The 144,179-nt window shown below is 40.4% G+C and overlaps 5 protein-coding genes and 1 long non-coding RNA gene across 8 annotated transcripts in view; 1 reads left to right on the forward strand and 5 right to left on the reverse strand.

Annotated features, from left to right (window-relative positions):
• The window catches only part of RPS19BP1 (ribosomal protein S19 binding protein 1), a 3,443-nt gene extending 3,016 nt beyond the window's left edge, over nt 1–427 (forward strand). The window contains exon 4 of the mRNA XM_083366528.1: nt 1–427. This exon is cut by the window's left edge and continues 509 nt beyond it. The gene's annotated coding sequence lies outside the window, so the exon portion shown is untranslated.
• A 7,534-nt stretch (nt 428–7,961) lies between these two features.
• On the reverse strand, nt 7,962–10,759 carry ATF4 (activating transcription factor 4). The gene is made up of 3 exons (XM_083365693.1): nt 10,467–10,759; nt 9,025–9,339; nt 7,962–8,869 (listed from the first exon to the last, which is right to left on the reverse strand). The coding sequence occupies exons 2-3, from the start codon at nt 9,239–9,241 to the stop codon at nt 8,043–8,045; spliced, it is 1,044 nt and encodes a 347-aa protein (XP_083221819.1). The 5' UTR covers nt 9,242–9,339; nt 10,467–10,759; the 3' UTR covers nt 7,962–8,042.
• Nucleotides 10,760–16,701: 5,942 nt separating this feature from the next.
• Nucleotides 16,702–19,847, reverse strand: MIEF1 (mitochondrial elongation factor 1; the record flags this gene model as incomplete). 2 transcript variants are annotated; one of them, XM_083365755.1, is made up of 5 exons in its annotated part: nt 16,702–17,613; nt 17,911–17,983; nt 18,570–18,832; nt 19,125–19,305; nt 19,704–19,847. In XM_083365755.1, 5 exons carry the CDS (start codon nt 19,845–19,847, stop codon nt 17,177–17,179), a joined length of 1,098 nt encoding a protein of 365 aa, XP_083221881.1. In that variant the 3' UTR covers nt 16,702–17,176. The 2 variants fall into 2 exon arrangements, with proteins under 2 accessions (XP_083221881.1, XP_083221880.1); XM_083365754.1 differs by having other exon boundaries at nt 16,702–17,983.
• MIURF (mitochondrial elongation factor 1 upstream open reading frame) lies at nt 19,749–22,458 on the reverse strand. 2 transcript variants are annotated; one of them, XR_014492852.1, is made up of 4 exons: nt 22,320–22,458; nt 21,274–21,508; nt 20,816–20,892; nt 19,749–19,852 (listed from the first exon to the last, which is right to left on the reverse strand). XR_014492852.1 is itself a non-coding variant. In XM_083365756.1 (3 exons), the coding sequence occupies exon 2, from the start codon at nt 21,484–21,486 to the stop codon at nt 21,274–21,276; it is 213 nt and encodes a 70-aa protein (XP_083221882.1). In that variant the 5' UTR covers nt 21,487–21,508; nt 22,320–22,458; the 3' UTR covers nt 19,942–20,892. The 2 variants fall into 2 exon arrangements, 1 of the variants encoding a protein (XP_083221882.1); XM_083365756.1 differs by lacking the exon at nt 19,749–19,852 and having other exon boundaries at nt 19,942–20,892.
• Nucleotides 22,459–33,362: 10,904 nt separating this feature from the next.
• MGAT3 (beta-1,4-mannosyl-glycoprotein 4-beta-N-acetylglucosaminyltransferase) lies at nt 33,363–86,650 on the reverse strand. The gene is made up of 2 exons (XM_083365144.1): nt 86,367–86,650; nt 33,363–40,204 (listed from the first exon to the last, which is right to left on the reverse strand). The coding sequence occupies exon 2, from the start codon at nt 40,201–40,203 to the stop codon at nt 38,698–38,700; it is 1,506 nt and encodes a 501-aa protein (XP_083221270.1). The 5' UTR covers nt 40,204; nt 86,367–86,650; the 3' UTR covers nt 33,363–38,697.
• A 1,661-nt stretch (nt 86,651–88,311) lies between these two features.
• LOC310642757 lies at nt 88,312–89,692 on the reverse strand. The gene is made up of 2 exons (XR_014492956.1): nt 89,616–89,692; nt 88,312–88,465 (listed from the first exon to the last, which is right to left on the reverse strand). It is a non-coding gene; the product is annotated as an uncharacterized lncRNA (long non-coding RNA).
• Nucleotides 89,693–144,179: the final 54,487 nt, after the last annotated feature.

Raw genomic sequence — 144,179 nt, forward strand, 5'->3', positions numbered from 1 at the left:
AGAGCTGAAAAGATGTGCTTTATTGCATAATTGTAAAACTATTACTTTTGCTGCAACAAACTAACAATTACCCTTTTTAGTAATAGTAATTGATTTAATTTATAGCCAAATATTTCTTTAGTTCTTCATTTATAACAACATAGTAACAGTCAGAATTATAGGCATTTGAAGTGCTTCCACAAGGATATCACCAACATTAATTTTTGCTATACTTAAGATGCAAGTATAAGCCCGTTTTTTGTGATAATTTTTAGGAAAAGGATATTCTTGTGATACTCTTTTCTTCTCAAAAAGGAGTCGTATAATTTCCTACCATATTCTGTTAGTTATTTTTCAAGTATTTTTGAGTTTATTCAGTGTATGATTTGTCATTTCTTAAATAAATGAAAAAAACCTTTACAGAAATAAAATGGCCAGTTACACCAGACTGTTTAGGCAAAAGTTGTTTGTGAAGTACCAGAAATGGTAAAATTATGTATGATTTCATGATTTATAACTCCAGTTACTACCTAAGAACAGTAATTTGTGCATTTTACTAAAAACAAGTAACAAGGAAACCTTCAACCTCCTTGCGGTAAGCACCATCACTGTCATCTTGAATAAGGCCCACTACTGTTGTATTGTATGCGTACTTCACAATATGGTTGGTGGCAAACGTAGCACAACAGTCATTGGTCAACAGGGTGTACAGCAGCGGACTTAGAATGCAGCCCTGTGAAGAACCTGTGCTCAAGAAAATGGTGTTAGAAATATTTGTTCCAGCTCACATATACTGAGGCGTGTCAGTAAGAAAATCAAGAATCCGGTTGCACAAAGGGGTGTTTAAGCCTTAAAAGGCCCAGTTTGTCTACTAGATGCTGGGGAATGATTGTATTAAATGCCGAACTGAAGTCGACAAACAGCATACGCACATGACTACTTCTTTCCTCTAAGTCACGGTTGTCAAACTTGCCGCATCACATGATGTGTTGTGACTTACCACAACTTTCTTTGCATTGCCGGAGGAGCTGGAGTGGGCACAGCCTCTGCACAATGCAACCAGCCCACGGGCCAGCAGTTTGACACCCTGGCTGTAAGTACTCCAAGCTCAAATGGAGAACAGAAAAAATAGCATCCTCTGTAGAGCGATTTGGTCGGTAAGCATACTGAAACGGGTCAGATGTTGGCAGGAGGCTAGATACAATAATGTCCTTTTATCAGCCTCTCGAAGCATTTCATAGTGATGGATGTCAGTGCATGACTTTTTTCATCCTTGACCATTACTAGCATTAAGCTAATTATAATATTTATCCTCCATTTTAGTTCTTTACACTAGTAGGATATGGTTATCTGAATTGTTTGCATCACACCTTTATTATTTTTACAAACAATTCAAGATGGTGAACATATCCACCACACCTTCCTCCTCCTATTTTCCCCATAACATGTGATGTAGATTGGACTGAGTGACCAGCCCAAAGTCATAACTCAGAATAAAGTCATTTGAAAATACTTCTGTCTGAAAGCGCACAATACTTTAGATTTAAATGGAGTTGGTTACACAGTGACGTGTTGTGAAAACCAACCAGTTTGATAATTTGTAGTTCAGTGTAGTGCAGGGGTGTCAAACTCAATTTCATTGAGGGCCGCATCAGCATTGCAGTTGCCCTCAGGGGGGGCAGGTGGGTGTGGCCAGGGTGGGCATGGCTGGAGTGCGTATGGCCTACTGGGTGGGCATGGCCAGCTCTACATTGTTCATGTCAAGGGTGCCTATGGGGACCTGGGCAGGAGTGGGACAGATCTGAGGGTCTCTGGCAAAAGGAGATGGGAGCAGGGCAAGTGTCAAGGCATGGTCCACTGGAGGAGCCTCTCAGGCCATGCGGGGGGGGGGGGGGGTTGGACCGTGGCACGGAAGTCAAATGCCCTAACCCTCAAGGCTGCTACTGTGCTTGTTCTTCTTAGCCAGGTTGCTCATGATGGGTACGAGGGCAAAGTTAAGAGGGAGGCACGCTCCCTTTCCATGTGAGGAGACCTGGCTTTGTATCCAAAGCTTCCTTAGCAATAGGATGGGAGACCCCCCAGGATAAGCCAGGAGGAGGGAGCAAGAGGATGGTGAAAGGGTAGCAGGGAAGGATTAAGGCAGGACTTCCCTCAGACTTCCTTCCTTCCTTCCTTCCTTCCTTCCTTCCTTCCTTCCTTCCTTCCTTCCTTCCTTCCTTCCTTCCTTCCTTCCTTCCTTCCTTCCGAAAATATTTGAGATGAGGGAGGAAAAACAACAGGCAAGAAGCGCAGCTGGGGAAATGTCATCCTTCATGAGGAATGAAGAAATGCACCATCGCCTGGAAATGGCTAGCACATGGCCCTCGCCTACTTCACATATCCGGCTTGGTGGGCTCTGGGGGAGGGGATGCCATGAGCAGCATGAGAGTTGATGTTACCTGCGCAATGCTGCCCAGCCCCCAGCCTGCTGGAAGTAGGCAGGGCCATGTGCTGGCCACTTCCAGGGAATGGTGCATCTCTTCATTCCTCACAAAGGGTGATACCTCCCCAGCGTGTGCCCAGGGGGCGGGGCCGATGCGGCAGGGGCTGGTCCTTCGCTGTTTCCAGACGGCCTTGTGGAGCTAAGACTGAATGTGTTTCAGCATAGATGGCCACCATGAAATTGTACATTGGCTCCCAGCCAGCCTGGGCCGGGGCCAAGGCAGCAGGGGCCGTTCCCTCACTGTTTCCAGGATGGCTTCATGGGCCACATGAAACTACTTTGCGGGCCGGATCTGGCCCCCGGCCTTGTGTTTGACATGTCTGGTGTAGTGGATAAACCTAGGCAAGACATTAAGCAGACAACATAGTTGAGAAGGTTACTGTTAACCACTTTAGTATGTTGGGCAAACATATATTTGAAGTTGTAGTCCTGAAAAAGCTGTAAGAATGGTGTTTCCTATTTATTCTTTTCAAGAGTAATTGTGGAATCAGCTAGTCTGCTTTCTACTTTTCAAATCATATAAACCAAGTATTTAACCTTATTTATTAAAGAAATTTATACAGTAGTAGCTAAAATTGTGGAAGCCGTTTGGGAAAAATGTACATTTGAGTTTTGATGGCTAATGGCACCACTTTTCTTTGGAGTAGTACCATAAAAGTATATAGCAATGGAAAGATAATTTGATCAAGAATATAATGCAACAAATTTCATTCAGTTATCTGTATTCTATGAAACGTTATAGCTAAATAACCAGAAAAAGGAAGCACAACTTGCTTAGGTTGATATCAGGTAGCTTTCCTTCATCTGATTTTAGCCAATGAGCATGAGTGTTTAGAGAACCAGTCAGATGTCTTCTTGTTTTGACAATGAGCCAATCAGATCACAGTAGGATTCAGTTATTGATGTCATGAGAGGACATTTGTCAGTGTTATGTGATCGCTATCAAGTTGGTTGGGGGTTTTGTATTTTTTCATTTAGTGAGCTTGTAAAACGTAATGGTGCAAAGAATTGACTGGTTGCCCAGAAAGCGATGTAAAATAGTATTATTAAGTAAACAAGGCTACAGTTATAAAGAAATTAGAAGAAAAATTGGTAGAAACTTAACCAAAGGTGGCATTTCTAAGTTTTGAAGAGATATAAGGAGACTTAGTCACTACAAAACCACACTGGTAAAGGCAGGAAAAGGTGCACAACAGCAAGTGAGGATAGAAGAATTAAGAGACTGTGCCTACGTGACAGAAGAAAATCATCTGGGTGTATACAAGATGAAATGGTGCAATGCAATGTGAAGTTGAGTGCAAGGAGTGTTCAGCGCAGACTGCAGGAATTTGGCCTAAAATCTAGAATTCCACAAAAAAGCCACTTTTATCTCTCAAACAAAGGTTGAAAAGACTAAACTGGGCTAAAACCCATGTTACCTGGACAGAGGAACAATGGGACAGTGTTATTTGGAGTGATGAGACCAAGATCTCCCTGTTTGGTACTGATGGCATAAAATACATAAGGAGAAGAATTGGAGATTTGCATCCTGACTGCATTACATGTATCGTGAAACACCCAGTCAGTATTATGATCTGTATAACATCAAAAGGTGTGGGCAGAATTTGTGTGATTAACGGGAATATAAATGGCCAAAAATACATTAATGAAATACTTGAGCCCAAACTGAAGCCTTCTGCACATGATCCTTTCCAAGACAATGAAGCATTTATATTTCAACACAATTCAGGTCCATGTTATGTTGCTGCTGTGTGCAAAAAGCGGTTTCAACATAATCATATTCCACTGCTGGAATGGCCTGGGAATATCTTTCCATTGATATATAATTTTATGGTACTACTACAAAAAAGTGGTGTTATTAGCCATCAAACCTCAAATGTACACTTTTCCCAAAAGGTTTCCACAATTTTGGCCACTACCGCAAAGCTGCCCAACTCACAGTGACTGGGAGGCTGAAATTATTATTTCCATTTTGTGGAAAGAAGCACATTTTCACATTTTACTAGCTGAACATGTATTTCTGTTGTAAAATTAACCAAATTTTATAGATTTCCCTAACTTACTATCCTAAGTTATCCAGATGGGTAAATTATTCTATCATGCTAAGCTATAGTGATTAGTTTATAGCCAAGCATGCTGGTATATTTTAACCATTAGTTAGATATAAGTGATGATTCATAGGAAGTCTCTTCTTGCCCCCACCCCCTTCCCAAACCAGCCCTGCCCCAATCAATTTCAATTCGTATTTCAATTCAGTTCATATTTGGAACAAAATAGCCCCAAACACTTGAAACAGGCCAGGGGGCGCTATTTCTGAGTTTCTGCCCCAGACATACAGAATACAGTAAATTCGCAGCATTCCTTTTAACATTCCGGAAGCTGCATAGGACAGAGCTCATCTGGGAAGCATATGACTAATTGTCACAATTTTTGAATTTCAGTGTAATTGTATCCCATTTCGCTCTTGTATTTGATTATTTTCCCCCATGTATTATAATTTGTATTTTATACCATTTATTTATGAGTTTAATTAAGCTGGCTGTGAACATTTTAATGGGTTGCATGCTTTATTGGACTAAAACATAGGCTTTATAGATTCAGCAGTGTACAATAACAAATACATTTCAGTTTGGGCAAAAGCCACCAGCTGTTCCCAAACAAGAACACTGCACATCTTTACACTGAATAAATCCAAGCTGGGTTTGTTCAAGGTGCAGGACTGTAATAATTTTCTGTTGTTTAAAATATGTTTCAGCCCCTATTGCCTAGGTAACAGTTCTTGACTAACTTAGTCATAGTCATCTTTTTTACTCTCTACACTAGAACAAAAATAGCAACCAAAAATTGTCAGGAAATGGAGAATGTTTTACCTGAAACAAATGTGACTTATCAGCAAGTAAAAGCAGGGATGAAATAAAGTTACAATAACATTGCAGCACATGCTCATTTGGTACAGTATTGGAACTGCCATCCTATCATGCCATTACTTTGTCCTGTCTTTGTGCTGCATGCATTGTACCTGAAGGCCCACTTGAGAAAGGGAAAGTTGTGCTTATCTCATACAGGTAGTCCTCGAATTATACAATCATTTGTTTAGTGATCATTTTAAGTTACAACAGCACTGAAAAAGTGACATGACTGTTTTCACATTTACGACTGTTGCAGCATCCCCATGGTCACATGATCAAAATTTGAATGCTTGGCAACTGCATTTATTTATGACGGTTACATTGTCCCAGGGTCACGTCATCAGTTTGACCCTCTAACAAGCAAGGTCAATCGGGAAGCCAGATTCACTTAACCACATTGCTAACAACTTCACTGATTCTACAACTGTGACAAAAAAGGTCATAAAATGGGGCAAAACTCACTTAATAGCTGTCTTGTTTAGCAACAGAAATTTGGGGCTCAACTGTGTTATAAGTTGAGGACTATCTATATCCCAGCATGTAGTATCAGCCTAATGCACTGTGTAAAGGAACAGAAGTTTGTTATTTGTATATTTTAATATTTAACGAATGTTATCTATAATTAACTTATTTTTTATTTTTATAGCTTATTTTATAGTTAGCTGTTATCTACAATTAGCTTTAGCATTTAGTGATCACAATGTACTGAAGCTAATTGTTAACTAGATAGTTGTAAGAGCAGTCTATAAATTGAATTAAAACAATCTCAAAATCACTGGTACCTATCATTTATACATTAAATTTCAACAAATACAAAACATTTACTTAAGTATTAGTTGATTTGTTATTCTTAAACTTAATATATTTAGAAAATGCCATTTCCCCATTTGCTTGTGGATCAAAATAACCTGTAAGCTCAGGCTGTTTTAAATCAAACTGAATTTTAACTTTGTTAGAATATTGGGTAAGATTGTACAAAATGTTCTAGGCATCCTGCGCATATAAAGTTGGTCCTGTGTAATCTGCAGTTCAGATATTCAGAAAAAAATGAATTTTGTTCGTTATACTGTACCATGAAAAAGTAGTTTTGGGGGGAGTGCAGAAAAAAAAAGGATAGTGATCATGGTTGAAACAAGATAGGGAACAAGTAGAATATCCCACACTAGAAGCCTATTCCTTATGGCCAAGACATTTAAAGGCTTACACACTTGTACTTTAGCAAAAACCAAGGTGAAGTACCGGTAAAACATGTTTGTTAAAAGCAGAAGCTGGATCAAAAGCAAATGTCACATTTGGGCTTGTTCCATATTGCCAAGATACCATTAAGACATTTGGGTTAATCTTTTCGTAGTAGCAAAGGGGAGACAGAACAGGTCACTATGTACTTCATGATGGAACTGTTCTGAGGGGGAAAAATGTGAAAAAGTACACTTGTTCAAATTGCCCTACATATCATTCTAGGGTGCCATCATATTATTGCAACCTAAAGCTGAAACTACAAAAACTTTCTGGGTTTTTTCCTGGCATATATTTTTACTTACAAAATGCATATAGACACCTATCTCATCAAAGGCAACTGCATAGCACATTATAGTTGGGACACTGCAACAGATAGAAGCATTAAAATTCTTATGAACACTAAAAAATTCTAGGTGACGAATGGTTACAATAATGGAACCATCCAAGTACCAAAACAAGCATTTTCTTGATGCAGTTTCTTTTCATCTTAATTAACCCTTATTTTTATTAGTATAGATTTTGATTAGAACTACTACCACCTTAGAGTAATATATTCAGCAAAGGGCATCTTTGTTTCCAATTTGTTTCAAGTAAGCATAAGATTCATGTGGAATGGTTTTCTTAAGAGCTGGTCCAGGGCAGAATTGTATATAAAAGTGAACTTCACTAAAACCACCTTTTGAATATTCATTAGTCACTTACAGGATCATGCTGTTATGGATGCTATGAATTGTTACATGGAACAGTTGCTGGACATGCTAATTTGACTCAAATTATGGTAACATATTACAAAGTTTGAACTGTATATAATTTTTCCTAAGGTTCTTTGCATCTTGTACCTTTGAGACTGTTCTTATGCAGAGAATAATCTACCTTTCCATCTCAGGTGCTATTTTGACCATAGGAACACAAGAACCTTACTGTGATCTATGAACAAAAGATGCACATTATCCTATTGTTTATACTGGTCTTGGAAGTTTCGAAGCACTTTACACAAGATGAGGGATAAGTGTAAATATTAAGAGACAAACAGAGCATGTGGTGGTATTAGTGTAAGATCCATTTAAAAGGATAGTTGATAATAAAGCTACACATTTGGTACATTGGCTCAACAATCAATTCCAAAGATGTTAAAAATGTGAATCCACAGGTTCAAGTAGAATGTTAAGATTGAGAAAAAAGTAACTTATACCTTGAAGATTGAGAAATAAGTAAAATACTGTGAACTGTATGTTGTTCCAGAATAACTGTAAAATGTCGAATGAAATTAACTACAATTGCTACCTTTTCATTTTTAATGTGGCACATGTTAACCAAATGTTTCAAACAAAACTCCACTCAATATACACATATCCAAATTAGAAAATAATTTATTAAGCATTAAAACATAGTCTGCAGCAAATATACATGCATGTAACGTCTATTCCACTACTCTATTCTGGGGCTTTAGTCTTTTTACCCTTAGCTTTGCGGACTTCTTCAATCAGATCTTTTAAGTATTGAATTTCTTTGGTTAGGGAATCAACTTTTTCATTCAGGGATTCATTTTTCTGCTCCAGTTCTCTACACTCTCCTGATAATGCTTCTTGCTCTGCCCTTTTCTTCTGTCTATATCGTGTGGCCGCTGTCTTATTCTGCTCCATCTTCTTCAGTTTCTTATCTATTCTCTTTTCTTCTTTAATCTTTGACGATAAGATTCGATCGTAAGGCTTGGGCCTCACAGAAAGATCAAGTTGTGTTGTAACTGATTGGTTATCACTGAGGGAACTAGTAGAAGTGGCAGGACTTTGTTGAGGTGACCCTAGATAAGACTCTGGGCTCATACATATTCCGCTATCATTATCAGAATGTGCTTCATCCTCTTTTTCACACTTGGGAAACACTAAAGTAGTGGGAGTTTCTGTTTTTCTGTCTCCTTCAAGAATGTCTATTTCACTACCTAGCTCTAAACTGAATGAATGGTCAACAGTAGAAATTAGTGGCCCTTGGGGTGCTGGAATTGGCAATAATGTGGTCAATGGGGCCACCTGGTCTGCTTCAGGAGACTTGGGGGATTGGATAATTGGTTCTGGTATTAATAAACTTTCTTTGCTGGGAATTTCAATGGGTGGTTCAAGCAGGTCACACGTGTCTTCCAACGTGGCCATGAGCTCATCTGGGGAGACGGTGGCTTCCAGATCAATACCTAACAGCGCATCAAAGTCAAACTCCTTCAAGTCCATCTTCTCCACCATCCAATCCATGCCAGAAAAGGCATCCTCTGTAAAATAAACAAAAAGCTATTCCAAAGATGATCTCAATAAATACAAAACTTTTCTTCTGCTTTAGATCCATGAAAAAATATATACATTTAAATAGACATCAAAAACCTCAAAGGTTACCCAATATTTGCAGAATAAATATAATTTATCTTACCCTGGTTGCTGTCTGTGGCATTATTCCAATTGCCCACATCCAGCCAACTGGAGGAGCCCACTTTAGCCTTATCGCTGGAGAACCCATGCGAACTGAAGTTCTTGGCCACCTCCAAGTAGTCATCTAAGAGCCCTAGACCTTCATCAGCCACCAAACACTGCTGGCTGAATGGGGAAAGAAAGTCCCCCAACAACATCTCTGTGTTTGAGAAGCTCATTCTGGTCACGTTTTAGTACTTTGTTGTCAATTTGTCTAGACAAATAGATGGTGTCTTTATCAATTACAGCAAAGCTGCTGTGCGATGATTTGAAAAACCTGGAAAAAACAAGATAATTATTATAAAAAGAGCCTTCAGATTTGAATCTCATGTTAAAATCATGTAGGGCAAATTGTGCACGGTAATACTGCACAAATGACTTAGTTGCAGCTTCCCCCCCCCCAGACTTCATTTGAACGTCTTAGATACCAATTAGAAACTACAGTACAACAGCGCCAACTAGAATTTTTTCAGCAAGTTGGCCTCCATTTCCTCCTAACTACACAGCTTAATTCAATCTCCACCCATGTTGGTCTGATTCATGAATTCATTAGTGACAACAGCTGCAGCCATTTCGTGATCTGTTTGCTCTGCATGTCTAACCTATAAATAGGCCGCCATTTTGTATCCTGCCACGTTTCCATCTGGTCACTGAGAATCTAATGATTGTAAGATGTAAGAGCCACATAATACCAAATTTGTTTATGTTCACTTATTTAAAAATTGGCAGTTTCCACAGAAAAGTTTATTTTAAAGTTACAGGTAATTCACTACCTCTTAACCTTATACAGACAATTCAACCTGCATTCCAGGCAACGCCACTAGTTATTTTAGCAAAATGTTTTTAGAGACACTAGCCTTAATGATAAAAAGGTAAATTTATTCGTCATATTTCCATTGTGAAAAGCAATTACCGTACTATCTCTTCCTCTTAACGAAGTAAGCCAATTTTAATTTATAGTTCTATTTTTGTCCAGAAAAAAGCTGTTAGTATATCAATTGCTTAAATCTCGGGGGATTGCCCCCCCCCCACAACTAAGGAAATCATTCTGCCTTCTAATTAGTCTGGGAAACCCAAGGGCTTATTAAACCACCTCCCCTTTCCATAAATAGCCTCATTTATAGTCTGGAATTCGTTGCGCTAAACTATTTCTTGATACCGTCCCACCCCCTCCCTTGTATTTTTCGGCCATGAACAAATGCTATTCCTTGGCTGAGATTTCCAATTTCCTTGTGTATATTTTCTCCTCCACCTGTTTTAAGTGTATACATAAATCTTCGCTGCCTAAATCTTGATTCCTTAACCCGACCGTACTGTTTGTTCGTCTTATCCTCCACCTTATTTAATAAAAGCCAATGTCTCCACCTTTGGTGAATTTCCACCCTTCCCCCCCCAAATACTCACGCCATGGTTGCAGATGCTTGGAAGTGCCGAGGCCGCGGCCGCCGCTGCTGCGACTCTGCAATGGCCGATGCCGTCGCTTGCGCTGCCGCCCCTACCATGCCATGGTGGCGGCCGCGTACACTAAAACCCTTCCTCGATTGCTCGATTGGTCACCGTTACACTCCGAACAAAAAAGGGGAGGAAGGGAAATACACGCGCTCTTCTTTTTTCGAAGATGACGAAACAACACATGGATCTTTTTCTCAGCGAGACAATAGGAGCGAGTGTGCGCGCGTTTTCTCTTTATATAGTCAATGAGATCCGGCCGAACCTTCTTTCAATAAGCAACGGTTCCAAAAAATCCTTCCGCCCAATATCTTCGGAATTGAATGCGTGCCATTCGAAAAAAGTAAAACTTCCTTACAGAGCTTCTCTCTGTGACGCTGGGGTTGAAGCGAACACTCCGCGAGGCTTCGTACCCGCATTCGATTAGTCCTACTCAAAAATTTGCGGAAGGATTACCGGGACTATTCTACGTTGTTGAATCATAATGACGGTTACAGCTGCTTTAATTCAGGTCAGACACGTGACGGGTGAAAAAGGAATTCTAGCTTGGTTTGCCTATTAGCCGCCCAAGAAGGGGTGGCCGCATTCTGCATTCCAGTAGTTTGAGAAAACACGTGAACATGAAGCACCTGATTGGTCGGCATCGTTAACTTCGCGTGTCCTGTGAACTATTGTTGGCTGAGCGAAGAAATAAGGATTGTGCTTAACTGTGTTGGGAAGGGGGGGGGGAATACTCTTGTACGGTTGCCCAAGATCATTAAAAATAGGGGCGGGTGGGGTATCTTCTCTTTTCTCTTAAAATACTGCTCTGTTTAGAATCTAGATGTTAATGAACGATCAGCCTTCTTCGTCCCTTTTGCCCGACTTCCTTCTTTGGGCCTTCCTCGGTGTTCTCTTCGCCATTTGTGGTTAGCGGCCATTGGATGTCCCATTGCCCCCAAGAAAGGGGGGGCGCGACTGCCGGGGGGGTTGCGACCCTCACTCTCCCTAACCACCGTGTTCAATAGGGGGAAGCAAGATGGTGGTCGGAAGCTTTGCGTTAGCCGGCTAACGCCCGAAGGCAGGGGTCGGCAACCTCGGCTCTTTTATGACTCGTGGACTTCAACTCCCAGAATTCCTGAGCCAGCATAGCTGGCTCAGGAATTCTGGGAGTTGAAGTCCACGAGTCATAAAAGAGCCGAGGTTGCCGACCCCTGCCCTAAGGCAACGAGACTACGCATCGGTTCTGGAAGTAGTAACCACTCCTCAGACCTCGTCTGGGTCGAATTGCCCTACATGGAGATCCCACGCTCGAAGCTTGTAGGCCGTTTGTGACGCACCGCCCAAGATATAGTCCCCTTGGTCGGGGAAACAGTTTACCTCAGCATCCGTTTTCTCGTTCTTTGGGTGGTGTGAGGGGCGCGGGAAGTCCATCCCCTCCCCCCAGTCTGCTGAAGAAGAAAAAAAAAACCGAGGCAGACGCCTCATTGGAACAGCCACCGCCCTCTTTTACTCGCGGATGGCTCAGGGCTGTCTGAGGGTGGGGCAGCATCAGCAGCTTGAGGAAAAAAACGGAAGCAGCGGCCATGGCGTGGGGGGCTTCCCCGCAGAACAGCGTCACCGAAAAGGACTGGATGTCCTGGCCTTTACGAGCCCGAGAAAGGATGAGGCTCGATAGGGAGACGAAATAGGTGCAAAGTGTTCCCTGCGTATTGGTAAAGGGCAGGTGCCTAAGGTTTATTAATTAAGCATATGCTACCAACTACTGAGATCTTTTGAAGTTTCCCCCTTCGAAGTTTTCCAGATAGTATCAGATCCAAATGATGCCAAATCTTATTATTTTTCCGATCCTTAAAATCACATCAGATGTTCGTCTTAAAATAAGACTGCAGTGAGGAAAAAAAGAATCATATAACTTCAATTAGTGCAGGTTCGCGTCCCACCATGCTCAAGGTTGACTCAGCCTTCCATCCTTCCGAGGTAGGTAAAATGAGAACCCAGACTGTTGGTGGCAATAAGCTGACTTTGTAATAATGCCGCTGGGGGGGGAAAGCTCTAATAAGCAGGCATATACATAGAATGAAGGCTATTGCTAAGCACATTGGTTTGTGCTTAAATTGTAAGCCGCCCTGAGTCTTCGGAGAAGGGCGGGATATAAATGGGATTAAAATAAAAAATAAATAAAATAAATGGTCACCAAACAAATGGTTATAAGTCGAGGACTACAATTATTATAAAGATTGTAGCATTTATAAAGGTTAAAGTTCACTTTGACAACATTCTTCTAAGTACCATTAAGTATTGCAAACCAAGAAGGTAATTACAAGATTATCTGATTGTATTTTCTCTTCATAAAGATAATATAGAAAAAGCCCCAGCATATCCAGCATATATTTAAAAAGAGCCACATGGTTGTGGAAGATTTTATTTCACAACTTTTATACACTGTTACAGACTATTAGAATTCTCTCCTCCAACCCTCTTATACAGACATGTCAAACACAAGGCCCGGGGGCCAGATCCGGCCCGCAAAGTGGTTTCATGCGGCCCGCGAAGCCATCCTGGAAACAGTGAGGGAACAGCCCCCACTGCCTTGGCCCTGGCCCAGAGACCCTCAGATTTGTCCCACTCCTGCCCAGGCCCCCATAGGCACCCTTGATGCCAACGATGTAGAGCTGGCCACGCCCACCCAGTAGGCCATACACACTCTTGCCACGCCCATCCAGTAGGCCACACCCACCCTGGCCATACACACCCAGCCCCCTGAGGGCAACCACAATGCTGATGCGGCCCTCAATGAAATTGAGTTTGACACCCCTGCTCTTATACATTTCAACTTGAGCAAATGTCTCAAGTATTCCATTAAACCTGGGAGGTCAGCAGTGCCAAGTGAAGACAATTAAATTTATTATTCAGCTAGCTGGTCAAAATTGCAGTTCCTACTGATTGGTTTGGCACCTATATTGCAGGATGAGCAGACTTGGGCTCCTTGGCTTGAGACCATGAGCTGCTATCACTGGCTTTCCACTTGCATTGATGACAGTGGCAATTTATTATCAGCCTTATCATGAAATAGGCTTAAATCCTTTTTACATATTTCAAAGGAAAAAAAACCAATTCATCATTGCTCTGTAGGAAATAAAAGACATGAAAGTGAAAAAACAAAAACAAAATGGCATCTTACTGTCACAGTGATAGTTGGTTAAAGCTACATACAATATTCAACCTCATAACAATTTAAGAAAAAATATTTTTGCAACTTTTTAAAATAATATATTAAATAAGTGGGAATGCAAGGGATACTGGATTCTTCTAATTCTTGCCTCAGATGTGATTTGCTTTCCTGTTCTAAATCCACTAAGGGACAAAAAGAAAAAGGGAGCAAAGATGGAGAACAAAGGGCCCCATAGCAAAGTCTCTAATTGCATAATGTTTGTGTAGGTGTTCATCAACACATGTAACAGGAAGATTGAGAATGGGGAGGAATGCATTCTGGAAACTATATTAATCAGTAAAAAGAAAAATGAAATATTTCCCAGGTTACAAATTGCCAAGCATTCAACGATAACTTTGTCTTTGGCTATAAGACTGAAACTTAAATTAGGATAATACTGATTCCATTGCCACAATATATGTATCATCTGTAAAAGACAATCTGATCTCAAAATATGAGTGGTGCACTCTCCATACCTACAGAATTGAAGCCTACACATCACAACTAAACTGAAGATTATCTTAATAACATAAGTACTAGGGTCATACTTTGAAAGTGATTTGAAAGAAGCATTTTGGACTTGCATGAACCTAGCAGCTCTGGATCTATGGAGATTCTCAGTCATCCAGGACATGGTTGTTCCAAAGCTGCTTTTTTTTAAGAGGCAACTGGACTTTCTTGTTTTTCTTTGAAGACATTTCACTTCTCATCCAAGATTCTTCAGAGCTGAAAAAGCTTCTTGAATGAGAAGCAAAATGTCAAAAAAAACCACAAGAAAATCCCTCTTGAAAAAAGCACCTTTGGGATAGTAGCTCGTGCTATTCATTAAATTCATTTTTTCAGGCTTCCACCGCTTTACGGATTCCATTCATTAAAGTTAACACAACTCTTTTACGTAGCACTCCTGAAAAAGAACTGGCTGCTTTAATGAATATCAAATGATTCTGTGCAAATAGGGACCAAGCCCCTTCTTTCAAATCAGTACTGAAGCAGATGTAGCCTTAGCAAGCAGCACTTTCAACAGAAAGAATATGGAAGATTTATGTTCAACTCCCAAGACCTGCAGATTATCTCATCCACTCTGCCCTTTAATGTTGAGGGTGGATATTTGAAACAAGGTAACCCTCAGAACTACCTATGTATTACAGTAGTAATACTTGTTATGCAGGTTTGACAGTTTCGTCTCTTAGAGCATTGTTTTTCAACCTTTTTGGGGCAAAGGCACACTTGTTTCATGAAAAAAATCATGCGGTCTCTCTGCAGTGCCGACTCCCGCCGAGTCCTGGTCTCCGTCCGTCTCCTCCTGCTCTGGTCCTCCTGGTGACTCGAGTCGCGACGTCTTCTCTCCGCTGCTGCACACACTGTGCTCGGGCGGGAAGGAAGTCGGAAGATGATGTCCTACTGTGATAGGTCCAGGCTGGAGTCTGGACCAATCACAGCCCGGACATCAGAAAAGTGGAGGGTGTCCCCCTGAGGGGCGCCAATCGGCGCCCCTGCTGGCCGAGGGCGGAGTCAAAACCCCACCCCCCCATACCCAGGACACAGTCCGGCGCCCGCCTAATGGGCGAAAATTTGACATTTTTAAAAAAATCTTTCGAATTTTTCAATTTTTCCCACGGCACACCAGGCAACATCTGGTTGAAAAACAGTGGTTGAAAAACACTGTCTTAGAGTACCTCCTATTTTTTTTTCTTGGGGGAAGATGGAAGAAGTACCAGATGATAGCAGCATTAACAAACCATATATTCCCAAGAGATTACACATTCACCATGACATGCTTGTATCTGTAAAGCAGGAGATACAGCTATTGCAGCTCCTCCCTACATGTTATATCGTTTTACAGAATGCAGTTTAAGAAGGTTATATAAATTATGTATGGAAGACCACATAGGAGGAAAAGTGCTGATACTTTCTTGAATATAAGTGGATCAAACTGTTAAATATACAGTATATGCCACCTCCTTTAAATGTATAAACAGCATAAAACATATTTTTCACTTAAAACTATTTTGCTTTCCTCCAGTAGTGTCATTTTTTCTAATTGCCTGTGCCCAATAGTTTATAGATAAAACCGTCAGGAAGTATACATCAGTGTCCATACGTTCACCAGCTATCCAATGATTTGAAGTTCAAGACTAATGGTATGCAATATTAAGAATTGAAGAGGGCAAAGGTGCTTCAAAATCACACTGGGCATTTCTGACCATCAATAACAAGAACAGCACAACAAGTTATGCCAACCAAAGCCTCTTTGGCTTCTTCAGTTTTGCATACAGTCACCTCAGCTACCTTTTGTATGATTTTAAGGCACAAAATTTTTAGAAGTGCCATAGCACTTATTCAAGAATCTTTACTTCAAGTGTCTTGCTCTGTATCTTAGTGATATTTCCTAATTTCTCAATTAACACATGGACAAATAATTTCAAAAGCAATGAATATGAAATTTCTTTTCTTACATTCCTCTGCATCAATTAGCAATCTGCTACCAGTTTTTCAACCAAGGGTGTATTGAGGACCTTATATGCATATGCATGTGCAGTGAAGGACTCCAGTCGGGCAAAATAGCAAGTCCTAGACCAGGGGTGTCAAACTCAATTTCATTGAGGGCCGCATCAGCATTGCAGTTGCCCTCAGGGGGCCGGGTGGGTATGGCCATGGTGGGCATGGCCTACTGGGTGGGAGTGGCTAGAGTGCGTATGGCCTACTGGGTGGGCATGGCCAGCTCTACATTGTTCGCATCAAGGGTGCCTATGGGGGCCTGGGTAGGAGTGGGACAGATCTGAGGGTTTCTGGGCCAGGGCCAAGGCAGTGGGGGCCGTTCCCTCACTGTTTCCAGGATGGCTTCGCGGGCCACATGAAACCACTTCGCGGGCCGGATCCGGCCCCCAGGCCTTGTGTTTGACATGTCTGTCCTAGACAATATGCACTCAGATTTAAAAATATGGGGTTATCATTTAAGCAACATGCTTAAATTAAGACAGTATAATACAATCAATGTATAGAACTCACAAATATATATCCTGCTACAAATACTTTTCTTGAAGCTTTTCTGTCAAGCACTTTTGTAATAAAAAGGGAAAAATAATCAATAGGAACAAAGCTTATTATACTTTGGGGGTTCTTAAAATTGTTAGTGACAATTTTACACTTTTGAAATAGGTAAGAATTTTCATTGCAGCAAAATACAAAGTATTACAGGAAATACAGCATACGTTGGGACTCCATCAGCGGGTACATCAATAAGAACTTTATAGCAAATTGAGCAGATCTTCAATGTTGCTTCTTCCTCCAGTTCCTTGAGTGGAGTGGAACTAGACTGGTAGCACCAAGAATCTAATCTTCCTCTATTTAATAACAGTAAAAGTACAGAGGCAGATTTGCAAAATAAACAGGGCAAGATGTGCATAACTCACTCAGAAGACAAATTGTCATGGTAAGTAGTTCTAACACTAACTCACACTTAAGGCAGTGATTACATTTGCAGCAGGAGTTCTGGTTCTGAAAGTGAACAGTACAGAGTATAGCCTAACTCTTCTACTTCTTCAGTAGTAAGCTCTGAAAACAAGTTCACCTTGGGATTTAAAGCACTCGGAAGAATCCCTTCTTCCAAATAGCCAATTAGTTTTCTCAATGCCTGAAGAAAACGGTCAGCTATTGCATTTTGTGACCAATCCGTTTCTTCTTGGGTCAGGTGTAATATTACATTGGTAAGCTGGCTAGCAGAAAGACAACACAGAACTCGGTTCAGTTTACATACGGCCTTGAGGATCTTGAGGCACAAAGAACGGCAACCAGAGTCATCTTGGTCCAAGGCCCGCAGACGAGCTGTCTCTGCTGGCCGAAGGCTGAGTCGCCATAGATTATCATATTGGGCCAGTCGGTGTGGCTTGGCTACCAATACAGAATCACCTAGTGTCACAGATGGTAAAAAGTCTATTAGAAGATGCCGATCCCGTTCATACTGGACCTCCAAAGTTAGAGATTCTAAGGGTGCAACTGGATGGATCACATAATCTAGGAGGGATCCAATTGCTGGCCAGTTGATGGAGCCAGCCACTACTTTCTCAAAGGTACAACATACAGTCTTGGGTGAGAGGTAACCCCCCACTACACAGCGGTCCCAATAACTGCTACCACGAGGAAAATATTCTGGGTTTTCCCGACGTACTAGGCAGAAGCCAGGGATGTTCATAATGGTTTCTTCACCTGGAATGCATGACCATAAATTCTGTTCTAGCACAAGAGGAACAATAAGTTGGATGTGATCAGCTGTCACAACCTAGCAACAAAGAGAAATAAAGAGAGCATTAAACATCTGAGGACTGGTCCTATCAATTATCAGCTAGCTTACTTGCCACCCTCCAAATGTTTGGATTTGAATTCTCATAATTAAAGGATATAATCCAACTAATGTGGCCACTAAATTGGGAAAAGCCAGGCCAGAAGGAAGGCTGGGAATACTAAGAACACTTCAGTTGCATTATCAGTGATGCTCAATACAGTATCCTCTTTAGTTATACTGAAGCCATAGAGGCAGCTACAACAAACTTACAAGATAAATAGGAATTATTTTGAAATACAATAGAAAACTAGCACGTATGGACACCAAATGCTAGGCTAAAAATACTATGCTATACTGAGTAAACAATTTGGAAATATATTTATTTCACTGAACAGATGTAGAAAAGACACAGAATACAGAAATGTGGATATTGGCCCCAAAAGGGGATCTTTTTCTTGTACAAGATCAGATTAGACACAAAAAAATCTAAACATAACCCTAAGAATATGATAGTGGGATAAACCTCTCTACCAATATTATTCTTGCTAAACAACATTTAAAGCTTTTCACCCATTCAGTTTACCTGTAAATCATCACAGAGGCTACCACTCAGATACATCTCACGGAGAGGCATATCTGGCAATTTGGTACGGAGGAAAGTGCGTAATTCAGCACAGATATCCACAGCAGCTTGCTTGGCTTTGGTCTGTTCTTCTACAGAGATAGCCACCTTTCTCCGATAATAAGCAAACAGTTTTTCTTGCAAGGACATCCGAAGGCGGGATTTCTTCAATTCCACCTGGCTTCTCTTAGCAGGTGATTTATGCTTCATAAGTTTGACTGAATCTGTTCAAAGTAATACAGCAGAAAAACTCAAAAAGACCCAGATATTTCACTGCAAATTGCTTGTATAAATTGCCTAAACTGAAATCGTTCTGTTCTGAACATGTATTTTTTAACAAACAAAATAGCCTTTGGATAAGGTTTAAAGGGGAAAGAAAATTCATGGGACAATCAAGAAGCAGACATCCTTTGTTGTTAAAATCAAAGGAAACAAACTACAAAGCCATTCTGAATACATGAAATATAGCATATAGTCAATACAACGTATGTATACTTTCTTTAGACTAGTACTCACCTATTTCAAAATCTGAAGCTTCTGTGGGCAGAGTCTGCAAAGAACGGCTAAGATTTGTCTTCATGTCTTGGTTCAGTAATCGTGATGATGACCCAAGCCAGCTTGGTTCCTCCCAGCTTCTCTTTCCTGACTGGCTTAAATGGGTGGGGCTGGCTGGAGCACTAATTGCTCTGTCATACATCTGCAGAGAGTAAAAGCAGAATATTGATTATATAACCTAATAAGACTACCCTACTGCATTTTCCCCCAACCTCAATAAATCTTGATATTTCTTTACCAACTACATTATTTCTTTCTTTTAATCTTGTATTTTAAATGTTATGTCATATAGCAGGGGTTCCCAACCAGGGGTGCTCGCACCCCCTGGGGGTGCAAGATATTCCAAGGGGTGCGAAAACTTGAGTTTTCAAAATTATAGTGTATATGCATAATTCATTGCCATTATTTTGAACTTTTCTAAGGGGTGTGAGAATATATCAGAAGCATTTTAGGGGTGCGGGATATAAAAAAGGTTGGGAGCCGCTGTCATATAGTATGCCTTATTTTAATTTTAATGCTTCTGACACAAATATTTCTTACCCGTTTGACAGCCAAGGTAGCAATCCCCAGCATAGCAGCACCTCCCACTCCCAGTACAAGTCGAGCATTGGACAATACAAAATCAATAGCCGTGCCAATTCCATTGTCATCTTTCTTTCCTTTGCGCTCTCCAGAGCCTGCCATTATTCCTATATGGGGAAAAAACAAACAGCGTAATTGCCATTCAGTGCTTATTTGGTTTTAATGCCATGAACTTTTACTAAGATTAATTATTTGAAGCTAAGTTTATTTTAAATATACAACCTTAAAACATGTTTTAATTGTAAAAAACAATTCTAATTGTAAAAACCATAATCCCAATGCTAGTTAACACAGTATAAATCAATAACTAAAGCCAAACTGTAATCAATACTAAAAATTTCACTTTCCACAAAATTAAAATGCAGACTCTATGTAGAAAAATGTAGAAAAGGCCCAATTGAGAGTGTGGTACAAATCTATATACAAGGTTATAGCCTAAGAATGGTCTCTAATTATAACTGAATTCTGTATCAGGTTTACTTTTTAAATATGAAATTATTCTAGACATTGAAGCACATTTCCTCAATTTAGTTAGCCGTTCCTCCAAAGAAGGAATCAATGAAGTACACATATCCCATCCTTGCAGTCATGAATATATTCCAAGCTCATTCAATATAAACAACCATATTTTTAATCTGGGACCTTCCCATAATGTTCAGTCAAAACAAACCACCTTTTGAAAACACCAGGCTGTGTAAGGTTAACATGAAGTGAGATTTATTCAAGACCAAGCAGCAAAATTGATATTAAGTGAATATCTGACATGCAAATAAGACCCTCTTTTACATTAATAAACTTAGAGCTATTAGAATTCCCCAGTAGCAGAAACTAATTTTAAAAAAGAATTTTATGTTGAAAAGGAGTTTCTGGAAAAAGACTAGCTAAAACATAATTGCAAACAACGTCAAGGATGGACAAATTATACTTGCACAAAAAGGTTTGTGAAGATCTGAGAAAAAATACATTTAGGAATTAAAGAGATGAAACACCGAAAAACATATGCAGGTAGCCTAGAACTGTAACTTTATGAACCAATATTTCAATGGATGCATCTTAGGCAAACTTATTACCAGAATTTAAGGAGAGTCAAAATAAGAGTTGCCAGTACAGGAACAAAACCTGGATATAAATTTCTCCATCCTCTGCACTGTAAACATTAATTTTGTAATATTATTAGCATACATAATCTTCATAATGCCAATTTCAAACATGGTAGAATTATTTTATTACTATAAAAATTAATTTATAATTACTCAGATTAGTAATTAGTAACTCTAGTTACTAAGATCAGCTTTTTATCTGTACAAATAATAATTTAAATAGCAAAATATATCTCTATATATATTTTACCTGAGGCTTAATGCATCTGCAAAAAAGGAAGGAAAAATGCTCCCAGGGGTATATGTAGGATAGTTTGGGGAATTGATTTTTTACAGATTTGCAGCAGACTTCTGATAGTGACTATCCAGTTCAAATTGCTAAATAAATTAAGGAAAATAAAAGAAAAAATAAGAAAAAAAACAAACACCTAAATAAGCCCTCCAAGTTTGTTGTGCAAAAAAGTCTGCCCCTTTTTAAGATGTCGCTCTTTATCTTCTGGGGACGTAAGGTGCTGGTTCTTGCGAAATTCTTTCCGGATAGAGCTGAGATAGAAATCACGATCAGTGTAGCGCAAGCCACGTCCTTGACGCAACAGTGCACGATAAAGGTTTAGCACAGCTTCACGGCTCCACGTTGCCATGGAGGACGAGTTGAACAGTGAACTAAAGAAACACAAAACAGAGAAAATGAAGTAATTTGAGAATTTATATATACTTCAGTCATTTCATTTTTTAAAAAAGAATGAGTAAAATAAATCTAATCATAAAAATAAATCCAGTAATTCATAATACTAGAATTACTAGCACAGTAATAACTAATAAGGAAAACGTGTGGTTATTACAAAATATTATCTTCCTGTAGCTAATAGGGACATTAAGTTTCTACATGATTAACAGTACAATCTGCAATGCTTTTATTTCAAACCCACGAGGGTCTTTCGTTCACCAGTTTAGCTTTTATCTATTTAATAGTATACTACTTCATCAAGTGAAATGTTTCAAGTCTTTATATGTGTCCCAATTCCTTCCTCATATATCACAACTTCTCAGCTTGTGGTATTTTATTTTATTGCTCAACATTCTGGAATCTGGGCAAAATCCTATTTTGTTTAACTGACCTGCTCCCCAGAGGTTTTCAGGATAGTAATTTAGCAATCATAGAAGAAAGGCTATCTAGGTGTAACTAGGGCTCGATTAAACCTCCCATAACGGTGAGGAAATAGATGCCTCTTTGTAAAATGGACAAAGCTGGTTATGAAGTCCTCAAGCGAGACCCAAACGTGAGTAATATAACTAAGCAGCCTGGGGTAGATGTCTCCTTCCGTAAGAAAAGGAGGGATAGGGGCTTAATAAAGAAGCTGAAAGGCCATCACAGCAATCTAGCAAGAGAGAAAACGGTCTCACGCATGGGGAAACCTACGGAGTACCGCCGCGGACGGGTAAGCGGAAGTCTTTTGGAGGCGCTGGGACTCACCCTTGAGAGGGCGGGAAATCCTGCGACAATAAAAGAAACGGACTCCGCTTTGGATGCCTTAGAGCAGAGCCGCCGCGCTCCAGAGCTCTCAATCCCGCCTCTTCCCGTAACCGGCAGAGTTCCCAGGGTCATGCAACAATATGGCCACTTTTTGCTTCCGGGTCATGGGTCTTTTACCATAGAAAGGGAACGGTTCCGCAAAAAAAGTCTCCGTTCCTAGTAGTCCATCAATGTGCGAGAAGTGGGAGGCGGGGTGCGGGTGGTGCGGAATGGTGGGGTGGGGTGAGAGAACTGCTTCAGACTTCCGGAGAAATGTCAGCTCAGGAAGGCAAGAGTTGCGTTTTTCTGTCTTTGCTGCCATCTAGCGGTCGTCCGGATAGTTGGAATTTCACTCAACTTCACCCACACGCTGATGCCCTCGAAATGCGTAAAAAGGACAACCGCCTGCATTCCCAGCTGCCCGATCAGGGGTCGCCCTCACAACGTTGTCTTTCCATCCCCTTCTTAAAAGTATCATCTCTGAACGCTACAAAACAGGATATTCCTGTTTGCTGCCATGGCTTGGGTCGGCAAGAGTTTTCCAAGTCAAATGACTTTCTGTTGATCCATCCGGTTTAATGTTTGTTGTTACAGGACAAATATAGATCTGATGGGGATCTATATTTGGAAGATATAAACAAGTTGAACATCACGAGGAATTTCTTAGGAACAATTCTGTTGATTTATAATTGAAGCCAGTTATGTGCTTTACTAGGTTCAGGATATAAAAAATACTTAGGTCTGGATTTATTGTATCAAGTAAAGTGGATTCAATGACCTACATTAGCAGTTCTCTAATATTTTGGTCTTGGGTTAACTTTACATTCTTAACAACATATGAGGACCCCAGACAGTTTTGGCTTCTGTAGGATATATCTGTTGATATTTTATGTAATGATTTAAAACTGAGACATTTTGTCTTCGCTGACCCCCTTGAAAAGGTCTCAGGGACCCCCAAGGGTGCCCAGTCTACACTTTGAGAACCACTAGCCTATGGGATTTTTTTTCTAATTTTGAGGCTTGGTTTGGATGAAACTCTTGCCAATTGCATTTTAGCAGTGTAAGTTCAGCCTCTGCCATTTTTATGGATTAGAATGTCCTGTGGATCCAAATAGGATTTAAAATTCAACCAGGGCTGATGGGGTATCTTTTTCTATTTAGAACTTTTTGCTACTGTTTCAGAAATGTGATGTTGACTGTAAGTTAAACAGAGAAACATTGGAATTGGCCAAAAGTTTCTTTTTCTTCACAATTTAAACAGTATTCAATATATTGTGACTCCAATTTGTCTGGGAGTAACTCCTCTGAATTCACTGCCTGTAGGACTGAATTGTCAGCCACTTACATAATACCTGCAATCTGACATAACTATAGCCACACTATGAAGTGTAAATGCTAACAGGAAATTCATTAGGGTGTTCAGTATTATTCAAGCTTTGAGAAAAGTAGTTAGCACAAAAAGCCAACAAGGAAGTCTTATTTCTTTTTATAATAATAATAAGTTGCATGTTGAGAGAGTATATGCATAGGAACTAGAAGAAAGAATGTTTCTAGATCAAAAATTGTTGTGTTGGAATTGTTGGAAGAAAAGTCTTCATCATGGTTCATCCAAGCGGGGAATAAACATGGCAACTGCTTTGGGAAGAAGGTTGTAGTTTATTGCAGAGGAAAGCAAGACAAAAAGATAGATCCAACAGAAAACGGGCTGACCACATTTGGGTAGTGGGTTTTTATACCCCCTGTGCTCTATTGTTTGGAGTTATTTCCAGTTCCTGTTTTGAGGCTATTTCCTGTGTCACAGACTGTCCTTGGCCCCTCTAGGATTCTTGATGTATGTAACAGCCCCTGCTTCCCTGTGGCTGGAGTATGTAGATCTTAAGCTTTTGTCTTCCTAAGCCACTGGCTTCAACCTTTTTGATGGTTTACATTTGCATGTCTATAAACTGGTTTTCTGCTTGGGGAGAAGGTGACTTGAGACTATTAAGAAAACTAGGCATGCTTTCCTGGTTCTTCAATTTCTTTTTAGGAAATATATTTTTCTGCCCTTTTAATATTTCTTTTTCTGGGGAGCTGACTTCCCACAGAATGAAACTCGGGTTGCTTTGAGCAACCAATTTTGAGATCATAGAGACAAAACATTATAGAAAACCAGCAGGAGGATTTCTGAAATATACATGAAGCACTTCTTTTTTTGCTGTTGGTTGATTAGGAAGCATGCTTGAATCAAATCAACAGCGCCGCCTTTTGGCTGATCTACGGACAATGAACATTCATTTTCAGAACAGAAATTAAGAGAACATAAACATGCAGTGGAAGGAGGCATGTACTCCACTTGCTTTTTGGTGCAGGAACAGACTAAACAAGGATATTTTACAACCTTTGGGAAGATAGGATTTTATAGAACTAGACCTTCCTCCAATGCCTGCTGTACAGTGTCTTGTCTTGGTTTATATTTTAACAAGAAAAAAAGGACAATAATAATAATGATTAAGTGATAATTCCATAATTAATATATTAATTAATGATATATTTCTTTGACAAAGACTTTAATTGAGCATGCTTTAATTCTATTTTCATTAGGACTAAAATGCAGCAAAAGTGGGATATATATTTTTTCCTAAGTTAAGAATGTGAACTTGCTTCTTAAACAGGTTCATCATGTGAATTTTATTTAAATAGGGCACAACACATTTCTTCCCATGATGTCTCTACATCAGGGATACTGGACATTAACTTTAATATCACTTATCAAAGTAATATCAAACAGAGCCAGAAGGCACCAGAGTGAGAAATGATGCTAGGACCTAGAGATTTGCTTATTTTTTCTTGCTTATACCCTATGGAAAATTTTGAATAGCTTCCAAATCTATGAATATGAAAACCTCCCTTGGGGCAGAACTTTTGTAAAGACGAACCAAAATACCAGAAAAGAGAGTATAAGCCTCTTAGATCACCAGAACTCTTTTTGGGTAATCCTCAAAAGGGGAGGGGAAATAGGAAACAAAGTCCAACATTTAATCAGAGATTGCTGCCAGGAGATCTACAGTTCAAAGACGGTTTCAAAACTTTAACATGAATTCATTAGTAAAAGAGACAAAGAGTAGGACAGTGTCTTGGAAATGTCTGGTGGATGAAGAGTCCTCAAAAATATGGAAGATGAATAGTCTTGTGTTGTTTTAGCTGGTCTTAAAGCAGGAATAGGCACTTTCCCATTGAGTCGTATGCCAAAAGTCTTACTGAAGGAAATAGGTGTGACTAGAACAAAATTGCATTTTATTTAATTTGTGTAAGTTTATCTAAAAGTATTAAAAACAATTAATATTAACCTTTTTGCATTTGATAATTTACAAGCATCACTTTGTAAATTATTTTGTTGCAATTTTTGGAGGGTCTGTAGCTTCTGTCAATATTTTTGGAGACTTCATATAGTCATGGAGAGCCATGTAGTAAAAATATTGCATCACTATGGATACTGCTAAGTTTGTAAAGCTGCCATGAGTCTTTGGAGAAGGGAGGGATATAAATGGAATTAAAATAAATAATAATAAATAATAAATAATAAATTGAATGCCAAATTCTTTCTCAACTGTTTCAACAAGATTTTTTTCAGCTTACCTAAATACTTTGTGCCTATTGGTATTTCAGACTCATAATTATCTTCTGCTTTGGTGAAAGCTTGACTTTTAGGAAAGTTACTGTAAGAGATTTCCATACTGTATGTGTAATGATATATGTAATGGCTAGGTTAGCGCAAAGCCCTGAACTTCATAAATTAGGTTTATATGAGACACTGAAACACAAAGTAGCCAATCACATTGTAGCCTATTATGTTGGGTGAAGTCAAATTTTCTTGGAATTTTATAGGCTAACACAGTATTATGGCACAGATAAGTTAAATGTTTCAAAGCACTATAGTTAAACAAAGGTGATTCTGGCTTCCCCCCCCCCCCCCCATGCGTGCATAAAACCAGTTATTTCAGTTCTAAATTGTATATTTAGCCACAAAATGCTTTTGCCATGTCACAAGTTCCTATGAGTCATTTTACAATTTGATATGGTAGTTTTTATATCATTCATAGATTGGGATTGGTCTATCTGTTCTAGGGCCTGCAGTTAGGCTTTGAAAGTCTGGCCATAAAAAGATAACAGATGGATTATATTTGCATTTGGATTTACAAGATGATCCAATGGACTACAGCCAACAAAGTTTTGATTGAACCTGGTCTTTAATATTTCACGATAAAATAAACATACGTTACTTTGGTTTGGGTGTACCAAAATCTTTTCTGTACTGGTATGATGAAGGGACAAAATTGTTATTTTCTTTCCTCTTTCTTTTTCATGAAATATCCAAACTTATGGCTTCCGTGGGAGACTTTTTTTTCCCCCTGCATACTTCATCTACTGTCTAAGAAATGAATCTGCAGTCGGTAAAATGTCATGCTTACTACCTCCTGCTGATTTCAGTACATAAAACACAGATAGATTGCAAAGAGGAAGTGTTGTTGGCATTGGAGTTACATAGAGCAGAGTTCAGGCTTGTTCAGAAAAAAAGAAAAGGAAGCTTGCATAGCTGGTTGCTAAACCAATTTAGTTCCCTACATGTTATGTAATCTGGAAATAGTGCAAAGAGGATGGCCAGTTATAGAGCATCTCCCACATGTCCCAAGGTTTCAGAAGGGCCTTTAAAAAGACAGTGATAATGATTCAGTATTGACGGGCAAACAAGGGTAATTTATAAGAATTGTGGAAAACTTCAGATTTTATTTCAAAATGGTCTTTTAGAAAAAATGGGAAAATAAATGTAGCATTTCTGTCAATGTTTAAAGCAGACATGTCAAACCCAAGGCCCGGGGGCCGGATCCGGCCTGCGAAGTGGTTTCATGTGGCCCGCGAAGCCATCCTGAAAACAGTGAGGGAACGGCCCCCACTGCCTTGGCCCTGGCCCAGAGACCCTCCTTCTGCCAGAGACCCTCGGATCTGTCCCACTCCTGCCCAGGCCCCCATAGGCACCCTTGATGTGAACCATGTAGAGCTGGCCACACCCACCCAGTAGGCCATATGCACTCTAGCCATGCCCACCCAGTAGGCCACACCCACCCAGGCCATACCCACCCGGCCCCCTAAGGGCAACCGCAATGCTGATGAGGCCCTCAATGAAATTGAGTTTGACACTGGACCTTTTCCTGAAATTTTGCAGTTATTTAAAAAAATGCATATACAATGCTATATTTGTGCACTTTGAAGATTCTTTTTGGAATCACATTTGAACCACTGTCCAGTCTTACAGGGCACCATCTGATTGAATTGTTATTGAGTTGAAGCATCAAAGGATGTGTCCAGCATCAAGATATACTGGAATCTAGTTTTGCATGCATCAGTTTTCTGCAGTTATAAACTTAATGATTACTAGGAGTAAATGATAGTAGAAGATGGTTTTGCATTATTATATTATTTATTTTTATTTGTTTGTTCAATTTACTCTCACCGCAACCAGAAGACTCTTAGTGGATTACAATCTCATCAATTTACTTCAACCCATTCATAGAACAATACATTAAATCAGAGTAAGAAATAAAAAATGGTAATTAAAATGTCCATATAATATCAGAAACCAAGGCAAAAAAACATAACCAATAGTTACATTAATAATTCAAAGCCTCTTTTAAGTATCAACCTCAAGAGTCCTTTTTTATAAAAAATAATTATATTAACATTTCTCCCTTCATAATAATTACTGTTATCATAATATTAACATTTCTCCCTTTATCTTTCTAATAAAGCTCTTGCTATCTAATAAACCAGCAACTACAGAAGAGAGCCTTTAAAAAGATACTGGAATGAAATGAAGTGTGTTTGTATGTTAAAAAGATTTTTGTGCAAATATATTTCAGACTTTCTTCCAGCAGAAGGTTCCTAGGGTCACTGGGATTGATGTCCATTCCACTTACTTATAAGAAATTCAGTCTAATAAAAGAACATGTTTAAATCTTGATTTACCTCTATAAACACACATTCTTTGTGCTAAAGTAGGATCTGCACCAGCTACTATGTTACTTACTGATCTGAATGTTGTTTTCCTCTAATGCTACTTTTGTTCAGAGGGGGCAAATCTTCAAGACCCAGGCAGCAGTCAAATGTTAAGAATCTTCTATAAACTTCTCAAGCACAAGAAGCAATTTAGTCTCAGTTGTTTTTTCCATAGTAATGGGACTGCAGTCTTAAACCACCCCAATCTTTGGGCTATGATCAAGTGCACCTTTGTTGCTAGCTGTCATTCTATTGTTCATTTTTTCCATCCTGCGACAACTTCCCTCTAGTCCCTGACTAAGACATTCTGGACTAAAGCTGTTGAAGGAGCTAAAATGCAAAACCCTTGGTCAAACCCACACTATAGAAATTACATTCAGAAGTATTGTTGTTGTTGTTTTGTTGTTGTTATTTCCTTAGCTTGCTTAATTTATTCTGGCTCTGGCAGAGCTTGCTGCATGCTACCATATCAGGTCCTTCAGATCTAAATTCACAAACTGTTGCTATGAGGGCAAGTCTGTTTCCATTCCATTCAGTTGAGATATTCAGAGAATATTTTGGACTCATCTGCATTGCAAGGGAAAAGTTATACTTTATATATTGGTTCTGCTTGATTCCTTCATTGTGTTGTGTTTGTGTTTTGATGAATGGACCAGGAATGCAATGTACCTTCAGCAAATATATGTTGAAGTTTTTCTGTAACTAGTGAGGTTTTCTATAACTAAGAGCAAGAATAAATAAACAGTAAGCCACCATTATCTAAATGTTTCTCAATCTGACAGGTGCAAGGTCATCAGGAGAGCAAAATCAGATCAGGTAGGGATACAACCACAATTTGGCCCTGAATTAATGAATCATAATTTCAGATATTTTCTCCTTCTTCCCACTACAGTAGACTATGCTTCTGCCAGTAATAGTAGTTTCTTCATAAAGTCCTGCAAGCCTGATTTTTCTCTTCAGATTCTTGCATCACCTTCTGGTAAGTAAAAAACAATTCACTGGCTGGTCAAAAGTATCATCAATTTCCTCACACAGCTAGCAGAGGATAGGACAGAGATGAGATATTTAAAGTTGTGATTATATACAGTATATGCCCGTTGAAATTGCAGCACACACATTCCAGTCTTATACCAGTTTATTCAGAAGGCCAGGTTGCATAGGATTGCAGCTGTGTTTGAATTTCTATTCACCTTCTTGAAGCCATCCTGGAATTGTGTAAGGATCAGTTGTGACTGACACATTCTGGTTTCATTTTCAAAAGCAACATGGGTAAGGAAAAATACTCTAATTAGTAAAAGTAGCAACCAGAAAATCAGTTCTGTCAAGAGATATACGTAGCTGGAGCTATACAGTTGGATTCCAAACGTATAAATAGTTTTCAGTTCTTGAAAGTAAGTTGACAGGACAGGCAAAATTTCCAAATACAATTTCTCTACCCAGAATTGAACTGGATGGAGAGACATGGAAACTCCATAAACTCCACTGGCACAACCCTTTTTAGATTTCTACATTTAGTTCTACAAAGCATCGTATTCCAGACAGTATTTCACTTCTATTCCGCAAAGCATTTGGGTAAGAAAGAGCTTGAATAATCCTGTTGCTGGGTTTCAAATCCTTAAGCATTACCAATGTGCAAGACCATTTTCAATTTGACTACTCAGATAAGTCCTAAGACAGCTTTGAACACCCTGTAGAATTCTTGATTTATAACATTCACCTATTTATTTTAATTTGTCTGGATTGTTTTCAGTAAATCATCATATATAAGCTAAATTTCCTTTTAATTATTTGAAACTAAAAATGAGGGAGTATGCTTCTGTCTCATCAGTTTTCTTTTTGTACATGATGTTGGAAACCTGTGACCATAATAATGATATTTCCAAATCTAAGGCCTTATATGAAAAAATTGAGGCATTTCTTGTAAATATGAGCTGACGTTCTTCCTGTACAATGCACAATATTCCTCACAGGAAGCTTGTTTATTCATTTTAAGCCTAACTCTAACAATATGGCTAAATAAACATTAACAAAAAGAAATAACCATACATCATTAAAAAAATAAAGTTCAGGATCACCATGGAGCGATCTGTCTACCACAAAATCACATCACCATTACCCCAAAATAAAAACTGAGTATAACCTATGATCTGCCCTGGGGACTGGCCCTGCAATAAGCTGTATCAAATCCCAGGTGGTCACGAACTCCTGCACTGCCTCTAAATCTGTCCCCAAGCATGGCAGATTAAAGTCCCCCCCCAAATGATAGGTCTGGGGGACTTCATTACAAATCCACCGAGCAGAGCAAGCAGGGAGCCTGCCAAGTAGCAGGGAGGTGAGTAAAGTAGCAGAACTCTCTATTGATTCTTGACCCAATCTCACAATTATGACTCAGGCACAGTTATTTGCAGGTCAGCTCCTACAGATCATAAGAAAATGATAGGAATCTCCCACTCTGGCTTAGAGTTGCAGTTTGGTACCCCCTCTTCATGTTTCAGCCACTGCCACCCTTTGCCCAGCTAGGTCTTGACAATATATGCCAGGTCAGCCATCTTATCCAGGGTCAGATAAGCAATAGCACTCTCTCAGCAATTTATAAATGTCAGCATATTGCCCCAACAGTCTAGCTACTTATTTTACCAACCTCAGAAGGATGGAAGGCTGAGTCAACATTGAGCCGGTCAGGATTGAATTCCTGGCTATGGGCAGAGTTAGCTGTAATACTGTGTTCTAACCACTGTGCCACCGGGGCTCCTGATCCCCTGATCCCCTGATCCCAGATCTCATGAGGAGCATTATTAGAGGCCAACCTGGCATTCAAAACACCTTGCTTGCGAAAGGTTCAGTAACCAGTAGCTGAAGATGGAGGCAGAAGGTTGAAATGTGAAATTGATACAAGACATTGCTCCCATGCTCCCTGTGTGTATCCCATCCCGGCTTCTGCCATATCTTCCATTGCCTGTCAGCATCACAGTATTCTCTCCTGAATATAACCCCTGACCAATATCTCACCATCACCTCCTACTCCCTTTCCCCAGCCATTAAAGGTCCCATTCACACTTCAGTCTTAAACCCCCTTCCTCTAAGTTGGTAGGATAGCATCAGATGAGACACGTAGCACCTGTGAACCAATCCCTCTCTAAAAAAATCCAACCCATTCTCACCAGAGGTGGAGGGCAAAAAAACACACAATCTTACCAAACTAATGCAGGCCTCTATTCCCCACTCTGTCTCCTACCTGAGGTATGTTGAGGGAGGGGGGGGATAGAGGGCTCAAGCCCCAGTCATTCCTCAACCATGCTATCTCATAACTTGCCTCCAGCCACTCACCATCCTTCTTCCAACTTCTAGGCAGCTGCACTGGATCAACCAGGCAAAAGATGAGCTTTCACAAAGACCACCAGCCAACTCCTTCTCCTGATGTTGCCTGCTACTGCCACCAGGCTTTATCCTCAGTCTTTCATAAAATCAGAGGCCAGCTGAGACCATATATCTTGCTCAACCACCAGACAAAATTGGGAGCAGATCACACCAAGCTGGGCACTGAGAACAGAATACAGCCTCAGGTAGGGGCTCTCATCTGTGTCCGAGTTTCACAGATATCATTTGGCTAGTTGTTTGTTTTAAGGGGAAAACTGAAATGAGAAAGCATTAAGCAGTTCAGATAGTGAGTTGGAAGGATATGACATTCTTTTTTCCTGTGACAAGTCCTGAGCATATTATAATATGGAATGTGGGCCAAAACGTTACTTACTTAATTTATTCTCCATTAATTCAAGACTGCTTAAACTGGTTAATTTTGAAGGTGTTTTTATACATTTTATTTAATTAGTGAGGTGCTAATTATTGTTATTAAATCAATTATTGCTATTTTAAATAATCGAATAATCTTTCCAAAATTTGGAAAACTTGGCACAGTGAGAGTGCAAATGATTGAATGATAAAGCTGATCTTCATTGAAAAATCGAATTTTCTCTGTAGTCTGAGATCATTGTATGTATCAGAAGGACTCATTATGGTGTGTTTGTTCATCCTCACTTTATAAAATAGAAAACCAAACTCTATGTTAACTGCTGTAATGATTGAAGGGATGGAGATGTGTTTTTAAATAATAATATCAACTGTCACTGGTTAATCTCTGTTCCAATCTCAAATTGCAAACAAAATATATGAAGTGGATCCGTGATTTATAATGCTTAAACTTCTAATGAATAACTGACCCCAGGTTAAATTATGTGGAATTCCCTTTTAATGCATTGGATATATATTACACAATGGATATATAAAAAGATCTCAGGCTTGAAACAGATATTATGAGCATGTTGAAGTTGCAAGGTAATCATATTCAAACAGCTTTTGTCCTTATCTTTAAATAAAATGCACTGGTTTGTTGTAAACTTGAATCAAACAGCCATTTTGAACAGTATTGTTTCAAGTATTCCAAGAGTCTCTTCGTTTTTACAAGGACACTGTCAAAATGATTCTATCTCTATTGCTTGGACAAAACTAGGTAAGGCAATGGAGCAAGGGAAAAATAGCATTTACATAAACACATGCTCAAAGTAGATGCTGCCGTTAGGACCCAGCCACCAATTTGTTTGTATGTTAGACAAATCTCAAGCCAATAAACATATATATATATATATATATATATATAATCAGGGCTCATTCCCTCGGGTATTTTTTACATAAAGTGGACAAAAATAAAGTAGAAACAAGCTTATGTTTGCAGTTCCATTGTTCCCTAGAGTAGGCTGTTGAAAACACCTCAACTTTTGATCTGTGTAGAACATGGAACACAGAGAGATGATCCAGGTTTTAGTCCAATGGAAAACAATCGACATTGAATGTTCCAGTGGAAAACTCTAGGTAAATTAGCAGTGCTTCTTCCCACCTTTGAAACAGAAAATTTAGTGTAAAATGACCTCCCAATGACTTTTTCCACTCTGTCCATAACTTTATTTGTAATGGGGAAAAAACACTTTATCAATTTACATATGCCATCAATATCCAGCTCATATCCTTTCTAAATTATCTTGATAATTATTAATAGCAATATTAAGCAATTTGTTATAATATATAATATTTAATATAATATTTCTGCATTCTTCTGTGTCTGGATTATAAACTCTAATGCTAACGGGAGCCTTTTTCAGAATCTAGTGGGGACGAAGTTAATTCATATTCTTACATTGTCATGCAGTTTGTTTAAACAACTAGGATAGATGGCTGAATCAAGCTGTCAAAACTGTGAGAAAAAATGGTTACACAATCTACACGCCATTAAAAAGAACACAAACATTTTAATGCTGCATACTTTTCCATATATGTATGTGTGTTTATTCAGAGCTGAAAGAAATAGGTTCTCTTGCCCTCTTCCTTGAGCGCCTTCCTGTTCTAGTTTGAAATAAAAACAAGCACACATCCCAGGTTCCCTTTCATTGTGTAATTTGTTTTATTTCTTCCTTTAAACATCCCTTTAAGGGTGAAATGAAATCCAACCATTTACAGAGAAAATGATTTCAGTATGTACACACTGATTTACCCTTAGAAAATTATTAATATAGGTATTATAAATTAGACTTTAGAGGACTTCTACTTATTTGGCGAGTCCCACATAAACCTTAGCCAACATGGGCCACAAAAGCTATTTCAGTTTGCTAGTATAAGATATCCCACATCCTTTCCATGAGAAACAATTGTGGTAATTATACAGGACAGTGGTGCATCCTTGTTGCCAAATTTTCTTTTTAAGCCAGTGTACCAAGCCTAGTAACTTCAATGATGGTGTAACACAATTACCTCTATGTCCTAAAACTGTAGTGTTATTAAGGCCTCTGTTTCCACTGGATTTACAAGCAACATATTTTCCCTTTTAAAGTTTCTCCAAAGGTGGAATAGCACCTTGGAAGTAAACATAAATGAAGGCAACAGCAGCCCCTTCCTTTATTAAAGTATTTAGCTTTTTAATGGATTTACCAGACATAATATTTGTACCTTACAATCTATGCCAGAACGTGAGTGTAAGTCAGACATCCATCACTTGAAACCAGGAGTAAACAAGAGAAAAATATAAGTGATTGGCCAGAAACAAGCAACGAACCGATATAAATATCAGTTCAGGTTCAAAGTCTGTTTCAGCTGCAATTTTTTAAAAATAGAACACTTTTAAATGATTCAGAATCTCTTTGAACAGTATGCCTGCTAAAGAAAATAAAATGAGCTTCCTGTTTTTGTAATACAGATATTGGGAAGATAATATGGAGCTATATAGTAGGAGAAATAGGGAAAGTAAGGAAAGAACCTCACAGAGAATCAAATGATGAACATATGCAATCCTCTAGTTAATGCCAGATATCTTATTTAACTAGAAAAGCTTTTCTTAACCTAGTATTTTCCTAGATATTGAGACAGCAGTTGCATTAATATTCAGCCACCACAGATTTTGCTTAAGTGGGCTTGATTGCCATTCTAAAAGCAGGTTGTGGAAAGCTAAAATAAGATGTGTCAGAATTGTAGTGAATGTAGAAAATGAGATTTAGAAGAAATGGACAAAGGTGGTAGTATAGTTCCAGAAGTCTTCTAAGTTGCGGTCTGTATTGTATAAGAGATTAAAAGATAAGAAGATAAGAATAAAATAAAGCCATGATTAGCCTAGTTCATATAAGAAGTAAATAATAGTACTGGTCCTGGCCTCTGCTATGGTAAGCTGCAGAAAATGGACTAGAGGACGGAGCACATCCCAATTGCAGTCACAAAATTAGCACATCATACAAGCTGGTAATATAAAAATCTTCTCTCTCTTTGTGTACTTCTCTGTATTGAGAGAAATTTATGCTTTATAAAGAAGGTCACTGAATTCCTTCACTTGCAATTCAAGAGAGGCATAGCCTAGGACCAGTATCACAGCCTGGTTTGAAACAGGAGCAGAATGTTGTTTGTAGGAGTAAGGCGTTCTCTGAACACTACACAAATGAGAAGCCAAAGTCCAAATGCAGTCTGCAAAATAGGCACCACTTGTCAACTACTCAGTATGGCTGCCATTGACTGTGGCAATTACGCTTAAACTTTTCGGAATATTTGTTTGGAAGTGTAGAGTACAATGGGGTGAGGTAAAGGCTGTAAAGGAAATATATATATATTTGATCAACAACCATTAAGAGGCATTATCCTATTGGCATTATCCTATTAGCTCCAGCTGGGAAGGAAAAGAAAGAAAGAAAAGAGCCGTTTCCCAAAACTAATAGTCTCCCATACCCAACCCCACAACAGATGCCCAAAGGATTATTAGTGCAAAGTTCCTTACAGTCTGTTCTATGAAACTGAATGCTAGTAGCTATATAATAAATAAATAGATGGTTCATATACTAGAAGTGTTTCAAGCTGCCCTGTGCAAAAGTTTGTTGTTACTATTATTAAAGCAAAGGTTTTACTGTAAATTCTCCCTTTCTCTCCCAATAGAGGTCAGTTTCAAGTTTCACTTTGGTGCAGTTAGAGGAGGAGACCAGAACAAAGAGTCCTTTCAGTGTCCCAGAGGAATTCAGTGCTAACTTATCCATTTAGAATGAGATCTGTTCCTTAAACACAATAGTGGAAGGGGGGAAAAAATAAAGGGAGAAAAAGAGATGCGGGAAAGAAAAGGGTGTGTGTGTGTGTAAAAAAAAACTTGTAGAAAGATAAAAGAAGAGCTCAGAAACATTTTGTCTGCATTTTGATGACAGATGGAACAAAAAAAACCTGTGCTAATGAGTGAATTAAGTATGTATGGGCATTCACTGTAAAAATCAGGCACAGTAATACATACAAAAGATGGTAGATTATGTGTGTGTCAAAATCAGCGTTGACTGAGCTGAAGGAAAGGGTACATTCTTCTAGGAAACTCCATAATAATGATATAGAAAAACATTTCATTTGTCTTTATAAGTAAAGCTGATTGACTTGAACCCAATACCCAGATATGCTTCAACCTCCCAGTTTACGTCCGAGTATAAAAATGCAGGTTTTTCCCTGTTACAGTAGTTTGGAAGCACCTCCTCCATTTCCTTGGTCCCTATCAATACTGAAGAAACATCTCCTAATTACTGTTTTTTAATGGAAGTTTGGAAATGTAAGCACTGAAAACCATAGCCTCTTGAGTAACCTTCCTTAGCTTTCCAAATATGAAGTCCAACCTAACAAGAGAACACTGAGTTGGCCCTATGCCAAAGTGGACAACTTGCAATCCTTCTGATGTTGGATATCAACTCCTGTCACTTCTTACGGCTGAGTGTGTGGATAGACCTCCTGGTGGTTGAAGTTTAATTAAAACCAGAGAGCAATGGAGTTGTGGCCTAGATTCTCATTTCCTCACAAGGGTGAAGGCAAAAAGCTTCCTGCATCGGCAATGAAGAAATGCTAAGGAAACTGGTGTTTCACTACCTTTAGTTCCTCACTAGTGGTTCTTTTGCTATTGCTACACATTTGCTTTAGCATAGCCACATGAACCCCTGAAATAGTCTTTTCTGTTGTGCCCAACAGTTCTCCTTTGACATGACAAATCTTTCTCACAATATAAAGCATATGTATCTTCTCTGGCTCAGTTTAATTTTATGATAGAGCAGGTAACTTCCATAGAGGGAAAGTTTAACATAATTTAACATTGGCTTCATACTTATGCTGATCACAAGATAAAAAATAGTACAGATCTCTTCTTGGTAACAAGACAGATTTTAAGCAAGCTCAGGGCTCTTATCATAAAATAATTTCTTTTTAAACTATTGATGAATTCATTCAAGTAACAGAATATTACTTTGCTGGTGAAGGAGCTGTCCTTGAAGCGCATACCAAAAAATCCTATTCATCTTCTCCCAGCTCAAATCTTCTTTCCTGAAATTTTGCTATTGGAAAAGAGTCTGTATTTAGACATTCACCACATAAAAAAAGTTAGAAGATGTACTGGCAGAGTATGTTGCAGACAAAATGTGCAAAAAGACAAATCACAAACAACATGGCTTGCATTCTCTAGAAGGGTAGGAATTCAAATATTGTAAAGACAGAAAAAAGTGTAAAATGCTGGGTGGATCAAACAGGGAAAGAGGTGCAGACCAGAATAACACATCATGACAAAGAAACTCTTTTTGAGCTCCTCCTCATTGCTTCATTTATTTTCCTAGCAGCTAACAGAATGTAAACCTTGATCTGTTTTTTGTCCTGACGTAGGGCCATAGATGCATAAGTGATGGGGGGCACTGATATATTTCGTTGAAAAGAAAAGCTGCAAAAATAAATGGAACATAGAAATGCTTGGCATCCAAATTATAACTGTTGGCTTCTCATTTCATTTCCATCAGATAGATACCCTCCTTCCCCGTCTCTGCCTTTGCAAACCAAATGATTGGTATTAGTACAGCAACAATAATATCTTGTTCTCAAAACAATGGCATCATAGAGCCAAGTACCTTTGCACTTCTCCTGTTTCAGAAGTAGAAAGATGGGCACTGGAGCTGACCTCTCCTTTCCTCTGAAGCGTTAGACACACCCTGTTTAAGTTGCAAATGTAAACATCACATTGTGTTGCTGAAGAAGAGGGAAGTGTATCTGTGATAGCTATACTCTTTTCAAATCTGTGGGCTACAGGTTGTGCTGTCATCTTATTCTTATATTAAAGGCTAGCTATCCAAAATATATCCAAAATCAGACAGCTTTTCAACCTTCATACCCTGCCAGTTTGTAAAGTTTCCCTGAATGTCCATAATCATGAGATGGAAAGCAGAATTCTTTGGTGCTACTATGCTTCCAGTTTGTGTGTGCTCCCATCTTTATATCCTCATATAACAGACACACATGGCAAAATATAAAGATCCTAGATGAGCTCAATGTCCATTTTCACTGACAAAATCTCTCTTAGTGGCCATAAGTTAGGAAAGCAGAACAGCCATTGATGCCAAAGTTCTTAGAAGAAACCAGGTTTTAAAAATGGAATTGAAGGCTATCCTTAGCTATACTACAAAGGCTGTAGAGGTTTTGGCACATTCATACCCTCACATCCACTGCATGCTCCCCAAATCCCATGTCTTACGGATGCTTCCTGCATCAGATTTTTCTTCAATCCTACAAAAAGCTAGTTCCTGGGGACAGGAATGTTCCCAGTTATTCACATAACTAGGAGTCCCTTTCCACACACAAATACCCTAAATCTCTTGTCTGCAGTGGGTCTGATAGGTTAGAGAGAATGTACATATCCCAGCAGAATGGGGCAGGGGGAAAAAACAAAAGACAGTCTCACTTTCCCTTTTCCCCTTTTTCCATGTTTTCTCATGCAAGCCCACTCCCCTCACCCTGTTCCCTTTGCCTTCTGATAGGGATTTTCCAACAAGTAAGAAAACCGTTGATAATTCTTCAAAAGGTATTTGGGGGCATACATTTGTTCTTTGGGGTCTGCAGGTGGATACTCCTGGGTGGTACCATCAAACCACCCACCAGTCCGAATTAACTCCCGAATATAATTAAGGTCTCGCTTGTCCTCATAGTCACCCCAACGGGGAAAGTCCCCATTCTGAGCTGAAACCAGTTTAAAATAAATTCCTTCAGGTGTAAAACACCAAGAGCAATGCCAGCCAGCAAAGTGGAGTGGACTGCCCAGTGACCACTGTACTAGGATATGACCTGTGCTGTTTTCATACTGTCGAAAGCCTGGCATGGTATAATATTCTCTCCGGCGTAGGCGAATTCCATCGGTGGCATAAACAACCTGGAGCATTCCAACTGTACAACCAGAAACCACTTCTAGAGTACCAGGCTGCTTCCAGAAAAATCCGTAGAGAGATTTGCGCATGTGGAAGGCAAAAGGCTCTGTCCAACCATCATAGAGTTTGAGGAAAAGCACACCATCACGTGATGGGATTTCATCTGCATCATCAATTATGAAAACATCATCAGGACGCAAATTGCGGAGGCGAGAGATGCCATCTCGAGTTAGGAAAGTACGCAGGTAATCATCAGCAATCCAGCCGTCCTGGCGCCCACCAGGGGGGAAGTGGTCCAGGAAGACATAGAGCACCTTGTGGCGGATGTAATCAAAGGAGCCATTAAGTAGCATCTCACGGAACTTGAGAGGGCGTGGTTCACCATATGCTGTGAAGTTTGATTCACAAACCACAAAAGCATCCACCACATCACCTAGCTCATGAAAACGCACATCCAAGAGATCAAATTCATGATTCACATTGATGGCATTAATGACTCTCCTGGGCACCTCCCGTGGCGTCAGACGGTCTTTTGTGGGGAGATTTGAATACTGAACCACAGTGGGAACACCACAGCTGGGTCCATGCCAGCCTGTCAGGCACACACACTCCACCCATTTACGTCGTTTTGTCCCAGTGGAACTCAGAGGTTTACGGCCTGCGCGCCCTGATATAACTCCCTCTATCTTCTCCTCTGGATGTCCTGCTAGTGGCTTTTCCAATATCTTAGTCCCTGGCTTGAAGCAGACACCACCAGCTTTGGTGTGTACAAAGTATTCTGTGGTGTCTTCAGGCAGCACAAACTCAGCTTTGTGCAGCTCCTCAACAGCTCTACTTGGGGAAAGAGGCTGAAGCAGTGGCGAGTGGGAATATAGTGGGGTACGGAGAATTTCTGGACCCCCAGAGTCAGGACTAGCCTGAGGCGTGACTGGTACATTGTTCCAAAATAAGTTAGACACCAAGTTAGGGCTAAGCGATGCCAGCTCTCTGGGGAACGTGACATAGGAGAGGGCCTTCAAGAAATGAAGGAAGGAGATGAGGCAGAGACCAGCCATGCACAGAGTCAAAAAGAGCTTGTGACGTCTCATCTTCATCCTGCAATGGAGAGAAAGGGAAGAGAGGGAGCGTTTGGTCATTGTTTTTTTTCACTAGCTTGCCAGAATACTTAAGCACTTTCCAATGTCTCTTTTCCCACTACAATCATTCATTAACATAGGACACTAAGCAACCCTGCTTTAGAAAGATTACATAAATAATAGAGGAAAATAAACCCAGTGCTATCTATATAAAAATGACTTTACCAGATATAGGATAGATAAGCTGTTTGGAGAAGACCAATATTAATATAGGAAATATATGTAAATGCACACAATCGACACAATAGGATAAAACCAATGCAAAAATAATTCTGCCATGCTATTAAGCCTACTGTGACTTCAGTCACTGACCCTTGGTGTCCTAGGGTCTTCTCAAGTCCTACTGTTCTTATATGGAACTTTGTATTAATTCTGACATTCATGTAATTTCTTTTCTAAATGTCAGTTATATTAGGAGTTTTGTTCTGAATGATGGCCTGTAAAAGCACTAAAGAAAATGAAATAAGCAGTTAAATTATACATAGAGGTAGCTTTGATACCATTTTGAATAACTATATAAAAACATATTAAGTCATGCAAAAATGGCAACATTCATTGAAGTAATTAATGTTAGTTGAAATCCTAAAATTTTACATCTTGGCTTTCCTTCAGCCTAAAAGGGTCTCCAGTTATTCTCCACAATGGCAACCCTAAGATGAAGGATGGAGAGAATGATTGGCTCACCACGTTTTCTGCACAGTTTTCTTATTCCCAAAAGGAAGGCAATTTTAGAGATCGCAAGGAAGTCATTGTCTTTTATGGACAGTATGAATCACATGATCTTGACAAGTGATCTCAATCCAACCCCAGGGCTGCTTAATAGGTTAGATTTTTGATTTAGTTGTTAATATTGCTATTAAAACAGGGTTAAGAAACCACTGGTCCACAAGGTGTTTTCACATGTAAAGCTCTGCATTCTTCACTTTTGACTCTGCTATAGTTTGGCAATATTAGGAGGGCCGTAGATTCCCTCATACTGAACAAATGTATCTAATTTAATTAGAATGCTGTTTGGGATTCTTTTACCCCTTCTGTCTGTGAGCAACTTAATTTCTTTAAAGAAAGCAAAATGAAAATTTAATTTATGGGGGAATGTATTACTTTAGGTAGTGGGAGAAAAATGCAGAAGTAATGCAGATACAAACACAAACATAGTCTTGTGGTTGTTAACTTAAGACTCTTTTCGTCTGTCTTCAAGATGATAAGAAAAAATTATAGAAAAGCAGAACAGTTTCAGAAGTTGCCAGAAATGGCTATTTACAGGATTCTAAGCCAGGTGCAAATTGAAAAGACAATTCATATTAAGGAACAACACTAATATATTTCACTTAGAATAAAAAAAAATAATTTCCATGTTTCATTATGCAGCTAAGACAGGCTGAATCCTCAAAAATGGTTTAAATAACTTTAGAAAATCCCCAAACTCAAATTAGATGAATTAATGATAAAAATATTGAAATTTTAACATTTTTCTCAGCTATTACAGTTCTAACTAGAAATTCCATTCCAGAGCTAATGTCATCTAGCATCAGCAAGAAAGTACAATATATGTTTTCATGAACTTCCCTGTGAAATAATATAGAAAATATCATACTTGGAGTATTGTTTAATATGCATGTCTGCTTGATACAGTAGTTTTTAATGCAGTCTAATCTAATACATATATACTTACATGCACATGTGTATACATACACACACACACACAAACATACATATACACATACATATATAGATGCATACATACAGGGGCAGAGAGGGATTTAGGTATTTCATCAGAACCATGGGCAGGATTCACCCATTAAAATGCAGGACACTTCAGTTAAAATTGCTTCCCAGCATCTTTTGTTGACTAAGTGAAGGATGGGTTCATGCTTTCAAGGATGCTTGTGAATTTTTTAGTATCTTTCAGCTGTAACTTCCATGTGAGATGCATCGAGAAATCCCGTTTATTTTTATATTGCCCTTCTGAAAATACTAAATACACTTACAGAGACAGAAATAGAGGAAATTAATGTACCGTGGAGGAAATCATCTTCTAATGGTTCATGCATCTAAGACAACAATTTAAATTTGTCTTTTCTTTGGATCTTATAATGCAGGGCTTTTCAACCAGTGGTACAGGGTACCACCTGTGGTACATTGGCACCTGGCAGGTGGTATGCGACCATCCTAGAAAAGTGGTAGCGGGGGAGGGGAATGAGCTGAACCAATGGCACCACCGCAGAAGCCTGAGCGAGAGATGGCTGGAGCTGCAGGGCTGTCAGGGCTCAGTGGAAGCACCAGGATCAGCACCAGGTTCCAGCTGGAGCTCAGCACTCATCCTGGCGTTTCTGAGCCCAGAAGAAGCGCCGATCAGCTGGAATGTTGCATCATCTCCAGGGTCTTGTGATTTACATTCAGATGCTTGGCAACTGATTCATATTTATGACGGTCACAGTGTCCCAGGGTCATGTGAAGTGACCAAAACCTGCTGCAACCACCCAGCAGGAGGGGGAGGAAATAAAAACCAAATACCCCCTACCCCATGCCCGCTGCTAATCCTCAACAGAAATGCTCACAACAATGAAAACCTCGGACAGGAGGAAGAGCGCTGCCGGGCAGGCAGGCAGGTATCTTGCTCGCCTGTGGCTTGGGGCGCACTTTTTTCAGTGCCATTGTAACTTCGAACAGACACTAAGCAAACTGTTGTAAATTGAGGACTACCTGTACTTCATCACTTTTTTTTTCTTTGGTCATCAAGTTTTTGACACCTTGCTAGGCGACTGGTGGTACTCGGATGCTGCCATATCCTAAAAGTGGTACAATGGGTGAAAAGGTTGAAAAGCCCTGTTATAATGCATTAAGGCTGGTATTTTGCCACTTGGGAAACAAATATTGTATTTCTTTGATGCAGAAGACTTTAAGCTGCTATCATTTTATTTCTCCCTCTTTTATTACATTTTTATAGCAATTTAAGAACTGACATCACCACTACTGTATGTACTTTTCCAGATTCTCACATCTGATTATTATCCAGCAGAAAAATAAAAAACAAAGTAAACTCACAGCAAAGTAATACGTTGTGATAAAATTCATGCTGTCAAAAGGGGGAGGGAATCGAGAAAAGGGGGTGACAACCTTTGTATTTTCTGATGTGTAATTTTGCCTTAAGAGATGATTGAATCAGCCCATTATTGTGCTCTAAAAATGGAAGTGCAACATTTTAAAATTAATTATTGCTGAAATTAACTAATTAATTACTAACGGACTGTGTGACAAAGAAAGATACCTTGAATTCCATCTTACTCTCTACTGCATCTTCTAGCTTTACTATTCCCCGCAAATGCAATGAAGATACAGGTAGTCCTCAACTTAGAACAGTTCATTTAGTGACCTGTTCAAAGTTACAATGGCCCTGAAAAAAGTGACTTGATTGTTTTTCACACTTACGACCATTGCAGCATCCCCACGGTCACCTGATCAAAATTCAGATGCTTGACAACTGATTCACATTTATGGCGGTTGCAGGGTCCCGGGGTCATGTGATCCCCTTTTGCAACCTTCTGATAGTATATACTTCTGAAAGTATATTTAATTCGATTTGAACTTTAAATAAATTAAATCAAATTTTGTTTGCCCTTCTCTTTGCTGTTTAGAATCCAGCTTTCTCTTTCTTTCTTTCTTTCTTTCTTTCTTTCTTTCTTTCTTTCTTTCTTTCTTTCTTTCTTTCTTTCTCTTTCTTTCCTTCTTTCTTTCTTTCTTTCTCTTTCTTTCTTTCTTTCTTTCTTTCTTTCTTTCTTTCTCTCTCTTTCTTTCTTTCTCTCTCTTTCTTTCTTTCTTTCTCTTTCTTTCTTTCCTTCCTTCTTTCTTTCTTTCTTTCTTTTTTTCTTTCTTTCTTCTTTCTCTTTCTTTCTTTCTCTTTCTTTCTTTCCTTCTTCTTTCTTTCTTTCTTTCTTTCTTTCTTTCTTTCTTTCTCTTTCTTTCTTTCTTTCTTTCTTTCTTTCTTTCTTTCTTTCTTTCTTCCTTTCTTTCTCTTTCTTTCTTTTTCTTTCTTTCTTTCTTTCTTTCTTTCTTTCTTTCTTTCTTTCTTTCTTTCTTTCTTTCTTTCTTGAGTGGTTGATTGATTGATATTCCATACCTCCCACCTCACTGATACAATGACTCTGGACAGCATACAATATAATAAAAAAGTACTAGAAACTATTAAAGCTTTTCATTGTTAAAAATCAAAGCAATTAAAACAATTGGATTGGATTGGATACTTTATTTGGCTAGGTGTGATTAGACACACAAGGGATTTGTATCCAGTATAGAAATACTCGGTGTACTTACAAAGCAACAGAGAGAATAACAGTAAAAATAATAATACCAATAAAAGGGGAAAGTAAAGAAGATAATAAAAAGGATAAATATAATACTTCAACCTCACTGTATGGGTTAATATAGATATACATTAGCCAGAACTGTGAGAATTCAGCAGTGATGGCACAAGGGAAAAAAACTATCCCTGTGTCTAGTTGTCTTGGCACACAATGCCCTATAGGAGGGCTTTTCAACTGATGGTATGTGTACCACCGTACATTGGCATGTGGCAGGTGGTATGCGGCCCTGCCCAGTCCAGCCATGGGTAGCTGGGGAGGGAACAAGCCAAAGCTATGCAGTGCAGGACATCCAGAGTCCTCAGGAGCTGCAGAGCTGCTGGGGCGAGGCAAAGGCCCCAGGATCAGCATTTCCGGCACACACAGAAGAGAAAGGAGGAGGACAGGTGCAGAGACAGGAAGGGATATAAAAGGAGGTAGTTTGGGTGGGAGAGGGAGAGAGAAAAAAAGATGGAGCCTTGGGAGGAGGAGGAAGAGTCAGCTAGAGCTGCACCAAAGAGAAAAGGAGAAGGAGGGGCAAAAAAAGAGAGGATAAAAAACAGGCTGGGTGCGCACACAGGTGGCAGTGACAAACAGGTGAGAAACGCAGCTGGGGAAGGTTGTGGCATGAGAGTCCACATTACTTGCACTACACCGCCCAGACCCCAGCAGCAGCATGTTCTCACTGCGCAGAGAGGCTGGACCAGGCAAGGCAAACTGGCAAAAAGGTCAAACCTACCTGGGTGCATGCAGAGGTGGCAGTGAGCGCATGGTGTCTGGCAGGCTGACTGCATTCTGAGCGCTTCCCTTTCACCCGGGATACCAGGCGCCAGGCACTCGCCGCCGCTTCTGCGCACGCCCAGGCAGGTACAGCTTGTTACTGGTTTGCCTCACCCAGCCCAGCCTCTCTGCGCGGTGTACATCAGGGGCCAAGAGGTCTATGGTAAGAGGTATGGTAGTTTTCGTCTTCAGGAGGAAATAAAAGGCTGAAGGTTTTTGGAAGGGGAGGAGAGGGAAGTAGGGATTGGAGGGCTGTGCTATAATCAGATCAAAGTTTTTTGGGTGTCCATTTTCAGAAAGCACCTGCAGAAGAAAGTAAATGACCCTGGATAGAATTAAGGGTGGGAAGTTCCCGATGCAACCCCATCCAGCTACTTTGTAATCTCTTTGCCCTGGTGACTTTGCCGTTGTTCCTCTCCTCCAACCTCGGCCCTCCTATGATTTATGAAACTGGAGGTGTCCTGGCATCCTGGGTGACTGTTCTGCCCCTCTGGCTGACCGCATTCTGAGCACCTCCCTTTCACCTGGGACTCCAGATGCCAGGTGCTCACCGCTGCCTCTGTGCATGCCCAGGGAAGTTCGTCAGTTCACCTGACCCAGCCCAGCCTCTCCGTGTGGTAAGGAGACCACGCCGCTGCCTGCTGAAACCAGGCAGGCTTGGGTCTGGGCGGTGTAGAGGAGGCAAGTGACTCTCATTCCACTTGCAGCGAAAACCTGCCCCCCCCTCCCGGGAGTCCATGGGTGTATGAAGTGGGTGAGAGCCATTTGCTGATCTCCTTCAGGGGATGCTGCCTTTCTTCATTCCTATCAGAGGGCGACCCTTCCCCATCTGCATTTCTTGCCTGTTTTTCTCCTTCCCTCATTATAAATATCTTCCCACCTCTGTGCTGACATGGCTGTGCAGCTCTTGTCCAGGAATTTACAGTGGTCTTTCAAGCCATGGCCACTGGTAGCATGGTGGCCATGCTGGAAGCCTCTCCCCCTCCCCTTGTCCCTTCCTGGGCATGGAGGGAGGAAAGAAAGGAAGGAATGAAGGGAGTGAGGGAGGGACAATGAGGGAGGGAAGGAAGGGAGGAACAGAAGGAGGGGAGGAAGAAAGGAAGGAAGGAAGGAAGGAAGGAAGGAAGGAAGGAAGGAAGGAAGGAAGGAAGGAAGAGACAATGGGAGGAAAGGAAGGATGGGAAATGAGGCAGGGAGGGAGGAAGGAAGGAAAGAAGGAAGGAAAGAGATCGGAATGAGAAGCAGGGAGGTAGGGAAAGAGGGAGGGTAGGGATGGAGGGAAGGAGCAAGGAAGGGAGATTGGAATGAGAGGGAGGGAGGGTCTGAGGGATGTCCTGCCTTAGTACTTGGCCACCAGCAGCTCTGCTGTCCTTTTGCCATCCCCTTCCCCCATCCTCCTGGCCTATCCTCACGATCTCCCTATCTCTCCTTTCGCTAAGAGTGCTTTGGTTACAAAGCTGGGTCTCCTCACATGGAGAGGGAGTGGGTCTGACCCAAGCACTTTGCCCTCCTGCATCCATCATGAGCAACCTGGCCAAGGAGAGCAGGCACATCAGCAGCAGCAGCTTTGACGAGGAGGTAAGCATAGCCAGGCTTGTCCAAAAGTTGCAAAAGGTGATTGTATGACCCTGAGACACTGTGACCATCATAAGTATGAATCTGTGACCGTCATAACTATGCCAAGCGTCCGAATGTAAATCACATGACCCTGGAGATGCTGCAACAGTCATAGGTGTGAAAAATGGTCATAAGTCACTTTTTTCAATGACATAACTTCGAACAGTCACTAAGCAAACTGTTGTAAGTCGAGAACTACCTGTACTTTATCAATTTTTTTCCTTTTGGGGGGGGTGTCAAGTTTTTGACACCTTGCTAGGCGACTGGTGGTACCATATCCTAAAAGTGGTACAATCTGTGAAAAGTTTGAAAAGCCCTGCCCTAATGGATTTCTCAGGAATCAGGATGATGGTAGAGCATTTAAAGCAAGAAGGGACATAACACATCTCCAGTGTTTTACTAAAAAATTGTGTGAAGATGGGGGCCAGTTGTTAAAAGAATTGTTAAAACTGAAGTTTTCAACATAAATGCAGTCCTCAGACCTAGAACAGCCATATATCCCTTAACTACAGAATCTACAAAATACGATTGTCCAGCTTCTGTTTAAATATCTCAGAGCATCTATTACTTCCCGAAAACAGCCTGTGACTCTATCATAACATAAACAATTCCCTGACATTTTAAATTCTTTGTCTTAATCTCTTTTTAAATAATAGAGGAGTTTGCTCCATTTTCTGCATGACAGCTCTTCAGTAACTGAGAACTAAGATTTTGGTTCTTCTACATTAGTGTTTTTCAACCTTGGTAACTTTAAAATGCATGGACTTCAATCCCCAGAATCCCCCAGACAATCACGTTGACTGGAAAATTCTTGAAGTCCATGCATCTTAAACTTGCCGAGGTTGAGAAAAACTGTTCTACCTGAAATGTCTCCATCAGTTTCAACTTTCCCTCAAAAGACAAGTGTTATCTACTGTCTCTCCAAAGTTTATTTAGAGAGCTGCAAGTTGTTGCAATATTTGCAGTTAATTTGTACTGCTTGCTTGGGATGCTGTTGTAAGTTCCTTTGCTTTACACTTTCTTGTCACCAGTATCCACAGACAAAAGAAAATAGTTACAATATTAAACCAACTGACCAGCACTAAGGAAATCTTTCTCCAATCTTTCTGAACCATGGAAGAATAAATTCAATCTGATGAGTTCAAGGAGCAGAATAAAATCTGATAAAGTCAAGCATGTTTTTTTTAATTTCCCCTTCTACTTAGTCTATTTAAATAATGGTCAGTCTTTCTATTCATGAACAGATACCAAAGGCAAAACAGGAAGTCCCAAATTGGAGGTAGTCCGTGCAAAACATATCTACTAAATCCTCTTTTTACTATACCTCTCCATACCTTTTTGTCCTTGCAAATCAACCTCACTTCTGCGATGTCCAAATTTAGCTTCAGTCCATGCCTTTTGTTTTCAAATTTCTCATCTCTCAACCCTGATTTTCTCAGCCAATCCACCCACTCCTTCATATATTTGTTCTACAATTCAATATCCATTCAGCATTGCTAGACAAAACCACCTCAAGGTACTTCTTTCATATTTTTTTTATTTTTTATTTTAATTCCATTTATATCCCGCCCTTCTCCGAAGACTCAGGGCGGCTTACAAACTCACTTTTGTATTCAATCCATATTTATATGTTTACCTCTTTGTTAGATTTTGTTTCATTTAGTTTTCTTACTATATCTTTAAAAAGAAAATATCTTTTCCATTGTTTTACTTATGGCCCTCTTAAGTTTTAGAAAAGGGCAATTCTCCCTCCTTTTTTCTTTTCCCCCCTCTAACCTTGAATTCTCCCCATGCCTTTTCATTGTTATTCTAATATCCATCCTCAGCACCCATGAATCTTTCCCCCATAAGTGAAGAGATTAAATGTCTTTAGAGATTAGACTTAAATATCTTTAAGTCTCTTTACCTGATCATAAACATACTTTGCTTTACATTCTTCCATTTTACCCTCCTTGTTGAGGGTCTACAACTGTTAAATATTGTGAATCATATCTAGTGCCATTTTTGAATACTGTTAATAACTGAACCTCCTGCTCACTAAAATTCACCAAGATATTCCCTCTGTCTTTATTTCTATTATGTCCTCTCCTTTTGTTTGTATTGTTCTTGTGGCTTTAAATTTACTTATGAACAAGCTTTGGGACTGTGTTCTGAATTACTCAGGTGGCTAGCAAGTACTATTTCAAAGTACAAATGGGAAAAATGAACTTCACTTTAGTGCTGTACCCACCTTCCAGCAATCAACTACTGTATTTCTAACCCATCAACACTCCCTTTGCTAATACCACTCTGGCTGCCAAGTTAGTGTTTAAATGAAGGGACACATTGTGTATTACAGCATGACCTTCCATTTTGCATCCTAGTTCATTGCATTCAATCACTGGAAAATAAAACAGTTGGAATTGTTTCTGTTCTTGAATGCTCCTTGCTTTTATACAATTCAGAGCCCATTAAGATCTATAAACATTCCTAAGGGACAGATATAAATCTAATTGCTGGGGACAGGTGATTTTGGCCTGCAATCCCAATTTTTGGTGCTTTCAAGTTCCCCAAGATTGTATTATGAATTACATCATTATGACTTTGTCAGTTTTCAACAGGCAAGCAAGCCTCTTATTTGTTTCAATGCACCCATTAATCTTAGAACAGTCACTTTAAAAAAGGATTTTAAAAGATTGCAAAAATGCAGCCCTGTCCCCATTACTAATACACGTCACTTGCCTTATGTGACTATTGGTATCAGCCCTTCAAGGTAGACCAGGAAACAGACTAACACAAGGAGTACTAGAACTTCATTTTTGTACAGTATTATAGAATGTTGTAAATCTGTTTCCCTCTACCCGCTTTTATACTAAGCCAAATCAAGAGGAAGTTATCTGAGATTCTTTTTATTCTTTCTTCCTTCTCAGAGATAATGATTCTTGCATTCTTTCTTCAGGTTTATCTCCAGAATCCTTGACAACATCTTTCTTGTCAGACTCAGTCTCCCCTCTCATCAACAAAGATGATACTGACAAGTTACTATGGGAACCAACTACAGACTCACTCCCCTCACCCTTAGTGTCAGTTCCTCAGAGATATAAATGGCATGTACCCTACAAATAAGCAGTCACAGATCATGAAAGGCATTACTAGTAGGACGTGCGGGATTGTGGAGAAGAACACTGTTCACGAATGAAGGCAAATATATCTGTCCCAAGATAATGTTGCAGGATCCAATCTGGTCAGTTACCGGGACCAGAAGTTTAGTCTTCCGAGCTTTCAGAGTCATGCTGGACTACATCCTCGGGGAACTTTTCCCTAACCAGAATGTCTGGTGAGAGAAAAATTCCCTGAGGTTGGGCTCCAGCATAAGTCCAAAAGCTTGGAAGACTAAAGCTCTGGTGCTGGTGATCAACCCAGATTGGATCCTGCAAGAACACAGTTCCACAAAATGCCACTGAAATCTAAAGATGGCTCTATGACAAGGCAAGCATGGACAACCTTACAAGTTTAACTCAGTTGGTTGAGACACATATGAGAAAGGTCCAAATGCTGATATATAGTAGGCAGAACTGAAAGAAAAGTTCAGAGTTTTTTTGGAAACACTAGGATGGGAACATAGAACATCTGCAGTATGAATTAAGGAAATCTGGATATCATTAAAGTGGAAAGAACATGGACTAGGACAGGTATTCTAGGAGTAAGTGAACTAGATGTCAACACTGCTAACATCGAATGTTATTGCTTGACAAGAGATTTAGTTTAAGGTTGGGAGGGGGGATGAGTAGGATTGCACCTTTCAAGGCCATCTCTAACTAGAGAAGATAAGACCTTGGCGGGTTTTCTAATGGAAGGGAAACTGATTCCTTAAATTAATTGGAGAATATGATTAATGACAAAATTAGAAACGTGGAGAATTGTGTTTTAATATATTGTGCAAGGGGTGGAGATTTCAGATTCCAGCTTCCTTCGAGCAAGCATATGCCGGTGTATTAGGCTAATAAAGAACTTTTAAGGTAAACAATGCCCCAGAGTCACTTGGAAAGCCCATATGTGGGAAACATGACATCAAGCTGGAATCCACACTACTTTTTAAACTAATTAGGAAGTCCCGACCTCCCGTCGCTGTCTCCAGGTTTGGGAGGCAGTCTGGCAAAGAGTTGGGGAAGATCCCATAATGGAGGGAGTAAAATTGCCTGAAGCCAGCTCCCCAGCACCAGCAGCCACCCCACACAGCGGGGGAAGGGCCAGCGAAGAAGCCGGCAGGGAAAGAGTTTCAGCAATCCTCCCAGCTGGGAGCTAGACACAAACAACCAGGAGAATTGGACTGGTCATCAGAGTGGATTAAGCCCAGTGGAGACTCCAGGCGCCTCAGAGCAGCCAGGCCAGCTGAGATTGAATACTCGGATAAGTGGAAGACAGCCTTCAACTGCCCCTTGGGGAGCTACCAATTCAAAGTCATGCCATTTGGACTGCAGGGGGCCCCAGCTATATTTATGCAGTTGGTTAATGAGGTCCTACATGAACACCTATACAAAGGGGTCCTAGTATACCTTGATGACATCCTGATATACAGCACGAATATGACTAACCATATAAAACTGGTCAGAGAAGTGTTAAACTATTGAATGCCAAACTTTACGTCAAATTGTCAAAATGTGAATTTCACCAAACCCAGTTAGATTATCTTGGCTATAGAATCTCCAATGAGGGTATCAAAATGGACCCAGCCAAAGTAGAAACCATAACTGAATGGCAGCCCCCCCAAACCCGCAAACAGCTCCAGAGCTTCCTAGGGTTTGCCAACTTCTACGTCAATTTATTCCCTCTTTTGCCGAGATTGCTCTACCTCTTACAGAACTACTCAAAACAGACGAGGGGGGAAACCACAACCTGGCCAACCGCTAGCATGGACTATGAGTTGTCAGAAAGCTTTTGAGAATTTAAAAAGACTATATGCAGCTGAACCAGTCCTAAAGCACCCCTGCCCAGGAGAGCCCTTCATAATTCAGGCAGACGCCAACAATGTGGCAGTCGGAGCAGTGTTATTGCAAAAGAATAAAAGTGGGGTCCTGCAACCTTGTGCTTACACCTCTAAGAAATTTACTGACAGCGAGAGGAGATGGACAGTCTGGGATAAGGAGGCCTTCACTATTAGGTGGGGGCTATTAAACTGGTGGCACTACTTAGAAGGGAGCAAGGTGCCTTTTGAAGTATGGACAGATCACAAAAATTTAGAGGCACTAAAAACTCCCCGCAAATTGTCCCCAAAACAAGTACGATGGGCACAATACTTCAACTGTTTTAACTTTACTCTAAAGTACATACCAGGAAGAAAAACTTCCTAGCTGATGCACTCTCCCGATTGCCACAGTACAAAAGCGAACGCGAAGAAGTTCACGAGGCAATTATCCCCAGTCCACAAACTGCGGCCCAACTCACACCTCGCAGGATCCCTAATCCTGATGACCCCGGGGTAAAGAAAATAAAGTGAGAACTCCTCACTGATCAATGGTTTAAAGACAATCAGACATCCCTAACATGCAGGGATGGTCTGGCTTACAAGGGGGGGAGGGGAAATTGTACTTGCCTGAAGCTCTTCATCTTAATGCCCTCAAACACAGCCATGATGTCAAACAGGCTGTGTTTGGATATCTAAAAACTCTACATCTCACCCGCTGGCAATTTTGGCGGCTGGCACTAAAACGAGACATAGAAAACTATGTCAAGAGCTGTACGGTATGTGCTACCATGAAAAGAATTCCAGGAAAGACCCCTGGGTTACTGCAACCAGTGGCCGAACCTTCTCAACAACGGGAAGAAATAGCTATGGACTTTATAGTAGACCTCCCCGACAGTAGAGGAAATACTGTCATTTGGACTGTGATAGACCTATTTTCAAAACAGGCTCACTTTATCGCCTGCAAAGGACTTCTATCAGCTCAACGCCTGACTAAGTGGTTCCTAAAACATATTTATCGACTACATGGCACCCCCCAAGCAAATAATTTCAGACCGAGGTGTGCAGTTCACAGCGAAATTTTGGAGAAACTCTCTTAAATTAATTGGATCATCTCAAGGCCTATCAACTGCTTTTCACCCAGCTGCTAACAGAGCCACAGAATCCGCCAACAAAATGATGGAACAATACCTTAGATCCACGGTGGCGAACCTATGGCACGGGTGCCACAGGTGACACTCAGAGCCCTCTCTGTGGGCACATGTGCCATTGCCCCAGTCCTAGGCCTTCAGCTGGGTTTTATAAAACCTTTTCGCTTTAGGCCTCTGCCGCCATGTGCAAAAAAAAAAGGTTCAATCAATTTTAACTCGCGGGGGGGAAAAATTCTCTCAAAGTTGGACTTGATTGCTTGAACTTTTTAGTCCCACCCAGTCTGCCATTACCACTGCAGCCAAGCCCACCCAATGGGCCATCCCACAAAATTGGCCACACCCACCCAAAGGACCACGCCCACCCGGCACCTGATGATACATAAGTGGGTTTGGGGTTGCAGTTTGGGCACTTGGTCTCTAAAAGGTTCGCCCTCACTGCCTTAGATGCTACGTCTCTTACCAACAGACATACTGGACCGACCTCCTCCCTTTTGCAGAGGTGGCTTACAATAATTCAGTACATAGCAGCACCGGCTACACTCCTTTCCATGTAGCCACAGGGAAAGAATTCAACCCCATACCAGAATACCCTCAGTTACCCTCCACTTCCCAGACTCTTGATCATTGGGTGAGAGGTTGGGAAGAAGTTTGGAAAAATACAAAGGTGGCCTTAAAAAAGACTTTTGAGACCTACAAAAAGCAAGCTGAGAAAAAGAGAGCTCCCCAAAGAACATTCCAAGTTGGGGAAAAGTTCTATTTGTCGACCAAATACTTACGCCTTAAACTACCCAATAAAAAATTGGGACCGAAATTCTTGGGGCCTTTCCCCATTGTGAAAATCATCAACCAGGTCACAGTAAAATTGAAACTACCCAGACTTTTGGGGAAAATTCACCCGGTGTTCCATTGTAGCTTGCTGAAACTTTTTCGAACCTCCACTTTAAGACCTCCCCCTAAGAAAGCACCTGGACCCCTCATGGTAGCAGGTCAGACCCATTATGAAGTGAAACATATTCTTGATTCTAGAATCTTTAAGGGAAAATTGCAATACCTTGTACAATAGAAGAGATACCCATTGTCTGAAGCCATTTGGGTGAAATCTACTAATGTGAAAGCTGACAGACTTATCAAAAGGTTTTATGAGAAACACCCCAACAAACCAAAAGCCAGTTCCTGTGTTTTGTTTACATTACAGGATCTGTCCTTTTTGTAAGGGGAGCCGGATGTCAACGCTGCTAACATCGAATGTTATAAGGTTGGGGTGGGGACCAGTAGGATTGCACCTTTCAAGGCCATCTCTAACTAGAGAAGATAAGACCTTGGTGGGTTTTCTAATGGAAGGGAAACTGATTCTTTAAATTAATTGGAGAATATGATTAATGACAAAATTAGAAAGGTGGAGAATTGTGTTTTAATATATTGCAAGGGGTGGAGATTTCAGATTCCAGCTTTCTTCGAGCAAGCATTTGCCATTTATTAGGCTAATAAAGGACTTTTAAGGTAAACAATGCCTCAGAGTCACTTGAAAAGCCCATACGTCAGAAACATGACACTAAAATGTTTAAAGATGGGACATTTCCAACCAGATGAATTCAAAATTTTCTATTCTAGAAATGAAACTCAGAGTAAAGAATGGAGTAGGAATCTTTGTTCTAAAATATATTGCAGCATATGTATGGAAAACTACTCAGTTCAGAAAATAATTTCCATCAGGATTCAAGGTAGGGTAGGGTAGTGTAGCATAGGGTAGAGTAAGGTAGGGTAGGGTAGAGTAAGGTAGGGTAGGGTAGGGTAGGACAGGACAGGACAGGACAGGACAGGACAGGATAGGATAGGATAATATGAAAAAGATTAACTTCTTTGAGCTATCAATTCAAGGTTGTTTTATATTTCATGGACAGTCAAGAGAATCCAAAGTTCAACACTAGAGGACATCAAGCCAGAATTCCAACTGGAAACAAGGATCATGAAGCAAAAAATGGTGAGTGCATCCATTGTTTCACAGCTGATTCCTGGTGAAATAATGACAATTGTATGTGAGACTGCAATCTGATGTCAAGAAATTTTCTATGTAAAGCATTTGTAATAAAGATGACCAAATACTTTGAATTGAAATATTCAAATATAATTAAATAATCAAAAATAAAATCATACATCTTTAACTAAATTTAAAAATTTTATGAATTCACCAAATAGACTTAATGTGGACTATTAGGACAAATCACTTTATTAAACCAGCACCTATAGTGTAAACAAATTTTATTTTAGGGATTATAAAATGTATTATTAGATTTTTCTTCTCTCTTATGTTAAGATTTAAATAAACATTTGGTTATTTATTTAATTTTGACCACTTTTTTAGAAACATAAATCCAACAATCTGTTAGTTTTCAGGATGTAAAATATTGCTGTGGTTTAGAAGCAATGTTGGATAAAAATAATTAAGGAATTTATTATCAAATTGAGATGCACTTATTCAGAAAAAGATCACACACGAAACATATAGCATGCATTGACACAGTCGTCTGCAGGGGCTACATAAAATACTTGCACTGCAGTCCACGTCAACTTAATAAAACAGAACAAATTGAATATAAACTTGAACTTGTCCTCACAAAGCCAAGGAACTGGTTATATCCCATAAAAATTTGGACAATCAAGCTTAAAAAAATATCTTACAATGATTGCTGAGCCACTGATTAACTAACTAGATGCACTGAATTCTATAGGGACATCCATTGTTACAGCATGATAAATTAGGAACAGATTAAATTCAGGAAAAGGAAACTTCTCCTTACAGTTAATAGATCAGGAAATGTCTGCTATGTTGCCCAGAGAGTTATGTTTTTATTGTACAGATACTCTGATTTTTATCAGCAAAATTTTGTGTAGTCATCAATACAATCTAATGTTTATTCAATTCAGTAAGATTATTACTTATTAAGTGTGATGCAATTTTAAAGAACTACAGCATATGAAGTTTACAGATCAAGAAACACCTTTCAGGTATTAGGATTTTGACCTAGTAAAGTGATGCTACTCTTAAACTCTCCCATTTAGGACCTGAAGCGGACAGCAATTGAACTAAAAACTGGGCACTTACCCATATACACAGAGATTGTATACATGTACCTGTATATAGGTCTATTTCTCTAAATAAAACAAATTTCTGCCCAAATAACAATTTCTTTTGCCACACCTCCTATTGACCAGATAGCTTCAGCATTACAGCGTATCATTTCTGTTGAATCACTGAATCCTTAATATACCTTCTGATTTCTTGCCAGAACTGATTCATTATGTTCATGTATTAATATAACCTAATCAAGGCACTAAGAGACATCCTTCTGAAAACAGACATCACAGTTTTTATTCAACACATCAGTGCATCTATTTAAGATCAGAGAAAGAATATTCTTTTTTAAGAAGTACTACACATAAGCAAAACATTTGTTAAGGAAATTTTGGCCCATTTTCTTGCCACTTTTGTTAAGTGAATCACTGTATATGTTAAATTAATACCACGGTTGTTAAGGGAATCTGGCTTTCCCATTGACTTTGCTTGGAAGAAGGTCGCAAAAGCTGAACACATGACCCCCAGGACTCTGCAACTGTCATAAATATGAGTCAGTTGCCAAGCATCCAAATTTTGATCACATGACCATGGAGATACTGCAACACTCGTAAGTGTGAAAAATGGTCACAAGTCACTTTTTCAATGCCATTGTAACTTTGAACGGTCACTAAACGAACTGTTGTAAGTCAAGGACTACCTGTAGTCGGCTACATAACAAAACAACAGGTTCATAGGACAACTAAAAACAGGCTCCATATACAGTATAAAGCTATGTAATTGAAAGCTTATGGGAAGGGGAAATTGCCCCCCAAAACACTCTTCTCAAATCATTTCATATTGTCTGCAATTGGAGAAGCACTTTTTAGCAATTTACTAGAAATATCAGTTGGTATGCATTTGCATGACAAGCAGTATAATACCTGCTAAGTTGGTGTAGTAATTAAGGTGCTGCCTAGAAACCAGGAAACTGTGAGTTCTAGTCCTGCTTTAGTTATGAAAGCCTTCTATGGGTCTTTAGGCCAGTCTCTCTCAGCCCATCCCACCTCACAGGGTTGTTGTTGTGGGGAAAATAGAAGGAGCAAGAAGTATTAGGTATGTTTGGCACTTTGAGTTATTTATAAAAAATTAATAAAGTGTCCTTTCATGCCTGATGTTATGACCCAGGTGGTCAGGGCAAGACAGGCCTCTAGAGAGACCTTTATTGCTCTCAATAAAAGTTCCAGCAAACGGCCTTCCAACGGCTGGTAAGGCTCCACCTCCCTGCTACCCTGAAGACAGCCACCCTCAGTCCCCCAAACCACAACCCCTATAGGACAAATAAAGCTCACAGAGTAGAAGCACACTCACAAGGCAAGGTCCAGGGTTCCAAGTCCAGTCTACCCGGCTAAGCGAGTCCACAAGGTAGAGTCTAGGCCCAAGACAAATGGCAGTCCTCAGGGCAAAGATAAGGTACAAGCAAGAGGCAGCTCTAAAGGCAAAGCGAAGCAAAGGGCCAAAAGCAGTCCATAAGACAAGGGCAAGGTCCAATATAAAAGGCGAAAAGCAGTCTTTCAAATCAAGGCAAGGCAAACGGCATAAGTCATGAGTTAAAGTGTAAGCCAAAACAATTGTTCCTGGCAAAGACTAACTCCCCATGGTTTCTCCTTCAGTCACTCCACTCCAGGTGTTCCTTGTGAGGACAGGTGGGGTGACCTCCTCCTGAGTAGGCTTGCAGCCTTTCTCTGAGCTTGCCTACACTCCAGTCTCCATGCCCTTGGAAAGAGTGGAGGAGACAGCTGTTCCTCATCAGAGGAGATCTACTGCCTATCAGCATCACTGCCTTTCAGCAGCTGATCCTCCCCCAGGTCTATGAAGGCAGTAAGCTCTCTGTCTGGTCAACCACCTCTCCCAATGCCAGAGGGGCCCTGGACAGCATTGTCCTCAGCCCTGGATCTCTCCAAACATGCCAAGGGAGACATGCCATCTTTGTTGGAAGGTCCCAGTTCCAACTCCTCCTCCTCCTCCTCCGAACAGGGCTCCAATGGAGCCATGACACCTGACCATTTATGTACCAGTTCAGCTCCTCCTCTATTATAACTTCGGTTGACTTCAGCATTTAAGAATGAACCGAACTAATTCAGAAATTTCTAAAGCTACTTCAAATTCCATTTCAAAAAAGTGCTTTGGACTACTTAAAAATATAACACCTTTCTAGGCTGTTTAACCAGCCTCATCTTTTCTGTAAATAGGTTGACTGTTTTGAAGACCTGCCGAAAGGTGTTACATTTCCATCCCTGCACATTTTAAATTACCTCTTTGGAAACAAATTCAAAATGCTGCAGTCCCGATGCTTTTTCATTATCAAATGGGCATCTTCCAATATGATGCTTGGAATATTTATTATTAATAGCATGGCCTATCTTACAGTCCAGTATACTGCCTGTTAATGGATAACAAAGGGGTTTTTTTCAGTTTTGATCAGTTATTTTACTATTAAAGCAATCTCTACATAGCAAGATTGGAGAATAAGCAAATGCACTTGCTCAAAAGAAATTGAGATTGCTTATGGCAATGAGTTGATTTTACTTCCCATCCCAGTGATATCTCTGATTGCATAGTTTGGTTTGGGTCTTTTCCTATGTAAGCAAATGTTTCTATTGATTCCTACACATTATTTTTGGAAGTAAGGCAAAGCCTGTCCTCCACCACTTTTAAATATTAAATCCTATAAAGAAGAATCTTGCTTTCTAGCCATTTTAATAATACAGTAAGTACTTTCCTAGTTCTTCTTCTCTAAGAATATTTTACAAAAAAGGATTTTCCAATGATCCCCTGACTTAATTTGCTTTTAACATTAAAGTTGTGATTTACTCCTCAAAGGAGCAAGAGGATTGAAATCTGCCTTATTTATGCTAAATTATCAGAGCTCTATATTTATAGTTATTTATAGTTATTTTGTTCAGCAGAAAGGAAAGGATTGTAACGATTGACTTTGCCCCCTCCATCAGCTCTATTGTATCTTATAGAATTATCAAATTATTTATATCACCGTTCATTAATATATATAAAGGATCTAAGGTGAAAAAGTTGGGAGTTACTTACTGGCACTGTAGGACCTTGAAATCAAATAATCAGAGAACTATCAAATAGAAACAACTGTATAGTATATTTTTAGTGAATAATTGCCTTAATAGCTCTCTTATTTATTTATTTATTTATTTATTTATTTATTTATTTACTTACTTACTTACTTACTTACTTACTTACTTACTTACTTACTTACTTATTTATTTATGGGATTTATATGCCGCCCTATCTCCCAAAGGACTCAGGGCTGCTAACAACGATAAAAACACAAAATACAAACATGAAAAGGTATTAAATCAAATTAACATAAAAACCCCGTAACTTCCTCTTTGTGTCATGCCACCTCTCGGGGTCCCAAGACCTGTCATTAAGAAAAAGGCGACACAGGTTAGAAGGCCATTCCTGAGAGAGGGGGGACTCCCTCAGGGCTAGCAATTCAGCCGCAGAATAAAGCAATGTAAAGGCCATCAGTAACAATCAGACAGCCGGGAGGGACGAAATCGGCAAAAACAGATGGAAACGTAAATGATGGAAATAAGCCAAAGAACTGGACAGTGTAATCCCGAGCATGGTCGCTCTCTCACAGCAACCATGTGCTGTTCTGGAAGTCTCCAAAAGTTTCCAGCTGAGTAAGGTTGTCATTCTCTCACCACGGCAAACCAGATGACAAAACTCAGCGACACCTGAAGAGACACCAGCAACAGCTCAAGATCTTCCACTCCAAGGGATAACAAACTGTCCAGATTCCGGGCAAGGTCGCAGAACGGAGAGGTTCGATGACTAGGGTGATGGTAACACAAAAACACACCCGGTTCAGGGGACATACACCGCCACTGATCGAATAGCAGCAGCCAAGGCCCCAGTCCACAACCCCAACGTTCACCCAAGCAGATAGCACAGCCCAGAACACTCAATTCTTCCATGAAGGCTCCCACAGCTCCAGCGACGAACAGGTGCAAACCAGTCCTGGGCTTCAGGCTCCAGGCGCAGCCAACAAGCAGCCAGGCCCCCCCTCTGCCCCACGTTGCCGAGCCCCACTGCCAACACATCAGAAGCCACCAACGATGCCAAACGGCGACAGCAAAGTCCAAGCCAGCCGTCCACCTCGGCCTCTCCGATACGGGCTGCAACCAGGAAGAGGCCGCCGTAGGCCTCAGAGCTCCTGCCGGGGAGAAAGATTATCCCGGTTCACCTCCACCTCTCCGACACAAGCCGCAACCCAGAAGGGGCCAGCCGAGACCATGCAAAAACGGCAGCCCCCTCAATGCCCCAAAGGCCGTAAATCGTCCTCTCCCATCAAAGCTCAGTTGCAGGCTGTGGCCATCTTAGAGGGGGGAAAAAAGGATTGCTATATGCAACAAAAAGAACCACAGTAGTTTCAAGCACCATATGAAGTAAATTTACAGCAATAATTTAACCAAGACTATTTAGCATTTTGAGGAAGAATATACAGGAAGAATATTATCTCCTTTGATCTGTAATTTTTTTTAAAAAATAATAATAAAAAAGTATTTTTCAACTCCTTTTACATGGCTCTGATAAAGAACACAAAGTTTATGTCTCCTGGGGAAAGCATTCCACGAATATGGAAATGCTATTGAAAAGTCTTATCACAAACCAGTTTATATCAGATGCTATATCACACTGTATGATATATAGATTTCCAAGAGTACTTTGCACGAATAGTTGTGGCAATTTTTTAAAAAATGAACACGTGAATAAAAAAACATGAAGGCTGCAATTCTGTGCATCATTTTCTGAACACAAGTCCTATTGAACAACTCAGCTGAATCTAAAATAGTCATGCATACAACAGAACCATTGAAACCAGTGAGACAATTGGTTCCACTGACTTCAGATGTACTTTGTGTCTTAAAGATGAATCCAGTACAGTAAGGGCTACTTTCTAATAAGCATCCATAGTGTAATGATGTCAATGTTGATTTTTAAAGTCATAATATGAGTGTCATTTCCAGCAAGGTAACAGATAGTAGCCAACAATGTACATTTAACTTTTTAAAATGGAATATAATAGAATACTTTATTGGCCAAGTGTGATGAGACACACAAGGAATTTGTCTCCGGTGCATAAGGTTTCAATGTACATGCAAAAAACATATGGTAAATAAGAGTAATGAAATATAAGAAAGATGCCCTTTATTGTCATTTTTCTGCATACACAATGGCACACATTAAAATGAAATTCTGATGCCCATTCTTGAAAGAAAAGAAAAAGGGGAAAAATACCACCGGCCAAACATTTTCAACATCCCAAGTATAACAATAATATAAAAACAGCAGCAGCAGCAGCATTTCACAGTGCTTTAGAGCCCTCTCTAAGTGGTTTATGGTCAGCATATTGCCCCCAACAATCTGGGTTCTCATTTTACCAAGCTTGGAAGGATAGAAGGCTGAGTCAGCCTTGACTGGGTCAGGATCAAACTGCTGGCAGTCGGCAGAGTTAGCCTGCAATACTGTATTCTAAACACTGCACCATCATGGCTCATACACATACATACACAAACACACATACACACATAAATATAAATATTAACATTAATCACAGCCCATCTTGAATACATAGTGGGGGAAAAAAGAGTCTTGAGAGTTAATAATGTTGATACAAAGCTATTGCAGAATCCAGTTGTTCTGCTTCGGATGCCACAAAGCCTCCTTCCAGAAGGCAACAATAAAAACCGGTTGTGGAGAGGATCTGTAAAGTCCCTGACACTATTGCAGACTCTTATAAGTCATGTCCTGAATAGAAGGAAGTGAACTTCCAATAATCTTTTCCGCCATCCTCACCACTCTGCATAGCCTTCCAATCCAAAGCAGTAATATTTCCAAATCAAACAGTAATACTATACAACAGAATACTCTCAATTATTCTGGAGAAAGCAAGAAGGATAGGGGAAAGAAGATGCACTTTTCTCATATGATGCTATCCCCGCTTCACTGGTATCTCAGAGTTGAACAACCAAACTAACCTATCCCCAGAAACTTATTATTAACCACCTCCATAGTTGAATCATTAATATACAGAGGTGTATGGCTATGCCTGCCTTCGACGATGATCTCTTTAGGTTTTCCTACATTTAGAACCAAGTTGTTCTTATTACACCAATCCACCAAATCTTCTACCTCCTCCCTGTAAGCACCATCATTGTCATCCCCCAAAAGGCCCACCACTGTTCCATGTACTTCACAATATGGTTGATAACAAACCTTGCACAACAGTCATGGGTCAACAGGGTGAACATCTGGACATAGCCTTGAAGAGAACCTGTGTTCAAAAAAATGGTGTTAGAAATATTAATCTCGACTCGCACGTACTGGGGCCTATTGGAGAGAAAGTCAAGAATCCAGTTGCACAAAGGAGTTTTAAAACCTAAAAGGCCCAGTTTGTCTACTAAATCTAAGAAATGATTGTATTAAATGCCGGACTAAAGTCAACAAATAGCTTTTGCACATGAGTATTTCTTTCCTCTAAGTGCACCAAGCTCACATGAGGACAAAGAAAATAGCTTCCTCTGTCATGCAATTTGCCTGGTAAGCAAACTGAAGTGAGTCAAATGCAGAAGGGAGGCTGCATACAATAAAATCCTTTATCAGTTTTTCAAGACATTTCATCGTGATGGACGTAAGTGCAACCAGACGATAATCATTAAAACTTGTGATTGAAGACTTTAAGGTGCTGGCAAAATAATAGCAATCTTTAAACATAATAGGGACCACTGCCTGGAGCCATGAAAGATTGAAAATAACTTTAGGAACACAGGCCAACTCATCTGCACACTCCCTGAGAACTTGCTCAGGAATATTATCTGGGCCTGTTGCTTTCCGAATGTTAACTTTCTGCAGTGTCCTCCAGACAGAGGTAACATCAATACTAAGCACTTGCTCAACAGGATGAGGCACAGCTTTCCTTGCAGGGGTGCTACTTGATGCCTGGAATCTTAAAAAATATGGAAGATCTCATTTAAGAAGTCTGTGTCCGTCTAACACCAAAACAGAGCCATCTTCTACTCTGTAACGGCCTGGATGTCTTGCCACATATACATGGTGTTCCTAGGGTCCTGAAAAAAGTTCTGAACTTTTTGACAATGGGCTTGCTTTGCTATTTTTATGAAGTGCTTAAAATTGGCTCTAGCTGTTCTAAGAGCCAGCATATCACCAGATTTAAGCACTTTCTGTGCTTTCAGCATTTTGTGTACCTAATGTGTCATCCAAGGCTTTTCATTAGCCCGCACATCAATGTTTTTAAGGACACAGACATGCTCAATGCACTTTTAATGAAATGTAATGAAATTATCTTCTGGTCTTATCACTCTCACCTCTACACATACAAGCATAGTAACTGTATGGTGAGATTTCCTTACAATGGAAGCACTATTTTTGAAAGTACCACCTCTGTTCTCTTAATCTGCTACAAGCAGTTAAATACTTCTTAAGAATTACTCTTAATATGCAAAGATTCTTAGAAGCTCAAAAGTAAACAGTTAATTTATTCTTCACTACAAATACAACCATCAGGGTTCACTTGTGATATTACATATTAGCAGAGATTTATTTGCTTGGACTGAAGTCCAGACTTTCCCTTAGATTACACGCCAGATGATCAGTCAAGAGAATCTGCTGTTGTAGACAAAATTAAATGGTAACCAAAAAGGGATTCCATCCATTTTGCTTTCTTGTATAGCTACAGCTATACAAGAGCTACAGCTGAATGTGAGAAGACCAAATAGACAAGAGTGGAGGCTAATTCTATACAGTAACAGGGAGTTTCTTGTTCTTCTGCTATTCTACAATATTCATGAATTTTAACAAAAGAACAGATGGAATTCCTTCTAACATTTTTACTTCTATAAAAATTTTCCACTTTAAGGCTACATGATATAAAACACTTTTGGAGTTTCTGATGGTGCAATAATTCATTAAGCACAATAACAAAACTGTAACAGCCTTTCTCAGGTCCAACCTGGTGATCATAAAATCATATAATAATTCTTAATATATATTGCTAATCGCCCTGCTGGCTGGAAACATTGAGAATTGTAAATCAAAATATCTGGCAGATGCTGGATTGGGGGAGGCTGAACTAGGCCATTGTGTCACATCATGGGCAAACTCAATCCTCTTCTCTTCCTCCCCCTGCTACTTTATCCTACTGACATCAACAGCATAAAAACCAGGTAAAGAGCTTTTAAAATATTGTGCGTTTTAGTGAAAGACTGTGATGTCAAACTGCCACTCTGGCTCAGCTGTAAAAGATCTAAGTCTATAATTTTGAGGGGGTGGGGGTGGGGGTGGATGACTGCTAATATCTTCAAGGCCTATTATTAACCACATTTTAAAAACTACAATGAATGAGCTATATGAGGCAGAGTAAGGGAAAAAACGGAAGAAATGTTTCTTTACTGCTACAGGGATACAATAGAATATCAAACCTGACTGCTAGGCCTATATATGAAGGAAACTAAAACCTCTTGCAACTCCAGTGATTCTGTAAGTGCATTCACATATTATACTAATGGTTTGTTTTCTATCACAATTGGCTGGGTGCACATACGATGCCAAAAACCCTGAAAAACGTAATATGCTAACTGAACCAAATAGGCCACCCCTGCCTGTCCAAGTGCTTGGTGTGCATGTCTGTGTGGGTTTGTGTAAATGCAAATGTGTGTGTGCAGTTTTCTCTTCGACAGATAGCATACAGTAATGCTTGCAACGTTTTACAGCAGCCATGTTTTCCTTGGGATCGCATGTAATGCCAGGACAAAGCAGCTTCTTTAAGATGTTGCAAAAGATTTGCATTCCCACTCTGAAGCACCTTTTAGAAATTGAATCTAAAATGCTGCTCAGCCTTGGCTAACATCAACGCATTTGTACATGCAGCTCCTAATACTAGGCCTTTAGTACTATTTATGGTCTTTGAAACAAGAAAGTGTTTGTCATGTGAGACAAAAGAAATAATTTCCAAGATTAACTGCCACTCTAAACATGTTCTGGCTAATTTGTCAGCTCTTCTATATATCATCAACATCACTCCCCTAGACTCTATGTACCAGTTTCGCCATGGCCAACTGTATTCATGCAGCTTCCAAACATTCCAGATTTAGAAAAATCCGTTACAAATGTACAGCCATTTAAAATGTCCACAGTAAACATAATTAAAATCAAAACTGTAAACAATAAAAAGGAGGAAGAAGACATGTAACCAAATATAAGACAAAATGGAAGTCAGCAGTTAAATTGAAATTAGAAAATGATAACTAACTGCCAAATGCTTCATAGAAGAATTCCATATTAAGAAGCTTCCAGAATATTAAGAGGGATTGTGCAAGGATTATCTGTGGTTTAACCGGTTAGGAAGGGCATGTTTGCCTTTTTGCTTCCCTCAGCTCACAATAAGGAGGAAAGCAAAAATGAGCATCCCTCATATGCCCCATTCCTATCTTTGCTCCACTGTGTTTAGAACTGGGATGGGTGGGAGTAAACTATTTTACATTTGTGACTGGGGAAACCATGACAGCTCCAAGCTAGCCCTCAGCTTCATTAAAGAAACCCAAAAGAAAAACTCAGTGAAGGAAAAAGAAGATGGTTAAGAAAATGACAATTAGGTGCGATGGAAGTTCCTGCCCATGGAAATATGGATGGCCATGTCAAACCTTTCCAGGGCTTCACATTTCAATAATGAACATTTGCAATTCTGGAACTGCAGCCAAGATGGAAATAATTTGGTTCAGCTGCTCAATGGTAATGATGGAATGGGATCAAAAAGATAAAGTTACGATATGGAACAAGCACCAAAGCTACATGTAGACATCTAAAGAAATTTAGATATCAACTTGGGGAAAATAGGAAACAACCATTAAGTGGGGACATTAGAGGAGATTACACAGTCCAGAGATAGAAGCAAGGATGATAAAGAAACTCAAAATAACCTTGCCTTGAATATGACAGAAAGAAACTTGGTCACACTTTCAAGATTCTGTTACACTACCATACAACAATGAAGAGGTATGCATGGAATCCTTATAGAGGCTCTTGCTTGACCAGGCCTAATTTGAAAGGCTGACAAGAAGTGCCTTAAATGTGAAGCTTTTATCTGCCTTTCTAGTCTTGAATCAGAAGATATAAGGTTCGGGGATAATGTACATACCATAAGAGTATTGTCACTAACAGCACTGGAGCTTTTTTATTGTGCAATCCTGGAATATATAGTTCCTTCTGAAGTTGTCTGATAATATTGTACTATCGGTTGGCTCCAAAATTCATTCACATTTAAAGTATCTATATTTTAATCATGATTAATCTAACTATAGTTACAAAATCTAGACCTACTTCATATCTAAGCCTAAATCCAATACAAAAATTTCAGCTTCCAATTTATCAAGTATAATTTTTATTAAAACTTTTAAACATAAAGGTAAATCTAACACAACCTAACAGACAGTAAGCAAGAAAAAACAACGCAAAAAGCAAAAAGTGCAATAGAAGAAAACAGTTAAGAAAAGTAGGGAAAAAAGGGGGGAAAAGTATAAAAAAGTGGTCTTCAATATGCTTCACAGCAGGAAAAAATATACTTTGATTTCTCTTTCTAAAGTTAGATCATATTACTCTTCTTTCTATCATCTATCCTGCCTAATCATCATAAGTGATAGACTCATAGAATCATAGGGTAGAAGGGACCTTGAAGGCCCTCTAATCCAAATCCCTGCCCAAAGCATGAATCCTTATACTATCCTATACTATGTTGGACAAATGGTTGAAAATCTCTTTTCTTGAAAACCTCCAGTGATGGAGCACCCACAACTCCAGGAGGCAAGCTATCAATTGTTGTCACTATCAGAAAATGTCTCCTTACTTCTAGGTTGAAAATCTCTCTCTCTCTCTCTCTCTCTCTCTCTCTCTCTCTCTCTCTCTCTCTCTCTCTCTCTCTCTCTCTCTCTCTCTCTCTCTCTCTCCCTCTCCCTCTCCCTCTCTCCCTCTCTCCCTCTCTCCCTCTCTCCCTCTCCCTCTCTCCCTCTCTCTCTCTCTCTCCCTCTCTCTGCACTACTCCCTGTGACAGCCCTTCAAGTATTGGAAGACTGCTATTATGTCTCCCCTAATCTTTTCCTTTGTTTAAGCTAAACATACCTAGTTCTCTTAGCCATTTTTCATACAATTTACCTTCCAGACCCCTTATTATCTTAGTTGCTTTTCTCTACACTCTTTCAAGAGTCTCAGCATCTTTTTTGCATCATGGAGACCAGAACCAGACACAGTATTCCAGATGTGGCCTCTAGTGCAATATAAGGTGGTTCTATCACTTCCCCTCATCTTTATGTTATTCCTTTGTTGATGCAGTCTAGGACTGCATTGGCTTTTTTGACAGCTATAGCACGCTGCTGGCTCATACTTAAAAAGGTGTCCACCAGGATACCTAGATCCCTTTCACAGGCACTGCTCTTGAGCCACGTACCACTTATTCTGTATCTATGAATTTGGTTTTTCCTGCCTAAATGCAGGATCTTACTTTTCTTACAACTGAACAGCATCTTGTTGGATAAGTTTATTTTTTTCATTTTATGCAGAAAGTCCATGAAATTATTCCAGTCATCAATAGAGGTAGATAAATTCTATAATTTAAGAAGTTAATTTATCTATTTCAGCAAAATCTGTCAACTTCACCAATCATACCTTCATAGTTGGTAGTATCGTATCCTTCCATCTCTGTACATGTAATAATCTTGATGCTGTGATCATATATTGAAATGATCTTCTATGGCTTTTTTCTGACTAATTCTTGTCCGCCAAACATGATAAAATATCCCCTCACGTTGTTCACATTTCCAACATAAATTTGAAGTATCTTTATACATTCTAGGTAATATCTATGGCTTCATTTACAAATGATACATCATTTTATAAAGATTTTCTCTTTCAAATCATAACAAATAACCTCAATGTAAAATTCAACTCTTGTAATTACATATTTCCCCTTGATCCATCTGTATATTTGCCAAGTGCCCTGTTATGTATATAGGGGATGTTTCCGCAGTAGTGAGCCACTGACACCACCAGGTGGCAGGGTACCCTGTCCGGATTGGCAGGGTAGTCCTTGGCGGGAAATCCAGATAAGGGGATTGGTCCCAGATATACCTGGCTAGGTATATAAGAGGGGCTAATAGCTCTTTGTCTCCAGTCATGTGTTAACCTCAGTAAAGGTCTATTATGCTGAGCCCTGTTGTCTGGAGTCATCCATGCGGTCCAGAACCCACCACATAATACGCCCACATTTTGATCATGTGACCATGGGGACACAGATCAATGTAAGCGCAAGGACCATTGTGACTCATTTTTTTCAGTGCCACTATAACATTGATCAATCAATAAATGAATGGTTGTAAGTCAAGGACTACTTGTATTCCTTATTCTCAATATGGCCCATCTAATAAAATGATTTTAAAATACAATTTAATCCTTACCATACCATGAATTACCCATACAATCCAAAACTCAGGTTGTGACTTTTTCTCTGTAAAAATCTCTTATTTCTCAGCAACATCCATTCTTTCACCGAGACCAAACCCCAGGCAGCAAAATACAAATTTAAATCTAGTAAACCCAGATTTCTGGTAAACTCCTCTTTCCTTTATATGTTGTTACGCTTTATATTTAACTCTTAGGTTTTTTTTCCTTTGCCATAAAAAATTAGCTGTATCTTTTAAATGGTGCATCCATTGTCAAAACATTGTATTGTCTGAAACAAAAACATCATTCTTGGCAAAACATTCATTTTTAATCACAGAAATTCTCCCCAGCAGTGACAATTTTCTTTCTCCTAGACAAGCCTTTGTGAATGCCAGACTACGCTTTGCAAATATATAAGCTCATGTATACATTTATCTTAGTAGTTACTGATTATATGAAAAAAAAATATTTTGGGAAAGGGTATGAAATCTAGAAGGAAAATATACTTTTATCCCATCCCCAGCATTGTATTCCTGTTGCAATGCTCCCTAAGTCTGATTGCATTCACTTTGTTCTTTGTGCAGGTTGTCCATTCTTAGTATCATTTTGACTGGTTTGTTAATGTACTTGGAGATTGCATTCTTTCTATTCATTTCTGTCTATATTCCAGATATTGGAATGAAAACTATTTCACCCATAAAAATTTCTCCTTCATCACTGTCACATTAGTTGAAGAATTTGTCTCTGGTTGGATTATGTAGTTCTGACAGTTTATTTCCAGCTGAAAGTAGCTCCTTATTTTTACTATTTCTTTTTGAGAACTGGGAAAGATTTTCACTTTATGAGTAAATCTGTGAGTTTAGGAACGCCATATAGTTTTATGTTAGTATAGAATATTCAGATGTATTTCTAAAATTATTCTTAATTTTTGAAAAGCATTTCTCAGCATAAAGCTACTTGTTTAAACTAGACTTCTAAATGAATGTCCAGAAATATAATTAGTATAGGTATGTGTTTTTTTTTAACAACCAGCTTTACCTTTAATGGTTTTGTGCTGTGCGCAGCCTTTTCAGTACCAAGTTGTTTCCAAAGTACAAAAGATTTTGAATGAAAAAAATAAAATAAAACTATTTTAATCCATTTTAGTACAGAATTGAAAAATAAATATCTCTGCTGAAAGATAGATTTCCTAGGGCACAATAGGTCCTCCACCATATGACACTGAATTCTTATTCCTTTCAGTGGCCTTGCTAGAATGTCCAATGGAACAGGATTATGGGAGTTGCAGGTCAACAGTATCTGGAAGCTCACACACTTCTTATCTCTGATCTAAAGGTGTTCCCCATGGACTAGAGCCATGCAATGCGAAATAGTTCTCATAATTCTGTCATTGTTACAAACTTTAGGACAGAAAAATGGTGGACGTTTTAAGCTTCAGAAAGCAACCTATTTTTCCTGTTTCCTGGAAAAAGGGCTTAGAAAAGGAAAAGTGGTGGCACAGCAAAACTCTGGCAGGACTACTGTTGAGAAATAGGGTAAGAACTTAATTAAGAGGAGGAACTAAACCCTGTTCTCAGACACACACGTGGTCACCCCTTCATTTGAGGTTTGGCAGCGTGCTTTCTTTCCCACAGTAGCAGCTCTGTTGCTGTTTTGGAACAGAGTAGTGCCTCTCACCCTCCCTTATTTCCCCTCCATTTCAGTCTGCAGGGGTCCCTCCTTGGCAGCCCTTTCCTTCCGTAAACATTTGGTGACAAGCCAACCCCATGCAAAAGGCACTCCCTCCCTGGCTTCCCCCATTCATGACATAGCAAGAAGGAAACTCGACTCCACACATTCATGGTGGGTGGAGTGGGGGTCTGCTTCCCCCTCCTCTTTTCCTCCAATCATAACCCAGCTGCAGTAGGAAACAGAGCTCACTCCAGAAAGCGGGACTTTTGCTCAAGGGACTTTTACTTGTTCCAAATAGTGGCTTTATTTATTTTTTTTAGACTTTTGTTCTCTATTTCCTGATCTTAAATTCTGGGAAAAACTGACCATTACTTCAGCCTTAACATTATATATACTATAGCTTGCTACATACATAATCCATAAACTCTAGCTGAACAACTGTAGCAGTGTTTCCATTTGGCAGAAATTTGCTTCCTGCAAATGCCCATTTCCTCCCCACCCACCCCCCAAAATCTGGTGTTTTCCAGCGGTGTTAGTCTGTGGTTTCCATAATCCGCATGCAGCTCCAGTAGGACACCAGGTTAAAAAAAATGTTACCTTGGCCAATAGAATTAGAGTTTTTTACAAAATGATTCCACTGTTCACAACAAACCTCAAAATGTTTATAATTGTTAAACATAAGGAAAAGATGTTGTGCTATATTAAAAAGAAAGTTTAGGAGTAGGAAAGCAAAAATATCCATTACTTTTTTTAATAAAAGTACAGGTTATTACTATAATTTATTTTAGATAAAGGGCATTGATCACATTCTCTTTTATTTTTATTAATGCCATTATATGTATACAATTTCTGTAATGTAGCCTTTCCTATGATTTATTTATTTTTATTTTATTTTTTATTAGATTTATATACCGCCCTTTCCGGAAGGATCATATACCTAGCACAAAAAACTTTTTCCTTCATTATCCAAAACTGCTTATCAGAAAGTCTTTTTAATCAGAGATAAGTAAAACACTTTAAGTCAATGTAAATGTTCCTCTTGTAATGGAGCTTATGGGTCATTACCCAAAGAAAAATTACTTTTGTCCGATTTGGGGTAATTTACCCAGGTTTGGGAAAGGGTACTCTAGGAGTATTGGATGACACTTGTAAATTCCCAACTAGAAGCTGTAATGGATGGGAATAATAGGAGTTGAAATCCAATACACATGAAAGGCATCAGGTAGAGACAAACTACCCAGCTTGATTCCTCATTTTCTCCAAGACTGAAAATATTTTCAAAGGATTACAGTGAAAACCTTCTACAATAACTGGATTTTCCCCATTTGCATCACAGGACAAGGAAACAAAAACATGTGCAACTACATTGGAAATCCACCATGTTTAATCATTTACAATAAGTTAGAAGATGCTGTTATAACATAAGAATGATGAATTTATTATGCAAGAATGCTTTAGTTATGCAAAAGCAACCCTATAGTTCTCTGGGCCGGGCCAGATTGCATAACATCATTGAGCAACTGCAGGAATTTGTAAAAAGGAGGATTGGTTTTGATCTGAGATTGCATACACCATTATTTGCAATCAGAAAGTAGAAAAGAAGTTTGATGAGAAAGTACACCCAGTTTTATCCTCCCAACTATTGGAACTTTCTATTTCAAAATAATATTGCTAGCTGCAGGTGTGGGATACAAAACATGCCTGAAATCATAGCTGTTCTGCCATTGAAAGGTTTACTAATTTATCTTCTTCAAAGTTTCTTGGATTTCTTTGATTTTATATAATATACATATATTGGGAGGTTCTGTTCATTTTATGATTGTATATATTGTTCTGTTGGTTGTAAGCTCTCCAGAGTCAGTTTTAAGATGGCCAACTCTGCAAATGCTTAAATAAACAATATATTATTTATATACCTTTACTATAATAGTAATATTACTGTTACAGCATCTAACTACTTGATATTAGTCTCCTTCATGGTGAGCAAAGGATCAAAGAGATGCTGTATTCCTCCCAACAGCCATGTTTCTGCTAAATTCAGAAAATGTTCAATATAGTGAAAAAAGTAAGGTTTTACATTTAGGCAAGAAAAACCAAATGCACAGGTACAGTATAGGTGGTACCTTGCTCAGTAGCAGTAACTGTGAGAGGGATCCTTTAGTCCTAGTGGACAATCACTTAAATATGAGGCAGCAGTGTGCTGCAGCTGCCAAAAAAACCCACACAGCTGCAATAACAGAGGGATAGAATCAAGATCACGTGAATTGTTAATACCACTTTACAATGCCTTGGTAAGGCCACACTTAGAATTCTGCATCCAGTTTTGGTCACCACGATGTAAAATAGATGTTGAGACTCTAGAAAGAATACAGAGAAGAGCAGCAAAGATGATTAGGGGACTGGAGGCTAAAACGTATAAGGAACGGTTGCTGGAATTGGGTATGTCTAGTTTAAGGAAGAGAAGGATGAGGGGTGACATGATAGCAGTGTTCCAATATCTCAGGGGTTGCCACAAAGACAAGAGTCAAGCTATTCTCCGAAGCACTTGAAGGCAGGACAAGAAGCAATGGATAGAAACTAATCAAAGAGAGAATCAACCTAGAAATAAGAAGAGATTTCCTGACAATTAGAACAAGTAATCAGTGGAACAACCTGCCTCCAGAAGTTGTGAATACTCCAACACTGGACGTTTTTAAGAAGAGACTGGACAGCCATTTGTCTGAAATGGTATAGGGTTTCCTGCCTGAGCAGGGGATTGAATGAGATGACCTCCAAGGTCCATTATTATTATTATTATTATTATTATTATTATTATTATTATTATTATTATTATTATTATTATTATTCCTCGATTAGGAATATTATATTATTATTATTATTATTATTATTATTATTATTATTATTATTATTATTATTATTATTATTATTATTATTATTATTCCTCGATTAGGAATATTATATTATTATTAAGGTAAAGGTAAAGGTTCCCCCGCACATGCATGCTAGTCGTTTCCGACTCTAGGGGCCGGTGCTCATCTCCGTTTCAAAGCCGAAGAGCCAGCGCTTGTCCGAGGACATCTCCGTGGTCATGTGGCCGGCATGACTAGACGCCAAAGGCGCACGGAACGCTGTTACCTTCCCACCGGAGTGGTCCCTATTTTTCTACTTGCATTTTGACGTGATTTCGAACTGCTAGGTTGGCAGAAGCTGGGGCAAGTAACAGGCGCTCACTCTGTTACGCGGCACTCGGGATTCGACCCGCCAAACTGCCGACCTTCCGATCGACAAGCTCAGCGTCCTAACCCACTGAGCCACCGCGTCCCCTTATATATTATTATTATTATTATTATTATTATTATTATTATTATTATTATTATTATTATTATTATTCCTCGATTAGTTTTAATTTTCAAGAACAACCTCCCCCTATGCCTGAAGAGAAAAGTTTTTGATCAGTGTGTGCTACCTGTTCTAACATATGCCAGCGAAACATGGATACTAACCCCACAAACAATATAAAAGCTATGAGTGGTGCAAAGAGCCATGGAAAGATACATGCTCAGCATCACAAGACAAGATAGAAAGACCTGTACATGGATTAGAGAACACAAATGTACGATGCCATCAAAAGAGTAAAAGAATTGAAATGGAAATGGGTTGGTCACATAGCAAGAAAAAACAATGGCAGGGGGACTAAGGCAGTCATAGAATGAATTACACTTGATAGAAAGCATCCACAAAAGAGACCTAAACAAGATGGAGTGATAACATCAGCAAGTATTATGGGCCCAACTGGCAAAGGAATGCTCAAGACCATATTGGTCTATTTGCTTTGTTCAAATGTTCAGGCACCAAACTTTTTTACCCTGCCCTATAATAACTACGGTACAATCTTCTTTTTCTAAGCTTCAAGAACCAGAGACCTGATTTTCTAATTCATCTCTGAATAACAGAGTGGAGAAAGAAAAATCACATGATAATTAGTATGGCTTATTCATGTTAATGTAAAATATCATCTATATCAGTGGTTCTCAAAACTGTGGTCCACAGACCCCTGGGGAGAGCACGGTGTTGTCACAGGGGGTCTGCAAAGACTTGAAGAAATGTTATGATTCAAATCTTGAGTCTTGGTGGTCCGTGGCCATGGTCCATGGTCACAAAAGGTATTTAAAGGGGATCTATAGTGAAGAAAAGGTTGATCCTGAATATGTATTAATTTATTACAGCATCTGAATGAACAAAATTAATCTTACCATCTGGGTGGTTTTACATGTCCCTAAAATATATTACAAATTAGAGATAGTTGGGCTAATGCCAATACTATGGAATCCTTAAAAGTCACTAACTTTTCCTAACTCTTACTAACGCCTTGGCATACACTTTTTAGGTGTCTTGGGGAAAAATATAAAAATGTACACCTAAAAGGGGTCTGACTTAACACTCATAAGGGGGGAAAAATCCCAATTCCCCTAGCAGCATAGTGTCAATAACAAAGATAACTGAGGAATTCAACTGGTTTTTCAAGGCACCAACAATTTACAAGACATATATTCCTACTTGTAGTTTGGTTCTAATTATTCTTAATTCTATAATAAGTATTCTACTGCAACTAAACCAACATAGCAATTTCATAAAAAAGATTGCAGCCTAGCAAGAAATTTTATGCAGCATGGACATTTTAGAGGAGGTGTCTCAATTACTAAAGTGGAACGTAATAGTAATTAACAACAGGTGCATTTGAAGTGAACTTCAGTGCCAAAAGTATTTATGGGCTAGATACAGTAGTCTCACTAATTTAAACAGTTCATGCATCTATCTGTCTGGTCAATGCAGAATTAGGTGGTTATATTTAGATTAATAAATTTGTGTGCATCAAACTCTGCATAGGAGCAAACTATACAAGCATGTTTAATTTCTTTTGAGTTGTTGTTTGAACTTCCATGAAACACAACAGAACTTGCTACTGCATAAATTAGCAGAGATGGAGGAATGTTTCAAGGTGGCTGGGAAGATATTTTCACACATGAGCTTCTTAAAACTGAACAATATATATTTCTAACTTTTTCCTAGTGGAACTCCCGTTTTTCTTTAAAAAGTTTTGAGAAGCATATTCCACACTTCAAATCTACTAGTTTCCCTTCCCTTTAACTATAGTATACTGGTGTGTGAAGGTCTGGGTCTCACTAGTCTAACATTTTTGTGAATGTGCAGATTATGCCTCACTGCACTCAAAATAATGAACGAACCTTTATTATCAAAGTACAACATGTATACAGTGAGATTGGCTGAGCCTATTAATTGATGCAAATAGCACATATTAGTTTCATTCTCTTAAATGGCACTGTTGAATTTATTACTTCTCAATAATCTCAAAAGGGAAATGATTCAAATAATAAAATTACAGTTATTACTTACATACTGATTTTCTCCAATAATCCATGTTTCATAATTCGTGTTTTTTAAGAAAAGCAAAAATGTATCGATCATAGGAACAAAACTTGGAGAAAGGATTCAAAATGAACACTTTTCTAGGGATCAAAAGAAATTATCACCAAAGAAGTCTGTTACACTGCAACAAGTTAAGATTTTTATTCTTACCCACTGAACAGCCATTCTTTCTATTTCTCTAATGAAGCCTTTACTCACAGCAAAATCCTGTATTTTGTACCTTGATATTCTTCAAGATAGCAATATCATTTCACAGAATTATAGAAATGCAACTTCTTTTCCTCATGAGACTGATTCACCTAAACTGGACAAAAATGTAAGGCATCTTTATTAATTATGTTTCTTTAGTGAATTGCTTAGCATTTATTAGACAAAAAGTATATACTTCCATATATGACAGGGAATAACCACTTTCTTCTATTCTCATTTTCCTTCTCTGTATAAATCAATTATCTAATGAGTCTAAACCAGTCTGGGATCTTGTGGATATATTGAGAACACAATCCAGAATTCCATTCATTGTATACACTTAGAAAGAATGGTCAGTTTAGAATTATTGTGAATATAGCAATATGTGCTTTATTGCTTGGACCAACTGTCTTATTTATATACTATTTATTTATTTATTTACCGTATATACTATACTATATACTATTTATTTAGAATATTAAGTATCCTATGAGTGAGTTTGTTAAATGAGTCTGGGATGGTGTTTGTTAAAATTTTGATTAGGTACAAATGGAAAAGTTTATTATGCATTGGTTTGGAGAAAGTGTATGATAGTGAATAGGCATGAATTATAGAATGCTTTCTTTGACTGTGGAGTTGAAACAATAGCTCCTTATGATAAAAGCATGGATGAGAATAAATGGAATGCTTCCTGAAATTATTACTGAGGATCAAAAATTGATGGAAAAATTATAGGATATGGCAATATGCATGGAAGTATAGTAGTATGTAGTCTGTTTCAAGGAATGAATGTCTCAGAGGAGCAAAAATGGTAGATAAAAACATGTTCCTGCCAATTTTATAATATGGAAGTCAATGTTAGGCATGACAGGAAAATGTAAAGTTGGATGCAATGGGATCAGTCAAATCAACTCAAATAATCAATAGGGTGACAGATTGCTCTCACATCCAGATGCAGTGGGAATGGGTTACTTAATAAGTATGTGTGATGAAACAAGAAAAGAGGGGGTCAAGAATCCATGGGTGCTGAATGGGTTGAATACAAAGGCGAATGAGCAGAACAAAATGCATTGATTGAGATGGCTTGATCATTTAGATAACGAAAAAATATGAAATTACAAAAGATATGCTGGAAGAATGAATGGCTGAGAAGGGAAAGACTAAAAACTCATGGTGAGAAGGAACTTATGATCTCATCAAAAAGAGACATTTAAAGAACCAAAAGTAGTGTATGAAGTTATATATAGAAATGGTGCAAGTAATGATTGTAAGGATAGAAATATATGGAGAAGCATAATGAATAGTGCTGGTGTAAACCTGAATTAGATTTTCTGTTTTAAAAAATTCTTATCTTCATTTTGTTTATTTCTTTTCTCTGTGTTTGTGCTTAGCAAATGTTATTTACTTTGAAAGGGAATTATGTGTTGGGTATGCATGTATGTTCTCTGAATGTAGTTGAAATCACAACAATTGCCCATAAAAAATATTACAAGATCTATACTAAAAATACACTTCGGATATCAGATTTATACTGCAGGCTGCTTAGTAAAATCTATTTAGTATAAATATTTCTATTGTACATCACCCAGAGTCATGTTTTGTGAGATGGGTGGCTATATAAATATGATCAATAAATTTATTTATTTATTTATTTTAATTCCATTTATATCCCGCCCTTCTCCGAAGACTCAGGGCGGCTTACAAGCTTAGCAGTAGCCTTCATTCTATGTATATGCCTGCTTATTAGGGCTTTCACACACACCCCAAGCGGCATTATTACAAAGTCAGCTTAATTGCCCCCAACAATCTGGGTCCTCATTTTACCTACCTCGGAAGGATGGAAGGCTGAGTCAACCTTGAGCCTGGTGGGATGCGAACCTGCACTAATTGCAGGCAGCTGGTGTTACTTAAGGAGGCATTAGCCCACTGCTCCACCAAGGCTCTATTGAATCAATAGTAACCATGGCTTTCAATGAGCGTAAAAAATTGGGAATCCAAATGTCTTTGATATCAGTGCTAAAGTGGCATATTAAAAAAAGGCCATAAAGATAGAAAGAGTTGCTCAGGTAGAGAAATAATTCAAATTATGGCTGTGTTTCTCACAAATAATTGAAGTCTAATATTTCTTAACTACATGACCATGGACTACAGTAAGGAATTCATGATCAAATTCTTCTACATTTAAAAATCCACACACACGTGTATCCATACAGGAAATGAACATTCCAGGCAAAAGGCTAGGCTCTTTGTGTAGTTATTTTGCTATATATGAAGACTTCCTGGGATGAAAACACTTTCCATTCTGTTACTTGAACTACAATCTAAGGTAGATATGGTTAACCTCAGATTTACTACTTCATCTTTTGTTTTTAAGAATGAAGTTGAAGGGCCTAACTGAGCAAACTAAAAAACAAAAATATTATTCTGTTGTGTTCCAATTCATTTTAAAAAAATACCTTTATTTCATAACTATTGGCCTGAATGTATTCACAGAAAAAGATAAGATGAAAACAATTATTTTAATAAGAAGCCAGTGTTTCCTAGACTTCTCATAATTTTTCTGAATCACCATTGGAGATCATTTTCATAATTTTTACATCACTCTTGAGATTTAAAGAGACAATTACTTTTGTCCTACTAATTATATTTCCAAATGAGTCACTATTCTCAGTATCATTTCTGACCAGAAAATATCAAGGTCAGGCCATTAATTCAGAAAGAGACATAAGACATAAGATCTTGAAGTAAATCAAGCAGAAAGGCAGAGCCATTTTTGAATGTCTAACTATGGCTCACTAGAGGCTTTGATTAATGAAAGAAGCATTCCCATTCTTACTAAAAAGAGTAGTCCCCCTAGTCCAGGGGCATCAAACTGCTGGCCCACAGGCTGATTGAATTATACAGAGACAGTGCCCACCCCACCTCCGGCAATGTAAAAAACGTCATGATAGGTCACATGACATGATGGGTTTGACACCTATCCCCTAGTCCTTCAAGTAGTCCTTCTGTGGCACAAGTAGATGCTTAAGAATGAATAAAGTAAAAATGAATCTAGGGCTTTCTATGTTAAGCCACAATAGAAAGTTTTCATTAAATGCTCTATGTTTTATTTATTTGCTTCATGTATCATTAAGGCAATGTTTCACCTGCTCTGAATTTTCATGCTAGAGAGCTATTAAAAATACAGGAGGAACCCATGAAGAGATGGCATTGATATGTTCAATAAAACTTCATGGGTTTTTAAAATAAATGTGCTATTGTTGTAAGCCATGCTAAACTCATGAAGGGGCAGATTAAAAATTAATGCCAGCCAATGAATTCCTAGTAGCAGAACTGGAAGTAGTACTAAAGTGCTTCCAGAGGAGGTTCCTAGCAGTACCAAAGATATTGAGTAATTATTGTACAATAATTCTCCCTTTTCTGTGATAAATGTTATCTGCATCTACTTAAAATTTCATTAAGGAAGTGAGTTAATTTTATAATAAATGTCTTAAGTATCTACACCATCACCCAAGAAAAATGAGGCACTAGAGGTACATCAACCTAACAAACCTCTTCTATGAAGTCACACTTTTGGCCTACCTCACAAATTCCTACTTGCTCTGCTTAGCAGCAGCTGTTCCTCCCATAATGCCGATAACTTTTTTTAAAAAGATCAATAACTTCTAATTTCCCAATTATATTTAATATCACATTTTATGTCTGCCTTGTCCTAATGAATTATGGAAAATAAACATCAACTTTTCCTAATTTAATTCTCAAAACTATCCTGTATTAAAGCAAAATGCAGATAGTGAGCAATTCATAACAAATACCTGGTTCAAACAATACAGTCAACTACAAACTAGCTTACCTTATTACAGCATAATATGCAAACACAGCCAGTATAGTAAGGTTATGCCTCTGTGTCAGGAGAACTTAGACAATGAAACTGAATAAACCATAGTTTCATTGAGCATGTTCATAGCTAATGATAGTAAGAACACAGCCAATGCTTAAAATCAAGAGATCTACCATTCAAAATACAAGCCTTCCATTTATTACATCACATTATTTCTTCACTGCTTCACTATTATCTGAAATTCATCAATACAAGTATTTCCTAGTACAGACATAAGAGTAGGAGACAATGACTTACTTTGACCATTGACTTATAGCATATTATGTGCATATTAATGAATTTAGCCTTCAATTCTATATATACTTATCTGAGAGTAAATTCTACTCAATTCAGTATGTATTGGGGCCACACATCATGCTAAATCATACAGTAGTACTTTTGGTAATGATATAATGTCTTGTGTGAACCCACCCCATGTGCAGACATATAGCAAAATCATAAGCTTGCATCAATTAAAGTAGATTTCCCCCACACACACACAAAAGTAGGTTGTTTCTGAAGGAACAAGATATTTTTATTGCCTTGCTTCATAGGTCCTCCAGAAACCACTCCTATTTCTAAAACTTGCCTTTAATATTGAAGACCAAAAAAATAAAGGCTTTAAATGCTAACAAGAGTTCCATAGCGTAGTTTTGGACTATAATACAAAACTGACAGTCACTAAAGAGTTACAGATATTCCAAGTTATAAATAGTCAAATGCCTGGGGAAATAAAAATCTTTACTTCACAGAGAAAGGATTGTAAAATGGAGATCAAGTGAGTCTGCTTAGTGACGATTTCACCAATGAGGCATGGCTATTAATTGTTATGAGCCTGTGGAGTTACTATAGCTTATAGTAGGGACACCTGATTAAGAAGAAAAAAACCTTCCATGACATACACAGCTTTAAAAGTAAGGCTAAAAACAAGGGGCTTCAAACCAATTGGGATATGATCCCACATCCAGATCCCTGCTAACATAATTATACCCCCCCACACACACACACCTGAAGGTACTTTTGTGCTTACCTTTGGTTGAAGACATAAGAAATAGAACTGGAAGAGAATCATGCAGTCCCTACTATCAAATGTACAAATGCAGCATATATATTGCAAAAGAAACCTGATTCTTTAGTACATTTGATTTAACTGAGAGATAACTCTCACCCTTAGCTTTCTCAACAATCCCCCACTGTGGTTTTACTGCAGCTATGTTATGTTTTTATAGGCTCTACCTCTCCCTCAAACAGTCTTTCCATTCTAGTTGGGTCACAATTGGAACAATGCTTTAGAGTAAACAATCTAACCTCAAGTCTTGTCAAATTGAGTAAGCATTCATTATTAGCAACTGCTAATTTGATTTCAATGGAGTTTAGGCAGAAACTGTTTGAAGTGCTTGGAGCTTACTGGTGTTTAGTTGGTCTCATCCTGGTCAACCCTACTCATACCCCTCCATTCAGCCTTGGATATATATATTGTCCGAAATAAGATTGGGAAAGAAGCTGAAGAAATATTTCAAATGTAATGCATACTATTCTCCAGAAAGTGTAAAACAAAAAGTCTATTGAACACTGATTGTTTCGTGTCCTTGTTTACTACTTAATGTTCAGTCATATAGAACTGAAGGACATTGCCATCAGATTGTATGCATGCTGATTATTTGCTTAAAAGTATATTTTGAAGATATAAAAATACAACCCTTGGATAACAAACAATGAGAGGTAATTTTAGGATCAAAAATATGTTCACGTTCCATAGATGAGAATGGTATGTCCATCAGCCAAATGCCAACTTGTCCAACTGAATGCCTTCCATATATTTTTGGTCTTCAACTTCCAATTACCGGTAGCTATCATAATGGTCAGGACATAAGTCCAATGCTTACTTAAGAGTCTTAAGTTGGGTATGTCCCATACTCTGCAACAGAATAGCCAGACAAGAAAATGAGCCAAAGCAAATTCTTTATTCCTACAAAGATCAAATACCTACAAGGATCAGAAAAGGAGTAGAGAAAGACTTGCAATGTTTTAATCTTCCTTTCTCAAAACTATCTTCTGAAGTCAAAGATGAGCAGTTTTGTTTCCACTTCTTTTACGACTGCTAAAGTTTGAAAATGTTTTTGGGGGATAACCTCAATGTTGATCCCAATCCTATCCTAATCCCAATCCTGATCCTACCCCACCCTAAACCCTAATCCCTAACCTGATCCTATTTTGTCCCCAACCTATAAATTTCAATAAAATCTTTTTTAAAAAAGATTGCTATTTTTTTTCACACTGAGCCTTCTACATTTGGTACTACGGCAGAATTTTAGCTACATGACGAAATTAAGCAGCTGAAGCTTTGCTCAACACGGAGGTACAGAGTTGAGAAAACATTAAATGAACAAGATTGTTTGCCCCATAGTTGTAGAAAGGATATCCACTCAGAAGAAGCTGCTCACATCATTCAGTATGCCTTCTGCAATCACCAGCCATTTTAATCAGCACCTCTCTCTTGGTACTTTGTGTATATAGCACAGCATGGGAATATATTGCAATTTATTAGACAAGGATATCTTTAGAAAGTCCTGTATATACATAGTAAAGGTAAAGGTTCCCCCGCACATGTGTGCTAGTCGTTTCCGACTCTAGGGGCCAGTGCTCATCTCCGTTTCAAAGCCGAAGAGCCAGCGTTTGTCCGAGGACGTCTCCGTGGTCATGTGGCTGGCATGACTAGACACCAAAGGCGCACGGAACGCTGTTACCTTCCCACCGTAGTGGTCCCTATTTTTCTACCTGCATTTTTACGTGCTTTCGAACTGCTAGGTTGGCAGAAGCTGGGACGAGTAACAGGCGCTCACTCTGCTACACGGCACTCGGGATTCGACCCGCCAAACTGCCGACCTTCCGATCAACAAGCTCAGCGTCCTAACCCACTGAGCCACCGCGTCCCTTTTTTGTATATACATACAACTGTGTAATTACATACAATATAAATATGTTTGGAAACATTCTTAGGCAGGAACAAGTTGACAATTTGCTGATCTTCTAAACAGAAAAATTATGCAGCTACTTGGGACCCCAATTCTTGACAAATTTGATGTGATTTTTGGACTTATACTTGACAAAGTAATCATTTTTATGCATATGCACATCTAATTTATCTGATCTCAAATCATCCTCATCTTCATCCTAGGATATAGCAAGCAGTTTTTTAAAAAATATTTTGTAACATTTTCTTTGAGGAAGGCTGTAAAGCAATGAAGAGAGCTCAGAGGAGACCACAACATTTAAAGTAGGCCAGGTTCCTGTCCACTCAGTGAAACATGACTGATGTCCAAGCAGCTGCTTCTAATACAATCTGAGAAAAATCTGACTTGCCCACAAGCAGAGATGGCACGGACAGAACAACTGGCCTCTGTCAGGTTTCCTTTATTATTTAAAGAATCCACATTAGGAGATGTACAGTATAAGAGTATCCCAGCTGCAAAGAATACTTCGCAAGCAAATCACCTTGAATAAGGAAATGCAGATAGTAATTTGGTAGACTGACCTGTGACAGTCTTAGGCATCATTCCAAATCTACTGTTCATCAGCTTTCACTGCAGAAACTCAAGGATTCTCAAAGGGCATCAAGAAGGGAAAAGCCATGGACTTTCTTCTGCTTGACTGTCTCACCAAAAGTAACTCTCTTACTCACTTGGCAATAAGATCCCATTACAGTCTTCTTCCCCTGCTCTAGTTGTTCAGATATTTGTAGATGATACTAATAAACCTATGACTTTGTTATATTCTAATTCATTACGAACTGGAACATGTTTTGCAAGTTTTTGAAGCAATGCAAGACCTGCTTGACCCAAGATTACTAGAATAAAAAAGAGAACGTGTTTATTCAGGAAATGATATTCTTGCTTTCCCATTTCCGTATCTGCCAAGTTAAGGAGGAGGGGTGTGCGCAATATACTATTTATTTGCAAATCTGGTCCTAGATTTTTAGCTGATATAAATTTTCCCATACAATGTCATATTAGGCAGAATTGTATGATAGCTAAAATGTTGTTCTTCTCAAATAGGAAAAGGGGTAACAATAGAAATACTTTCATGAGGAAGTTGCAGGTAACATGAGATCATGTTTCAAAATAAATGCTAAGGGTGTGGCATGGACATTTCATGGAATGAGGGTGTGACTAGAAAGCTGTTTGGTGCCAGGTCCCCGTGATCCCGAGTTCACTGCTAGGAAAGTGATTAATATTGGTGGCTGAGTAAGTGTTGTTCCTATGTACAAATATAGTAACGGCATGGTGGGCTTTCCAAATAACTATGTTCCCGCCACTGTTAACTGGAATTGAAATTACATAAAATAAACTAAATGGCAACACTTAATTCACCTTGCCTGATCTCAAAAATGCTATGCAAGTTTAGATAATACTTGGGTGGGAAAACGCCAGCAATCCCAAATCTGTAGGCTAGATTAAGAAGTAAAAAAAAAGAAAGGGATTTTTCCTAGAAGGTAAAGGTAGCTGTAGACATTGTTAAGAAAATGTAATGAATATGGCCATGAGATTACAAGGAATCACAGTTGACTTGAGGGAGTTTTGATTAAGTTCTGCTTCATTTACATGTTCATCATGTGATGATTGAACTATCAAGTGATAACTAGCATATATTCCAATCTAACATCAGAAATACATTTATTTCATTTGCTATTATCTCTCCCGCTCATGCTTTTTAAATGTTTGGATAGTTATGTCCTAGTCATTAGTAACTGGTTTCTGTGAGATATATCAGCTTGGAAAAACTCAGAAATTGACCTTCTTCAGCATAAAGCTTTCCAAATGGGTAGGTTATTCTGTAAATTGCTAGCCTACTGTGTCTGAAAAGTGACTAATTGGCAAAAACTGTCAGAAATTTGTCAAGCAGAATCCTGGTTCAAAACTGTCATGAACTCATTAGCTCCCTCAGGCTTGTCACCACCAACCTCAACTCTCATCTGTTATATGGAAATAATAGTAGTAATTTACTTCCTGGAGCTGCTTTTAAGACTGCTGAAAGAACTATTTGAAGTACTAGGAATATATAGTATAAATTATCTGGACAACTCTGCTAATCACTTGAGCTTTATTTTTTGAGCTATTCACTTCTTAAAAGTTTTGCTAGCCCCTTTGTGAGATGATAAAAGTCTGTTTTCAATGTGACTCAAGTTATTTCCACAGAAAGTCCCAGAATAAAAGAAGCAGTTCATTTTTTCTCTCTTCCATCCCTCCTTCTTGTTTGGTCTCTTTCTCCATCCTGCCTAAATAAGTCTACAGCTGCAGCACACACTCAGCTTCCTGACTGCAACACCTTTGCTGTGCTAGTGCAGACAATCACACATCCCAGGCAGAACCTGCACAATATGACAGGTACTTTGGCAGAATCAAAACGTAGAAAGACTGATCAAGCAAGCCAACTCTAAAGCATTACCAACGTCCCTATAGACCAGGAAAGACACATAGCATGGCTATTAAATATTGTTCCTTGTTTTTTTAAAAATTAGCTAAGAAAAGGGTAAGTGGCTCTTCTGTACCATTTCTGGGATTGAACTGACTCTGAACACTCATTTGCTGCCCAACAAATACTGCAGGCTGGACACAAGTGGCATCCTGGCACAGGGAAGCTAGGAGCAAACAGGCCCTTTCTGCAGCACTGGTGGCAACCTTCCTTGGAGTTTGTGTCTTTCTAGAGGGGGAAGGCAAGGCAGAGGAGGTTTGTAATCAACCTTGGCTTTCCATTTCATGAAGTTCCCAAATTCAGCCTGCCTTGACTAGCCAGGCAGCTGCAGGGAAATCAGGGATCATCTGGAGATTTAGAGGTGTTATCACAGGCACATGCATACACAATCGTTTTGGATGTTAAATACTGATAAGAAAGGGAAAACATGGGATTCTTCAGTAGACGCTGATCTCTAGGAGAGCTTCCTCCACTTGGCATGTTTCAAATGGATTGGGGTGCAAACCCCATTATTCTTGGCCAGCAAGGCCACAAAGGCTGTCGCCCATTATGGAAAGTCCCAAGTAGAAGAAAGCCAGGCTAGGAACACTCATTTCTAAGCTTCAACGAATTGGCCAGTTTGGAGCGATCCCCTTCCACCTTCCCTGCCCCAACATCTCCCGGACTCTTCTCCCAGGAAGCCTTGGGTTCTCCCAAACACAAAGAAGGTGGGAAAGAAGAGCTGGGATTGCATCGCTAGGAAGGGACGCCTGAGGAAGAGGGCAAGGGAAGGGAGCCAGCAAGCGGGGGGGGGAGAAAGGGGGGGCGAGGGAAGGCCCGAGGGGGGCACTGCATGAGATAGAAATAGAAGACAAAAGGGAAAATGCTTGGAAGGAGGGCGACAGAGGTGACAGGAGGGGAGACAAGGGGCAGGAGGCGTCAGAAAAGGGCTCGGGAAATAAGGGGTAAGGCTGGGATTAGCCCGCGGGGAGGGAAGTGAGGCGGCGGAGGGTCCCTTTCCCGGGGGGGGGGGGTTGCCGATCCTTCTCGCACTCACCCATCGCCCGTTGTCTTTCAGCAGCAGCAGCGGCGGCGGCGGCGGCGACTCCTCTGCCTCCTGGGCCCCCGGTGGAGAGATGTGGGGATCCTCAGCGACGTCTCGCCCCATTCCTGATTCTGGCAACCACGGCCGCCCCCCGGCATGGCTCAGTCCGGGTGAGAGCCCGCCACCTCCCGCCCTCCGCCCCAGCAGCAGCAGCAGCAGCGCAGCCTCTGCAGGGGTGGGAGGGGGCGAGGCAGCAAGAAACGGGGGTGCGGAGGGCGGCGGCAGAGCAGGCGAGCGCCCAGGCTGCGGGTGATCGCAGCCGCGGGGGAAATCACTTCCCGCAGAAAAAAGAAATCGAATGCTAACGACGATGATGATGATGATAACGATGATAACAATGTGCTCAGAGCTCCTCCCCCGTCTCCTCCTCGGAAGCCTTGCACCATCCAAAGAGGGAGCCCGACGTTAACGGGATAGAGAAGTCGGCGGTCGGGAGAGCTTCGGCTTCCCCCCCCCCTTGGCTGTGGCGCGCCTGGCAGGTCAGCCCGCTGCCTAAACTGCGGCAGTCATTCAAAGGAGTGCGTGCAAGCGGAGCCCTCCCTCTCTCTTCCGCCGCCCCCCTCCCCGCCGCCCATCTCTCGCTCGGCCCCCGAGGCGCCTTCCCAGTCCCCGGCTAGCTTTCCCATCACCTCCCGCCCTTCTCCGCTTTAAAAATATCCCGATTGTCCCCCTCCAGACGCAAAGCAGGGCGTGAGGGGGCGGGGGAACGGGCTTCTCGAACAGCCGGGGAAGGAGGGAGCGGAGCGGGGGGGGAGATTAAGTCATCCGAGCATCATTCTGACCATCAGAGAGACAGGCAGGTTAGCGCGAGCGCGTGTTCCCCCCCCCTCCCCCGCCGCCGCCGCCGCCGCCTTTAATCTTGAAAGCGCCCCTTCCCAGTTCCCAGACGGATCTTGGAGCTCGAGGAGAAAACTCCAGGCTTTGCTGCTGGAGACCAGCCCTCTTTCTCTCCTCTCCGCGCTCCTGTTCTACCTCCGCAGTGAAAAGGAATACAAAGGAACGCCTTGTGGTCAGACGCCGGCGGGGGCGGGGGGGGGGTTTAGTATTAGAAGGAGGAGACTGCTTGGTGGGCTCTGACAGTGTCTGAAGTGGTCGACCACTTTGGAAGAATTTTTTTAAAAAAAATAGCAGCCCCCACCCTGGAAGCAAAGGAAGGAGGTCAAGATTCTTCCTTCCCCAAACACCTGAAAGGTGCAATGCAGGAGCGGGTTCCTGGCACCCAATTCAGAAATGCATAGAACTGAATTCCTGCTGATCTCAATACATATGTGTACTGTAAAATGGGCAGAATAGGGACTCATCTGAATGTCAAATCAGGGCACGGTTCCCCTCTGCAGTTTGGATTCCTGGCACTTCTGGAACAACAAACTGAACATATTTGAGGGATTTTTCCCAATAGGCCATTCCTATTTCTCAGGGTGATAAACCTGCATCTTTTTCCTTTCCAAGCTGAAAATCTAAATGTTTTCCCTACAAAATAGATTTTTAAATATAGAAATATATTGTAAACACTGCACCCTCCCCCACACACACACTGTTCTCAAACTACATACCGTAACTTTACATCACTATGAAAATAACCCTCTGACCCAGTTATCCGGTGGGTGATCCCACAACCACATAAGAATGCTGTGTGAAAAGGCAATGGGAAATTCTTAGGGTGGAATCTCTGGGGCAATGCTTTCCCACAGGGCTGTTCCACATGTGCTTCCATTGTTGATACAGATTTCATTTTAGAAGCTTCTCTGCTCTATCTTCAGCTGTCTTTTGAAATTGATGGACAGAGAGTACCTGAACTACAGGTGGATCCTTCCTGAGATGCCACTTCCTCCCATTCCTAGGAATCAGGAAATGACAGTGTTCAGCCAGCAGAAGTTAAGAAGTACCAATAACAGGATGACTCCAGATGATGTTTATTTGTCACCCGCTAGTTCTTTTAAAATCAATGACAATGACAAATGAGCTCTGTCCTCAACAACTGCTGCAAGTGAGTGGCTGTGCTGGCAATGAATCCAGTTTGATCCTCATGGTTGGCAGCACCCAGAAGCAGGCTATAGACATAATAAAAACAATGACAACTATTGTCACATATAGCCATGTGTCAGAAAAAGCAATGAAAAACTTTTGATGCGCATAACGGTGACAGTACCAACAACACACAGCTGGCAGAATGCAATTCTCTTTCCAAGTTTAAATCAACCAACTGTGAAGCATAGACTTGTTTTTTAAACATAGGTCTAGTGGTCGTCCAAAAGTATCAAGCCTCAGAGATGTAGTGCTTTTTCAAAAAAATGGCTAAACCTCTGTTGGTAAGGAACGTACATAAGATATACAGATAAGTGCCTCTACAGAAATCAAGTGGCCAATCTTTTCAGCAGCCCATGCCAAAATGGTCATAGAGGGCAAATCTTAGCAAAGAGAAGGGAGAGATATACCCTCAATTGCGTGAAGTGGCCAGTGGGAGCTGGCCGGATTGTATCCTCAACCATGTCAAGCAAATAGGCCATCTATGAAGGATTCTAACTTGTACCCATGGCAAAAAAAAGTGGGAAACTCTGGGAATTGAAGTCCACATATCTTAAAGTTACCAAGGTTCAGAATTATTGATTTAGAGGTATTTGCTACAAGGTTAGGTAGCAAGGCAGAATGTTTTTTCAACATGGCTGAATGGTGCCCGTGTGAAGGAATAGCTCAATCTGTGGCTTTCTTTTGTATTCAGAAAATACCAATATAAATGAACATGGGGTAGGGTGGTGAGGGAAACCAATTCTGTGCCCTGATAAGTCTGCCAAAACATGGAAAGCATTATGCAAATTGACACAGAAGCTAATAAAAGCATGATTTCAAAATCTGTCTACAGATTCTGCTTCTTCTCCAATGTATTGTTGATCAGGAATCTAATGATAGCCTTGAAGTAACATAATGTGCAGTTACCTCAGCAGATCTTTATGGTCGTGAAAAGTCCTCTAGGAAACACCCAGTCCCCCTGAGGGGGACTGGTTGACTATTTCTGTACTCCTTTTTTTTTTTAAATTCCATTTATATCCCGCCCTTCTCCGAAGACTCAGGACGGCTTACAAGCTTAGCAGTAGCCTTCATTCTATGTATATGCCTGCTTATTAGGGCTTCCCCCCCCCCAAGTGGCATTATTACAAAGTCAGCTTAATTGCCCCCAACAATCTGGGTCCTCATTTTACCTACCTCAGAAGGATGGAAAGCTGAGTCAACCTTGAGCCTGGTGGGATGCGAACCTGCACTAATTGCAGGCAGCTGGTGTTACTTAAGGAGGCATTAGCCCACTTTATCTTAAGGAGGCATTAGCCCACTTTATCTTATCTACCGAGTGCCAGCTTTTCTGTGTAACAAAGTGCTAGCAAAGAAAACATATAAAGATGTGTCTCATCTTCTGTTCAGGGTTCCCTCTTGCTTGGTGGGGGGGCTGTCTTTATTCAGCTGAATAAACACATAAAGCTTATCAAGGCAAGCACTGAGGTTCTGTCTATTATACTGAGCCACACCTGAAAACTGGCAGAACATTTTCCCTTGCAATAAATGCCAATAAGGGAGACAATTTGTAGCTCAGGATTGAAATGAGGGATCCTAGGTGCTCTCTGAGCTTGGCTGTTTTCTTGCAGATGTTTCATTACTCAGCTAGGTAATACCATCAGTGCTAGTGTTAATAAATGTTTACATTGCTTAGGGCAGAAATAAGATTAAATATTTACATACATACATACATACATACATACATACATGGTCAGATATACTCCTGGGCTAGAAAGTGTATGCTACAATGCACCTAGATCTCACAAAGAAATGAGAGTCTTAAAGAAAAATTCCTCCCCAATTCCTTAAAGAAAGAATATTTCATATTCAGTTCTTCTGTTTCACCAGTAAATGCAGAATTAAAAGAAATGATCCAGTGACTCCCAGTTCAACCATAAAATATTTGCAATCTTTATTGTATTGTCTTTGTGAAAAACAACCCCACAATCCACAAGCCAATGAAGAAGAGGAATATCCTTGCTGATATATATGCAAACAGGAACCTGCTTTATTGAGGCAAACAGGAAGAGAACTGAAACAGAGGCTGCTGCGCAGCTACTTATGCAGTTGGCCACTAGGCAGCGACCAATAGGTTTAAAGGAACCCATTCCCGCCCCAAATCATCCAGTGATCTTCTTGGAGACAACAAGTCTGGCTTAGTCAGTGACCGTTACACAGACACACCATTGAGCAACCTTAAGCAGCATTCAAACAGACACGTGAATCAATTCAAGTAAAAATCCCAATACATTACAGAGTGCTTGTCTTTCTAAAATTGCATTGCTGTGTATTATTTAAATTAGATGATAAAAAACAATAATCGTGCAAGAACTGTGCAGAAGTATTAAATGTCCTGATTTTAAATTTTAAATTATGAAGACCACAATGGTTCAAGCGAAGAGAGCATAACATGCTCATGGTGAGTTTCAGGAACTTTTTGGAATTCACATTTCACAGGAACTTCTAGAAACATTGTGCTAAGCTTGCCAACAAACCAAAATTATGGGACTGAGGTACAACAAAAGGATACCATCATCTAGCCACTACTGTTGGGCTTGGTGTTCAAAAAGCAGAATGATCTGAAAACTTGCACTTTAATTTGTTAAAGTAGAAAAGGCAATGATTTATTCAAACAAAATAACCCCAGGTCACAAAGAATGATTGAACACACTCCAACCCCACTCCAAATGCTCTTAGGGGTGATTAATGGTGTACTTAGTACTTCAAAGGTAGGAAGTTGACAATTCAATGTTGTTTTCTTTGTATTGGAGGAGTACTTATATTTATGACTCAAAGAGAAAAGCAACAACATGTAATCATAATCAATGAATAGGACAAGGTGGCACCATGTCTTTTATAGCAAAAATAAAACAGAAAGAATAGAAGCAGATGGTAGCTGAGGAATAGCGTCTTTTGGGGAAAGCACAAAAAGATACATATTTATATACCTATCATTCTAAATAAATCATTTTGTTGTTGTCTAACTGAAAGACCATTTTATATAAATTTGAGGACTGCACCCAGGATTTCCAGCAGCTACACACAGCCCTGAGGCTTACAACTGTGATCTATTCAACTCTTTGTTCAATGCAAAATCTGCCATACCAAACTGAATATACAATCCCCTCAACAAGAAATATTATCTTCTGGGGTTTTTTTACTGTAATCAAAGAGAGCTAATCATTTCCCACAGCATTCTATTCTACTGTACTCATAGTTTGCCAAAATCTGCATTGTTTGACATTTCCTCCCAATGTTTTTAACAACAATGATTTGAATGGATATCATTTTATTTTGGCTTAGGGGGATTGGTTCTTTTGGTTAACATTTTGTGACATTTTTCAAATGAAGGCAATATTGCTTGTTTGTTGATATTACGGCTTTGGTGTGGTGCTGAATTAAGGGTGCTTTAGTTATCAAGTAACTGAACCTAAAGACACCTCATGATTAAAGATTATTAGAATGATATTAAAAGAGTTTTATTTGCTTGATTCTTGCACAGTTAATTTTTAGCTATCTATATATTACTGTTACCTTCTTGCTATCTATGCAGCTATTGCTTCCTGAGCGTAATTTAGACTTTGTTTCCTTGTACCAAATTCTAATAACGTTGCCAGGGTTCAATTACCCTTATAATTCAAGTTTGGACTTCACCCATAATGACCAACTGTCAGAGAAGTGTGCATACATGCATAGAATCTACCAAACAATAAAATTACAATCACAAATCTCCTGGATCAGCAAACTAACAAATTTTGTAAGAAGCTATGGCCTTCCTGTCTCTTGCGTAACAGGAAAACAACTCAAAAAAAGAGCTGCCCAAAGAATTAAGGATATAGAAGCACAAAATGATATAGCTATCCTTAGTAAGGTGGGTAACTTGAAATGGCAGAGTAAATACAAACGTACTTTTCAAGTAGACAGCTATTTGAAGTTACAACTGCCAAAACATCTTAGGGAGATATTTACGTGAGCGAGATTCGAACAGCTTGACACAATAGTCAGATATGGGAGATTTCATTCTATACCCTACAATGAGCGTCTCTGCATTTGCGGAGCGGCAGAGGTAGAAGACCTGGCTCACATCCTATTTGATTGTTGCCTGTATAAGAGGGTGAGAGACAGGTATCTTGGTCTATATACCAAACGAATGACCCATTGGGATCCCCATATCAAAGCAACTTACCTTATGTCCGGCCAGAACCTGAAAATAACATTTAATGCACACAGTACTTAAACAAAATGATTCGGTTGAGATCTGCATATGTGGGACTGATTGGGGTAGATTGCAAGGGTGACTCCAAAATATAATTTTATCTTAATTTATCTATATCTTAAATTATTGTACTCTATTACAATTTCATTTTATATTGTATTTTATTCCAATTTCATTTTAAATCGTATTTTATCCCAGTTCCATTTTAAATTGTATTTTATCAAATTCCATTTTAAATTACTTTTATCAAATTTTAGTGATAATATGCTGCTGGAACTTTGTACTTTGATATGGCTCAAGGGCTAATCAATAAAGACTTAATAATAATAACACCAAACAATACAATATTCTTTTTATTATCATTTGCTCTCTAACAGTTCACATATGGGAAGAGTGATGTTTTTGTTCATATTAAGGATTTTGTCATAAGGTCTCCGTTTTTTGCTTTTACTGGCAGTACCACTTCAGCAACAATATCAATTTATTGTGCTAAATAGCCTTGGAAGTAGAAGTCAAGAAGATTCTTTAATCAAAGTTTGATACATGTAATGTATGCTAGTGGAGCATAATGTGTCCTACCAGAGCTGATCAACACTTCAAACATTCCTCAGCAGCAACAATTGATGAAATAGCAAAGTCTTTTAGAATTTGTAGGATTTTTGTCAGAACAATATGACATTTACCTCAATTACATTAGAGGAAAGGTAAAAATAAATCTTTATATTGTTAGCGAAGATATGTTACCAAAATGGCAGCTCCTCTACAGAAAAATGAAGTTTATCAAAAAAGCTAAAGAGGAAGTATGTTATGCAGAACTATAAAAACCCTTTGCTGAACAATTTAAATGCAAGGACATCATTTTCCATATAGATTAGATATCTAAGTAGCTGCAAAGTGCTGACAAAGTATTTGAAAAACAAGGTGGAATACAGTTTCTGATAAAAGATAAATTCCAAGGCCAAAGTAAGGTACTGGGAGCACAATAAACATCAGATTAACGTTGCAGATAAATTCCTTTCAAATGAGAGAATACAATTATTCAAAATGGAAGAGCCGCAGAACTTGAACTGAAAAATATAACTCTAGCTAGGAGAAATATATAGGATATAAAATATAAATACTTCCTTTATTTAAAAAAAATGTCAGTTCATTTTATTTAGAGAGAGGAGAAACTTTCTTTGACAGAGAAACTGCTTTTATTTGTGAAATGATACTTCCTTTTCTACCCACCCTGTAGAGGTTATCAAAGTCCCTGTTAGGTAATAATACCTGTGGGCTGAGAGTGCATGTCGTAGCTAGTGCATGCCCTCCCAGAGATAAAATGCCTTTCTCAGAAATCAATGGAGGTGGCGCTTCTTTTGCCTTTGCTCATGGGCTCTATGCTTGAGGTTTTAAAAAATATACTCAAAGCTTTGTGCTCTGTTGCTTCACATTTTGTTGTTCTTTCCTCTTTTACCTTTTCTGAGTGAGCATCCAATAAATGTTTCCTGCCCATATTCCTGCACAGTTCTACAAAAGGGATGTAGAAATTGTTTCCATTTCAACTGTGCAAAGAAAAGAGATCAACAAAATATCAATGCCATACCACAGAACCTTCCTACTTGTGTATTCTCTGTTTCCCTGTTCTTTTAAACCGCAACCATTAAACTTATTCAAAAGCCTTTGAGGAGGAGCTTTGTTAAAAGCTTTTGAAAGTCCAAAGATACCAATATTTGTCGATCTGGGTTGCCTCTTTAAACACCTGCTCCAACCTTCAAATAACACACTTTCCCATTTCTCTCTCTCCCTCCTCAGGCATATCAGGTATTAAATGGGATGAGAGGAGAAGAACATCTCATCTGCACTGCTGCACTCATGAAAGTGCCATTCCCCATTCCCAGGCAAGCAGGGGGAGGCAGCTGGGTTGGGGCAGAGTAGCATGTGTCTCTGTCCATTCTGCCAGTTCCCCTTCAATCCTGGCACTGGGAAGAGGTGCCTGGCCTGGGCAGTGGGGTGATTATCACAGGGTGGGCAGGCTTAACTATGGACATCCAGTCCATCCAAGCAAGAAGACACCATGCCTCCTCATTATGCCTTAGTGATGGCTGCCAGATTAGGTTGCTTGTCTGTGGCTGGTTTCAGTCCACAGCAACCTTGACAAAAGGTCACAACATACTGCCTGACTACTCTTCTGATGCCTACCTCATGCCTTTAGACTGTGTAGGAACAGAGATAAAAGTGTGCATAATTACTGGTGGAACTTGGAATCAAGCAAGGACAAAGGATCAACAACAGCAACAGGGAGAGGGAGGGATCCGTTTTTGCACGTCCAATTCAGCGATGAATGCTTTGAGCCTTACCACGAACTTCCACTTTGGTACAGAGGGGAAACTGTGAAGAAGCAAAAAATTCAGTCTTTAAACAGGAATCATTGACCGCTCTCGTGAAACTGCTGGTTAAAGGAGACCAATTTGGGTTTAAATGTCTTAGCAGTTGTCATTAGGCAAACACAAGTTCTGTTAGGCAATGAGCAAAGTCTACTAGTTGATTTCACACAGGCCAGTGAACAGCCATCAGATGGCAGGTTCCGTGTCATGCCCAGGTAGTTCTGACCAATTTATTATTAACAGAGATTCTGAGTCTTTTAAGACGTGTAAAATGTGCATGACAAATTCATAATTTAGTTTCTCCTAGGATAAAGAAGTGGAGACGATAAAAAACTAAGTTTTTTTTTAAAAAAAATTATGCATATTATGTATATATTAAAACCATGGGTCACTATTTAAGAAGACAGCCATTGGCTTGGTGGGAATGTGAAGATTTCTTCACATTATTTAAGTAAAGCAGTCCAGAGCTGACTGTTGGAATAGTATAGTTATAAGCTATAGTATTAGTGTTTGTACCCAGGAAGGATGTATTCTCTGAGTTGTTTTCACAAATAGGTGTCAGTAATATACCTGAGTTGGCCAATTACAGGAGTTTTCAACCATTGCTACAGTGGATGCCTATTAAAGAAAAAGGGCCACTGTGCCAATTCATTAATTATCCTTTGACTTTACAATTACAATTGAAGAAGTTAATGAAAGATCTGGAAGAGTTCTTGGTACGTTACTTAACTAAGTATATGCCCAGGACTGGCTTTACCATTATTATTCTTCATCATCAGCATCATCATTTTAGCCATTGTCTATCCACTGCAGGATGAAGGCCTTTTCCACATGTTTTCAACCAATGCAGTCCTGAGCTTTTTTTGGTCAACTGAGCCTGCAATACTTGCTGATGTCATTGATCCATCTTGTTTTAGGTCTCTTTCGTGGACGCTTTTTATCGAGTGGGATCCATTGTATGACTGCCTTGGTCTACCTGCCATCAGTTTTTCTTGTTACGTGACCAGCCCATTTCCATTTCAATTCTTTTACTTTCTTGATCATATTGTATACTTTCATTTTTTTCTGATCCAGGTGCAGGTCTTTCTATTTTGTCTTGCAATGCTGAACATGTATATTCCCATGGCTCTTTGCGTCACTCAAAGACATTTACCATTATGCACACTGAAAAGATTTTTTTTCCCCACCAGGAAAGAATTGAGGTGTCACAAAAATTCAGAAAATGGCCCAATTTGCAATTTTATATTGTATTTTTAGCTCTGGGGAAGAAGAAAAGTACTTGTGAAATATTCTGACTCAGGTAGCTGTGATATTATGCAATCTGACCCAGACAGGACATTAAAGGGTATATGATCACTTACAAGATGGACTAAGCTGCCCCATTCATCTATTCATGAAAGTCCCCAAGAGCTTTGTCTTCCAATGGTTGAGACCTTGGGTCTACCCTGGCTCTAGTTCCAACATGTCCCATCCTTTGCAAAAAAGATGAACAAATTTCATTTGAAAGAGACCCGCACCAGCCTTTGAAATTCAGGTCAAGGATTCCACTATAAAAGGGACAAGGCTATAAGAGAAACTTTTAAAAATCGTTGTGGTTTTCTTTTTTAAAAAAATTCTGGCATACAAATATTATTTTAACAACTATTTTGCTTATCTTTACATTTTAACATTACATCCAGTCACACAACCCCCCAGAAGTTAAATTTAATCCCAGATACACTTTTGTGTTGCATCAAATCTATCTAGTCATTTTTGTTAATTATGACTACTACATAAGGGCTAAAAAAATCAAGATGCTCAATAGTGAACTGCAAATGTACAGAAGCCTGGAGCTCTTTTCTGCCATTTATGCAGCCCAGATGTAATACCTCTACAGTTAGTTGACCCATTTTACTATCCATACTCTAAAAAGGTGATCAAACCAGTCAGTCCTAGAGGAGATCAACCCTGACTGCTCTTTAGAAGGCCAGATCCTGAAGCTAAAACTCAAATACTTTGGCCACCTAATGAGAAGGAAGGACTCACTGGAGAAGAGCCTAATGCTGGGAAAGATTGAGGGCAAGAGAAGAATGGCCCGACAGAGAATGAGGTGGCTGGATGGAGTCACTGAAGCAGTATGCGTGAGCTTAAATGGACTCCAGAAGATGGTAGAGGACAGGAAGGCTTGGAGGAACGTTGTCCATTGGGTTACGATGGGTCGGACACGACTTCGCAGCTAACAACAACAACAACAACTCTAAAAAAAAACCTGGAGAAAAAATAGCTGAAAAAGCAAACCTATCCATTACAAAACTTATTGCTTGGAGTAACTTATGCCTTACTGTAGTTACCTCTCAATAAAATTACTATATAGATGGCTTCTATACAGATTGTCCTTAAAAAGCAATCAGAGGTTGAAACTCCAGAAGCCAGCAGTATAGGGAGTTTTGGGTGCTCCATGATTCTTCCATGTGACGTTCTAGTGGGCTTGAGGGCAGTTCAAGGTGTAGGATCTATAAAGTCCTACATGGCATAGGGACAGGGTACTTCCAAGACAACCCTCACTCTCATTGTTTCTGCTTGCTCTACCAGAAGCAATAGGGTTAGCATACTCCAGGTCCACTAATTAGGAAATGTCTTCTTGTGAGACCTACAAATCATGCCTTTTGGACACATCCCCTTGGAGATCCAGATGGTCCCAATCCCCTTGGCCTATTATAGGACATTAAATGTGTCCTTTAATCATTTAGGCTTGGAGGTTAAATGGTCCTTTTGGTCAATTTGTCAGTTCTGTTCTTATCAGCTGAAATGGAATGGTTTTTGGACCCTGCATAGCAATAGTACTTAAACTTGTATACCACTTTATAGTGCTTTATAGTTTACAATGTCAGAATATTGATGCCAAAAATCTGGGACCTCATTTTACTGAGCTCGGAAGGATGGGAGCAGTGGTGGGATTCAGATATGTGAACAACCAGTTCTCTGTGTGGATGCCACTTCCGGAAGTCCATTCTGGGCCTGGGCAACAAAAAATTAGCTACCGGTTCTGCCGAACTGGTGCAAACTGGCTGAATCCCACCACTGGATGGAAGGGTGAATCAACCTCGAGCCCTGTCAAGATCAAACTCCAGGCTCTGGGCAGAGTTAGCATGCAATACTGCATTATAACCTCTGCAGCACCATTACACCCTGACTATATATTATTTAATCATTACTATTTTGGATTAATGGCTTGGATGCTTTTTGACTTTCATCTTCTGTGGGCTACTGTCTGCCGTGAGACAAGATGTATTTCTCCAGAGTAAGATGGCAAACTTATTTATTTGATACAACACCATTACACTTGCAAGATGGTGTCAATCCCACTAGGTAAAATAAATTTAAAAAATCTACTTTGCAGGAAGGCTAAGGCTGTTTTTATTGAAGTTGGTTCTAATAACAGAAAATTGCAAGTTTGATTGTGCTGCACTTCCTCCTCCTTCTAATAGTTCAGTGAATTAGGCAGATGTTTGTCTGGACCACTTCTGACTATTATGTGTCTGTTGTGGACCCAAAATGTTTTACTTCTCTGTCACCCTAGTTATGAATCTTGCATATCTCCATCGAGGTCATCTCCTCTACATACATACATAGAACACAATTATTTCCTATATTAGTGCAAGTATGCATGCATGTTATTTTTCCCAACTTCTTTAAACTGATTTTTGCTGGGCTATGTGAAAGTTGGTTAAAACAAATAGTGGCAATCTAGCAACCAGTATGTTCCCAGGAAAAAATGTCAAACTTATTAGTTTGATAAAGCTTGCATCAAAACATAAATCTGATCTGCTCTAGCAATATTTATAAGGAAAGGAATGTCCCATTTTCAGTAAGACCTTTAAAATTAATGTAGTCACATCACTGAAGAGATTTTATGAGAGTTCTTATTTGGATTTTAAAATATCAAGGCTATACAATTTACTTTGATGATAAAATAACAGTGTCCACACAGCCATGTATAGAAATGCAATTACTGGAATTTTGTTTATGTAAGATTTTATTGTGCCTCTTAGCTACATGGTTTTGGTAAAAAAATAATTGAATGAGCAATTGCATGGCTAAGATGTTAGAATATTTTTATTTATTCATATTTATTAGGCCACACTCTTTGAAAAATAAATATTAATATGGTTAATTTCTGTAGTGCTCCAATGTGTAACATGCCTTCAAGTCACAAAGAGTAGTGATACAGTAGATTAAATTGTAGTAATTAAAAATAATTCATAAGACCTGGATTTCTAATTAGCCTTCTGAAGTAAGAAGGAAAATATTTTTGGCATTTGTCAACTTGATTTTAACAACATCTGTATCCTAAAGTGGATGATAAGACTGCATTGTCTTTAAGTTTTGAACAGGAACATCAGACAAGACCCAGAAATTAAAGAATGGAGATAAAAGATGAAAGCTATAAATTACAAGTGTTTGCAGATAACTTGATATTTATCATAGAAGAACCATTGGAGACAACTCCTGAACTATTCAAAAAGGATTGAGGAATTCAGAGAAGTAGCAGGACTGAAGATAAACAGAGAAAAAACAAAAGTTATAGTTAAAAATCTTACATCTAAGCAAAAAGAACAATTGTCAGAAAAAATGGATTTTCAAATAGTTAAAAAAGTTAAATATTTGGGAATATATCTAACAGCAAGATGTGCAATGATAAAAGAAGATAACTACATAAAATTACTTAACCAAATAAAATTAGATCTGGAAAAAAGAAAAAACTTACAACTATCAGTGTTAGGAAGAATAGCTACTGTGAAAATGAATATATTACCAAAACTACTTTTCTTGTTCCAAACAGTACCTATAAAAATGGAGAAGATTTTTTTTGATGATTTGAATATATTGATTTTGAAATTTATTTGGCAAGGAAAGAAAGCTAAAATTAAACTGAAAATGCTACAAGAATCCAAAGAAAATGGAGGATTTGGATTACCAGACCAGGTCTTACACTATCAAGGATGTGTCTTAACATGGCTAAAAGAATGGATAATTTTCAGATATAAAAGACTGTTATATTTAGAAGGACATGATCTGCAACTGGGATGACATGCATTTCTATGGTATGTGAAGAATAAAACTCATAGATACTTTCAAAACTACTATGTAAGAAATTCACTACTTTTTGTGTGGGAAAAGATAAAAGCTAAAATCTACTTGAAAATCCCAGGATGGCTTTCAATGCCAGAAGCATTTGTTCACCTGAACTTGGTGCAATATGAAAAATTTTTGAAATATAAGGATATTTTGGATACTGAAGGGAAAATAAAATCTAAACAGGAGCTTTTAGACCAGGGGATTCAATTATCATGGTGGCCTTAATTGCAAATACAGTCAAGCTATGATAAAGATGCAAATATATATGGCTTTTACAAAGAACAGACCATGTTTGATCAGATATTGTTGACCTCTGATGAAAAACTGATTAAGAAACTATATAACTTTGTATTAAATTTGATAATGGAGGATGAACAAGTGAAAGATACTGATACAATGGGCAAAAAATATAGAATTAGAGAAATGACAAAATCTTTGGGAAAGAAATTATAAATTGACAATGGCAACTTCTTATAAATAAAATTTATATAAGATGTTTTATAGATGGCACTTACCAACTGCTAGATTAGCAAAAATGTTTAAAAATATGTCTACTAAATGTTGAAAATGTAACCAAAATTTTGGAACATATTATTATTTGTAGTGGACCTCTGTTAAAGCAAAAATACACATTTGGTTAGAAAAGATGTTAGGAAAACATGTAGATTTTAAACCTGACCTTTTCTTACTATGTATAATACCAGAAAAATCTGATAAGCAAAGTGTATATTTAACATTGCATGTACTAACAGCAGCAAGGATTGTATTTGCTCAGCACTGGAAGAATGAAGAAACACCACTAGAAAAAGAGATAATCAAGAAGATATTGGACCATGCTGAAATGGACAGACTTACATTGAGGATCAAAGAGAAAGAAGATACAGAATATTTTCAAACATGGAATTTATTTTATCAGTGGTTGGAAAAAAAGGGGTAGAGACTAATAATGTAACTTGTATTATTAAGCAAACAAATTAACCCAGACAACATGATGTTTATTAAGCACTAATCAAATATAATAATAGAAAATTAATTAAAAGTGAAAAAAGACTGCAGTGTGTATAGTTCTCTTTTTAAAGAAAAAAATTACCTTGTTACATTAAGAATGAAAGTATTAATTTTCAAGAAAGAAGTTTATAGTGTTTATGATGATGAAAGAGATGAGGATAAATGTCAGCATCTGAATTTGTCCCCACTTAGAACCAATATATATATATGTGTGTGTGTACACTTGGGCAGAGATTTCTTTCTTCAATATGCCTCCCTAAGATGTGGTAAGGAGGCGGTTTTGTACTGATAATGGAAAAAACTCAGTGGTTGTTTATATGATTGTTGCTGAATCTTTATCAGTCGGTGAACTAACCATTACTCAGTTTCAGTAAAGGTTCAAGAAACATCACTGTTAAATCAAATTCAAGGCCCATTTAGAGAAGCGTTTTTCTCTGAGAAGAGACAAGCAGGTGTGCTACAAGAAATGTCAGACTGCATCATGTATACTTCCTTTTTTAACGGGAGAAAAGGCGCTACTATTTCCAAAATGTGCCTTATTAAGTTTCTTCGGCACCTGAAAGAGGCTTCTACACTACATCAAGCAAAAAAAATGTATTTCAAAAAAAGGAGGAAAAGGAAGAAATATCAGCTGATGGTGGAAAAGAAAATAGCTCTGCAATTAGGAGCCAAAGAATCTCAGAGATATTTGATGCCTGAATGTGTGAATCAGAGCCATTGTCAGCTATTCATTTCAGTGGTCTTGGGAACGCTCTCAGGTCCCTTGCCAGCAGCTGCCAATCTGCCAAAAGCTTCTGAGGAGAACAAAATCCAGCATGGGACAAGGAGAATTTAGAGACGCCCCTCATACAGTAACAGTTCTGTGAAGAAAGAGATGATCAAATGAAACCCCAAACGTTTTGCCTGAATCCGCAAAAGAAGAGATACTGCAAGAATAATCAGCCAGAACTGAAAAAAGAAACATAGTAAGCTATTCATGATGGGCTGGATGAACAGATAATGGAAAAAAAACTTGCAGTGGCTGTTTACTATACCTCTAGAAACCACTTCATTTATAATAACTTCAGTTTCTTATCCCTGATATTAGAGATCAGCTGATCAGACAAGAAACTCAGCAGTCAGAAATGCGCTGTTTCTGAATCCTGAGAGGCATTTTCCTCTCCTTGCATATTAAGGACTGTCTATCTCACTGCTGTGGAGAGCAGAGGTTATCATTCCCCCCCCCTCTCTCTGCAGAAAGAAAACTCCTCCAACAAAAGGATCTCAGATAGAAACATTTGGTTCTTGACTGCAAAATATATTTTCTCCATTCAACTTGCTGGAGATAATGGCAATGTTTAGAAATGGATCCAGAGACTTCAATTTTCACTTCTGAGAATTCCCTATAACCATGTTTTTCAATCTTGGCCATTTCAAGATGTGTGGACTTCAACTCCCAGAATTCCACAGCCAACAAAGAATTCTGGAAGTTGAAGTCCACACATCTTCAAGCTTCCAAGGTTGAAAAACACTGCACTATAACATTGTAAATATCATGTTTGTGCAGCACATCATATGAGATATCTGGAGAGCTGTAGATACAAACTTGCTTATTCTAACCTGGAAACTAACAACTCCATCTCCATTGGAAGGATTGCTCTGGCCCAAGAAAGAAAAATCCCAGCGAGTTCCCCCCCCCTCAATTACGAAAAGTTCAGAACAGATAACCCATAGGGATTCAGGCATGTAGTGAAAGAAGATTGCAAGCTACATATTAGCCTCCATCAACTTGTTTCCCACCAGATCACAATTCTCATCATTTTCAGCCAGCAATGGCATCTTGGTTAGCAATAATAACAGTAGTGGTTTAAAAGAAGTCACCAGCTGTTTTAATTTGTTATACTTTTATCTTATCAAGGAGAGTCAGAAGGAAGAAGCAATTTCTTAGAGTTCCATCATTTTCTCTCTTATCCTGAACATCGAACTGCCCTATTTATTTTAAATTTTATTTTAAAAACTTATCTCAGTGTGTGCAAACATGGACATCCGTAGACTGAGAATTCTCCTTGTGTAGCAATAGATCTGTGGATTTATGTGATTCTGCTATTTCTACAGAATATATTCAGTGCTTCTCCCAATTTTGGGATATCACTTTGATACACTCAACATTCCCAAAGTGTTCACTAGCCCCCACCCCACTCCATACATTTTCGGCTTTTGTGGCATGATGTTTGACAGCTTAGAAGTGCTAATTTTTTTACTAGATATTCATCCTACTTCTTTATGTAATCACATTTATGTGACACTACCAATGTTCCAGAAGCTTTAGGCAAGAAGCCATTTTAGAGTCCCTCATATACTCTTTTGGCTTTCTACCTTTTTTCTCCCTCACAAATACTCTCTCTCTTTTTTACCTTTACTCAGTGCACTTACTTTTCCCACTTTTTTGGTCTCCACCCTAACCCCTTAATGCATAGCAGTACTGAATCTTTGTTATTTTCTCTTTATTTTTATATAGAATTATATACAATTTATATACAATCATTGCAGCATCTTCATAACCATGTGATCAAAACTGACTCATATTGTATTTATGACGTTTGCAGTGTCCCAGGGTCACATGATCACCTCTTGTAACCTTCTGACAAGCAAAGTCAATGAGGAAGCCAGATTCACTTAACAACTGTTAAGTGGTTGTGGTTGTAAGTCAAGGACTACTTGTACTACAAAGCAAATCTACAATTATGCTCAGCAACTTTTTTTCTCTGGAGAACATCTGGGAAAGGAGAATGAGAAAGGCATAGAATATGATTTCTGTTATTACTGTTTTTAAAAGTGTACTTCAGAATTTGATGACATTCCAGGTGTGCTGTCTAGGATATTTGTTCATGGACCAGCTGTATTGGAACATCACTGTATACTAACTTTAGTATTAGGACTTTCCTGTCATCGCCATAATTCCAACCTCAAGCTTCAAGAGAGATTGTATCTGAAGTTCCTCTTTCATAGCGATTGAAATAAATAAATTGTCCTTTTGTATTCAGATTCTTCAGGAAAGTATGACTTGGAGAAGGATGGATGGAGGAAGAACCTTGTAGGGTCTGATCCAGCTGTAGACAGAGAAAGTTGTTCATTTGGAGTTGTCTATGGTGCTGTCTGTTAAGGATGGATCAGAACACTTTGTTCCACTTTAATGTAACTATGAATGGGTTTTTTGTTTGATGTATAATTGGAGGGAGTGTGGGGCATAAAGAGAGAGGAGAGCGGGAGAAACAGAAGTACTTTCCAGTGCAACATTGGGGAAAAAGCATTCAGCTATTTGAGCTTGGCAGAACAAAACAAGCTCCTTGGAAATTGAGACAGCCCACAGAGACTCTTGAATAGTAGCTTTACTGGCATGCTTGGAATTATTGTTGAAACTTCACAGAAAAAGCATGAATGTTATGCTAGTAAAGCTGTGCATTTAAAGGTTATGTTTGTGACATTATAGAAAAGGACATTCATATGATAAAACAGTATTGCTGGAAGTCCAAACCCCAACATATTCAAGCTTATTAACATTTCCTAAAAATACACTTCCATTAGTTTACAGTAGACAAGTGGCATTATTCCATGCATATTGATATTAAAATCAACCTAACTTCTTGTTTTGTAGGTTGCTTTTATCCAGAATGATTATTGCTGAAAATGTACAGTTCTTGAACATCCTGTAGCTGATTATAGTTTTCATTATCTGGGTGTGTATGACTTGAATTTCCAGTACAAGGAATCCAGTATAATTTTGAGAGACCTAAGCATTTATATTTTCCAAGAACATGAATCTTTAACTCCCCATGCCCCTTGACCCCTGGCCCAAACAAAGTCTTCCAGGTAAGCTGGCGACCTTCAAGTCCTGCCTGAATGCCATGGAAGTTGTGTGGTTCCTAACTCCGCCTTAATCTGGGTCAGTGTCAGCCCCTGAGTTTCCCTGTCCATATGGGCTTCAGCTGGGTCAAGAGTCTCTGCAGGTTCTTCGGGTTGACTTGTTGGCCTTCCCTGCACAGTTCCCGGCTGGCAAGAATTCCTTGCTGAAGCTGTTGATGGTGTAAGGTGGTCAGGCCATCTGGGTGGGGTTATCTCCCTGTGTTCCTTAAGCTGAGTCTCCAGGGCCCATTTCCTTAGTCGATCAATGTGCCTTCTAAAGTGGCAACCCCCCTCCCCTTTAATGATGTACAATAAGGGCCATGTCCAGTCGACCACTACCCCCTGACTCCACTTGTCCCCTGGCCCATAGTTCCTAGCCCATACAAGGTCCCTGATGAACTCTCGAGAGGGGTAGGTTCGTTCCGGTTCAGCAGCTGCCTGATCAGGATGAAGCCTGTCCAGCTTTGTGATGAGCTGGCGGCCCCAACATAGCTCAGCTGGACTTTTCCCGGTGGCAGTACAGGGGGTGGAGTGCTGAGCCAAAAGGAATTGGGCTAATCGGTGGTGCCAGTCTCCCTGGATGATGCGACGTAGGGCGTCTTTGGTTGACCTCACCATAACTTCAGCAAGGCCGTTAGTGGACGGGTGGAATGGAGCAGATGTGATGTGCCTAATCAAATTGTTCTGGGTGAAAACTTGGAAAATTGTCCATTGTCTGAGATTAATATGTCAGGTAGACCGTGAGTGGCAAAGAGCCCCCTGAGTACCTGTACTGTGCTGGCTGAAGTCGTGCTGCTAACTGGGATTACCTCTAACCACCTGGAATAGCTATCCATGACAATTAGGAACATTTGCCCTTGGAATGGCCCAGCAAAATCCAGATGGACCCTTGACCAAGGATTGTGCATTACTTCCCATTTGTGTACTGGGGAGTGTGGTAGCTCTGGCCTGGACTTTTGACACGAGTAGCATCCAGCTACGTGACATTCTATATCTTTGTCCAGGCCTGGCCACCACAAATAACTGCGAGCTAATGCTTTCATCTTCACAATTCCTGGGTGGTCCTCATGAAGTGCCTGTAGGACCTTAGTTTTATATTTATTGGGAATTATGACCCTGTTTCCCCACAAGAGACAGCCAAGGTGTGAAGACAATTCATGCCTCCTAATGAAGAAGGCCTGGAATTCGGTCCCTGGGCTTTTTGCTTGCCATCCCGAGGCTACCCAAGTCAGTACTCTACTAAGGGTTTTATCAGTTTTGGTAGCAGAAGCAATGTCCTTCGCTTGTAGAGGGCATTCAGGTAGTTCCTGAATGGCCAGAATTTGGCCAGCAGGTGCTGGGTCCTGGTCCTCCTCTGGCAAGGGCAATCTACTTAATCCATCTGCGTTGCACATTTCCCTGCCAGGTTTGTAAAGCAATTTAAATGTGTACACAGAGAGGAAGGTAGACCAACACAAGATCCTGGGAGACAGGATCTGAGGTGTTTGTTTATCTGAAATGAATAACCCTAACAAGGGATTGTGGTCAGTGAAGATTGTAAATTCCCTACTATAAAGGTAGTCGTGAAATTTTTTCACCCCGGCAACTATTGCCAAGGCTTCCTTGTCAATTTGTGCATAATTTCTTTCTGACTTAGAAAGTGTTCTAGAGTAGTATGCAATCGGTTTTTGTATCCATCACTACCCAAATGGCTTAATACAGCCCCCACCCCATAAGGGGAGGTGTCACACACTAAGCAAATAGCTTTGCCCTCAATAAAATGGGTGACAGTTGAGTTGTTGGAAAGCAGTTTTTTCAGGTCCTTGAAACATTTTTCATGAATGCTGGGCCAAGTCCAAGGGGCTTTTTTCTCTAGCAACCTGTGTAGGGGCTCAGTGATGGATGCTTTCTGAGGCAGAAAAGCATGGTAGAAATTTAGTAGTCCTAAAAAAGGCTTGTAGTTTTGTTTTGTTTTTGGGGGTTGGAGCCAATTTAATTGCCCTTACCTTTGAGTCTGTGGGGTGAATTCCTTGAGCATCTATCCTGTAATCTAAGAATTCAGTGGAAGTTACCCCTATGCTACATTTTTCTTTTTTCAATTTGAGCCCAGCTGTATGAAATCTGCAAAGTACATCTTGCAATCGTTCAACCAGGACCTCTTCTGATTCTCCTGCAATCAGAATGTCGTCGAAGTATGGGCACACCCCCGGGATGCCTTTCAAAGTTTTTTCCATTACTTCCTGGAAAATGCCAGGAGCTACTGAAATTCTGAACTGCAGACGGTTCACTTTGAAAGCCCCGTTGTGTGTAACAATAGTCTGCATGTCTGCGGTCTCCTTGGTAACAGGTAGTTGTAAGTACAAGCTTGGCAAATATGGCACTGGACTGTATTGCAGAGAGGACGTGTTTCACTGATGGGACAGGGTAAGCGTGTGGGTTTAAAGCTCGATTGAGGGTGGCCTTATAATCGGCACAAATCCTAACTTCGCCATTAGATTTAATTGGGGTGACGATGGGGGTTTCCCAATTACCCCCATCCATGGGTTCTAAAACTCCCAATTTAACGAGTCGATCCAGTTCGTCCTCAATCTTTTGCTTGAGGGCGAATGGAACTCTCCTCACCTTAATCCTAACTGGTAGGATATTGGGTTTAAATTTTAAGCTTACGGGAGGGCCTGTGTATTTCCCCAGGAAGCCATCGAAAATGTCTGCAAATTCCTTGCAGACGGATTCGAGGCTTTTGGTCTGGGTGGAATTAACTCCCCCCAGCCAAATTCCAAGGGCCTCAAACCAGTCTAGTCCCACTAGACTGGCTCTTTTTCCTAGAGTTACATGTCCAAGGGACCCCAGAACCTCTTAAACTTAACTGACAGGGTGGTCTTCCCCTTTAGTTTTATCGGGGCCTGCTGGAAATCCCTAACAACTCTCCCCTGTCAATAATTTGTGCAGAAGACCCAGGGTGCTCAAAGCCAGGGATTGGGGGTGTGTTATACCTGGCAACAGCGAGTTGAGTTCATTCAGGTTGTCGCGGTTGCGGCTGCAACAGATGGCCCGAATGTGCCCGGTCTTGCTGCAGGAGTGGCACTTGGCATTGCGGAATTGGCAGTTTCCCCGAGCGTGAGTGCCCCCGCAGCTGGCACATCTTGCCTCTGGATCTATGATGCTTGGGTAGCCCATGCTTTTATTGTTGTTGGCCCGCGGTTTTTGTTGAATTCTGCCGAGGTCGCATCGGGTTTGGAATTTTTCAAACTTTCGTTGTGTGGCGTTGACTTCTGAGTCATCATTGTCCTCCTCATTGTCACCGTCCGTGGTGCTGCCTAGATTCACCGACCCATTAGGGCCGTTGCCCGGTTGGGATACATTCTTTCCACGCCCAGTCTCGTGAGCCATGACTTCGCTAACAACTTCGGTCAGGCTCATCGTAGGTTTTGTCACCAACTTCCTCTGAAGCCACTCGTCACTTAGCCTGAAGATTCGATCTCGAATTCGATCTTCAAGATCCAGAAACCGGCACATACGGGCAGCTTGATGTATTGCCGTGATGTAATTGGTCACAGACTCACCGGGCATCTGGCTCCTCTGAACGAATTGAAACCGCCAAAAAAGTTCTGACCTCCTTGGCATGAAGTGCCTGCTGAGTTTGTCTGTGAGGTTGGCATAGGAGACAGTTGTGACAGGCTCAGGACTGCACAACCTGACGGCCACATCGTAGACATCCGGACCGCTGAGGCACAGCAAGGCAGCAGCCTTCAGTCAGTCCTCCGTGATGTGATTTACTAGTAGGTAGCCTTCAACCTGCCCCCAGTGTGACTCCCAGTGCTCCGGATAGCGGATGTCAAATTCTTGGATGTGTCCGAGCTTTGCCATGCTGTTCTGGTCCGGATACTGCTTCAGGGGAAAGTTGCAGGATGAGTTTCCTCTATCCGCTTCCCAGTTACTTCAGCTTAGTGACTTCGCTCTATGAAGCAGCATCCCATCCTCATCGCCAACTGTAATGTCGGGTGCTCGGACTGAAGGAACAGCTGACGCGGATATCCAAGAACAGGCTTTATTCAGCTGGGACAGGGCAAAGACAGTGAGTGCCAGAGCTCCTTATATACTCTGGCTGCTGGCCCAACGCCCAATCCTAACAGAGGAATTTTCCTGCCATACGCAGCCGACCAATCACGCGCTCCCCTGCTGTCAAACTCAGCTGTTATGGAGCTGTCCATGAATTACCTCAGCTTATGTACATAACAGTTTGCATATCACGAATTTGGGACGTATTGTCCTTGTTTACCTGTCTTCTGTGTTACCAACTTGTTCTAACTTTTAATGATGAATGGCTTTTTAAAGACCTCTTTCTTTAGCCTGTGTCCATGATAAGGGACAGTAGAATAAAAAGGACAGTAATTTCATACATCCAAAGGTCTCACAATCCAAAAATGCACCATGTCTTATAGTGGGCACCATGAAGTGCTTGCATTTTACACAGTTCAGTGGACTCATGCAAGCATTGTTTATATTGCTATGTCACCATTTCCTGTATCATCCCAGATACAGCTAAGCTGTACTTCCAGAATCTCGTATCATTGACCAAGATGGGTGAGACTGCTGAAAGTGGTAATTGAACAACATCTGAATGTTACAGATTGCTCATATCATGTGACTCACCTCCTTTAAGCTTTACTTGATATATAAACCTACTTAGGATCACTTAGCACTATAAATGAACAATTCTATTGGGATATAAAATTATAGCCTAACATTATTTGTGAATCTATGCTTCTTTTCACCTACTGCTGCATGTTGTCAAATAGATTATTTCTTCTTTTATGTCACTTCTTTTCTGTATGCATCTATACAGTATTGACAGCTTATCCAACCCCTTATGGAGTATTTTTTCTCTCTCTATTCTTGCTGATTATTCTTGCAGTATCTTTTTTTGTGGATTCAGGCAAAACGTTTGGGGTTTCATTTGCTCATCCCTTTCTTCACAGAACTGTTACTGTATGAGGGGCGTCTCTAAATTCTCCTTGTCCCATGCTGGATTTTGTTCTCCTCAGAAGCTTTTGGCAGATTGGCAGCTGCTGGCAAGGGACCTGAGAGCGTTCCCGAGACCACTGAAATGAATAGCTGACAATGGCTCTGATTCACACATTCAGGCATCAAATATCTCTGAGATTCTTTGGCTCCTAATTGCTGAGCTATTTTCTTTTCCACCATCAGCTGATATTTCTTCCTTTTCCTCCTTTTTTTGAAATACATTTTTTTGCTTGATGTAGTGTAGAAGCCTCTTTCAGGTGCTGAAGAAACTTAATAAGGCACATTTTGGAAGTAGTAGCGCCTTTTCTCCCGTTAAAAAAAGAAGTATACATGATGCAGTCTGACATTTCTTGTAGCACACCTGCTTGTCTCTTCTCAGAGAAAAACGCTTCTCTAAATGGGCCTTGAATTTGATTTAATGGTGATCTTTCTTGAACCTTTACTGAAACTGAGTAATGGTTAGTTCACCAACTGATAAAGATTCAGCAACAATCATATAAACAGCCACTGAGTTTTTTCCATTATCAGTACAAAACCGCCTCCTCACCACATCTTAGGGAGGCATATTGAAGAAAGAAATCTCTGCCCAAGGTAGATCTTTGGTCATTCAGGTTTTTTCCCACGTAGAATTGGAGGTATCAGCGTGACGTTTCGACAAAATCTCATCTGTCATCCTCAGGCTGGTGGCTTCAGCTTCGTTCTTCTGGGAGAAGTGTATACCCTCTTCTATATATAATATATATATATATAAATTCAGATGCTGACATTTATCCTCATCTCTTTCATCATCATAAACACTATGAACTTCTTTCTTGAAAATTAATACTTTTGGTTAATGATAGTGTTAAATAGCGGGTTCTTTGGCACAGGAATGAAGACGCGTAACTGAGTACAGGGTAACTCATAGTTTATTTCGTGCAGAAACTGTACTGGGGAAATGGCTGCAACTAGCCGCAATATATAGTCTACCCCCTTGGCGGCAGCCAATATGTTTGAATCAACCATTGCCGCCTGGAGATAGCCAACTGCAGCACAGGAGACTTGTAGTCTGGGTTGCTGGAGAGCTGTTAGCTGCTCAAGAGCCCAGTACATAACACCCCTCTCCTCTTAGAACAGACCATAATAACACCAATTAGTCCCAACAATTATCAAGACTCATTATCCAAACACACTAAAGTAAAAGTGATAATAATAAATAAAAATAAAAAATGTAGCTTACAATATTATTAAACAACGGCTGAATGAATAGGCTTCAAAAATGGCACTATTAGCCAGTTACATCATAGCACTAGTTTCTGTAGTATAGTGGCAAACAGGAATTACAACAATATATAGCTCTTTATTTTACATATCTGCAAGATATGAAGGAGGCTTGCGTGCCCTAGAGGAATGTCTCGGAGTTCCCATCACTTTGTAGTCTACAAGCTTAACCAGTGGGCTGGGTAGACTTGTGTCCCTTTGTGCTCCTGAGTCAAGGGGATTTGATGCACTCTGGCTGGCCTCTCCAGGTTGGCCCACCCCAGAGTCAGACTGTTTGGCAGAGTAGGCACAGCCAGTGCTTTTTTTGTAAAAGAAAAAGGTGCCGGAACTCACACATGTCATACAACCCGCCTTGCCTACCCTACAAGGTTCCTTCCAAAAAAGGTGCCGGAACTCCATTCTGAACGTTCTATGAGAAAAAAAAGCCCTGGATACAGCGGTTGCTGAAGTTCAGTTGGATTGCTCCTTCAGGGGATCCATGTTGCACTCCAGGGCTCCCCAGTTCTCCCTCTGGTTCTACCTCAGTTAAGAAGGAAAAGTCCTGATAGACCATGTGAGGACTGGCTTGGCTGCATGTTTGAGGACCTTGGGAGGGACATATGATGCAGTCCTCGCTTAGTGGCCATTCTGTAAACCCTTTCCTGAGCTGAACAATGTGTTGTCTGACAACTCACCCTCCCTCCAACCCCACTTCATAAGATAGGGGTCTGGATGCCTTGGTAATTTGACCAGGAACCCACAGATTCCCATGACCATAGTTCCTGGCCCAAACCCAATCACCCATGTGCAGCCCCCTCGGGGGTTTTGGTCGAGAGGCTTTTGCTGCCACTCTATCTGGATGCAACCTATCCAGTTTAGTAATCAAACACCTCCCGCAACGTAGTTCTGCAGGACTTTTGCCTGTAGCAGTGCAGGGTGTAGAATGCTGGCAGAGTAAAAAATCTGCCAATCTGTGATGCCAGTCACCTGTGACAATGCGCTTGAGTGATTCCTTCGTTGTCCTCACCATGCGTTCAGCTTGACCATTAGAAGATGGATGAAAAGGCGCAGACGTTGCATGTCTGATGAGATTAGCTCTCAGGAAGGCCTGAAATTCAGCAGCAGTGAATTGGGCCCCATTGTCTGAAACTAAGACATCTGGCAACCCATGTGTGGCAAAGAGTTTCAGCACCTGGATGGTCCTAGCAGTAGTCATGTTAGGAACTGGAATTACTTCCAGCCATTTTGAGTGGCTATCCACTACTATAAGGAAGATCTGTCCCTGAAAGGGCCCAGCGTAGTCTATGTGAATCCTAGACCAGGGAGTGTGCATTTCCTCCCACCTGTGAACTGGAGCCTGTGGCATTTCAGGCCTAGATTGCTGGCATGTATAACAACCATGGACTTGAGCCTCAATGTCCTTATCAAGGCCAGGCCACCAGAGGTAGCTTCTAGCTAAAGCTTTCATTCTGACAATGCCTGGATGGCTTTCATGTAATGATTGTAAAACCCTGTCTCTTAGGGAAGTGGGAATTATGACTCTGTTTCCCCATAAAATGCACCCTTCATGGGCAGATAACTCATGCCTCCTGACAAAATAGCTCTGAAATTCTGAGCCTGGACTTTTATCCAACCAGCCCGTGTATACCCATGACAACACTCTACTAAGTATTTTATTTGTGGCAGTTTCAGCAGCAATGTCCCCTGCATGGAGGGGAAATTCAGGTATGTCCTGTATGAACAATATTCTAGCAGCTGGAGCCGGATCTGGATCCATTAGTGGCAGTGGTAGTCTGCTGAGGCCATCAGCATGGCCCATTTCCTTGCCCGGTTTGTGAATTAATTTTAAATTGTATGCAGATAGGAAAACAGACCATCTCACCATTCTTGGAGATAGTATCTGGGGGGGGGTGTTGTTTGTCTGTTGTGAAAAGTCCCAACAGAGGTTTGTGGTCAGTATAGACTGTGAAATCCCTGCCATATAAAGAGTCATGGAATTTTTTTATTCCAGCAACGATGGCTAGGGCCTCTTTGTCAATCTGAGCATAGTTGCGCTTAGCAGAGGACAATGTCCTTGAGTAAAATGCTATAGGAACCTGTTTCCCATTTTTCTCTATGTGACTTAAAACTGCCCCACCCCATAGGGAGATGCATCAATTTGGAAACCCAGGAATTCTGTTGAAGAAACCCCAATACTACACTTGTTCTTTTTTAATTTGAGGCCTGCTTTGCCAAGCCTCTGCAAGACAGCCCTGAGCCTACTGGCCAACACTTCTGGGGATTCCCCTGCAATAAGAACATCATCAAAATAAGGGCAGATGCCCTGAATACCCTTAAGTGTATGCTCCATGATTCCCTGAAAAATATCTGGTGTAACACTGACTCCAAACTGTAAGCGTTTAACTTTGAAAGCCCCCCTGTGAGTCACGATCGTTTGAGCCGTGCCTGTGGCCTCATCAACCGGCAATTGCTGATAGGCCTGTGCTAAATCAAGTTTAGCAAAAATAGTACCCCCTTGCAAGGAGGCTAAAATATGGTTGACCACTGGGACCGGGTAAGCGTGTTGCTTGAGCGCTTTATTTAGAGTGCATTTATAGTCAGCACAAATGCAAATTTCCCCGTTGGTTTTAAGTGGAGTGACTATAGGAGTTTCCCACTCCCCACCATCAACAGGCTATAACACGCCTTGTTCTACAAGCTTATTGATTTTGGAATCAATTTTATGTTTTAAGGCAAAGAGGACCTTATGAGGCTTAACCCTGATTGGAACTACGTTGGGATCTAGCTTAAATGAGATAGGCGGGCCTGTGTGTGTTCCTAGGGTTGAATCAAAAACATCCGCATAGTCCTCGCATACTGACGCGAGGTCTGTAGTTTGTGTCCGGTTTATGCCAGTAATCTGAATACCTAAGGCATCAAACCAATTGAGTCCAATGAGACTCGTTCTCTGGCCCCCTACTACTATTACATCCAGGTGCCCCAAGAACTCTTTAAACTTTACCAACAAAGTGGCTTCTCCCTTAACTTTAATGTGAGCATTTTGAAAGTCCGTTAGGATTATATCTGAGGGTCTTAGTTTGGCCCAATTGTTACTGTACCTACACACAAAGTTAAAAGTGTCTTGAGAAATAATTGAGACTGCAGAGCCAGAGTCCAATTCCATCTTACATGGAACTCCTTGTAGCTCTACCATGAGCTTAAGTTTGGGTTTGAGGGAGCGTTGAGCCCCGGTGCGGCATACGCTTCTACGGCTTCTGAAAAACCCCATACTAACTGGACCCTGGGCCCCAGTACCTCTCCTAGTCGGTTCTTCTGACTGGTGTTTTGGTGGCCGGTCTCTCTGGCTGGCTCTACAAACCACTGCAATGTGGCCTGTCCTTCTGCAAGCTCTGCACGTGGCTGATCAAATCTGCAATTGGCGTGAAAATGGTTGCTGCCGCACCCCTTACAGTACATCTCGGTAAGAGAACTGCCCTGTAACTGTCCTCTCGCTGCTGGTGGTTGTGGTGTTGTGCATTGGGTTGCTTTTGGAGTCGGTTGATTTCAGGTTCTTCTTCCTCAGAAGATTCATTGGTGTGTTTGGCATCCTCAAGGTGGACCGTTTCTTCAACCTTTGTCGATTTGGCGGGCTGTACTGTTTGAACTGCGCCCCCAGCGGCTTCGTCGGCCATCACTTCGTCTTGTGCTTCAGAAAACATTAAGTTTGGCCTAGCAAACAGTCTTTGCTGAACCATTCTGTCCTGTAGGCTGCAGATGAGCTGGTCTCGTAGTCGCTCTTCTAAATTTGAAAATTTGCATAGGCATGTGGCCTGCCTTAGCCCTGCTATGAATTCTGAAGCTGATTCACAGGGTAGCTGCACTCTTTGGTCGAACATGAACCGCCAAGCCATTTCAAACATCTTGGGCTGGAAATGCCCGGTTAGCTTCTTTTTGAGATCTGCATAGGAGACCGCTTCAATCGGTGTCGGCGTGAAAAGGTTCTTGGCCAAATCAAAGGTTCCTGGGCCGCACATGCAGAGTAGCGTTACAGCCTTCAGTCCTTCTTCTGCTATCTGATTGGCCCTAAGGTAGTTTTCTACTTGTGATAAATATGGCCATTCCTCCAGGTGTTTCACGTCGAATTCTCACAGTTTTCTGGCCTTCGGCATTCTTTCTTGCTGGTTCCTGCGTTCTTCCAAATACTGCTTCCAGGTTCAGGGAATGAGTCCACTGAGCATGAGGTCGCTAGCGTAGCTTGCTAGCCGACCTTGAGAGGGGGGGGGAAATGCCTTTTCCCTCCGGCATGCACTGCCTTTCCCTCGTAGACTTCAACTCTTTATTCAGTGAAGCAGGATCCCACCCTCGTCACCACTGTTAAATAGCGGGTTCTTTGGTGCAGGAATGAAGACACATAACTGAGTACAGGGTAACTCATAGTTTATTTCGTGCAGAAACTGTACTGGGAAAATGGCTGCAACTAGCCGCAATATATAGTCTAGCCCCTAGGCGGCAGCCAATAGGTTTGAATCAACCATTGCCGCCTGGAGATAGCCAATTGCAGCACAGGAGACTTGTAGTCTGGTTTGCTGGAGAGCCGTTAGCTGCTCCAGCAACCCACGTAGTAATCCTCAAGAGCCCAGTACATAACAGATAGGGTGCCAAGGAACCTGCTCGAATAGTTACAAAACTACATTTCTGAATATAAGATGCTGCAAATGAAATATTCTTGAATTTTATCATGCACAGGGGATGAGTATCTTTCAGGGGAAACTGGAACTGCTTACTTATAATTAATGCACTATACATTAAATGTATTAAAACATTCATAGGAACAGAAAATTTATTAAAACATTTAAAGGAGCAGAAAAAACAGCTACATAAAAGAAATAAGTAAGATTGAAAGTGACATGGTGGATAAGAATAAAATAGAATCATCTCACAGATAAGTGGCATATAAATTTAACAAATAAAATAGCACTAAGGAAACAATTACAATAAAATTTAGAATTCATTATTTCATTAATTAAATATAGAATTGTTTATTATGTTATCTTAAGAAATATCTAGAAATCTCTATAAATTTAATTATTAATATTGATATATCATTGTTTGTCCCTGTTCCAAAAGTAAATGCATGTAAAAGGGGGGAAAAGAAAATGGGAAATAATTTTTAAAAATTATTAAAAAGAAAGAAGAAAAATAATATTAAAAGCTTTTAGGAAACTACAGAGTAAACTCCCCCCTAATGTATCAGACTGAGAATTACACCAATTTATTTTAAAACTCTAAAATTACTTCTAATAACATTCTTTATGTCAATTATTTTCCTCTTAAAAACTTTATTGTAAGGGTCTGCATTCATGGAAGATCTGTTCTTAATTTCATCAAAGTTCTGTTCTAAATATATATTGTGAATTTTGTTATTGAACCATATTTCAAGAGTTTGTTTTCCCAATTTGATCTTGGCAAAGTGACTGTTGTTCATTGTCAAGCTAAATTTATCCGCACAAATCATCAGCATTAATTGGAATAAATTATAATATTTTTATTTACTTATTCTGAAGAAATTCCTGGTAGAAAAAAATGAAGTTTTTTCAGTTTTGTTTATTTTTATTTTTTGAATGATATGCATTTCTCTTGAATAAACTTGAGGTTTTTCTGTCCATCATTTATGATATTCCTTCTGTATCACATTTCCAGCATATGATTTTTCTGTTTTTGCAGAAAATATTTTGCAATTATTTTTAAAGTTATAGACCATTTACAAACACTTTGTATCAATTTTGTCTTAATTTATAAGAAAAATAATGGGATAAATTTTATTCAGTTTTTTTCCCATAAGTCCTCCCACTCTTGTACTGTAATTGCATCGGAGAAGAGCAGGTAGAGCTGGGGGCCAGAGTTAAGCGTACCATCAGTTTGGAGTCATTTTATTCTGGAAAAACCCAATAGGTGAACAGGGTTGGGGAGAGGGAAAAGGAAGTGTAGGGAGGATCGGGTGGGAAAATTAGACCCTAATTTGGCTCAGTTCCTTGCAGTTCCCAGGCAATTCCAATCTATGGATGTATTTTGGCACACTGCAGCTCTGGTGCTGCTTACCACCTCACAAGGCAGCCAAAAGGGCAGAGATGGGAGGGGAAATAGGGGGAGGGGGAGTTGGAGTTAAAGCCCTATCTTACTGAGCCAAAGGGCTAGGAGAGACCAAGCCCAATATGACTTGGATTCGTGTAAGTATTGGTTAATGACAGCTAGGATTGCCATCACTAAAGAATACAGTCACATGACATCTCACTTTATGACTGCATTGCTTGTGGCCGTAAGTTGAGGGCTGCCTATAAGAAATTTAGTAACCACTGTTGCTGTAAAGTAAATGTAGTTAGGTTTGCATTTTCTCTTTTTTCCTAATTTTCTTTGCTTACTACTCCTTATTCCTTTTCTATGCTTTATATAATTTGGTTTACCCTGAAAAGTAATAGCATGATGACCATTATGTTCACACACGCAGCCGATTGGTTTCCATTTGACCCCCCCCAAGCCCTCATACCTGGGTTCTATATAAAATGTTGGTCTCAAATCATCACAGAGGGGGGACCCAGATGTGAGCAATCATTCAATTTCCGTGCCAATTTTTCAGTGCTGTGCCAATTATTTATTGATTGGAAGAACAAGAGGAAGAAGCCTTAAGTTTAAACCTTTGAACATGAAAGACTTTTACAGCAGTAAGCAATGATTTACTGTACTTTGTATGTCTTTGTCCTTTATTGTTCTCTGTTCTTTATTGCAATAACGGGTCTACTCTAACCATACCAAATTTGAAAATTTTAAGCCAAGGCAACCCACAAAGTTGTGTTATTCTATGAAATGTCAGAGGCTCTACGATTTACTGCCAGGTCCAGGTAGGAAGCCTGACTCCTATTATGTGTATCTCTACAATTTATTTATTTATTTATTTATTTATTTATTTATTTATTTATTTATTTATTTAATTCAATTTATATACTGCCCTTTTCCCAAAGGACTCAGGGTGGTTTACAGGGCAAAATTAAAACAATACAATATAAAAATTAAAATAAAATTAAATCAATAGTTGCCGGCGTGAAAAAATTTCACGACTACCTGTATGGACGGCAATTTACAATCTTCACAGACCACAAACCACTATTAAATTTTAAATTAGAATTTAAAAACCTTAAAACCCCTCAGTCCAGGTCAGCTAACTCAAAAAGCCAGGTTTTTAGGTCCCGGCGAAACGAACAAAGGTCGGGGGCGATCCGGAGTTCCACCGGCAATTGATTCCATAGGGCAGGCGCGCCCACAGAGAACACCCTCCCCCTGGGGATCACCCGCCGGCATTCCCTGACCGGCGGGACCCTGAGGAGGCCCTCCCTGTGGGAGCGCACAGGACAATGGGAAGTTGATGACAATTTGAACATTGTCCACTGATTTCTAATTTCCTTTTATGTTTTTTAGCTAGTTACCAGTGCATGAGAGCATGTTAAAAGCTTTTATGTTATACTTTTATGTTATAACTGCTGAAATTATGAACATTGATTTGAAAATGAAAAATTAACAGAAAACTCTGCCTCCTTCTGGCTGAAGGAGCAAAGACTCCTGATCTATCTCTTTTGATCACATAAACACTGGGATCGGTGAGGCATTGAAGAGACAAGAAAGTAACAGTTCGTTTATTCAGTCAACACAGAAGCAGCTCTAATAGCCGCTTGATATGTATTTATACGGACTGCCGCTAGGCGGCAACCAATGAGTTTAAAGCGAACATTCCCGCCTAAAACACAAGCTTGCAAAGTCATAGAGAGACAGGCAGTTAAGGGTTTGAACTACACAGAGATAACCATTTATAACTGCCCTTATGAATTTATTTTAATACACAACAATTTTTATCATAGCTTTGTGCAGATCATAGTTCTCTACAAGTAAACTTTCAATAGCCAGTGAGTACAGAATGAAACACCCCACAATCCCTTGTTTGTGTGCAGGAGAGTTGTACTTCATTATAAATCAGATCTGAACCTTAGTTATATAGGCAAATCTTTAATATTTTTGAACTTTGGTTGAAGATATATGTGTATTACATGTTTTGTTGTATTTTTAAACTTATATCATCTTTCTGGTTTCTACATCAAGGGTGGCAGGTGTTATTTCCATATAACCCTATGGCAAAATTCCTGTGGTTTCCAGTAGAAGCAAAAACAAGTCTTTTTTCTCAAAAAGAAAAAAAACAACCCTCCATCAAATCAACAAAAAGAGCTGCTAGAATTAGCAGCTAAACAGTTGAAAGGCAAATATGAAAAAACTTTAGACTTGTGGAAAATATGCCCTCCGCCCACTCTTACAAGAATTATTCACATGCTTGTGAATAGTTCAAACATCAAGAGAATGGAAAGAAAAAAGTAAACAGAAGATGGAGCCTCTGGTAAAAAGCTTATGCTAGCTTCATTCCTTTGCCCTGGGGAAATTATAATTCTTCTAGGAGTGGAATGTAGAAATGCAGAATGGTGTGTAGCTCTCCCAACTCGCTGCCAAACTTAAGATCTTCAGTTTCTTTGCAGCAGACTGTGGCATTTAAACAGATATAAATAATAGAATTTATAGCATGAATATGTCAATGGAAATTCTATGTATGTATGCTCAGTAGGCATAACATATTACTATAATATTCTGACTATTGTATGTCAGCTTTTCTAGATCAATCATCTTCGTATGGTGGGGGCTACTAGAATTCCCAGACAGCCTCAACCTGTCTCGAAGGCACCAAATACAGATGACTATTTAGATCGAACAAGGCTTAGGCAGAAGAGAGAGATGCACACTCTTCTTTGATATTGACTTTGTAGAGCGATTTCACCAATAGGAACAGGTATGGCCTTTTCTTTTGTTCCTCAAAAGATCTTATGTCACTTTCAAATTGAAATGCCTGTCCTTTTTTATCCGAGAAATAGTCCTTTTTGTTTTTCTTTTCAAAAACTTTTAGTGCATCATGCAGCCTTGTAAGGCAGAAAGAATTTATCCCCTCAGAGTGATGGCTTCTATTTCAAGAACATCCAACAATAGCTTATAATTTGTAAGCTATTAATCAGTGCTTTTTTTTTGTAAAAGAAAAAGGTGCCGGAACTCACACACGTCATACAACCCGCCTTTCACCATCCAAAAAAGGTGCCGGAACTCCTTTCTGAGCATTCTATGACAAAAAAAGCCCTGCTATTAATTGATCGTAATTGTCTATGATCAGAAGGAGATAAGATAGCGATCATGTAGAAATGTGACAATTGTAGAATATTACAAATATATAAATATTTTTTTCTAAGAAGTATTGAAGGGCATGCCATATTGAGAGAGAAAGATGAGAGATTATGATCCTTTCAAGTCCATATATCTGAACTTACCATAAGCAACACTGCTTAAATAATCTTTACCATGTTATTTCTATCTCTGTTATTTCATCTTGTGTTCTTTCTGCTACACAACTGATGAAAATTGCCCTGTGTTGATTTGTAAAGAATGATTCCAGGTGAAATTATTTCTCCTTCTTTCTCATCTAGTGACCTTCTTTTTTTAATTCTAGTTCCAGCTACAATTAGATTATGGTTTATTTAAAAGTAATGAAACATTTTGCAAGGTATGTTTCCATCCCTGACATTACAATAAAATTTTAAGAATTTAAATTGCTGAAGGTCAAAGCAAAAGCAACATCCAGTTTATAATGAAACAGGAGAACATTTAATTGCACCTTTTGAGCTGACAGCACGAGAACTTTGGATTTTGACAGAGAGATATGATGAGGCATTCTTCCAGATAGAGTAAAAAGACACCCGTAGGAACTTTTTAAAAGTTCAACCTGTCATCTATAGAAATATGAAATGAGAATATTAGTCATTCTCTTCAACAACAGATAAGTTTTTTCTTTACTAGCCTCTAACAATAGCACAAAACAGCCCTGGCCATTTTTTTCTCCATCTTGTCCCCATGGGGTTGTTCTTAGTAGTTCGTCTCCAAATAAATAGCTTAAGAGAAAATGTGAAGGCAAAGGTATGTTTACCTTGGAGAATAAAGCTGATCTAATGTCAAGAAGATTGTAACTGAAATCTAATATTATATAATACACAAGATTATATTTTCATTAGATGTTTCTTGACATTAAGAACACTTGTAGTTATCTGCATCAGAGATAGACCATCTGAAATTGGTCCCCACATAGAGTCCTTGTACCCACATGAATATTTGGACTGGGGGGAGGGGTTGAAGGTTTAAAAAAAGCAAAATGGGTGCTTTAAGACCCTATTTCAATCTTCAAACTGCCAAAGTCCAAAACAATTGAGGGTTCAGGGGGAAGGAACAAGTCTCAAAATGTTGGCTATACCCAATCCAGTGATATCATAACATCACTTTACTATGCGGCCCCCCTAAACCAAAAAAATTGACCACTGCTGTATTACATAAATGAGCCTGCATTCTTCCATCAGAAAAGACATCAGGGAGAGGATTGACACTCATTTGAGGATACTATTTCAGAATTCAGGTAACAAAAAAAGGATTGAGTTAGACAACCCTGTCTTGGAATAAACCTGTGTGATGACATTTCTACTTGTTAGGTCTATCATTATAAAGGCAAGCACATACCTGGGAAAGGGAGAAAGGTGAAAACTCTCATTTTAACTCCTACTCCAAAGCCACTTGTTATCCACTCCATAATCCCTGTAATGGGTCAAGTAGCATAATCCAAAAAACAAACTAAGAGCAGCTGAACTCACAGGCTGAACTCTTGAAAAGAATGTTTGCAGGTTCTTTTTCTTTCTCCATTGTACAAATGGATGGATTTACTGTTGGTAGCTGTGAGTTATGAGGGCTACATATGGAGCTTCTATGTTTGAGGGCACCATAACTCTGCCATTTACTGGGAGACAATGGTAAAGGACACTTGAATTGATAGCATGTTGTCCAGTTGCAGCAATTTCCTTCTATATTATTGAGTATATTGGACAAACTCTTATGACTTTGCCTCTTCTTGAATATTCATGTAAATTTATGTACTTGCAGACCTTAGAAGCAAACCATCCAAAGGGAAGCATTTCAATTTGTTGATTTCAGTAGAAGAGCATTCAATGTGTTTATTATTTACAAACTGATGTAAATGAAGCTTGAATGTTCTTCACTCTGATTCAGCCTTCTCCAGCAAATATTCTTCATATATAAAGGAATATTAAGTTCCAAGCTGACATGTTTCAAAAGCCATCACTTTGGCCATACTGGTTGGTATTCTGGCAGGCATCCCATACGTAGTGGACACTCATGATAAGGTTAAAGAGAGTGTTTGGTTGGTGACAGATTCTCTGGATGGGTTATGCCCATGTCGTTTATGGAATAATATTTACGATTTCATGCCCCCAAAATAGGGCAGCTAATAAGTTCACAAAGTTTTCAGTGGCGCTGCAATTTTGGTCAGTTAAAGCATTTAGCAGTGTTTTTCTTTCTTGTTACCTTCTCAAACTTGTATTTACTCTGGTTACTCATTCCAGTAATCTGCTTTGCAGCAAATATTTTGGCAAGACGTCAAACCACAAAAATGTATTCTTAACAGGATGAAGTGTACTGTCAGGATAGGTCAAATCCATAGTAACTTTCTCTCTTGAATGGATAAATACAAAGTCAGACTGGGCAAGGAGGTATTGAAAAGAAATTATGCAAAATATTGTTTTATCAAAATAACTATGAAGCTATTAATATTATTTGTTTATAGCCTACCTTTTTTAAAAAAGGCAGATGGCAACTTATATTTGGAAAGCAATGTAATGCATAAAAATGAGAAAACAAAAAATCCAGTACAAAATGAAAAAAAAATTAAAACTGCAGTTGATAGGAACATTAATTAAATAATGAGTCCAATCAATTTTCTCATTCTAAGAACATAGAGAGCCCACATCTTGCAGTGATTTCCAGATATGGCTTAAGACGAGACATACATTGGAATACTGAAGATACAGCATTGGTTGCCTCCCTGTTCTTTGGAGGATGTGTGTAGATGTGAACACTCCCATCTTTGCCAACAGAGCAACAGGGATATCATATTAAGGTCATCTATAAGGGGAGGGAATTCACTTTTCTTGACACAACACCTTCATTTCAGCACATGAAAATCTCAGCATTGTCTAGAAATTATGAAATTCAGGATGTTTGTGTTAGCATATTATTACATGGTATCTGACTGATCTTTGAAGATAAGCAAGGCTGGCCTAGACAGTCAGAAAAACCTCCCAGGAGAAAGCAGTGACAAATCAATTTCAGTAATATTGCCAACCTGCCCCCAAACAAAAAACCTTTGAATCACCTAGAGTTGAGGGTATCTTCAACTGTTAGGTAAGTCCCATTGGTCTAGAGATGTGATAATAAAAATAATAACAATTTGGCCTGAATTGATGGCATTAGGTCCCCCATTTTATTGACAACACTAAAAGAAATTATACTTCAATAGCTGGAAAGACATATTGATGTAGATCAACCTGAAAGCCTCCTTGGTGAAAAATCCTAGAATTACTAGCCAGCATGATTATGCTTGGAGAGAGCCCAGTCTGTGTAGGCTGTTCTGGATGTGGTCTTTGCCAATTTTCCATTGAGTAAAAAGTAAACTCTTTGGCCTAAAGATTGAAATGTATCTTTTTCTCTTCCTAGAAATGAAAGTGAATAAAGTAAACGACATAAACAGAAATCAGATTAAATGGTAGATTTGCATAATAGGTAAACTACTGAACTCAAAACTCTTTTGAAAAAGATAATTCCTTCTAAAAGGCAAGGGATATGTTTTTCCCTCTATTGTTTATTTCTGAATTTATTCTGGACATAAAAGTGCTGAGTGTGAGCACTCAGATGAAACATGTCTTCTCCCATGTTGGACTCCAATACAGAGTCCGAGCCCTTGCTTCTTTTATGGGTCTTTGTCTCTCTCACACTTTTTGGGGGTCTAATTGATCTCCTATGGCTATGAGACTTTACTAAATTAAGCCATTGGAATTCCAGGAGTATCAGAGTCAGGAAGTTTGTACTAAACTATGCATCATTTCCCCTTCATGGATTACTGCCTTGTTGTGGCGAAGGGGCTTGCGTAACTCAATGAAGCTATGAGCTATGCTGTGCAGGGTCACCCAAGATGGACAGGTCATAGCAGAGAGTTCTGACAAAACGTGATCCACTGGAGAAGGAAATGGCAACCCACTCCAGTATCTTTGCCATGAAAACCCCATGGACAGTACCAAAAGGCAAAAAGATATGACGCTGGAAGATGAGCCCCTCAGGTCGGAAGGCATCCAATATGCTACTGGGGAAGAGCAGAGGGCTAGTACTAGTAGTGCCAGAAAGAATGAAGCAACTGGGCCAAAGCCGAAAGGATGCTCAGCTGTGGATGTATTTGGTGGTGAAAGGAAAGTCCGATGCTGTAAAGATTTTTTTCTCCTTAGGAACCTGGAATGTAAGAACCATAAATCAAGGCAAGCTGGACTTGGTCAAACAAGAGATGACAAGACTGAACATCGACATCTTAGGAATCAGCGAACTAAAATGGACAGGAATGGGTGAATTTAATTCAGATGACCATCAGGAATATTACTGTGGGCAAGAATCCCTCAGAAGAAATGGAGTAGCCTTCATAGTCAATAAAAGAGTAGGAAAAGCAATACTGGGATACAATCCCCAAAATGACAGAATGATCTCAGTTCGAATCCAAGGCAAACCATTCAATATCACAGTAGTCCAAATCTATGCCATAACCACTGGTGCTGAAGAGGATGAAATTGACCAGTTCTATGAAGCCCTAGGGCACCTTATAGAACTAATAGCAAAAAATGATGTCCTTATCATCATGGGGGATTGGAATGCTAAAGTAGAAAGCCAAAAGATAACCGGAATAACAGGCAAGTTTGGCCTTCGAGTACAAAATGAAGCAGGGCACAGGCTGACAGAATTTTGTCAAGAGAATACGATGGTCATAGCAAACGCTCTTTCCCAACAACCCAAGAGACGGCTCTACACATGGACATCATCAGACGGTCAACATAGAAATCAGACTGACTATGTGCTCTGCAGCCAAAGATGGAGAAGCTCTATACAGTCAGTAAAAACAAGACCAGGAGCTGACTGTGGCTCAGACCATGAGCTTCTCATTGCAAAGTTTAGGCTTAAACTGAAGAAAGTAGGGAAAAGTGAAATGTCTCACGAAAGACGAGAGGGAGACCGTAGGCAAGGCTCACAGGTTTATTAGCTCAGCTCCGGGGCAGCTGACTGTCAACACAAACCCGGCTTTTATAGGGAACTGTCAAAACAATTACAACCAATCGATTAACAGTGTTTTTCCCGCCGCTTGGGCAGCGGCCAATCAGCATACGGCAGTCTGACAGCTCGGCGGCTGTCAGGGAATTCCTCTCAGCTGAGCGTTCGGCTCAGCTGGAGGACCTGATCGAGGACTGCCGTGTTGACAGCTCCGGCAGCTGTCAAATCTGGCGTGTGCGCCTTTGTTATCGGCAGCCCGTCTGACAGCTGTCATTGAGAATGGCGGCCGGTGGGTCAGTGCGCATGCGTTGTTTCTTCCGGCAGCCATTTGACAGCTGTCAACTGTCAAAGTCTGCCGGGCCAGGGCTTTCCTTGCCGTTTGGAGGCTCCAGGGTTCTTGATATGAATCACCCCCTTTTCCCCCCCCCTGAAATGGGTATGTTATTTGTAACAACAGTTGAACTTTTTAACAAACATTATTAACAGGATTTTTGTCTGTCGGTGTGTTTCCAGTCCGTTCAAAGTCCGCGAGGTATGCGGGGGGTCTTCTGACTCGGCTGGATCGGCGGAGGCAGGGGGTGATTTCTTCTGGTTGTGTTGTCAGCGGATTTGTTTCCGGGGGGATGTCGGTTGGTGGTTGAAAGTCCCGGGGGGATGAAGGTTCACCGGGGTTGGGGCTGCTGGATGGCGCAGGCTCTTCTGGGAGCGGTTGCAGAGTGGGGTTGGGGGGTGACCTGGGTCGTAGCTGGTCTGCGTGTCTGCGTTGTGCTAGTCCCGTCCCCGTGTCCACCGTGTAGGATAACAGCCCTGTTTGGTCCAGGATAACCCCCTGGACCCACTTATCCCTTCCCCCATAGTCCCGAGACCAGACATTTTGTCCCCGGGAGAATGTTTTTGGTTGGGCGTTGGAGGCCATTTCGGCTGCTGGTCTGTCTGGGTGGAGCCTGTCCAACCTTGTCACCAGGCGGCGGCCCCATCGCAGTTCGGCAGGGCTTTTTCCGGTGGAGGAGCAGGGAGTAGCATGGTGGGCCAAAAGAAATTGAGCCAGGCGCCGGTGCCAGTTTCCCGTGATGATTCTTTTGAGGGCGTCCTTGGTGGCCCTCACCATAACATCCGCAAGGCCGTTAGACGATGGATGGAAGGGAGCCGATGTCGCATGCCTAATACAATTGATCCTCGTGAAGATCTGAAATTCATGAGAAGTAAATTGAGGCCCATTGTCTGAGATTATAACGTCGGGGAGGCCGTGTGTTGCAAAGATTCCCCTGAGGGCTTGGATGGTTGCGGTAGTTGTCGTGCTGTGAACCGGGAGAACCTCCAGCCACTTGGAATAACTGTCAACTATAATAAGGAAAACCTGCCCTTGGAAGGGTCCGGCGAAATCAATATGGATGCGGGACCAGGGGTTTTTTGTGAGTTCCCATTTGTGTATTGGGGCTCTGGGCTGGAGTGGACGGGACTGCTGGCATAAATAGCAGCCAGCAACATGTTTTTCTATGTCTTGGTCGATACCTGGCCACCATACGTAGCTGCGGGCTAAGGCTTTTGTTTTTACGATGCCTGGGTGCCCTTCGTGTAAGGTGTCCAGGACCTTGGGTCTGTGCTCTAGTGGCACGATGACCCTACAACCCCAGAGTATGCATCCTAGGTGAGCAGTTAGCTCGTTTTGTCTGGAGAAGTATGGCTGGAATTCTGAGCCTGGGCAGATGGATTGCCAGCCGGTGTGGATCCAGGCTAACACTCTGCTGAGTGTTTTGTTTCGCTTGGTAGCGGCAGCGATATCGTTCGCTGTCAGTGGACATTCCAGGAGTTCCTGGATGGCTAAAATGTTGCTAGCTGGGGCTGGGTCTGGGTCTATGTGGGGTAAGGGCAGCCTGCTGAGGCCGTCAGCGTGGCACATTTGGTGCCCTGGTTTGTATATTAGTTGATAGGAGTATGCTGCGAGGAACGTTGTCCAGCGCAGCATCCTCGGAGACAGGATTTGGGAGGTTTGGCGGTCCCAGGTGAACAGTCCTATCAGGGGCTTGTGGTCCATGTAGATCACGAAGGGGCGGCCGTACAGGTAGTCGTGGAATTTTTTGATTCCCGCCACTATTGCTAATGCTTCCTTATCGATTTGAGCATAGTTCCTTTCCGTTTTGGAAAGGGTCCTTGAATAATAGGCCACCGGTGCCTGATTCCCATTGTTGTCTAAGTGGCTCAAAACTGCTCCGATCCCGTATGGGGATGCGTCGCAGGCTATGCATAGGGGTTTGTCTTCTTGATAGTGGGAAATGGTTGCGTTGCTGGAGAGCATCTGTTTAAGAGATTTGAAACTGTTATCATGAGCTGCTGTCCAATGCCAGGCTGCCCCTTTATCGAGTAGCCTGTGGAGTGGCTCTGCGATGGTTGCCTTCCCCGGCAGGAAAGCATGATAAAAGTTTAAAAGCCCCAGGAAAGCCTGGAGCTCTCTTTTGTTTTTTGGCGTTGGGGCGGCTTTGATAGCAAGAACTTTAGAGTTAGTGGGGTGGATTCCTTGAGAGTCAATTTTGTAGCCTAAGAAATCTGCGGAGGGGACGCCTATGTGACATTTTTCTCGTTTGAGTTTTAACCCTGCTTTCCGGAACCTGGAAAGGACCTCTTGCAGCCTGGCTGCCAAGTTGTTTTCAGATTCCCCTGCGATGAGCACGTCATCGAAATAGGGGCAAACCCCCGGGATTCCCTTTAGGGTTTTCTCCATGACTTCCTGGAAGATGCCAGGAGCCACTGAGATCCCGAATTGCAGGCGGTTTACCTTAAAGGCGCCGCGGTGAGTTACGATAGTTTGGGCGTCAGCTGTTTCTTGGGTGACAGGTAGCTGGAGGAACGCATGCGCCAAGTCGAGTTTGGCAAATATTGAGCCGGAGCCTATTTCTGACAGTACATCCCTAACTGCGGGGACTGGGTACGCGTGAGGATTCAATGCGTGGTTCAGGGTGGCTTTATAGTCCGCGCAGATCCTCACGTCCCCGTTTGGCTTAACTGGGGTTACGATGGGTGTTTCCCATGTTTCCCCATCAGTTGGCTCTAGGACCCCCAGGGCGACTAGCCGATCTAATTCGGCTTCGATTTTCTGTTTTAGTGCGAAGGGGACCCTTCTCGCTTTAATACGGATGGGACCGACCTCTGGTTTAAGTTTGAGGTCGATGGGGGGGCCAGTATATTTGCCAAGTGTTCCGTCGAAAACATCAGCGAACGTTTGGCAAACGTTTTCTAGGGTTTGGGATTGTGTACGGTTGGTGCCCTCCAAGCGGATGCCCAGAGCCTCGAACCAGTCTAGGCCGATGAGGCTGGCTCTGGGCGCCTCCGTGATCTGGACTGTGAGGTGCCCTAGGAATTTTTTGAATTCCACTTTTAATTGTGCCTGTCCCTTTAATTGGATGGCGGCCCCTTGAAAGTCGGCAAGTAGTATTTTGGAGGGCTGAACGGGAATTCGGCGTCTGCTTTTAGAGCCGATTTTCCTGAGAGTATCCCATGACATTATCGAAACGGAGGACCCAGAGTCAACCTCCATTTCGCAGGGGACCCCTTGGATCTTTACCCAAATTTTGATTTTGGGTTGTAGTTGGTGGATGGCTGAAATTTTTTGTTTGGCTAGGATGGATGACACTGAGGGCCGGGAGGTTTCTTGGGCAGGGAGGGGAATTTCGGTCCTACCTGCCGGAATTTCCTCAAGCTCGTGGAGGGTTTCCCGGTTCTGGCTGCGGCACGCGGAGCGAATGTGCCCAGTCTTCCCACATCCGTGGCATTTGGCGTTTCTAAAACAGCAAGTGGCCTGGGCGTGGGCTCCGCCGCAGCTGGCACATTTCGGTTTGGCCCCGGTGGTGACGGGTCTGGGGCCGGGACCAGCTGGTTTGGATGGCCTGCGGTTTCTTCTATGGTCGGCGCTCATCTTGTTGAATCGGGACATGATGTCATCCACGCCGTTGCTGGCCTCCAGGGACTCGCTGTCGGGCTCCCAGGCCTGATGGACTGACCCGGTGGGGTTGCCCTTGAACACAGGAGAGCCCTCACGGTGGCTGTCTTCATAGGCCATGATTTCTAATGTGAGTTCAGCGAGGTCCATGGTGGGCCTGGCCACTAGTTTGCGCTGGAGCCGTTCGTTGGAGAGACCGGCGATGACCTGGTCTCTAATGCGGTCTTCCAGGTTGGGGAATTGGCACCTGCGGGCGGCATGATGCACCCCGGCAATGAAGGCTGTGGATGCTTCACCCGGTTGCTGGTGACCGCGAGCGAAGTGGAGGCGCCAGTATAGTTCGGACCGACGGGGCATGAAGTGCTTGCTGAGGCGGTCGGTCAGCTCAGCGTAAGGAATAGAAGCGACCGGGTTCGGGCTGCAGAGCCCTACGGCGATGTCGTAGACAGCGGGGCCGCTGAGGCACAGCAGGGCGGCGGCTTTGTGGCGGTCCTCCGTTATCTTGTTGATGACAAGGTAGCCCTCAACTTGCCCCCAGTGCGACTCCCATCCCTCGGGATGTCGGATGTCGAACTCTCTGATGTGACCTACGTTTGCCATGGTCTGGGTCCTCGGTACTGTTCAAACTGCAGAAGGGTTCCTTTGCCCTCGAAAGTGACTTCAGCAGTGACTTGTCAGCAAGAGGGATCGGAACTCCTTCCGTTGTGACTTAGCTCAGTAGGCAGCTCTGTAGTACCGGGATCCCATCCTCGTCGCCAGGTGAAATGTCTCACGAAAGACGAGAGGGAGACCGTAGGCAAGGCTCACAAGTTTATTAGCTCAGCTCCGGGGCAGCTGACTGTCAACACAAACCCGGCTTTTATAGGGAACTGTCAAAACGTTACAACCAATCAATTAACAGTGTTTTTCCCGCCGCTTGGGCGGCGGCCAATCAGCGTACGGCAGTCTGACAGCTCGGCGGCTGTCAGGGAATTCCTCTCAGCTGAGCGTTCGGCTCAGCTGGAGGACCTGATCGAGGACTGCCGTGTTGACAGCTCCGGCAGCTGTCAAATCTGGCACGTGCACCTTTGTTATCGGCAGCCCGTCTGACAGCTGTCATTGAGAATGGCGGCCGGCGGGTCAGTGCGCATGCGTTGTTTCTTCCGGCAGCCATTTGACAGCTGTCAACTGTCAAAGTCTGCCGGGCCAGGGCTTTCCTTGCCGTTTGGAGGCTCCAGGGTTCTTGATATGAATCAAAAAGCACTAGGCCGCTCAGGTATGAATTAAATCATATCCCTGTTGAATATACAGTAGAGGTGACAAATAGATTTAAGGAATTAGATCTGATAGACAGAGTGCCTGAAGAACTATGAATGGAGGTTTGCAACATTGTAGAAGAGGTAGCAACTAAAACCATCCCAAAGAAAAAGAAATGCAAGAAAGCAAATTGGCTGTCTGAGGAAGCTTTGCAAATAGCTGAGGAAGGAAGGGAAGCGAAAGGCAAGGGAGAAAGAGAAAGATACACCCAATTGAATGCAGAATTCCAGCAAATAGTAAAGTTATGCTTAAAATCCTACAAGCTAGACTCCAAAAGTATATGGATCAAGAACTACCAGAAATACAGGCAGGATTTTGAAGAGGCAGAGGAACTAGAGATCAAATTGCCAACATACACTGGATCATGGAGGAACCTAGGGAGTTCCAGAAAAACATCTACTTCTGCTTCATTGACTATGCTAAAGCCTTTGATTGTGTGGATCATCTTATTTGTCTCTTGAGAAATCTATATGCAGGTCAAGAAGCAACAGTGAGAACTGGACACGGAACCACTGATTGGTTCAAAATTGGGAAAGGAGTCGGGCAAAGCTGTATACTGTTGCCCTGCCTATTTAACTTATATGCAGAGCACATCATGAGAAAGGCAGGGCTAGATGAATCTAAAGTTGGAATTACGATTTCCAGGAGAAATATCAACAATCTAAGGTATGCAGATGATACCACTCTAATGGCAGAAAGTGAAGAGGAACTAAAGAGCCTCTTGTTGTGGGTGAAGAAGGAGAGTGCAAAAGTTGGGTTGAAACTTAACATTAAGAAAACCAAGATCATGACATCTGGCCCTCAATTCCTGGCAAATAGATTGGGAAGAAATGGAGGTAGTGACAGATTTTATTTTCCTGGGCTCCGAGATCACTGCAGATGGGGACTGTAGCGAAGAAATTAAAAGACGCTTGCTCCTTGGGAGGAAAGCCATGGCAAAGCTAGACAGCACACTAAAAAGCAGAGACATCACCCTGTCAACAAAAGTGCGTATAGTCAAGGCTATGGTCTTCCCAGTTGCAATGTATGGCTGTGAAAGTTAGACCATAAGAAAGGCTGAGCACCAAAGAATTGAGGCCTTTGAACTATGGTGCTCAAGAAGACTCCTGCGAGTCCCTTGGACTGCAAGGTAATCAAACCGGTCAGTCCTAGAGGAGATCAACCCTGACTGCCAGATCCTGAAGTTGAAACTCAAATACTTTGGCCACTAATGAGAAGGGAGGACTCACTGGAGAAGAGCCTAATGCTGGGGAAGATTGAGAGCAAGAGAAGAAGGGGACGACAGAGAATGAGGTGGCTGGATGGAGTCACTGAAGCAGTAGGTGTGAGTTTAAATGGACTCCAGAAGATAGTAGAGGACAGTTAGGCTTGGAGGAACGTTGTCCATGGGGTCATGATGGGTTGGACATGACTTCGCAACTAACAACAACAATGCATCATTTACAAATCTAGAACAGGCTAGAAAAGTTGTGAAATATAATAAAATTAAATTGATAGAACTGGCAAATACTGCAAGTCTCTAGTCTTTGCTTTGCATGGAAAGTAAGATATAAAAATACTGAGGGAAGCTGCACAACTCTCATTTAGCAATAAGTTTGCTTTCTTAATGGCCAACCACAGCAAATCCATATTTTGAAGCATATGCTTCAAGCCTTCGCTTGATCTAAATGTAGGCAGATGCTCTAGAGATGAAGTCCCTGCAGCAAGAGACATGCTGTCACAGACACTATCTGCAGCATCGTTTCTCCCAGAAACTAATCATGGCTGCTGGCCTCATAAATCATTTATCTTCATATCTTTTATTCCCATAATTGTTTTTCCCCCCTTTGGGCTCATTACCTTTTGGCCTCCTGTTCCAAAGTGGTGCCCAGAAACAATGGTTTTTCTTGATTTATTCCACTATTCTCTCAAGATGCTCAGAAATTGCATTTAGCGCTGTGCTGATGCTCTTCTCTCAGCATCTGGTTTAAATTACAGACATTTAGGTCCTCCATCTCTAAACTTTATATCCAGTTGTAATTTCCTCTTGTGGCCTTATTCTGCTGAGCAGGATTATACTTGCCTTTCTCCCACCTCCTCTCTTCTCTCTCATCTTCATCATTCTGAGAGCCCTGATAGGCCTCCCTTTGTTTTGTCTGAAACCCTTTATTGGTTTGTCTTAACTTGGTTGCATTGTGTGCCTCCCATACTCTTGAAAGCAACTTTTTCCTGACTGACCAGTTTGAATTGGACTTACCAGTTCCAGCCAGCAAGGGAATGATGGGTGTTGAGTCCAAAACATATTGAGATCACCTGATTAGAGAAGAGTATCTTTAAGTTCAAGGTGTCCTCATCCTTGAAGCTGTGCTTTGTTTCTTTTACTCCTATAGGAGGAGTGGCAGAAACTGGAGGGGGGAGGGGGGAGTTAAAAGAGAGATCAGCCTGGAATCCCTACATAGCTACAAACGAACTAAATTGAATTCTGTTGACCCTTATTTAACCCCAAGCATGAGTTAACCATTAGTTGAGAAGCTTCTTGGGCATAGGCATGATTAGCAATAAATCAGTTTAATTGGATTTTCATGTGTGGATCTGATCATTCACACCTAACAACTCTATTTCCCTTTCATGAACATTAGTGAGCAATCAGAAGACATGATAAAAACTCCTTAATTTTAACAACATATTGTCTTAACAAGCCAAAAAGGTAACAAAAGGACCAAAATAACTCCATACCAGCAATTAACACCCAAATGAACATAGATTAATACTAAGATTAACATCAGACCAACAATCAAGAATATCCCAATCAAAGAACTACCAAACAAGCTAACAGTAAACAGCCCAACCAAAGTATCTCCAAGAGCACTCCCACCAACACTGATAAGGCAAACCATTAGATATAAATTAAGAGCAAATCCCAGTACTTACTAGCACTGATGATGTTATCTACTTTGGGTAATGAAACATCTGCAAGAAAACAACCAAGCTCAGAGAGGACCAAGGACCCCTCAACTTTCTATAGTATGCCATCTTTTAGTGGGATTTAATTCCATGTTGGGCCTATGCATGTTGGGCATATGGACTACGTGGCTCTCCAAAGAATCATATTGTTAAGATCCACCCTGTCATGTGTGTGATGCTTATCAGAATTCTACTTGGAAATGTGATAACCTCTTTAATAAAAAGTATTACATCATACATCTCGTCTGAAATTCCATTTACTGCAGTTCTTTCATCCCCCTTCTTTGGTACCATTATTTAGATTTCTGTACAGCTTTTAAGTGCTTTTTTTCATCATTTGTATGGTGAAAATGAACAAATTTTAAAGCCCTTCTGTGGTTATTGTAGCCATGTTAATCTCTATATTTACCAAATAGGTAATTAGGCCAAAAAAGTAAATACAGCTCTACCTATATTTATTCTGTGCCTTCACAGTTCTTATACCTGTCTTTACAACTGTTATTGTGCTATTAACTTTATTTCTTGATTAACCAGGTAGAGTAAAATGAAAACATGTTTTTTAAAAAGGTCTTAGCAACACATCTAAAGGACAGCTAATGTGGGATTGACCTCTACTTTCTATGAAAAGTGTATGCATTTTCTCTATCTGAGCATCCCTCACATCCTGGATGAATCCGTTTAGTTTTCTACCTTTGATGCAACAGTAATAGTTTTTTTTTAAATCAAATCTGTGCTTGAAACAAATTGTGCTAAGCTTTTGGTCTGAATAAAGTGGCTGCAAAATTTGTGGTTCTCAAAGAATATTTGGCAAATTTAACACAGGTCAGGTAAAGATAAAGGAATGCTGACAAATTATTATTATTATTTGCCTAAAAACAGATTTTCAAAATAGGAAGGGAAAACTTGACGTTTTCTGCATGCCTTCCCACAGATGCTGCCTGGTCTCTGATCTGTTGTTCTTTCTATCTTTGAGAACATGCAGCTATTTTTGTACAGTCATACTCCCTGCGTCAAATGCAACCATAGGTTTTATGTTGTAGCCTCTGGGAATTTCATTCTTGCTTTTGTATATATGAGAACTATTACCTGAGAATGCATGTAGTCAACAAAACTCATTTAGTCCTGTGATTTATCATTGTGAATTAAGCATACTGTACATCTGTGAAAAAATCTGGAGCCTATATAACACCAATTTTAAGAAGGTTGACAGTGAAAAATAACCTTCCAGAATTCAGTAAAAGCCACATGGATATCATCTTCCCCCTGGTGAAAAGCTATCTTTTGATAGTGGAGCAGACACAATTCAGCTAATCAGATTACAGTAACTTTGCACAAAAATCTGTGGCTCATTACCTAGGAAAGGGGAAATTACAATATTACAGCATTTGCCAAAGTGGTGCCTTCCAGAAGTGTCGGGACTACCAAAAAGAGAGTGCATAAACACATATAGGGGTTGGGGTTTTTTTTAGAACAATTCATGCACTGATATTAGGCAGGTGTCGGGTTTTTTTAACAATCACTTTGGCTTCCCGTACTCTTAGATCAGGGGTGTCAAACTGCCAGCCAACAGACCGGATGCATCATAGCGAAAACGCACCCACCCCATTGCCAACAATGGCAAAAAAGTCACGATACATCGTGACACGTCACGTGACGTTGTGAGTTTGACACCCCTGTGTTAGATTAATCAGTGACATTGTTATAACTAAAGACAAGAGTCTGATCTAAAAGAAATAATGCTAAATTGTTCTTAGTTTCCCCGATCGTGAATGTTTGTATTCAGTGGTGGAACATGAAACTTTAAATTGTCGCCATTGAGAAATAACTTTGGAAGCCTAGGTGCCCTTCATTCAGCATGGTATATAGCATGTAATTGCTGAGGATTGCTAAGTTATCAGTCTACACAAGTATATGGTACCTGTGTATATGGTACCTGAAGGACATTGAGATTTGTCTTTCTCCACCACTTCATTTCTTCTCCTTTCATTATCTCATATTAAGAGCTCAGTGGTTTTATTAGAAAGCCACCGTACTGAGATGGGCATTTCCATGATTGCATGTATCTGGTGATTGATTCAAAGCCCAACAAATTCAACAATATCTGTCTATGAAGAGTACTCATGGCCTCAGAATTGTTGAGATCAGTTTAGCACTAGTCTTTTAAGTGACATCGGCTAGCTAAAAAAGAATTTCATGATAGTACCTGCTTATCAAACTTACAGCATACATTCATTCAATAGATTACTTGTGTGCCAAAGTTCTTGGGTGATCTAATAGCCATACCTAATCTCTCAATCTAGCAACTGCAAAAGTGGCACTATAGAGACATATTTGGTTAACTCCTCAGTTAATCATAGGTTCAAGTACATAAGCTTTTAAACTATAGAACAGGGGTCATGCTGGCTGATGAATTCTGGCAGTTGAAGTCCATAAGTCATAAAAAGGCCAAGTTTGAAGACCCCTGCTATAGAACAACACCAATCAGGAAGCCCTGGGATTTCATTTAAGTTTCAGATGTCTTGAAGATGTTTTCAGTGCACTGGCCAGAGGAAGAAGAGAGTTCTTTAAGATGGCACAGCCTAATGACCGATTAATCAGCCCTTTTTTATTGTTCATATGTGCAAAGGTGTCCTTATATCACTGTACTTCTCATTGTCAATTTCCTTACCAGTATCCAAAGAATTAGTGAAGGCAGCCATGCTGGAGTCCCTATAGCTGCCCCAATTCATTCAGACGCCATGAGCGGAGTTGGTTAGCAATAACTGACTTAGCAAAGGCAATCAGAGGCTACAACCACAAAGGACTTCCAGTTTGCCGACAGCCGTAAATGGATGCCTGGAGGACGGCTTCTGTCTTCCACATCCAGATTCGCATTGCTGGGGGGTCCTAAAAGGACCAAAGAGTTGCCCTGGAGGGGTGTCCAGACAGAAGGGGCTTTTGCAGAAACGTGGGGGGGGCAGCAACCCCCTCGTTAGTACCTGCATTCCCTTTGTACCAGCACACGAAAGACTGACCATAGGAATATGGCCAGCTCCTAGGCTGCAGACAGCCGAAGTCAAAGCTATCATCAGGCAACATTAAAGCAGTGTGGAAGAGACGAGGGTAAGATTCCTCTCTTGTACCTTAATCATCTTCTTTTCACCTAATTAAGCTGCTAAGTACTTTCCCCCCTGTGGAGAGGGAGGGGGAATTTAACCCTCCCATCGGAAGGACGGAAAACTCAGGGGTGTTTTTTGGAAACAAAGAACGTTTAAGAAAGAAAGAACAAAAGAAAAGAACTCTTAAAGTACTTGGGGGACACCCAGTGGCTAAATCTGAAATTGCAATTCTGACTTTATCTTTAAAAAAAAACAAGAAAATATTTAAGAAAATAAGATAAAGAGTAACCTTGAACATCAGATGTGAAAGCTTACAATGGAAGAATTTCAAAAACAAATTCATGCTCTGTGGGAAATATCTTACCAAACTTAGCTTCTTTCTACAGCTGGCAATGAAATAAGAGCTTTTGGAAAAGAATTAGAAAGTATCTCGATGAAACAAACTCAAGAAGCCTGCTTTGGACCCGGCTGCTTTAAACAACTATCGTCCAGTCTCCAACCTTCGCTTTCTGGCGAAGGTTGTTGAGAGTGTGGTGGCGCATCAGCTCCCTCTGTTCCTGGAGGAAACTGATTATCTGGACCCGTACCAATCGGGCTTCAGGCCCGGACACAGCACGGAGACGGCATTGGTCGCGCTGGTGAATGATCTCTGGAGGGCAAGGGACAGGGGTTGCTCCTCTGTCCTGGTCCTATTAGATCTCTCAGCGGCTTTCGATACCATCGACCATGGTATCCTGCTGCGGCGTCTCAGGGGGTTGGGAGTGGGAGGCACCGTTCTATGGTGGTTCTCCTCCTACCTCCAGGGCCGCTCGCAATCGGTGTTGACAGGAGGGCAGAGATCCGCCCTGAGGCCTCTCATTTGTGGAGTTCCTCAGGGGTCGGTTCTCTCGCCTCTCCTGTTCAACATCTATATGAAGCCGCTGGGCGAGATCATTCGTGGTTTCGGGGTGGGGTATCACCAGTACGCTGATGATACCCAACTTTTTCTTTCCACCCCGAACCAACCCAGTGATGCCCTCTCCGTGATGTCCCGGTGCCTGGAGGCAGTTCAGGTCTGGATGGGGAGAAACAGGCTTCGTCTCAATCCCGCCAAGACTGAGTGGCTGTGCATATCGGCATCTCGGGTTAACCAAGTTATTCCACCTCTAACGATGGGGGGTGAGGTGTTACCCCCCATCGATAGGGCTCGCAACTTGGGCGTCCTCCTGGATTCACGGCTCAATTTTGAAGATCACATAGGAGCCGTGACCAGGGGGGCTTTTGCACAGGTTCGCCTGGTGCGCCAGTTGCGTCCCTATCTGGACCGAGACGCCCTACGCACAGTTACTCATGCGCTTGTGACCTCCCGTTTGGACTACTGTAACGCTCTCTACATGGGGCTGCCCTTGAAGACCACTCGGAGGCTTCAACTGGTGCAGAATGCGGCCGTGCGAGTTGTAATGGGGGTTTCCCGATACTCCCATGTAACACCTCTACTCCGCGAGCTGCATTGGCTTCCGGTTGCCCTCCGGGTGAAATTCAAGGTGCTGGTTATTACCTATAAAGCCCTACATGGCCTGGGTCCGGGGTATTTGAGGGAACACCTGCTGCCAGCATCAAACGCCCTTCGCCCAGTGCGCTCCCACAGGGAGGGTCTGCTCAGGGTTCCGCTGGTAAGAGATTGCCGGCGGGTGACACCCAGGGATAGGGCCTTCTCGGTGGGAGCGCCTGCCCTCTGGAACCAGCTGCCGGTGGAGTTGAGGACTGCCCCTGACCTCCGATCATTCCGCCGGGGCCTGAAGACCTGGCTCTTTGAGCTCTCGGGCCCAGGCTGAGGAGAAAATTATTTTAATCGGGGTTTTTAATAATACAGGGTTGATTTAATATTTTTTAAATTGGTTTTTAACTTTTGTATGCTTGCCTGTAAACCGCCCTGAGTCTTCAGGGAAAGGGCGGTATATAAATGCAATTTTATTATTATTATTATTATTTATTATTAAATTCAAACTGTGACTACAACTAATATTTTACTGGGACAGAACTTAATAGAAGAAAGTGAACAATTAAATACACTGACAGAAGAATTAAATAGTCAACAAATACAGGTTTTTGAAGATGGTGATGGAGAAAATATGGAAGGAGGTTTATTTGGACCAGGTCAATTGTACCAAGAGGTGAAAATAATAAGATTTGGTGTTGTTGGCAGATTCTTTAATTCTTCAATGGTGGAGTCTGGGGGTCCACTTCAATATGATGTAGTAATACAAGAATGCTTTGATGACCCTGAGGCAAAGAAGCGTAAAATGGCATGGCAAAGGAAGAAAGCAAGAATACGATTAAAGAAATATGAACATTTTTAGGAGGCCAAATAGATAATATTAAAATGGACAGGATGGTACTGGGATTACGAGAATGTTTTGATGAGTAGATAAAAATATTGATTAACTAATAAAAAATAATAAAAATAAAAAATAAAATACAAATGTATGAATATTAACATTGTAATATTGAGTTTTTCTAAATGATAACGGTTAAGATGTATATATGCTAAAAATGATAGAATATAACTAATATATTTGGATGCAGAGACATGAAGGATGTATTGAATTTTAAAATGGAACAAATGTTGGTTAATTTTTAATATGTGGAAACTATAAATGAGAAATAAGAATATTTTATTGCCCTCCTCTTTTCTTTTTCTTTTTTTCCTTTTTTTCCCTTTTTTTCTCCTTCTTGTGATTTGTATTTAAATGACTACTATTTTAAATATTGTATAATTGTTATAGATATGGAAATGAGATAAATGAGAACTGGATTACATTACTAGATATTGAAGAGAATTGTATAAAGGAAAAAGAGATTTTTTAGTGATATGAAATTGAGAAATCTTAAACGTTTTAATTTTAATATCAATGTAAAATTAAGCTCCCCTTCATGGATTACTGCCTTGTCGTGGCGAAGGGGCTTGCGTAATTCAATGAAGCTATGAGCTATGCCGTGCAGGGCCACCCAAGACGGACAGGTCATAGCTGAGAGTTCTGACAAAACGTGATCCACTGGAGAAGGAAATGGCAACCCACTCCAGTATCTTTGCCATGAAAACCCTATGGACAGTACCAAAAGGCAAAACGATATGATGCTGGAAGATGAGCCCCTCAGGTCGGAAGGCGTCCAATATGCTACTGGGGAAGAGCAGAGGGCTAGTACTAGTAGCGCCAGAAAGAATGAAGCGACTGGGCCAAAGCCGAAAGGACGCTCAGCTGTGGATGTGTCTGGTGGTGAAAGGAAAGTCCGATGCTGTAAAGATTTTTTCTCCATAGGAACCTGGAATGTAAGATCCATGAATCAAGGCAAGCTGGACGTGGTCAAACAAGAGATGACAAGACTGAACATCGACATCTTAGGTATCAGCGAACTAAAATGGACAGGAATGGGTGAATTTAATTCAGATGACCATCAGGTATACTACTGCGGACAAGAATCCCTCAGAAGAAATGGAGTAGCCTTCATAGTCAATAAAAGAGTAGGAAAAGCAATACTGGGATACAATCCTCAAAATGACAGAATGATCTCAGTTCGAATCCAAGGCAAACCATTCAATATCACAGTAGTCCAAGTCTATGCCCCAACCACCAGTGCTGAAGAGGATGAAATTGACCAGTTCTATGAAGCCCTACAGCACCTTATAGAACTAACACCAAAAAATGATGTCCTTATCATCATGGGGGATTGGAATGCTAAAGTAGGAAGCCAAAAGATAACTGGAATAACAGGCAAGTTTGGCCTTGGAGTACAAAATGAAGCAGGGCACAGGCTGATAGAATTTTGTCAAGAGAATACGATGGTCATAGCAAACACTCTTTTCCAACAACCCAAGAGACGGCTCTACACATGGACATCACCAGACGGTCAACACAGAAATCAGATTGACTATATGCTCTGCAGCCAAAGATGGAGAAGCTCTATACAGTCGGTAAAAACAAGACCAGGAGCTGACTGTGGCTCAGACCATGAGCTTCTCCTTGCAAAGTTTAGGCTTAAACTGAAGAAAGTAGGGAAAAGCACTAGGCCACTCAGGTATGAATTAAATCATATCCCTATTGAATATACAGTAGAGGTGACAAATAGATTTAAGGAATTAGATCTGATAGACAGAGTGCCTGAAGAACTATGGACAGAGGTTCGCGACATTGTACAACAGGTAGCAACCAAAACCATCCCAAAGAAAAAGAAATGCAAGAAAGCAAAATGGCTGTCTGAGGAAGCTTTGCAAATAGCTGAGGAAAGGAGGAAAGCGAAAGGCAAGGGAGAAAAACATAGATATGCCCAATTGAATGCAGAATTCCAGAGAATAGCTAGAAGAGATAAGAATGCCTTCTTAAATGAACAGTGCAAAGAAATAGAAGAAAACAATAGAATAGGGAGGACCAGAGATCTTTTCAAGAAAATTGGAGAGATGAAGGGAACATTCCATGCAAAAATGGGCATGATAAAGGACCAAAATGGCAGGGACCTAACAGAGGCAGAAGAGATTAAGAAGAGGTGGCAAAATTACACAGAAGAACTATACAAGAATGAGCTTAACGTCCCTGATAATCACAATGAGGTGGTCACTGACCTCGAGCCAGACATCCTAGAATGTGAAGTGAAGTGGGCCTTAGAAAAGCTGAGCAACAACAAAGCTAGTGGAGGTGACAGTATTCCAGCTGAGCTATTCAAAATCTTAAAAGACAGTGCAGTAAAAGTGCTACACTCAATTTGCCAGCAAATTTGGAAAACTCAGCAGTGGCCACAGGATTGGAAAAGATCAGTTTACATTCCAATTCCAAAGAAAGGCAGTGCCAAAGAATGTTCAAACTATCGCACCATTGCACTCATTTCTCATGCTAGTAAAGTCATGCTTAAAATCCTACAAGCTAGACTTCAGCAGTATGTGGATCGAGAACTACCAGAAGTACAGGCAGGATTTCGAAGAGGCAGAGGAACTAGAGATCAAATTGCCAACATACGCTGGATCATGGAGAAAGCTAGGGAGTTCCAGAAAAACATCTACTTCTGCTTCATTGACTATGCTAAAGCCTTTGATTGTGTGGATCATAACAAACTGTGGCAAGTTCTTAAAGAGATGGGAGTACCAGACCATCTTATTTGTCTCTTGAGAAACCTATATGCGGGTCAAGAAGCAACAGTGAGAACTGGACACGGAACCACTGATTGGTTCAAAATTGGGAAAGGAGTCCGGCAAGGCTGTATACTGTCGCCCTGCCTATTTAACTTATATGCAGAGCACATCATGAGAAAGGCAGGGCTAGATGAATCAATAGTTGGAATTAAGATTGCTGGAAGAAATATCAACAACCTAAGATACGCAGATGATACCACTCTAATGGCAGAAAGTGAAGAAGAACTAAAGAGCCTCTTGTTGCGGGTGAAAAAGGAGAGTGCAAAAGTTGGGTTGAAACTTAACATTAAGAAAACCAAGATCATGGCATCTGGCCCTCTCAATTCCTGGCGAATAGATGGGGAAGAAATGGAGGTAGTGACAGATTTTGTTTTCCTGGGCTCCAAGATCACTGCAGATGGGGACTGTAGCCAAGAAATTAAAAGACGCTTGCTCCTGGGAAGGAAAGCCATGGCAAATCTAGACAGCACACTAAAAAGCAGAGACATCACCCTGTCGACAAAAGTGCGTATAGTCAAGGCTATGGTCTTCCCAGTTGCAATGTATGGCAGTGAAAGTTGGACCATAAGAAAGGCTGAGCGCCAAAGAATTGAGGCCTTTGAACTCTGGTGCTGGAGAAGACTCCTGCGAGTCCCTTGGACTGCAAGGCGATCAAACCGGTCAGTCCTAGAGGAGATCAATCCTGACTGCTCTTTAGAAGGCCAGATCTTGAAGCTAAAACTCAAATACTTTGGCCACCTAATGAGAAAGAAGGACTCACTGGAGAAGAGCCTAATGCTGGGAAAGATCGAGGGCAATAGAAGAAGGGGACGACAGAGAATGAGGTGGCTGGATGGAGTCACTGAAGCAGTAGGCGTGAGCTTAAATGGACTCCAGAAGATGGTGGAAGACAGGAAGGCCTGGAGGAACGTTGTCCATAGGGTCGCGATGAGTCGGACACGACTTCGCAGCTAACAACAACAAAAAAAAATTAAGCTAGAAAAATTAGACAAGGTGTTTGATGTTTTAAAGATGGAATGTTAAAATATGAAATATATTAAAAGATTGATGGATATATATTCAAAAAATAAAATAAAATAAACTATTAAATGATTGATGGATAGCAATAAGAAATATGTTAATTTAGATAAGAGATAGTATATATTGAAGAAAAAAGATAGAGGAAGTATTGGTTATAATGTGGAGATCTGTAAAATGCATTGTTTTAAATGGAAATATTGTAACTTGGATACCACGCTGCTTCTTAAAGATATTATTGTAAATGATGGAAAACTAATAAAATATTATTAAAAAAGAGGCTACAACCACAACACTGAAGACAATCCAGGTATAAATAACTATAACCAGGGTTTTTTTTCTCATAGAAAGCTCAGAATGGAGTTCCGGCACCTTTTTTGGATGGAACCTTGTAGGGTAGGCAAGGCAGGTTGTATGACATGTGGGAGTTCTGGCACCTTTTTCTTTTACAAAAAAGCACTGACTATAACCAATTGCATTTATGTTTGACACTCATAAGGACTATAATCTGCATAGCAGGGAGAACACAATGGAAATGCAGTGTTACTTGTTATGCTAAATCCAGCCTACTTATCTGTGTTGTGGACACTCAAACACCTGTTATGTATCTCTGTATTTCTGATACCTACACAAGTACACCCCCTCGCAAGTGTTCCTAAAGCAGGGGTGTCAAACTCAATTTCACTGAGGGCCACATCAACATTGCGGTTGCCCTCAAGGGGCCGGGTGGGTGTGGCCAGGGTGGGCGGGGCCTACTGGGTGGGCGGGGCTAGGGTACGTATGGCCTACTGGGTGGGCATGGCCAGCTCTACATCGTTCGCATCAAGGGTGCCTATGGGGGCCTGGGCAGGAGTAGGACAGATCTGAGGGTCTATGGCAGAAGGAGGGTTTCTGGGCCAGGGCCAAGGCAGTGGGGGCCATTCCCTCACTGTTTCCAGGAAGGCTTTGCGGGCCACATGAAACCACTTCGCTGGCCGGATCCGGCCCCCGGGCCTTGTGTTTGACATGTCTGTCCTAAAGGAACATCTCTAACCTATTGCAATTAATATAAAAAAACCAAACTCAACTAATTTTACTCATGCCATCTTCTAGCCCTTTAACTTGTTATTCAAAGCTTTCTAGAAGATTTCAATTAAAAAAATAAACAAGTGAAATAGCATTTAATAGTTCTTTATTTATAAGCA

Source organism: Vipera ursinii, assembly GCF_947247035.1.
Source record: "Vipera ursinii genome assembly, chromosome: 6".
Taxonomy (NCBI): Eukaryota; Metazoa; Chordata; class Lepidosauria; order Squamata; family Viperidae; genus Vipera; species Vipera ursinii.

Bases quoted from the DNA above. Each gene is read 5' to 3' on its own strand.
- MIURF (XM_083365756.1), bottom strand. From the start codon at position 21,486: ATGGCAACGTGGAGCCGTGAAGCTGTGCTAAACCTTTATCGTGCACTG.
- MGAT3 (XM_083365144.1), bottom strand. From the start codon at position 40,203: ATGAAGATGAGACGTCACAAGCTCTTTTTGACTCTGTGCATGGCTGGT.
- ATF4 (XM_083365693.1), bottom strand. From the start codon at position 9,241: ATGAGCTTCTCAAACACAGAGATGTTGTTGGGGGACTTTCTTTCCCCA. The intron at 8,870-9,024 runs GTAAGATAAATT...TTTATTTTACAG, and splicing joins TGCCACAGACAGCAACCAGG to AGGATGCCTTTTCTGGCATG.